General features: G+C 42.4%; 10 protein-coding genes and 4 pseudogenes across 14 annotated transcripts; 10 read left to right on the top strand and 4 right to left on the bottom strand.

Moving 5' to 3' along the window:
* Window positions 1-7479: 7479 nt before the first annotated feature.
* On the bottom strand, window positions 7480-13554 carry LOC311076037 (olfactory receptor 51E2-like; annotated as a pseudogene). Its single transcript has 2 exons — window positions 13035-13554; window positions 7480-7947 (listed from the first exon to the last, which is right to left on the bottom strand). The product of its transcript is annotated as an olfactory receptor 51E2-like (transcript).
* A 2082-nt stretch (window positions 13555-15636) lies between these two features.
* LOC311076890 (olfactory receptor 13J1-like) lies at window positions 15637-16162 on the bottom strand (annotated as a pseudogene). The gene has a single exon. The product of its transcript is annotated as an olfactory receptor 13J1-like (transcript).
* A 4433-nt stretch (window positions 16163-20595) lies between these two features.
* LOC311076044 (olfactory receptor 51E2-like) lies at window positions 20596-21612 on the top strand (the record flags this gene model as incomplete). Its single annotated transcript, XM_084103877.1, has 1 exon — window positions 20596-21612. The coding sequence occupies exon 1, from the start codon at window positions 20599-20601 to the stop codon at window positions 21610-21612; it is 1014 nt and encodes a 337-aa protein (XP_083960003.1). The 5' UTR covers window positions 20596-20598.
* A 5202-nt stretch (window positions 21613-26814) lies between these two features.
* LOC311076700 (olfactory receptor 1496-like) lies at window positions 26815-27408 on the top strand (the record flags this gene model as incomplete). Its single annotated transcript, XM_084105090.1, has 1 exon — window positions 26815-27408. One exon carries the CDS (start codon window positions 26815-26817, stop codon window positions 27406-27408), a length of 594 nt encoding a protein of 197 aa, XP_083961216.1.
* A 22253-nt stretch (window positions 27409-49661) lies between these two features.
* Window positions 49662-50663, top strand: LOC311076889 (olfactory receptor 51E2-like; the record flags this gene model as incomplete). Its single annotated transcript, XM_084105406.1, has 1 exon — window positions 49662-50663. One exon carries the CDS (start codon window positions 49662-49664, stop codon window positions 50661-50663), a length of 1002 nt encoding a protein of 333 aa, XP_083961532.1.
* Window positions 50664-76541: 25878 nt separating this feature from the next.
* LOC311076887 (olfactory receptor 1E16-like) lies at window positions 76542-77549 on the top strand (the record flags this gene model as incomplete). The annotated part of the gene is made up of 1 exon (XM_084105404.1): window positions 76542-77549. Exon 1 carries the CDS (start codon window positions 76545-76547, stop codon window positions 77547-77549), a length of 1005 nt encoding a protein of 334 aa, XP_083961530.1. The 5' UTR covers window positions 76542-76544.
* A 7546-nt stretch (window positions 77550-85095) lies between these two features.
* On the top strand, window positions 85096-86088 carry LOC311076717 (olfactory receptor 1468-like; the record flags this gene model as incomplete). The annotated part of the gene is made up of 1 exon (XM_084105114.1): window positions 85096-86088. One exon carries the CDS (start codon window positions 85096-85098, stop codon window positions 86086-86088), a length of 993 nt encoding a protein of 330 aa, XP_083961240.1.
* Window positions 86089-106964: 20876 nt separating this feature from the next.
* Window positions 106965-112448, top strand: LOC311076886 (olfactory receptor 13C2-like; annotated as a pseudogene). The gene is made up of 2 exons: window positions 106965-107105; window positions 111636-112448. The product of its transcript is annotated as an olfactory receptor 13C2-like (transcript).
* LOC311076584 (olfactory receptor-like protein DTMT) lies at window positions 107396-109806 on the top strand (the record flags this gene model as incomplete). Its single annotated transcript, XM_084104924.1, has 2 exons — window positions 107396-107405; window positions 108788-109806. 2 exons carry the CDS (start codon window positions 107396-107398, stop codon window positions 109804-109806), a joined length of 1029 nt encoding a protein of 342 aa, XP_083961050.1.
* A 673-nt stretch (window positions 112449-113121) lies between the features above and the next one.
* LOC311076885 (olfactory receptor 1M1-like) lies at window positions 113122-114347 on the top strand (the record flags this gene model as incomplete). Its single annotated transcript, XM_084105403.1, has 2 exons — window positions 113122-113127; window positions 113313-114347. 2 exons carry the CDS (start codon window positions 113122-113124, stop codon window positions 114345-114347), a joined length of 1041 nt encoding a protein of 346 aa, XP_083961529.1.
* Window positions 114348-115977: 1630 nt separating this feature from the next.
* On the top strand, window positions 115978-116948 carry LOC311076883 (olfactory receptor 13C2-like; annotated as a pseudogene). The gene has a single exon. The product of its transcript is annotated as an olfactory receptor 13C2-like (transcript).
* Window positions 116949-117239: 291 nt separating this feature from the next.
* Window positions 117240-118330, top strand: or42a9 (odorant receptor, family 42, subfamily A, member 9; the record flags this gene model as incomplete). The annotated part of the gene is made up of 2 exons (XM_084105398.1): window positions 117240-117249; window positions 117330-118330. 2 exons carry the CDS (start codon window positions 117240-117242, stop codon window positions 118328-118330), a joined length of 1011 nt encoding a protein of 336 aa, XP_083961524.1.
* Window positions 118331-126348: 8018 nt separating this feature from the next.
* LOC311077069 (uncharacterized protein) lies at window positions 126349-127076 on the bottom strand. The gene is made up of 2 exons (XM_084105634.1): window positions 126962-127076; window positions 126349-126790 (listed from the first exon to the last, which is right to left on the bottom strand). Exon 2 carries the CDS (start codon window positions 126787-126789, stop codon window positions 126535-126537), a length of 255 nt encoding a protein of 84 aa, XP_083961760.1. The 5' UTR covers window position 126790; window positions 126962-127076; the 3' UTR covers window positions 126349-126534.
* Window positions 127077-142938: 15862 nt separating this feature from the next.
* Window positions 142939-143907, bottom strand: LOC311076446 (olfactory receptor 10A2-like; the record flags this gene model as incomplete). The annotated part of the gene is made up of 1 exon (XM_084104683.1): window positions 142939-143907. The coding sequence occupies one exon, from the start codon at window positions 143905-143907 to the stop codon at window positions 142939-142941; it is 969 nt and encodes a 322-aa protein (XP_083960809.1).
* Between the last annotated feature and the right edge of the window lie 272 nt (window positions 143908-144179).

The raw sequence follows: 144179 nt of genomic DNA, 5'->3' as shown, positions 1-144179 counted from the left end.
TAAAGGACGTATACTTTCATGTCTTGATTCTCCCTCGACACAGACCATTCCTACTCTTTGCGTTCGATGGTTGAGCATATCAGTACAAAGTCCTCCCCTTCGGGCTGTCCCTGTTGCTTCACGTCTTTACGAAGGTCGTGGAGGCGGCCCTTGTTCCCATGAGAGAACACAGTGTTTGCATTCTCAACTATCTCAACGACTGGCTCATACTGGCCCCCTTGAGAGAGCAGTTGTGCGAACACAGGGACGTGGTGTTCAGGCACCTCAGCCAACTGGGGCTTCGGGTCAATGGGAAAAGAGCAAAATCTCCCCCGTGCAGAGGATCTCTTGTCCTGGTATGGAGTTGGACATGGTCAACCTAACAGCACGTCTCACGAACGAACATGCTGTTTCAGAAGCTCCTGGGGCATATGGCATCCGCAGTAACGCCGCTCTGATTGCTACAAATGTGGGCCGCTTCAGCACTGGCTTCACAGCCGAGTTCCGAGATGGGAATGGCAACGCAGCACGCACCGGGTGACAATCACCCCGGCCTGTCGCCAAACCTTCAGCTGTTGTCAGACCTTGCGTTTCTACGGGCAGGAGTCCCCCTAAAACAAGTGTACAGGCATGCTGTTGTCTCAACAGATGCCTCTACCACAGGCTGGGGCTTCATGTGCAACGGGCATGCAGTATCGGGCTCCTGGACAGGACTTCAACTGCCAAAAGCCATACTTGAGTTGCTGGAAGTATGGCTTGTTCTGCACCACTTCAAATCACTGTTACAAGGCAAGAACCTTAGCGTACATCAACCATAAGGGTGGTCTACACTTCCATTGCAAGTCGCAGCTTGTTTGCCATCTCCTCCTTTGGAGTCAGAATCATCTGAGGTTGCTTTGTGCCATTCACATCCCATGCGAGCTCAATCGTGCAGCCGACGAGCTCTCACGACAGCCCACTCTCCCGGGAGAATGGCGACTCTACCCCGAGACGGTCCAGCTGATCTAGAAATGCTTCGGGGAAGGCGGAGGGGTCAAACGCTAGGTCTAGCAGAGTATGCCCAGAAGGTCAGCCCCAGTACTAGGCTGCCCATACATTGTGTTCCCTACGGCGATGCCGATGTGTTTGCACCAGCTCTACTATTCACTGTCATCATGTTGACAGATGAGGTAATTAAAATTACAGTTATGATAGTTTGATAATAAAGTATATTTGAGACAATAGACTATGTGAAACTATAGTTTATATGAAACCCTTTTCTTTGCATGACACATTGACACTCTGTATAGTATATATTCTGTAATATTTTCCCGGCAAAAACGTCCCGAGTCCTTCACACGAAAATCAGTCTATGGGCCTTCAAGTCGGGAAAGGTCTATTTTTTTTTCCGTTACAAGCTGTTCACACATTGGCTATAAAAAAAGAGTGATTAATACATGAAAATTCATACAAATAGCCACTTTAAGGAGCTAGTGAATTACAATACATTACATTACATTATATTATGGTGCTACCTCCCTGAAAACAGTTTTTGCAGAGTGGAATGTCTGTGTATGCCATTGTGTTGTTTACTGTGTGGGTTTATAGATGCAGAACGCTGCTATTTGGCATTATACTGTGGACTGTGTGATGGTTTTGTAATTGTGTAAGCTCCAATCACCGGCCCAAAGAGTAGACGGTGTCCAGTGTCTTGGTTCGAAGGGAATTCAGCGTGTATGACGTTTCGGTCGCTTCTGGAAAAATCACTTTAATTTATTAAACAGTTGATTTCCAATTTTAATTCTGACTCCATGAATAATTTAATCTGACTCCAAATTTTAAGTGACTCTTTGTTTATCCAAATTTTCTATCTTAACAGCTGATTTTCAGATTAGTTGTGATTTAATTTAGACCAGGAATTATTCTGGGCATCTCATACTTTCAAATATTCGCTCATTACGGACCTAGGGCCCTATTTTAACGATCTGAAACGCAAGTGTCAAAGCGCAAAGCGCAAGTAACTTTGTGGGCGGGTCTTGGCGCTGTTGCTATTTTCCCAGCGGGATAAATGACTCTTGCGCCAGGCGCAAATCTAAAATGGGTTGGTCTGAAGTAGCTTCATTATTCATAGGTGTGGTTTGGGCGTAACGTGAAATAAACCAATCAGAGCGTCATCTCACATTCCCTTTAAGAGCAGACGCGCTTTGTTCTAAAGCGGATTCCTATTATAACGGCGGATTTGCCAGACGCGCGCCAGGAGCAGTTCACAGCCAAGGAGAGCAACGCTCTCGTCAGGGACGTTGGGGATGGAGAAACCCACCCAAATTAACTTCGGTTAAAAAGGCGTATGATAATTTGGGTAAATGTGTAAGCTAGATGTATGCTTTTATAATAAATTGTCTATCTATCTATCTATCTATCTATCTATCTATCTATCTATCTATCTATCTATCATAATAATGTATGATTTGCAAAAATGAAAACTGCTGCTTCTGTGTAGATGAGAGAATCAAAGTGTATGCGCGTTGTGCACACGCTACATTGATTATGGCCAAGCATGCGCCCTTAAAATAGCATATGAATAACATGCGCAGCGCGCCACTGACTTTAAGGGCCCTATTTTAACGATCTGAAACGCAAGTGTCAAAGCGCAAAGCGCAAGTAACTTTGTGGGCGGGTCTTGGCGCTGTTGCTATTTTCCCAGCGGGATAAATGACTCTTGCGCCAGGCGCAAATCTAAAATGGGTTGGTCTGAAGTAGCTTCATTATTCATAGGTGTGGTTTGGGCGTAACGTGAAATAAACCAATCAGAGCGTCATCTCACATGCCCTTTAAGAGCAGACGCGCTTTGTTCTAAAGCGGATTCCTATTATAACGGCGGATTTGCCAGACGCGCGCCAGGAGCGGTTCACAGCCAAGGAAAGCAACGCTCTCGTCAGGGACGTTGGGGATGGAGAAACCCACCCAAATTAACTTCGGTTAAAAAGGTGTATGATAATTTGGGTAAATGTGTAAGCTAGATGTATGCTTTTATAATAAATTGTCTATCTATCTATCTATCTATCTATCTATCATAATAATGTATGATTTGCAAAAATGAAAACTGCTGCTTCTGTGTAGATGAGAGAATCAAAGTGTATGCGCGTTGTGCACACGCTACATTGATTATGGCCAAGCATGGGCCCTTAAAATAGCATATGAATAACATGCGCAACGCGCCACTGACTTTAAACTATTTTTTCCTGGTTAGTGGCGCAATTGTTTTCTAAACCTGCAAAATAGCATGAAGGAATGTTTGCGCCGGAACACGCCTCCTTTTTTGCGCTGAACCGCCCAGGGAGCGCAAGTTCATTCCCTAGTTTAGCGACGTGCTTCTGTGGAGGGAAAAGCGCGCTTTGCGCGGGTGCAAAATAGGAATGATACATGCGTCAGTGTACAAAGTCAATTGCGCTGGGTGCAAGATAGGGCCCTAAACTATTTTTTCCTGGTTAGTGGCGCAATTGTTTTCTAAACCTGCAAAATAGCATGAAGGAACGTTTGCGCCGGAACACGCCTCCTTTTTTGCGCTGAACCGCCCAGGGAGCGCAAGTTCATTCCCTAGTTTAGCGACGTGCTTCTGTGGAGGGAAAAGCGCGCTTTGCGCGGGTGCAAAATAGGAATGATACATGCGTCAGTGTACAAAGTCAATTGCGCTGGGTGCAAGATAGGGCCCTAAACTATTTTTTCCTGGTTAGTGGCGCAATTGTTTTCTAAACCTGCAAAATAGCATGAAGGAACGTTTGCGCCGGAACACGCCTCCTTTTTTGCGCTGAACCGCCCAGGGAGCGCAAGTTCATTCCCTAGTTTAGCGACGTGCTTCTGTGGAGGGAAAAGCGCGCTTTGCGCGGGTGCAAAATAGGAATGATACATGCGTCAGTGTACAAAGTCAATTGCGCTGGGTGCAAGATAGGGCCCCTAGTGTCACTTTGAGACGTCACGTCGCGACTGCGCGCTCACGATCACAAACTAGCCAGTCCTGAAATAGTCAGAGGGTGCAGTACAAATATTTTACCCTATGCGGTCGCACACTACAGACCCATAGGTGTAATTTATATAATATTTGCAGCATACAACATGCTAAGTCAGGGAATAGTCAGAAATCAGAAGGTCTTCCTAAGATGAGCCTCATGGTCCATTCAAAGTGCCATTCAGTTTGATCTATTCTGGACAAAGTTTTGCGGAAACACCAGACTACACATTAATCTACTGGAAATAATGATTTCAGAAGAATGCAGAATAAATCAAAATTAACATTTATTTTTGCCAGGCAGAATTAAACATCCAATAAAAAGAATTAAAAAGAATACATAATACACAACTGATCAGCATATAATAGAGACAACATTCAAAATGCAATATCAAAAATAGTTTCAAAGAGTCAGCATACCTGGCAATAGAGACACACAGCAACAGTGTGGGAAGTTCTGTTTACAGATGCTTCCTTGAGTGGTTTGCCAATCCCCTTTAAATACCCAAGTGGAACAAAAGAACAATAAACATCTAGCACCCAAATATTTATTCAGCTTTTGCTGGACCCTTTCTCGTGCCCAAGTGGTCACGCCTGAGTTTGGGGGATAAACACAAATGGTTATCTATTATCTTTATTGGGGCATCTTCCCACATCAGAAGAACAGGCATTGTTTTCTTTGTTCTGACTGTTCTGCTGCTGCGGGAATGAAACTTCTTTACCATTCGCACCAGAAGTATTTATTTTGACCTCTCATAAAACAACTGGAGACAGTAGGTGTGTGTGTTTTGCATGACTGAATGAGACCTGGGGGGAGAAGATAGTGTGAGGAGTCAGGACCCCAGCATGGGGGGAAGAGACGAGATTGGAGAAGTTGTGTTGTGCTCTCTGTCCCATAGATCTCTTCTTCAGATTAGTGAGTTTTATTGTTTTATTGCGGGTTAGGATTCTTGAATTCAGTCTTAGTAAAAGTCCATCCTTACAATTGCTTGTAGTTATTTACTGTATTACTTTTGATAAATAAACAAGGCCTAATATAATGATTTTTGTTAATTGAAGACCATGCCTACATTTTGTATTCAAGACTGTTCATTCAAGCAATAATTTCAGGAGGTTGAAGATATCTGTTTATAAGCATAACAAACATTATGCAGAATATTTTTTTAAAACATTTGTTAAATTGAAAGCAAATGTTTTCATTTGACTTATTGTTAAAACCACTTAAAACCACTGATATATACATTATTATTATTATTATTTTTAAATTATTATTTAAATTTTTTTAAAGCTTTATTTTTAGACTGAACTTATTTTTAGTGTAATGAATAAAAAAAGCAATCACAAAGCAAATTTAGGTTTCTACAGTGACCGGGAGGGGACATGTTCGGTTCACTTATTTTTGTCGTGGCCACAACTCGTGGGAACGTCATAATATCTCGTGGGAACGTCATATTAAGTCGTGGCCACGAGATCATTTTGTTGAGGTAAGGACATCATTATGTCGTGGCCACGCGATGCAAAGTCGTAGCCTCGAGATCATATGTTGAGGGAACGATAATTTTTTCTCGTGGCCACGACTTCATATTTTGAGAGAACGACATCTATTTGTCGTGGCCACGAGTTGAGGGAGCCACAGCGGCCAATACTGTAACCGTACCATAGCATAGACTGGAGATGACAGAAGAAATAACATTTTACTTTAAATTAGGAGTGTCATAAAAAGATATAGTGCGATCTTTGGCATTCTTAAATTGGATGGGCTTTTTGTCGCACTTTTGCACTGGCATGAAGTTGGTTTGACGTTGGACGTTCGATATTCGCATATTTAGGGACCGTCTCAAAATTACATGCGAAGTTGGCATAAACGTTTCTAACTTCAATAGCATTTGAAGACAATGATTTACAGTCATAAAACCAACTGTACATTGTTCACCCAGGTCTCATGTATGATGCACACCTTTTAGATTTTTGATATTTATGACAATAAACTGCTAAATCATATGCAAATATTGCTATGTATTTCACTACTGTCACATACCTGACACCTAGATGAACAATGTACATTTGGTTTTATCATTGTAAGTCATTGTCTTCAAATGCTATTGAGCTTTAAATATGGTCATATTCTGTATATGATCACATACAGTAGTGCAATACATAGCAATATTTGCATATGATTTAACAGTTTATTGTCATAAATATAAAAAATATTAAAGGTGTGCATCATACATGAGACCTATATGAACAATGTACAGTTGGTTTTATGACTGTAAATCATTGTCTTCAAATGCTATTGAGCTTTAAATATTGTCATATTCTGTATATGATCCCATACAGTAGTGAAATACATAGCAATATTTGCATATGATTTAGCAGTTTATTGTCATAAATATCAAAAATATTAAAGGTGTGCATCATACATGAGACCTATATGAACAATATACAGTTGGTTGTATGACTGTAAGTCATTGTCTTCAAATGATATTGAGCTTTAAATATTGTCATATTTTGTGTATGATCCCATACAGTAGTGAAATAGGCCTACATAGCAATATTTGCATATGATTTAGCAGTTTATTGTCATAAATATCAAAAATCTAAAAGGTGTGCATCATACTTGAGACCTGGGTGAACAATGTACAGTTGGTTTTATGACTGTAAGTCATTGTCTTCAAATGCTATTGAAGTTAGAAACGTTTATGCCAATGTTGCATGTAATTTTGAGACGGTCCCTAAATATGCGTGCGACAAAAAAGTCTAAGAATGCGCTTAATGTGTCTTTCACTTATAACGTACCCATGTCTTAATGCCAAAGACCGCACTATATCTATGACATTCCTAATTTAAAGTAAAATGTTATTTCTTCTGTCATTTCCATCTCTGCTGTAGCCCAGTCTATGCTATGGTACGGTTACAGTATTGGCCGCTGTGGCTCCCTCAACTCGTGGCCACGACAAATGATGTCGTTCTCTCAAAATATGAAGTCGTGGCCACGAGAAAAATATATCGTTCACTCAACATATGATCTCGAGGCTACGACTTTGCATCGCGTGGCCACAACATAATGATGTTGTTACCTCAACAAAATGATCTCGTGGCCACGACTTATAATCACGTTCCCACGACTTAATATGACGTTCCCACAAGATATTATGACGTTCCCACGACTTAATATCACGTTCCCACGAGTTTATATGTTGTGGCCACGACAAAAATAAGTGAACCGAACATGTCCCCTCCCGGTCACCGTAGGTTTCAGCCCAGAGGCTTTAAATAGATTTGGCCTGCTTATGACACAATTTCTGTTACTTACAACATCTACATACAGAATCAATCAACTCTGTTAAATTAGATATTTATTAAATGATAACAGCTGATGAAACTAGTCAAATATGTCAACGTACAAGTAAATCTTTCTTTCAGGCAGGTATTGAAAGTCAACTAACACCAATATTGTGGAAGGCAAAATGCACCTCGTTTCTTCTTCACACACGGATCAGATCCTGTAAGTATATTTAATTTATCCTGCTGCATTTCATTTCCCTTTTTCTAGTAGTGTTCACCTTGTTTAGTTTGTACAGTTCTTTTATGGATTGCATGACCTCCTCTGTCTTTAGAGTGTATATGATGGGATTCAGCATAGGTGGTATCGCCTGTGTCAGGGAATTGTTAATTATTTGAACATTTGGATGCAAAGGTGTTGTTACAGCTGCAATATTATTGCTCATAACAGGGAGATAAAACATTGCCACCAATATGAGATGTGAAGTGCAGGTTTTTATGGCTTTGATCCGTTCAGCACCATGAGCAATCTTAAGCAAAGCCAGAGAAATGCAGAAATATGAGATGACGATCAGTATCAGCGGTGTGCAAATCAAGAGACCATAGGAAATTTTACCTATCAAAATATTTATCGTAATATCATTACAAGCTAGTCTGCAGATTGGGGCATAGTCACAAAAATAACTATTAAGTACATTAGACTATGTTTAGCTATGCATTTAATGAATGAGCACTGTGCCAATGCTCGTCCGACTATCTATACTGTACTGTACTGTATTTTATTTTTTATTTTTCTAAACTGTTTTAATTATTAGGGCCCAAGCCCTGAAAGGGCGAAGGCCCTATTGTTTTCGTTAGGATTATTTTTATTATTAGGGCCCAAGCCCTGAAAGGGCGAAGGCCCTATTGTTTTCGTTAGGATTATTTTTATTATTATTATTATTATTATTTTTTTTCTACTTCTCGGGCACTTTTGGGGCCCTTAACGTGCTCGAAAACTCTTGAAACTTTGCACACAGGTCAGAACCCGCGGTCATCAGGGCTGGGCTGAAGCTGGTACCCGGGCGTGGCAGGGGGGCTCGACAGCGCCCCCTGGAACGGGATCCGAACACTTGTCCATAAATCAAACACACTTGCATGTAATAATATGAAACTCGGTACACATATAGATCTCATCGGGCCGAACAACTTTCGTGCTCTAAGTTTTATGCCAGCCCAACAGGAAGTCGGCTATTATGGGTTGTTTGGAAACGCATGCTGTGGAATTTGATGTACTCCTCCTAGGGAATTCACCCGATCACCACCAAACTCGGTGTGCATGAAGTCAAGGCATTGAGGATGCTAAATTGCCAGGGGATTTTTGATATCTCGAACGGTTTGGCCATGGCGAGGAAACGAATTTATGGCGAATAATGAAAACAGGAAGTGTGTTATAACTTCAGCATACATTAACTGATCTTGATGAAACTTCCGCAGTGTGTTTGTTGTAAGAGGCCGATCACATGGATGTGACTTTTGTGAGTCAAAGTTATAGCGCCACCAACTGGCAACAGGAAGTTTGTCACTTTCAAAATGCTTTGAAATCACTCTCTTATTTTTACCCGATTTGCTTCAAACTTTATGTGTATAATGTAAACACACGGCAGATGTAGACCTGTGAAAGGACTATTGATATCTTAGATACTGTTGCCGTGGCAACGCATCAAACTTTAATATTCTTTTTGGATGCGTTTGAGACTCTTAGCATGCTTGAAATTGGATGAAACTCGACAGACACATAACACTTATTAGCCAGTAGACATGTGAAAAGTTTCAGAAACGGGCGTGGCAGGGGGGCTCGACAGCGCCCCCTTGAAAGGGGTCTGAAAACTTGGTCCATATATCAAACACGCTTGCATGAATTAATATGAAACTCGGTACACATATAGATCTCATCGGGCTGAACAACTTTCCCTCTGTCAAGTTTCACGCCAGCCCAACAGGAAGTCGGCTATTATGGGTTGTTTGGAAAACGCTTGCTGTGGAATGTGAAGTACTCCTCCTAGAGAATTCATCCCATATCCACCAAACTCGGTGTGCATGAAGTCAAGACATTGAGGATGCTAAATTGCGGACGGATTTTTGATATCTCGAACGGTTTGGCCGTGGCGAGGACACGAATTTATGGCGAGAAAAGAGAAACACGAAGTGGTATAACTTCTGCACACATTAACTGATCTTGATGAAACTTCAGCAGTGTGTTCGTGGTAAGAGGCCGATCAGATGGATGTAACTATTGTGAGTCAAAGTTATAGCGCCACCAACTGGTAGCAGGAAGTGTGTCACTTTCAAAATGCTTTTGACAAAACGGGGGGGTTACTTTTACCCACAGTTACAAAAATCAGTACATATATTGGGCTCATCGAGCCGGACAACTTTCTAATTTACAGTCATTAGCTCCGACCAACAGGAAGTCAGATATTTTGGTTTGAATGTGGATTTATTCGCAAAATCGGCCTCTGAATTTTATACATATATATATTTTAAAGTGACAAGACAGAGAATATTACTTGTCTGATATATATATATATATATATATATATATATATACAGTATATATGTGTGTATATATATATATATATATATATATATATAAATAAATATAGCTGCGAGCAGCGATGGAGGGCCCAAGCCGGTGACACCGCCACCCCGGTGCCTTTAGTGTAACTAAAGGCACCAGGTTGGCGGTGCCACCGGCTTGGGCCCGCAATCGCTGCTCGCAGCTATATTTATTATTATTATTATTATTTTTCTACTTCTCAGGCACTTTTGGGGCCCTTAACATGCTCGAAAACTCTTGAAACTTTGCACACGGGTCAGAACCCGCGGCCATCAGGGCCGGGCTGAAGCTGGTACCCGGGCGTGGCAGGGGGGCTCGACAGCGCCCCCTGGAACGGGATCCGAACACTTGTCCATAAATCAAACACACTTGCATGTAATAATATGAAACTCGGTACACATATAGATCTTATCGGGCCGAACAACTTTCGTGCTCTAAGTTTTATGCCAGCCCAACAGGAAGTCGGCTATTATGGGTTGTTTGGAAACGCATGCTGTGGAATTTGATGTACTCCTCCTAGAGAATTCATCCAATCTCCTGCAAACTCGGTCAGCATGAAGTCAAGACATTGAGGATGCTAAATTGCGGACGGATTTTTGATATCTCGAACGGTTTGGCCATGGCGAGGAAACAAATTTATGGCGAATAATGAAAACAGGAAGTGTGTTATAACTTCTGCATACATTAACTGATCTTGATGAAACTTCAGCAGTGTGTTCGTGGTAAAAGGCCGATCACATGGATGTGACTATTGTGAGTCAAAATTATAGCGCCACCAACTGGCAGCAGGAAGTGTGTCACTTTAAAAATGCTTTGAAATCACCCTCTTATTTTTACCCGATTTGCTTCAAATTTTATGTGTATAATGTAGACACACGGCAGATGTAGACCTGTGAAAGGATTTTTGATATCTTTAATACTGTTGCCATGGCCATGCATCAAACATTAATATTCTTTTTTGATGCTTTTGAGACTCTTAGCATGCTTGAAATTGCATGAAACTCGACAGACACATTACATTTATTACCTAGTAGACATGTGCAAAGTTTCAGAAACGGGCATGGTGAGGGGCTCAGTAGCGACACCTTTAGTCAAAAATGGGGGCTTAGTTTTACGTAAAGTCACAAAAATCGGTATGTATATTGTTCTCCTCGAGCCGGACAACTTTCTAATTTACACTTATTAGCCCTGACCAACAGGAAGTCAGATATTTTGGTTTGAATGTGATTTTTTGGAGAATTCTCTCTCTCTCTCTCTGCCTCTGTGTCTCTGTGTGTGTGTGTGGGGTGTGGGGGATTTGTCTGTTAGGAGAGGTTTGCTTTTAGAATTGTTTTTCAAGGTTTCAGGGGCTTTTGGGGCCCTTAACATGCTCGAAAACTCTTGAAACTTTACACATAGGTCAGAACCTGCGGCCATCAGGGCTGGGCTGAAGCTGGTATCCGGGCGTGGCAGGGGGGCTCAACAGCGCCCCCTTGAATGGGGTCCGAAAACTTGGTCCATAGATCAAACTAACTTGTATAAATTAATTTGAAACTCAGCACACATATAGATCTCATCGGGCCGAACAACTTTCGCACTCTTAAGTTATACGCCAGCCCAACAGGAAGTCGGCTATTCAGGGTTGTTTGAAAAACGCATGCTGTGGAATTTAATGTACTCCTCCTACAGAATTCATCCGATCCCCACCAAACTCGGTGTGCATGAAGACAAGACATTGAGGATGCTAAATTGCGGACGGATTTTTGATATCTCGAACGGTTTGGCCGTGGGGAGGAAACGAATTTATGGCGAGAAAAGAGAAACAGGAAATGTGTTATAACTTCTGCATACATTAACTGATCTTGATAAAACTTCAGCAGTGTGTTCGTTTTCAGAGGACGATCACATCGATGTGACTATTGTGAGTCAAAGTTATAGCGCCACCAACTGGCAGCAGGAAGTGTGTCACTTTCAAAATTCTTTGAAGTCACCCTCTTATGTTTACCCGATTTGCTTCAAACTTTATGTGTATAATGTAGACACATGGCAGATGTAGACCTGTGAAAGGATTATTGATATCTTAGATACTGTTGCCGTGGCAACGCATCAAACTTTAATATTTTTTCGGATGCGTTTGAGACTCTTAGCATGCTTGAAATTGGATGAAACTCGACAGATACATCACATTTATTAGCCAGTAGACATGTGAAAAGTTTCAGAAACGGGCGTGGCAGGGGGGCTCAACAGCGCCCCCTTGAATGGGGTCTGAAAACTTGGTCCATATATCAAACACGCTTGCATGAATTAATATGAAACTCGGTACACATATAGATCTCATCGGGCCGAACAACTTTCCCTCTGTCAAGTTTCACACCAGCCCAACAGGAAGTCGGCTATTATGGGTTGTTTGGAAAACGCTTGCTGTGGAATGTGAAATACTCCTCCTAGAAAATTCATCCCATCCCCATTAAACTCGGTGTGCATGAAGTCAAGACATTGAGGATGCTAAATTGCGGACGGATTTTTGATATCTCGAACGGTTTGGCCGTGGCAAGGAAATGAATTTATGGCGAGAAAAGAGAGACACGAAGTGTTATAACTTCTGCACACATTAACTGATCTTGATGAAACTTCAGCAGTGTGTTCGTGGTAAGAGGCCGGTCAGATGGATACAACTATTGTGAGTCAAAGTTATAGCGCCACCAACTGGCAACAGGAACTGTGTCACTTTCAAAATGCTTTTGACAAAATGGGGGGGGTTACTTTTACCCACAGTTACAAAAATCAGTACATATATTGGTCTCATCGAGCCGGACAAGTTTCTAATTTACAGTCATTAGCTCTGACCAACAGGAAGTCAGATATTTTGGTTTGAATGTGGATTTATTTGCAAAATCGGCCTCTGAATTTTATATATATATTTTTTTTTTAAGTGACAAGACAGAGAATATTACTTGTCCGATATATATATATAAATATAGCTGCGAGCAGCGATGGAGGGCCCAAGCCGGTGACACCGCCACCCCGGTGCCTTTAGTGTAACTAAAGGCACCAGGGTGGCGGTGCCACCGGCTTGGGCCCGCAATCGCTGCTCGCAGCTATATTTCTTATTTCTTCTTATTATTTTAATTTCTTCTATGTAAAGCACTTTGAATTGCCATTGTGTATGAAATGTGCTATATAAATAAACTTGCCTTGCCTTGCCTTAGACCTACAAAAGGAGATTCTATTCACTAAACCTACAAGTACAGAAAGAAATGTTACAGACACTGTCCACATAACACCTATGATCAGAAACATGGCTGTTTTGGTTACAATAGCATGATACTGTAGAGGAAAACAAATAGCAATCAGTCTGTCATAAGACAAAGCAAGTAGTGTCAAAGACTGCAGATTCATGAAATGATACACAAAAAACATATTTGTTAAGCACGCTTCATATGAAATCTCCTGGTGGTCAAATAAAAACATTTCTATGATTTTTGGAATCAAAGCAGAGCTTCCACACAGATCAGAAAGGGCCAGATGGAAAACAGCAATGTATTTGGCTGTGTGAAGTCTGCGGGCCAAATAAATGATACACATGATAAATGAAAGTCACAACATACACCAAAGACAAGAACACATAATAGTATTTTGCATGTGGAATATTAGAAAAGTCACTAATGAAAAATGTTGCTGGATGAACAAAGGTCTCATTTGCAGAGGAGTTTGACTGCATGGAGCTCATGACAGCTGTTGTCTGGATTTTTGTGACCTGTAATGAAGAACTGTTATAAAAATGCACACTATAACAGATTATTCAAATAATGCTTTAATTCCCAGTCACAGTACATTAATAAATAAACAGTCTTAAATGTTCTTTGACAATAATATTATAATAATACAATTGTTTAGTCTCTGCAGTAAATCTATTTTAAAAAGTAAATAAACAGATGAAGCACATGGTTCATACTCTACCTTCTCCAAAGCTGCCAGAATCTCATTATTATACCACTAATCCAACATATTTATAGTAGATCATCATTCTCTTGCGCTTGGGACTTTCATGGATCATCACTTATCCCAATGGACTTGAAGATGAGGGGGCAGGAGTAAATCTTCTTAGAAAGTTATTTTTACATAAGCTATACATTGATATAAACCCATAACCACAGAAACCCATTTCAATGAATTAGTTTGTGTATTGCTCTACACTGTAAATTACAGTCTATACTGTACTGTCGAACAGTAATTTCACTCCCTTAAACCATTTAAGTTCAAAAACTAATATTTATAAAAGACTGACTTAAAACACATTTATTCTGTGATAAAGAATGGTTTTAAAAATGCACTTCACAACAGAGAATTTAAATTATATAAAAGAGAATATAAAATAGAACTATATTCTTTGGTTTTACTCATTGTGATGGATGATTAAAGGAATTTGGCCTTTGTGTTTCCTCATATTTAAACTCCTGTGAAACATTTAGTTATAGCTAGACAATTTCATGTTCCTAGTCACCCTGGTGTGCTAAAAAAAGGTAAATATTAATGGGAATATACTTCAGAGATATTTTACTCGTAAAAAAATTCTGGCGGTGCCAATATTTGTGGCCAATGTGTTTTGGAGAAAAACATTTATTTCATAATATGATTTCCCCCACACTTTCAAATCTTCAATGAAAGTTTTTTTTCTAATGAAAGATCAAAAGGATAAACAATGCAATTTATTTTTGATCATATTTACCAGGGGTGCCATTAATTCTGACCACAACTTTATATTCAACTTATAATAATATTTTTTTTCTTTTCATTTTGAATTTCAATCGATATACATTCTAGTATATCATTTATTGTTAATGCCATCTTGTCAATTACTTTAAAATTAAAAAATTTACAATTTTTATGGACATATATCAACTCCCCCACCTGCTTTGTTTACTCTGTTCAGTTCATATAATTGAGGTCATAACCTTCTAATTCAAAATCAATTCCTTTAACCTCAATGAACCATGTTTCGGATATTGCTATAATGCTGAATGGATGTATAAACTGTTGTAAATAATCTTTGATTGTATTGAAGTTTGTATACATGATTCTGCTGTTGAAGTGTATGATTGACAATTTCCCTTCTGAGTTGATACTGTTGTTATAATCATCTTCATTAAAATAGTTACAATTAATATTAATAGATGAGAAAAACCTGTTGTCAGGGTCTATTTCATCTTCCAAGCCTTGTGCATTATGCTCAGTGTAGTCATATGATTTCAGTTCTAAGTGTTCATAGTCCAGAATCCTTTGTTGTAGCCTATGTCGTTAATGTCTCTTGAAGTAAATGAAATGTGATTGGATGACATTGTATGAAGCTGCAACGCATTCTCATCCTTGGGCGTCATATACTGACGCTTTTGACATTTCGTCGACATCGAACGCACATGGCACCCTTTAGCGTCAATATGACACGCACAGAGCTTTGTTCGGTTATGGGTAGGTTTAGGTCTAGTGTAGGGTTAGGGTTAGACCACTAGGAGGCGCCTTCTGGCCCATTTCTATCTGCGTCTCATATTGACGCTAAAGGGTGCCATGTGCGTTCGATGTCGACGAAATGTCAAAAGCGCCAATATATGACGCCCTAGGATGAGAACGGGCTGGAATATCCACAGAATGTTGTCTGAATGTTTTTTTGTTTTTGTTTTTTTTCTCATTGATCCAGTAGCGTTCTCAGTCATATTTATCCAGCTCCTCCATCTAATCACCAAAACCTTGGCCTCCTCTGGTGTTCCGTTAAGTTTGATGAATATTTTGCTCTCCGCTCCAGGTCCGCTATCCGCTAAATTCTACCACTATGATCACAGTAGAAACTGTTAACGGTGACAATAACTTTGCAGAAAGAAAGTCTGCTCATGAACATTGCTGCAGTGATTGTTAGCAACAGTGCAAGTGTCCATGAAGCACCAATTATAACAAGCATTGATCTATGGCTCACAATCACATGATACCTCAGTGGTACACAAATAGCTACTAATCTGTCATACGAGAGAACAGCGAGAGTTAGAGACTGCACTGTAAAAATCTGAATATTAGAGAACATATTGGACATGCATAATCCATACGGAATCAACTGATTCGCAAACAAAAATGTGTCCTGTATCTGAGGCATTACAGCGTATACTCTCACAAATGTGTGTCAGTGATTAATTAAAGACAGCTAAATATTTAGGAGTGTGAAGATTTCGGTCCATAATGATAACAAACATGAGGTAGGAGTTTCCAAGCAAAGAAATAAAGTCGACAAAAAACTGAAATATGTACTAGTATCTCATGTGGGGAATACCAGAAAAACCACTGATGTAGAAATGGTCAGTTCACTAAGGGATCCTGCATCCTGTCTGGGCAAAAACAAGTGTGTTTATTCAGTGTGATAAAAAAATCATTTGAAATGACATGGCATTGCTGTTCAACAAATATTACAAGGCAAAGAACAGATATATTGACATAAACAGAAAATGCTGTAATGATTTCCATAAAAAGCAATTATGATCATTAAGGTTAACACACATCTTTAAAAACTTTTACTCAAAGAAAGGTGAAGAGCAACTCTGGTGTATACTGACAGTCTTCAGACTTTCAGTCTTCCTTCAGTCCATCAGTTTTACAACAAATGCCAGGCATCACTGGACTTGTCAGCTGACCAATCACAGCACAGATCTGGAGAAACTTTTATACTGCCAGTCATTTGCTGCTCCATAATGACTATAGGATTAAATCTTCTAAAATTCTTTATTTTATTTTTTTAATTTCAGAGAACATGAGGTGATGTTGGTCACTTGTTGATGATATATTCATCATTTAGTGGCCTGATCCACTGATAGCACCTATAGTCAAATCTCTGAATATATTAGCTTTTAATTTCACATTATTAATTATAGTATCATTATGCAGAAAATGTTTAGAGCTACAGTATCATTTAGACACACAGACATGATTTATAATACAGCATGCTTGTTATGGCCAGACGAGCCAAGAGAAAATGTGATCTGGTGATGTTGGCTAACTGACATAATCATCATGTAGTGGTCCGATTCACTGATCGCATCATGGGCCCTATCTTGCACCCAGCGCAATTGACTTTGTACACCGACGCATGTATCATTCCTATTTTGCACCCGCACAAAGCGGACTTTTCCCTCCACAGACGCACGTCGGTTAATTAAGAAATACACTTGTGCTCCCCGGGGCGGTTCAGCGCAAAGAGGAGGTGTGTTCCGGCGCAAACGTTCCCTCATGCTATTTTACAGGTTTAGAAAACAATTCTGCCACTGACCGAAAAAAAAAAAAAACAGTTCAAAGTCAGTGGCGCGTTGCGCATGTTATTCATATACTATTTTAAGGGCGCATGCTTGGCCTTAATCAATGTAGCGTGTGCTTTAAGTGTCACAAGCATACACTTTGATTCTCTCATCTACACACAGACGCAGCAGTTATAATTTTTGCAAATCATACATTATTTCGATAGATAGATAGATAGATAGATAGATAGATAGATAGATAGATAGATAGTTTATTATAAAAGCATACATCTAGCTTACACATTTACCCAAATTATCATACACCTGTTTAACCAAAGTTAATTTGGGTGTGTTTCTCCATCCCCAACGTCCCTGACGAGAACGTCCTCGGCTGTGAACCGCTCCTCGCGTGCGCCTGTCAAATCCGCCATTACAATAGGAATCCGCTTTAGAACAAGCGCGCCTGCTCTTAAAGGAAATGTGAGATGATGCTCTGATTGGTTTATTTCACGTTACGCCCAAACCACACCTATGAATAATTAAGCTACTTCAGACCAACCCATTTTAGATTTGCGTCGGGCGCAAGAGTCATTTATCCCGCCGGTATAATAGCAACAGCGCCCAAGACCCACCCACAAAGTTACTTGCGTTTTGCGCTTGATACTTGCGTTTCAGATCGTTAAAATAGGGCCCCTAGAGTCTAATCACTTAATATATTAGTTCTTAATTTTACATTATTGTGTATTATAGCTCTAGTACTACCACATGAGATCCTGCAATGTTGTGATGTTTTGAAATAATGTTTAACTCATTATGCAGTTTTGACCTAGAATCAGTGTATAAATCTTAACAATGCTGACAGTCAACAAATAATTCAGATAAACAGATGAACTTTGAACATCAGAAATCAAGCTAAAGTCTCAAAAAAAGCTTTTTGTTGATTGTCACCATTGTTGAGATTCACACAAGTCTAAATGTAGTAGCTCTAAACATTTTCTACATAATGATGTTGTAAAATATTTCACAATATCTGATTGTCAGAACACTCATGAAACAATATCACAGGGCTACTATAATTAATAATGTGAAATTAACAGGTATATTTGACTGGATTTTATGAATCAGGCATGATAATTGTAATCAACAAATGGCCAACATCACCCAGTTTTCAAAAACACTAATCACCATAACGGTGATTTCAAACATAACTCTATTTTTCAATAAGGCATCAACATCTAAACCTCTGTTTATTCTCAATAAGAACTTTTGTACATATATGAAATAAATAAAGTCAAACTGGTTAGTAACAAGTGAAGTTGGTAATGCTGTTTTCGGAGTAATCATCCTCTGCTGAGATCTAGAGATATCTGTTAGTATTTGATGTTCTGTTATGTTGGGATTTAATGGGTTTTATGAGGTTACCACATTAAAGTAGAGCTTGTGCTTTGGTTGAGGATGGGCCAAAAACATTGATGTTGTGCTGCATGTTGTTTTGTGTAAAATATACTAACTCTGTAGTAGCCAATACAGTGATGTCTATGGTTATGTTAGTTCATGCACGTGTTATTGAAAGCTAATGGTTAAATACATTAGATTTACATTTTACAGTGAAAGTGTTTGATCGTAATATTTCAGGGAAAGTCTGTAAAACAACAGTGTTTTTCTGTAAAACATTCAATGAAAATATTTGTGAAAGTATTTGTGACCCTGCCTGTGAAAACCCAGCCAGTCAGTCACTGTTTTCTGTATAAAATCATTCAACATATTGTAAAGAGCATTCTGTGGAAATATAACCTTGATATCTTTAATATTGACTGAGAAAAAAGATTTGCTTAATTATCGGCTCAGAAAATCATGCTTTTGAGAAATTCCAATGTAAAAACGAGCTTATTTTTTGTGTTTTTGTGTGCAAACGAACAGTATTTATATCGTTTTTACCTCTTGTACACTTTTCGGCGCTTGCGCAGACTAAGCCAGAACGCGCGCACACGTCACACACCAGGAAGCGCGCGCCCTCAGATCACTTGGACGTGGTTGTGTAGAGGTAAAAACTATATAAATACTGTTCGTTTTCTCACACGAATTGTTTAATTTGGACTCTGTGCATGCTCTTTGAGGTGGTGACCATAGACCTGCATTATATGACTGACAGACAAGAACGGTTTGACCTAAAAATATCAAAATTGAAACTACTGCGGAAACAAAGACACCTACATCTTGGATGCCCTTGAGGTAAGCTAAAACATACCAAAATTTAATTTCAAAGTGAACTATCCCTTTAATATTGACTCATTTGGATAAATATTAGGTACACAAGATAGGTAAATGTTATGTGACATAATTGTTCTCCAGCTGTTTTATTGACCACTTTCCGCGGTTGAAAAACACTGATTGATCGATATTATGTATGAGGAATATACATTTAGGTAAGTTGTACTGTATCTTTCAACATTGTTCATTCCTGTTGATTTACTATTAGCTAGTAGGCTAGAGATGATCGGTTCACGTGCCGCTAGGGATCTGTCACGTCAAATTTACAAGCGCCAAAACGGTATTTATTGTTTGAATTTCGTAATAAAATTGACAGAATCTGAGAGCTGAGATTTTTTTTATATCATAAGTAACCTGCTCTGTCTTGTCTGTCGGTCTCCGTGTCCTCTTTGTTTCGCTATTTTTCTGTGCGTGAGAAAATGGATGTGTGGCGTGAGAGCGTGTGAAAATTGTCAATTGCGTGAGTGTCACGCTGAATGCGTGAGAGTTGGCAGCCCTGTAATGAGCTGTTCTGCAGTAAACTGTACTAACAAATTCTGTGGGAGCGGGAGTGGGACTTGATATCAGCCCCACTTCGCGCTCACTTCTGAGCAGACTCGAGACTCAAGATGACAGAGACATAACAACAACATATTGGGACACTGGCAGCTTCACTTACTACAATTAAAGAGAACGAAGGTGTGTCGTCAATCTTTTTTTACAGTCTATGACACACAAACACACACACACTCACACACACACACACACACACACACACACACACACACACACACACACACACACACACACACACACACACACATTCTTTGATACTTGGAAAAGAAAAGAAAAAGTGTTTTAATATAGATGGTGGCACAGTTCACATGCTTGCATTGATTTTCTTCTCAAGTCTACAGGGAGAAGCGTTGCTCCATCAACTAAAGTCCCAAGATCAAGACAATGATCTTCCATAAATATCTCTGATTACAGGTAGAATAATAATATGCTGGCAGCTTAGTAGAAGGTAGATTATGAACCACATGTTTCTTCTCTTTTTTTCTCTAAAGCATTTACCACATTAACTGTTTTATTATTAATTCAAAATGAATATATCAAAGAACAACTAAATATTTTTGTTCATTAATGTACTGTGACTGTAAATTAAATCATTATTTGAATATTCTCTGTTATTGTGTGCATTTTTATAACAGTTCTTCATCACAGGTGACACAAAAAGCCAGACAGCAGCTGTCATGAGCTCCATGAAGTCAAACTCCTCTACAAATGTGACCTTTGTTCGTCCTGCAACATTTTTCATCAAAGGATTTTCTAATGTCCCACATGCAAAATACTACTATGTGTTCTTGTCTTTGGTGTATGTTGTGACTGTTTTAGGGAATTTATTTATCATGTGCATCATTTATTTGGCCCGCAGACTTCACACAGCCAAATACATTGCTGTTTTCCATCTGGCCATTTCTGATCTGTGTGGAAGCTCGGCTTTGATTCCAAAACTTATTGACACATTTTTATTCGAGCACCAGGACATTTCATATGAAGCGTGTTTGGCAAATATGTTTTTTGTGTATCATTTCATGAATCTGCAGTCTTTGACACTACTTGTCTTGGCTAAAGACAGACTGGTTGCTATTTGTTTTCCTCTGCGGTATCATGCTATTATTACTAAAACAGCCATGTTTCTGATCATAGGTTTTATTTGGATTTTTTCTGTGACATATTTTTCTGTACTTGTAGGTTCTGTGAATAGACTCTCTTTTTGTAGATCTAATGTGATCGATAGTCATTTTTGTGATCAAGGCCTTATCTATAAATTAGCTTGTAATGATAATTCTATAAACATTATGATGGGGAAAATTAGCTTTGGTCTCCTAATGTGCACACCACTGATACTGATAATTATTTCATATTTCTGCATTGCTCTGGCTTTGCTTAAGATTGCTCATGGTGCTGAAAGGATCAAAGCCATGAAAACCTGCACCTCACATCTCATGTTGGTGGCAATCGGTTATATCCCACTTATAAGCAATAATATTGCAGCTGTAACAACACCTATCCATCCGAACACCCGGTTAATTAACAATTCCCTGACGCAGACAATACCACCTATGCTGAATCCCATCATATACACTCTAAAGACAGAGGAGGTCATGCAATCCATAAAAGAACTATACAAACGAAGTAAGGTGAACACCACAAAAAGAACAAAGTGTACTAGGGGAAATTCAAAACAAAAATTACAGGTTTAAACCTAATCAGATGATCATTTAACAAATATTTTATTTAACAGAGTTGATTGATTTTGTATGTTCGATGTTGTAACAGAAGCTGTGTAAACTGTGTTAACAGGCCAAATATGTTTAAAACCTCAGGGTTGAAACCTAGCTGAGCTGCTTTCTGATTGCTTCCTTTGTTTGAAACCTACATAGGCCTACATAAAATTTCAGTAAAGATTCTAAATAATAATGCCTTGAAAATAGTATCCACATTTTCATCCATTGATTTAAGCTTAAAAATAAGTCAAATGAAAGAACAATTTTTCATTATATTTGCTTTAAATATTAAAGATTATTTAGAAATTGTTCTGCATCATGTTTATTATCCTGATGAACAAACATATTCACACTCCAGAATATATTGATGTCTTGAACTAATCATTAGCTGGCATTTGTTTGAGCTATGATGACTGTGTACATTTATAGAATGTGTGATCGCGACTCTCTCCCCTCTAAAATGAGTGAAGCTTGCGTGCTGAATGATCTGGATGAGTGACTGATCATGTTTTATTCATGGAGTGTGTTTAAAGGAACACTATGTATCTTTTCAACCTTCATAATATATTTCCAAGACCCTTGTGATGGTACATCGACTTACAATAGGTTGAATGACGCGTCTGCCATAGCCTGACGGGGTCTGTATCGCTTTTACTGGCACTGCGTAACTTTGGGGTTCGGGTAGTAACCCAAGCACAAAAAGAACTACAAAATTCGACTGCTTTACGGCATACGTCACTTCCCCCACCACTTCCTCAAATTTGGACGTGAGAGGCCAACCAGCGTTTGTTTTCGGCTTTCGTGCGTATGTTTTTGTCATGGGGGCTGTTTACACCTGGCCACTTCATGCGTTTTCTCAGATCGGATAGCTATCCGATCGTGAAAAGACCAGGTGTAAATGCCCTCCAAAACGCATTCGAGACGGATTTGAATCCGATCGCTCAAACCACTTCAGGAGGAGGTCTGAGACGCATTCCAGACGAAACTGGACAAGTGTAAATGCATCTGGTTGTTGAAACCACATATGTAAATTGTACTCCTCCCAAAAATGCAAAAAAAGAAAAAAAGAAAAGAAAACCGTGTGAGAGCGTGTTATAGGCTATATGTTATAGCCAGATATGACGACGCTACAGGAACACGCATCACCGCAGATGAGCAACTGAGCATATTCATCAAGACAACGTGCAAACTATCGCAAATCAAAGTGAAAGTAAGTCGCAGACGCTTAACACACAATCATCATCATTAAAAGTAAAGAAATGAAGTGATCTTACCAGGGCTGTTACTGCTCTCTCTTATTGCGGTCTTTGATTTGGAAATTTTAGCTGATGATCAATAAAATGCAGTTCATATCTGTTGCTTTCGGTGACGTGCACTCCATTAAATCTGCATATAGCGCGAGATTTGAAGATCGGATTTAAATCCGTTTCGCAAAAACACATTTATGTGACCAGGTGTAAATGGAATCGTTTTGATAAATCAGAAATCCGATCTGAGAAAACGCATGAAGTGGCCAGTAAATAAATCTCTTATTTGTGAACTTGTTTGCATTCTATGTTGTAGGCCTATGTTGTTGCGCTTGCTTGTAGTATGTCATTTTTTTACATGGTGTTCATTCATCAATTGCTGATAATTAGACCAGTCCAATAATTTCCACATATGTCTAGCTAGCTTTCGATTATCAGAGCTGTTAACAGACTTGCTAACAAACACTCCTTTCTCTTACGTGTTTTTTGCATTATGTTTTATTGCCTAGCTTGCCAGCTGAACTCAGGTGTTGTGAGGTGTATTTATCACGTAGTCCTGAGGGATATCAGACGACGCTGTTGGGGGGTGGGGGGGTGGGGGGGTGGAGGGGTATTTACGACAGTGCAAGTATTCCAAAGCGACTCTAGGGGTCGCTGTTTGACAAAAACACAATTTCTCCACAGTGTGCCTTTAACCATCAAAGATTTCTGCTTGTTAACCACCCAGAATCCCCTTCTTAGGAAGTGGAGATGGGCTTTGTTGTCACATGGGCCCAGCACGGGCGGTAACCCTTGGAAAGTACTTTGAAGTGTGTTTATAGGAGTTGTGAAGTAGTTGGCGATTCCGATGTGGTCACCGTACTATTGCAATTTAGGTATTATATTATCCTGTGATGTGTAAGGCACTGGCACTGTCACTGTTTTTCTCTGCGTTACTGTGATAAACAATAGCGCTGGCGTTGCTGCCGCTGCTGCTACTGCTGCCGCTACTGCTGCCACTTTGCTGTCATTCACCCAAGTTGTTCAAATAGGTCCAGTAGCTCAGCCTTCGAGCAGTGAGTTGCCTTTTTTTAAAGTATTTTGGCCTAGATCATGTTATAAAGTAGCGTACTAGGCTATTGTCCGGGCACTGACCAAGATGGCGGTTCCCGTCCCATTTTGGACATAGGACAGACTGAATCATGAAATGCGGAGTAATGAGATGTTCTGTAATAAGAAGTTGGTTTGTGTGGGCTTTAATTGGGGCATTAATTGGAAGCAAAGGAAAAAAGAGGAGCTTTCTGGACAGTGGCACTGTTGCTTCACTCCTGCCCCTTCTTTCTCAAGTCTATAGGGAAAATCAACTAAAGTCCCAAGCTCAAGACAATGATCTGTTATAAATGTGTCTGATAGCTGGTATAATAATGAGATTCTGGCAGCTTAGTAGAAGGTAGAGTATGAACCATATGTTTCTTCTCTTTTCTCTCTAATACTTATACTAGAATGACATATAGGTTCAATAGGGTTATATCAAAGAACATCCAAACATTTTAAATGTACTTTGACTGGAAATGAACATTTTATTTGAATATTCTCTGTTATAATGTTCATTTCCATTACAGTTCTTAATCACAGGTGACACAAAAAGACAGACAACAGCTATCATGAGCTCCATTCAGTCAAACTCCTCTGCTAATGTCACCTTTGTTCGTCCTGCAACATTTTTCATCAAAGGCTTTTCTAATGTTCCACATGTGAAATACTACTGTAAAAAACAATATAAGGTTCAAATATATGATTTATTGAATTATATTATTATAACTTTGTAAACGCTCTGCTGAAAGTAGAACTGAAAAATTGTAATTGTTGTAGTTATGATTACATTATTAATCAATGTTATTGGTAAACTGGTAAAAAAGTTTCTGCTCATCTCTTCTGTTCTTTCCTCTCATCTTCAGTGATTCTGCTTGTTAACCTCAGGTGTCTAATGCTTAATCATCACTTGTAGAGTGAATCTACTTTATTTCACTAAGTGCAACATTGCTTTGGTGTTACTTTTACTCTCTATAGATTTGGATCATATTTGAATGTATCGCATTTTTCTTTATTAAATATATATTTTTTAAATACATTTAGAAAATTGGTCTTTAACTACGAACACACACTAAGAAACGTGATATGTAACACATACACAAGTTTTGTTGTGGTCTTGCTGGGATCATACCAGCACCCAAAAGACCACATATGTTTGTCCACCAGCATCCCAAGCTGGTCCCAGCATGCAAAACATACCTTATGCTGGTCCACAAGAGCACCAGCATACCCTGCTGGGATCCCATGCTGGTCCCAGCGAGCAAAACATACCTTGTGCTGGTGACCAGCAATGCTGGATTTTTCAGCAGGGAAGACAGAGAAAGTCATGCAATCCATAAAAGAACTGTTCAAACGAAGCAAGCTGAACACTAAGTGCAGAGAAATTTTAAAACAAAAATTACAGGTTCAATCTTAGTTGTTATCAGCTGTGCCAGATTCAACAAATATCTAATTTAAAAGAGTTGATTGATTTTAAATGTTGTAGAAACAGTTGGAAACAGGTCAAATATGTTTAAAACCTAGTAAAGCTGCTTCGTGATCAAATCAATATGCAAATATTTTCAGTAAAGATTCTAAATCAGGGGTGTCCAACTTTGGGTGTCCACTGAACTTTGCAGGACAGTGGCCCTCCAGGGGCAGATCGGACTAAATAATAAAGGTGTAAAGACATTATTCACTTAGCATGTGATCATTTTTGTTTAACAGTACATCAAAAGTAAAAAAAAAAAAACAAAAAAAACATTACTTTTGCATTTAGTATGTTTCAGCAAAGCTACTGCATCATGTTTGTTTGCTTAAAGCAAGAAACAAATATCTGACAATGTGGTAAGAAAAATAAACAATTCAATGGGGAAACAAGTAAAAAAACAAATGTTTTACCTCATACAGACATTTTTTCTCATTTTAAGCATAAACTGCACTTGATTGTGATGAAAAAAAAAAAAAAAAGACTTCCTATGTAATTTTGTACATCAAGTAAATGTTGATTTGAAAATGTTTATATATTTGTAATGGAAAACAAGACAAAAATACAAAGTAAGAAAAACTTTGCGGCGAATTTACATCTTTAAACTCCTGAATGAATTGTTGACTTCAGTGAATCATTAGCATGCATTTGTTTGAGTTCTGATGGCCAACAGACAATCTGTGACCAGTGACTTTCAGGTATCCAACTCTTTTACTGAAAGTGATCCCAGACAATGTGATGTGCTGGATGCATATGCTTCAGTGAAATAAATCATTATATCAGAATTTGTTAATTTAGCATAGCCTAAGTAATACAATCAGTAACTAAAACAAACAACTACATAAACCCATCACACAGTTCACATTTTGCCATATAACTGCATTCTGCATAAACCCACACAGTAAACAACACAATGAAATACCAGGCAACATAACAGTATTTTAGCGCTGCAATAACTAATCGATAAAAACAATAAAATATGTTTATGAAAATAATCAACTACAAATTTGATTAGGCCTATCAATTATCTAGGTGTGTAACATGCACAGAGAAAGTCCCTCAGTGATGCACTGTGGAAAAAGTACACAACCCTAAGTGGTCAACAACAGGAGAAGTTTATTAAGCGCTTCAAAGATGCCCATTACCAAAATGTTTCCTTAGATGTACTGCAGTTTAAATAGCTTGAGAGGTGCTCACATTAGAGGCAACTTCGCTGACTGAGCGAGATAATGTTAACTTAAAAATTATTTTGATGCAACATTTTTTTTTTAATTAATGCACTGTGACTGGAAATGAAATCATTATTTGAATATTCTCTATTATTGTGTGCATTTTTATCACAGTTCTTTATTACAGGTCACAAAAATCCAGACAACAGCTGTCATGAGCTCCATGCAGTCAAACTCCTCTGCAAATGAGACCTTTGTTCGTCCTGCATCATTTTTCATCAAAGGCTTTTCTAATGTTCCACATGTGAAATACTACTATGTGTTCTTGTCTTTGGTGTATGTTGTGACTGTTTTAGGGAATTCATTTATCATGTGGATGATTTATTTGGCCCACAGACTTCACACAGCCAAATACATTGCTGTTTTCCATCTGGCCCTTTCTGATCTGTGTGGAAGCTCGGCATTGATTCCAAAAGTTATTGACACATTTTTATTCGAGCACCAGGAGATTTCATATGAAACGTGTTTGGCAAATATGTTTTTTATGTATCATTTCATGAATCTGCAGTCTTTGACTCTACTTGTCTTGGCTTATGAGAGACTGGTTGCTATTTGTTTTCGGTATCATGCTATTGTTACCAAAACAGCCATGTTTCTGATCATAAGTGTTATTTGGATTTTTTCTGTGACATATTTTTCTGTACTTGTAGGTTTGGTGAATAGACTCTCTTTTTGTGGATCTAATGTGATCGATAGTCATTTTTGTGATCAAGGCCTTATCTATAAATTAGCTTGTAATGATAATTCTATAAATTGAATGATGGGAAAAATTAGCTTTGGTCTCCTAATGTGCACACCACTGATACTGATAATTATTTCATATTTCTGCATTGCTCTGGCTTTGCTTAAGATTGCTCATGGTGCTGAACGGATCAAAGCCATGAAAACCTGCACCACACATCTCATGTTGGTGGCAATCGGTTATATCCCACTTATAAGCAATAATATTGCAGCCTTAACAACACCTATCGATCCAAACACCCGGATAATTAACAATTCCTTGAGACAGATAATACCATCTATGCTGAATCCCATCATATACACTCTAAAGACAGAAGAGGTCATGCAATCCATAAAAGAAATGAAAGCTTTAGCATAAGTTCTGCTGGGAAGACTCAATTACTACGTCACTTATTGCCTTCACTTCTATCCAATCATATTCTTATGCTCACTGTATAAAAGCACGGTACTTACACATGTTTGAGTTCGCAGATACTGAAGCGACGATTAGTTCGCAGTTGCTGACGCTTCAATTCAGTGCGCAGAACGACACCGGCGTTCTTTCACTTGCGTTCGATTCCAATCATAACAACACAAGTCATATCGTTGATTTGATCTCAGCCATTTTCGCGGTGCGCGAATGCACCACGCTTGCAGAGGAAACGAGAATGTGGCGGCTTTAAATCTCACGAGAGACGATCTCCTAACAGGGTTCTCTTACGAGAGGTTCTCTCGTATTGCGTAAGTAGCTTACGCTTCGGGAAAGTTCTCTTTCTTCGAGATCTGAAGCCAAAAAAATTATCCTTAATTTTGCATTTATTGTCAACGCAGTGCAGCAGCAGGCAGACCAAAGCAAGCTGTATAAGCGTGCTCATTGGCTGCCAGGCGGCAACTGCTTAAGCCTATCAGTGAGCCCGGTGTGACGCGCCCTCCACACCCTTCTAACCGTCAAGAAGGGTGTGGCCAGTGTGTATATATTGCGGGCTCACAGGCTGAGTTCTGATTTTCTTGTCTTCAGCGAAGCTCTTCGCATCGCTGGATCTTGAGAAGCCGCCGCCGTTGAAACCAGCGACCAGCAAGCCTAGGACAGCGCCTGAGGAAGCCGGCCACCTTCACCGCCTTCAGCCATCCGTGCCTGCTACGCTATCCGGCGACATATCCTTTTTCTCTGCATTCTCTGTGTTGTGTGTGTGCTCGCCCTGCGACACGCACTTTTTCTAAAAGAGCGCGAGGCGTTTTTGTCAAAATGCCTCGTTTTTCCTGCGGTTCGTGCCGCGCCCCGCTCAGCAACGGAGACCGCCATCTCATCTGCGCTCTCTGCCTGGGCCGCGATCACGCCGCCGCCGCACTCTCTACGGGCGGCTGCCCCGAGTGCGAGGAACTCTCAATGTCGACCCTGCGGGCTCGACTTGAGGTTTTCGACCAGGCTGTCGCTCCGCATGTCCCTGTTGGGCCGCGCAAGAAAAAGCGCCGCTCGCAGCGACCACCGGAGACAGATGCGGCGTTCAGAAGCTTGCCGGAACCTCTCCCTCGAGCTTCTCTCTCGCCCTCTCCGCCCCCCCTCCTGGCCGCTCAACCGCCGGCTCTCGCCCGCGCCGCCGCCGTTTCAGGGGACGAGGCGGATGAGTCTGATGGACGCGCCGCTGACAGCTGCTCTATCCTGGCGTCTGACAGTGAGGACTGGTCCACCGCCTCCTCTACAGTCCAGGATTCTGGCCGTTCTCGAGCGGGCGAGGACGCGGAGCTTTTGCGCCTCCTTACCCGGGCTGTTGACCAGTTAGGCCTCGAGTGGTCTCCTCCTAAGGAGCCAGCACCGAACAGGCTCGACGGCTGCTTTCTCCATCGCCGCCGCCGATCGCCAGCTTCCAGAACCACGCCTTTCCTGCCTGAGCTCCACAGTGAGCTCTCTAAGTCGTGGAATGCACCGGTTTCCGCGAGGGTCTCTTCACACGCTTCATCGACGCTCTCACAGGTTGACGGCGCCGCTGAGAAGGGGTATAATGCCATTCCCCCTGTGGAAGAGGCGGTAGCAGCGCACCTTTGCCCGCCCTCTCGTTGGCGCTCAAAGGCTGCCCTCCCGTCTAAGGCCTGCAGGACCACATCAGCCCTTGTCGGCCGCGCTTTCTCCGCCGCCGGTCAAGCTGCTTCTGTTCTCCACTCCATGGCCGTGCTGCAGATTCTCCAGGCTAATCTCCTCCGTGATATGGACGAGAAAGGTCTGGAATCTGCTTCCGTTACGGATCTACGAAGCGCGACGGACCTTTCCCTTCGCGCTACGAAATCCGCTGCCCAGGCCATCGGACGGTGCATGGCTTCTCTGACCGTTACAGAGAGGCATCTCTGGTTGACGCTCGCCGACATGAGAGAGTCTGAGCGCTCGGTGTTTCTCAACGCCCCCCTCTCTCCCACCGGCCTGTTCGGCCCAGCGGTTAGCGGGATCGTTGACCGTTTCTCGGAGGTACAGAAGACTACACAGGCGATGAATCTCTTCCTGCTTCGACGCTCTAGCTCTGCTGCACGCCGTCCTCGCGACCAGCCTGCGCAAAGTTCCACTCAGCGTCCAGCTCGACCTCCGTCATCGCAGCGACGACAGGGCGGCCGCCCTAGATCGCGCTCTTCCAGCCGTAACAGACCGCCTCCTCCCCGGGGACCCCGGCAGAGGATTACGGTGAAACCGGAGCCCGCTAAGACCTCCTAGCCCGAGGAAAGAAGCGACGGCTGTGTCCCGCTGCGGCCGGACCACCGTCAAAGCTTCATGTCCTGTCAGTCCCCGTTGCCACGGTTACTGCGGACACTCATTTTGCAGCCAACGAGCCGGTAATCTCACCCTCTCGCCTGCATACAACCGCCGTTTTCACGGCGACCCAGAGAAATCTCAAAGAGAGCATTATGTCTGGTTGCACGGCTCACGCCGCATGTGTTTCAAATGCAGTGAATGTGCCCACGTTTCTGTGTTCACCCCTGCACACAAGCACTATAAATCCCGTGTCTCTCACAGAGCCCACTCTCATAAAGCGAGTAGAATCCGCTCGAGTAGGTCACGTGTCCACTTCACGGTGCCCCGTCTACTCACTGCCCGCTCTGTCACACGGCCATTCACAACCAGTCATGTTCTAAATATAGATGCTGTGCCCGCTCCCCTGCGCTCACACATACTAACGAACATTTCGCCCCCGACGCCGCCCTCGCGCGTCGCGCCTCACGCTGTGTATTCCCCGTCCAAAGTCACCGGGACACCACATGTAAAACGGCCAGTTATCGCTGCGTGCGATCCGCCGTGTCTAAGCACAGAGAGCGCGCGCGCTGCACCCGCCCCTCCATTTCGAGCTCTCGAGCCCGCGATACGCGGCGATCAGAGCCCGGAGGCCATCCTGCCCCTGGCTGCACACGCAGAAGCGTGGGAGGCTATCCCAGGTGCATCAGAATGGGTGCTAAACACAATAAAACAGGGCTATACTCTGCAGTTCGCTCGCCGCCCCCCGCGCTTTCAGGTGCGTACCGAGACGAGAGTGAATGGGGAAGTAGCACATCTGCTTCGAGCAGAAATAGCGACACTTCTGTGCAAAGGGGCTATAGAACCGGTTCCCCCTTCTATGAGCGAGTCAGGCTTTTACAGCCGTTATTTCCTCGTTCCCAAGAAGGACGGAGCTCTCAGACCGATTTTGGATCTGAGATATTTGAACAAAGCTCTCATGCGAAGACCGTTCAAGATGCTCACAACCAGGCAGATCCTCGCGCAAATTCGCCCGAGGGACTGGTTTATCTCTCTCGATCTGAAAGACGCATACTTTCAGATCCAGATAATACCCCGTCACAGGCCATTCTTGAGATTCGCCTTCGACGGTCAGGTATATCAATACACCGTCCTACCATTCGGCCTGTCTCTAGCACCCCGTACGTTCACGAAGTGCATGGACACGGCTCTCGCTCCCCTGAGAGGTCAGGGAATGCGGATTTTGAATTATTTGGACGATTGGCTGATTCTAGCACAGTCAGAGGCCGAGCTCATCGCTCACAGAACAGTGCTCCTCAGCCACCTGGAAAGCTTGGGGCTTACGGTCAACTGGACCAAGAGCTCATTGGTGCTCATTGGAGCTCATCGTTCAACCTCCTTTCTGGGTTTGGAACTGGACTCTGTGGCAATGACGGCCCGTCTGTCGACACAGCGCGCGCGCTGCATTCGACGCCTGGCCGCTTCCTTTCGGTCGGGCAGCACCGCTCCTCTAAAGACATTTCAGAGGATGCTGGGTTGTATGGCCTCAGCTGCAGCAGTGCTTCAGCTGGGTCTACTGCGTATGCGCCCGCTTCAACGCTGGTTGAACGCCCGAGTGCCTCACAGAGCCTGGGCTTCTGGCGGCATTCGAATCAGAGTGACTCAGAGCTGCGTTTCAGCACTGAAGCCCTGGTTAGTGGCCGACTGGTACCAGCGGGGAGTGACAATGGGAGCCGTCTCGCACCGCAAAGTTATCTCGATGGACGCTTCCACCTCAGGCTGGGGCGCTCTTTTCGAGGGCAAACCGGCATTTGGCCTGTGGTCGGACCAGGAGAAATGCCTCCACATAAATTGTTTGGAGATGATAGCGGTCGAGAACGCTCTCAAGCGCTTCCTCCCATTCATACGGGATCACCATGTGTTAGTCCGCTCGGACAACATGTCAGTGGTATCCTATGTGAACCGACAGGGCGGTGTCAGATCCAAGAGCCTGTGCAAACTGACAGAACGCCTTCTCGTGTGGGCTCACCGCTCGTTGCGCTCGCTGAGAGCCGCGCACGTGCCGGGCCACTTGAATGTGGGACCAGACAGACTGTCCAGGGACATCATTCAGATTGGTCCCTGCATCCTCAGACAGTCCAGCTCCTCTGGTGCCTATTCGGCAGGGCGGAGGTCGACCTTTTTGCGTCGAAAGACAACGCTCACTGCCCGATATTTTTCTCGAAGAGCGAGGACGCGCTGTCCCAGACTTGGCCCAGCCTCCCGCTGTACGCTTTTCCCCCGATCTCCCTGTTACCTCAGGTTTTAACAAGGATCAGGGAAACACAGCACCCAGTGCTCCTTATAGCCCCGCGCTGGGAGAACCAGATTTGGTACCCAGAGCTGGTGAGGCTGTCGCACTCACCCCCATGGCCGATCCCGGTGAGGAAGGATCTCCTCTCTCAAGCCGGCAGGTCAATTTGGCATCCCCACCCGGAGCGGTGGTCTCTGCATGCATGGGTAATCAACGGATATCCGTTGACCTGCCAGAAGGGGTTGTGAACACGATCACACAGTCTAGAGCTCCCTCCACGAGGCGGCTCTATGCGTCTAAGTGGTCTGTGTTCTCTAAATGGTGCGCTGCTAAGAGCTTTGATCCACGCACATGTGGGGTTTCGCAAGTGCTCTCCTTCCTACAGGAGCTGTTGGAAAAGGGTAGGTCCCCTTCCACGCTCAAAGTGTATGTGGCGGCTATTGCAGCGTTCGCTGAGTCGACGCGCAGCCGGGCAATCGGTAGGAATGAGCTTATTATCCGTTTCCTCAGAGGAGCCAGGCGGATGAATCCCCCGCGGCCCCCCTCGGTTCCTATTTGGGATCTGTCCTTGGTCCTGGAGGCCCTGAAGGCTTTTCCTTTTGAACCGCTTGAATCTGTGGATCTTAAGTACCTTTCGCTCAAAACCGTTTTTCTGATAGCTCTGTCTTCAGTAAAACGCGTGGGGGACCTGCACGCGCTATCTACTAGCCCTGCATGTCTCGAGTTCGGACCGAATGACTCTAAAGTCATTCTCAGACCGAGACACGGTTATGTTCTCAAAGCGATTGGTACCCCCATTAGGGCACAAATCATCTCCCTCTCGGCTCTGCCAATATCCGATAACGGGGACAGTGATAACCTCCTATGCCCTGTTAGGGCGCTGAGAGTTTACATCACGCGCTCCGCCGCTTTCAGGCGGTCCGAGCAGCTCTTTGTTTCTTTTGGCGGACGCACCAAGGGTCTCGCCGCCTCGAAACAGAGCCTGTCCAGGTGGATAGTGGACGCGATTGCAGCAGCTTACGCCTCCAAACACCTGCAGTGTCCTTTGGGTGTCAGAGCCCACTCCACTAGAGGCATGGCCTCTTCGTGGGCCTGGTCCAGCGGAATTTCGATTCACGATATTTGTATGGCGGTGGGCTGGGCCTCCCCATCTACATTCGTGAGGTTTTATAACCTGGAAGTTCCCGCCCTGCAGGCGACACTGTTATCAGTATAAGTGCAGACTATGTCCACTTACTGGCTTATTTTTCTGGTTGGCACCAGGGGAAGGATTCTTTCCATATATAGACCAGTGTTTCTGCTCTATTTTCTTTCCCTATGCGTGTTTATGCACTGTGTGGGCCCGCGCTGCCGGCCACACCATTTACAATGATGTATACAGACCGGCTATGCTGCTCTGTCATTTATGTGAAGTGAAGTGCTTGGTACAGGAGTTGGCCACCGGCCACCTGTTTCAACGCTATGTTTTTCCCCGGTCTCCCTGGGATTCATGTGTTGGATGCTCGGCGCGCACGGCGTTGACAATGGGTTCCCGAAGCGTAAGCTACTTACGCAATACGAGAGAACCTCTCGTAAGAGAACGTACTCGGTTACCTAATGTAACCTCGGTTCTCTCTAGAAGAGGGAACGAGTATTGCGTAACCTGCCGTGACGCGCCACGAGCTTTTGCGCTTCAGACTATGAAAACCAGAACTCAGCCTGTGAGCCCGCAATATATACACACTGGCCACACCCTTCTTGACGGTTAGAAGGGTGTGGAGGGCGCGAAGCGCCCTCATTGGGTGTGATGTCACACCGGGCTCACTGATAGGCTTAAGCAGTTGCCGCCTGGCAGCCAATGAGCACGCTTATACAGCTTGCTTTGGTCTGCCTGCTGCTGCACTGCGTTGACAATAAATGCAAAATTAAGGATAATTTTTTTGGCTTCAGATCTCGAAGAAAGAGAACTTTCCCGAAGCGTAAGCTACTTACGCAATACTCGTTCCCTCTTCTAGAGAGAACCGAGGTTACATTAGGTAACCGAGTACGTTTTCAAGTTCAAGTTCCATTTTCAAGGCTTTCACGTTGTATAGCTTCCCGCGGCCACTGTTTATATCCCTATTAGGCTACTATGATTAAATTCCATTCAGGTAAGTATATTAATTTGCTACTCTACTGCTCCCTTCATCAGCGGTAAAGTTCAATTGTGACTCTGGTGACGCGGTAGTTAAAAAAAAAAAGAAAAAAAAGAAAAAAAACTGCCAATACATACAGTAAAGAAGGGACTGGTTGTAGCAATTGCAAGCAAAGATTCACGACACGTATATGATATCCACAGCGCAGTAGCTACTAATCTATTTCAGCGTTGTTGATTCCACGCTCTCATGGTTAATTGCAAAATATTAACAGCTGGGTTGCTGAAAATAATTAAATCAAGCTTAAGAGCAACTTTATCAATTTGGCTTTATGTATATGCCATTTGCAGCTCGCGCTCCTCATCTGCTCACTATGACGTGCCTTTCAATAAAGGAGCATACCTATTCAACTCGTTTTACGCTCTTATATCTGAATTCGTTATTGCTTCGGCATTCATGGAGACGTTTGCTAGTCACTTCCCGACCGCCGGTAAGATTTCGACTTAAATACTGCGCTTTAACCAATAAAAGGGGGAATTTTATCTCCGTTCATCTTCTGTAAATATAACTATCTATTATTCAAACATAAAACAAAAGCAATTAATAGCTACTGTTAAATTAAAAATAAAAATAAATACATAAGTTATAAATTTATAAAGGGTTTGTAAAAATTTGAAAGTGATATAAATATATGTCCATATCAGAAGCAAGTTGGTTGTCGGATGTTATACGTATGCCGTAGTAGACATGGTCATGAAGGGTATATGTAGGGTATATATATGTAGCAGGAGTATTTAATACAAAAGAAGTAAATCATACATTTACAGTGCTAATAATTCTCTATATCTCTGTTCATTTTGACTTGTTGCATATAGGCCTACAATGATATGATTTTTCATATCAAGATCTTTTAATTCTTGCATTTAAGTTCTTCACTAACAGATTTATGGTACAACCGCCATAACACAAATTTTCTTGGCGACTACTTTAATCCACCGATATGTGTCATATAGACATTATAAGGATTCGATATTAAATGTACAAAGGCAGACTAAGGATGCTCAGGTCAAGGTCACAGACTTTGCCAAAACTTGCCTAACACAGTAGAACTAACAGTTATAAGTGTAGACTATATAATTCAAACCAATCACCAGACGAATGTCAGTCAAGAAGACTCGAATGACATTATATTTACTTATCTGTATGATTTAATTATCTGTATGATTTAAATGTTCACCTATTTTTCTATTCAAGGGATTCACTTGGTTGCCATGGCAGTGATCTCTCGGTCGTGAATAACTTCATTCATATAACTTGAGAGTAATGTCAGGTGTACGCTGCGCAGCTGAGAAAGATTCTATGCTCAAAGTCAACAACAGAATATCAAGTGTGATTGAGGTATCTTATCGGTATGCTGTCACCTTACTACAGGTAAGTATTGCACTGAGATTTAAAAAGATTTAAAAAAAAAAAAAAAAAAAAAAAAAATTCTAGTATAAATATCTCTTTAAGGCAGGGCATTTATTCTCGTCTGTTAACACTGGCCACAGTCGAAGGGTGCATATCCATTCAGATTTGGACATTTGGAATACCAAAGGTCAGATAATTTACCAAGCCTGCTCAGACTCCGTTCATTCGCACTTCATCGAATTATCTTATAGCGGCTGCTAACATCTCTGGGTTTCGAAGTGGTGGCAAAACTTATGTTGTACGTGCTAACGAAGCTCGGTTGCATTCCTAAGGCAGATCGTGTTAGACGATCATGCTATTCCCGAGACGTTCAGCTGGCAATCAGTAGTCTCCAATTTCATGATTAAGGTCACGCAAGCACATCCTGACCACTGCAATGCCATAGCTACGCACTGTAGTCTTCAGGCGGCTCTGCCTTTCAGCAACCCTTATCCATCACCCTGCCCTCCTTTAACTGTGATCAAATAAATTAGTCACTCTGCTCAATCCAGCTAGACAGTATATCACTGAAGATGTGGCTCCCTACACCTTTAAAGCTTGTATTTCTGCAGAATTGATTTTGTTTCGCTTTTCTTTCAGATTCCTTATTTCTTATCCGGATCACGGCCGGTTGTTCCTTCCTTATCTACAATTAGTAAAATTGATGTGTGGTGGGTCTGTGTTCCCATGGTGTGTGTGAGGGATTTGGCTTGGAATGTCCTAAATACATTTCATATCCTATGCTGGAATTGTCATTGAGGGTGAGTAAAGCGCATGGTTTTTGTCGTCCCTTTGGATGCAGTCGAGCTGCTGCTCCCGGAACAGGGCTGGAGTTCAACAGCTCGTTTTGCAGCTTTGATTACCTCTCACAGACATTTCAAAACTTTTAGCTTATATTCAAACCAAGTCAGCCAAAGATGGAGAGACTCAAGAAGCGTCAACATGTATACCCCATTTCCGGATGGTTGGTTGATGTCTCATGTAGCTTATGCGTAGTTGTCTTCTAGTATTGATTAGCTCATTCTGTTTGTTATGCTAGAAATCATATTCCGGGAGCTAAATATATAACTTTATGGTTTGTGATGCCACTAATCCAAAGGAATGCCGCACAGTCCCTCTCAGCATTGTTGTAGTCCTTAAAAAGCGATCTCTTTAAATTAAATCTTCAATGCTTGAACTTTGTGTATTGTAACTTTGCAGATGTTGTTTATGCTTTAACAGTAACATTACAGGAAAGCGAAATCCATTTAACCCCCTTTTATTACCTCCCATCCATATTGGTTTCTTTTCCTATTTTCATATTCAGATCGTATCCATGTTTAACTATGTTCATGGCTCATGCATCCAGGGGAATTTTCTTCAGATCTAACACTCCGATCTTGCCCTAGGTCCTTTTTCTGATTCACCTTCTCCCCTAATTTCTTTACTCTTTCTTAAGCACTCCAACCGACTCAAGTTTCTGGTATCACATCAACAATTTCTAAAATTAGCAATACATTTTGTCCCTTCTCATCTGATTACATTCCTAAAAATCCGCTCTAGATTCTCAGATCACTTTCCCCATTTTCCTACCTACGAAGCATCTCTCTCTAAAGCCTGGTTCAGGACTCATCTAGTTCTGTCCTCAAAAGCTGCAGTTATCTCCCCTCCAGTATAACGGTCATTCATTTAGGATTGGGGCAGCCACTACAGCAGCTGAACGTGGCATTTCTACTTCAGCTTTCAAGATCCTGGGCAGATGGTCTTCCTCTGCATTCAAGTCTTATATAAGACCCGATTCTAAAACTATTCTTCAAGCCCAGCAAGCTCTACAATAACCATAAGGTAAATAACTATGCAACTACTGGTGGTGGTGTCAATCTTATTTCCTTCATCCTGTTATTATTCTAGCCAGCACTCCTCAATGACTATCTAGTCATCTATTATGTGTGGCTTAGCGGCTCTGTTCAATGTGGCCTCGTCTCTATGTGGCTGTAGCAGCCGTTGTGCCTTTGTTACATGTTCGTCATTTAATTAAAAAATAAAATAAAATAATAATAATTATAATAATAATAATAATAATAATAAATAAAAAAAGTGACTATTTCATGCGATATTCATGTTCTATGTGGTCTACTGTGACCGTGTAGCCTAATGTGGCTGTCCCGTGGTCTTGTGGCCATTAAGTATGGCAGGTTCTGTGTGGCCTAGTGGCTCTGTCTCGTTGGCCTCGTTCAGTGTGGCTTAGCAGCCTTGTGGCCCGGTGGGCCTCGTCTCTGTGTCGGTCTCATGGCTTCGTGGTACCATGTTGCCTTGTCCTATGTTCGGCCTTCAAGGCTGTGGCCCTTATGGCCTTGTTCTGTGTGGCTTAGTGGCCATTGTCTGTACGTCTCGTCTAAGTGTGGGATTATGGTTTGGAACTCTTTATGTTCTGTGTGGTCTACTGTGACCGTGTAGCCTAATGTGGCCTTGTCTCGTGGTCTTGTGGCCTTCATGGCATGGTTAAATGTGGCCTAGTGGCCTTGTACTCAAGTATGTCTGTCTACGTGTGGCATTAGTGGCCTTGTGGCCACGTGGGCCTTGTGTACATGTGGGGCTTGGCGCCTTGTGGCATATGTTTGCCTTGTCCTTTTAAAAGATGCCTGATCGGCCAGTGGCCCCTTTGGGGCATAGGTTCAATGTGGCTTAGATGCCGTAGTCTTGTGTGGTTTGTCTTCGTGTGGCACTAGTGGCTTGGTCTTGTCCTTAAAAGATGCAATGGTGGCCAGTCGCCCCCCGGGGCATAGGTTTGTGTGGTCTTTAGGCCTGTTGCATCTTGTCATTTAAATAAAAAAAAACAAAAAAATAAAAATAAAAAAAAAACCTTGTGTTGTCCAGTCTTACCTCGTCTCTTTGTGGCATTAGCGGCCGTTGTGGCTTAGAAGCCTCGTCTCTGTGGTCTATTTTGGCCGGGTGGCTCATTAAAGCCTCGTCTCTGTGGTCTATAAAGGCCATGTGGTCCAATGAGGCCAGAGTCTGTGTTATGCTCAGCCCCAGGCAGCTGCTATATGTGGTCCAATGAGGCCTGTTTATTATTTTTGCCAAGGCGGCTGTCTGTGTGGTCCAATGTGGCCTTGTCTATGCAAGCCAAAAGCGGCATTGCCGGTCCATGAGGCCTTGTCTCTGTGTTTTCTTAGGAGTGAACTGGCAATTTAAATAAATAAATAAATAAATAAATAAATAAATAAATAAATATAAACATAGTTATATTAGAATTAATTGTCCTTCTTCCCTATTAAACTTTAGGCACGCTGTATTTTCACATCTAATTTGTATCTTCACCATTTGTATTTTCCTTCTCTATTTTCAGGAACCCCAGGACTCTAGACTGGTGGGTATACTCAGTTACCATCTTTTGGGGGTTGGCGTGCCCCGTCCCGGTGTATTCATACTCCACCTATTTTTGGGGGTAGGCTGCGCCCGCCTTCATCTTTAGGCAGGAATTGCTGATCCGATACTCTCGGATTATGCACTACGGACGGGGCCTACGCCAAATGACTTTGTAGATTATCAGCTTGCTGAGCTGTCAATAAATGTATGGTTTATTGAAATAACTCTCCCGAGTCTTTCTGGTAGAAATGAAAGCTTTAGCATAAGTTCTGCTGGGAAGACTCAATTACTACGTCACTTATTGCCTTCACTTCTATCCAATCATATTCTTATGCTCACTGTATAAAAGCACGGTACTTACACATGTTTGAGTTCGCAGATACTGAAGCGACGATTACCCCCATCCTCCCCACCACCACCAGGATGGTCCCGTCCATACCTCCCAGGGGGGTCGGCTGCGAGTTAAATTATAACTAGATTAAAAAGTTTGTCGAGACAAACTTTAAGTTGGCTTGAGAAAGCCGGACCAGAAAGTTTGAAGTAGTTTGAAGTTTAAATTAGTTTAAAGTAGTTTGAAGTTTAAAGTAGTTTGAAGTTTAAATTAGTTTAAAGTAGTTTGAAGTTTAAAGTAGTTTGAAGTTTAAATTAGTTTGAAGTAGTTTAAAGTTTGAAGTAATTTAAAGTTAAAAAGTTGCTAGGGTGTTTCTAGTGGGTTGCTAGGGTATTCTGGGTGGTTGCTAGGGTGTTCTGGGTGGTTGCTATGGTGTTTCTAGGTGGTTGCTAGAGTATTCTGGTTGGTTGCTAGGGTGTTCTGGGTGGTTGCTAGGGTATTCTGGGTGGTTGCTAGGCGGTTGCTAGGGTGTTCTGAGTGGTTGCTATGGTGTTGCTAGGCGGTTGCTAGGGTATTCTGGGTGGTTGCTAGGCAGTTGCTAGGCGGTTGCTAGGGTGTTCTGGGTGGTTGCTATGCTGTTGCTAGGTGGTTGCTAGGGTATTCTGGTTGGTTGCTAGGGTGTTCTGGGTGGTTGCTAGGGTGTTTTGGGTGGTTGCTATGCTGTTGCTAGGCGGTTGCTGGGGTGTATTGGGTGGTTGCTAGGCGGTTGCTAGGGTGTTCTGGGTGGTTGCTAGGGTGTTGCTAAGCGGTTGCTAGGGCATTTTGGGTGGTTGCTATGGTGTTACTAGGTGGTTGCTAAGGTATTTTGGGTGGTTGCTAGGCGGTTGCTAAGGTATTTTGGGTGGTTGCTAGGGTGTTGCTAGGGTGTTGCTAGGGTATTCTGGTTGGTTGCTATGGTGTTGCTAGGTGGTTGCTAGGGTATTCTGGGTGGTTGCTAGGCGGTTGCTAGGGTGTTCTGGGTGGTTGCTATGGTGTTGCTAGGCAGTTGCTAAGGTATTCTGGGTGGTTGCTAGGCGGTTGCTAGGCGGTTGCTAGGGTGTTCTGGGTGGTTGCTATGCTGTTGCTAGGTGGTTGCTAGGGTATTCTGGTTGGTTGCTAGGGTGTTCTGGGTGGTTGCTAGGCGGTTGCTAGGGTGTTCTGGGTGGTTGCTATGGTGTTGCTAGGTGGTTGCTAGGGTATTCTGGGTGGTTGCTAGGCGGTTGCTAGGGTGTTCTGGGTGGTTGCTGTGGTGTTACTAGGTGGTTGGTAGTTGTCACAGATGGTTACTATAGAGTTTTTATAGAGTTCTTAGCATGATCTTGGCATGATTTAGCATTTAACTAATCGATATTAGCATGTAGCTAAAACGGTTATTCAAAACGGTTGCTAGGGTACTCAAGTTTGGTTGCTATGGAGTGTACACACACACACACACACACACACACATACACTAAACTCATTTAAACTTAAACTCTAAACTCATTTAAACTTGTAAACTCAAAACTCGTAAACTACTTTAAACTTCAAAAAACCAATTTAAACTTATTAAGTTTAAAGCTTCCAGCTCCCAAGCAACTCCATAGCAACCCAACTTGAGTACCCTAGCAACCGTTTTGCAAGACCTATATCTCTGTATCAGAACATCGTATAGAGATGAGGTTTGGCTTTTTTGACTCATGCTAGCAAACAGCACTTCCAACATGCTACACATGCTAGCAGTGAATAGCTACATGCTAATAGCAATTAGTTAAATGCTAAATCATGCCAAGATCATGTTAAGAACTCTATAAAAACTCCATAGTAACCATCTGTGACAACTACCAACCACCTAGCAACACCATAGCAACCGCCCAGAACACCTTAGCAACTGCCTAGCAACCGCCCAGAATACCTTAGCAACCGCCTAGCAACATCATAGCAACCACCCAGAACACCCTAGCAACCGCCTAGCAACCACCCAGAATACCCTAGCAAACGCCTAGCAACACCATAGCAACCACCCAGAACACCCTAGCAACCACCTAGCAACCACCCAGAATACCATAGCAACCACCTAGCAACACCATAGCAACCACCCAGAACACCCTAGCAACCGCCTAGCAACCACCCAGAACACCTTAGCAACAGCATAGCAACCACTCAGAACACCCTAGCAACCACCTAGCAACCGCCTAGCAACCGCCAAGAATATCCTAGCAACCGCCTAGCAACACCATAGCAACCACACAGAACACCCTAGCAACCGCCTAGCAACCACCCAAAACACCCTAGCAACCGCCTAGCAACCACCGAGAATACCCTAGCAACCGCCTAGCAACAGCATAGCAACCACCCAGAACACCCTAGCAACCGCCTAGCAACACCCTAGCAACCACCCAGAATACCCTAGCAACCGCCTAGCAACACCATAGCAACCACCAAAACACCCTAGCAACAGCATAGCAACCACCCAGAACACCCTAGCAACCGCCTAGCAACCACTAAAACACCCTAGCAACCGCCTAGCAACAGCATAGCAACCACCCAGAACACCCTAGCAACCGCCTAGCAACCACCCAAAACACCCTAGCAACCACCTAGCAACCACCGAGAATACCCTAGCAACCGCCTAGCAACAGCATAGCAACCACCCAGAACACCCTAGCAACCGCCTAGCAACCACCCAGAATACCCTAGCAACCGCCTAGCAACACCCTAGCAACCACCCAGAATACCCTAGCAACCGCCTAGCAACACCATAGCAACCACCAAAACACCCTAGCAACAGCATAGCAACCACCCAGAACACCCTAGCAACACCATAGCAACCACCCAAAATACCTTAGCAACCGCCTAGCAACATCATAGCAACTACCCAGAATACCCTAGCAACCGCCTAGCAACCACCCAAAATACCCTAGCAACCACCAATAATACCCTAGCAACCACCTAGCAATATCATAGCAACCACCCAAAAGACCCTAGAAACCACCCAAAATACCCTAGCAACCACCTAGCAACACCATAGCAACCACCCAGAATACCCTAGCAACCGCCTAGCAACACCATAGCAACCACCCAGAACACCCTAGCAACTGCCTAGCAACCACCCATAACACCTTAGCAACCCACTACAAACACCCTAGCAACTTTAAACTACATCAAACTATACTTTAAACTTTAAACTACTTTAAACTAATTTAAACTTTAAACTAATCTAAACTTCAAACTAAATTAAACTTCAAACTACTTTAAACTTTAATTTAATTTAAACTTCAAACTACTACTAACTTCAAACTTAATTCAAACTTTCTGGTCCTGCTTTCTCAAGCCAACTTAAAGTTTGTCTCGACGAACTTTTTAATCTAGTTACAATATATTATCATATTTCCTACATTTGATCACTAAATTAATGTCAGACATTTTTAAAGACCAAGGAGAAGTTATTTTCATGGTGAAACCTCCAAACATTTGGTGTCTCTGGAAAGTCCTGAATGTGCTCTTTACAGGGCACCCAGGTTGTGTCATGTGACATGTATGGTGTCAGAGAAATTCACTAAAATATTATGTCCACTACAGTGGACAAAAGTCTATTCCTGGGTCCCAGGCGGATATAAATAAAGGTGACTTGACATATCTACAATAAACCTCTTGTTTGGATATTGCCTGTGTGTTGCATTCTTCTGTTTCGTGACAGAAAACCAGACCAAATCAAAAGATGGACTCAGTGGGAACTTTGAGTCTGGGGCTTTCCAATTCACCGTATTTCAAGTTAAAGGCCCCCTGAAATCAAAATATAAGTTTTTTTTTTAGCTTTTATTATGAATATGTTAGGATTAAGGTTATTAATAAGCTAGTGTGTTCCAAACCAATGACAAAATTCGCATTTAGGAGTTCTAAGCATTCAAAACTTACAGTCCCTCACTTACGCTAAAATGGATCACGGATTTTTATGACGTCACCGCGGACTTCAGCTTCTCATCACATCTTATGTCCAATCAAATGCTCTCTAGAATGTAAAGTGTCCCGCCCCCATGCTATAAATATCACCTGGTCTAAACGACACGTTGCGGAGCAATATGTGTTTTTGCCAGGGTCAATATTCTCCTGACCACTATTTTGAACTCGTGGCAAAGATATACATTATACAACTAAAAAAAATACCTCCAGTTAACTAGCAGGGCATTCATTTTGTCCGTTTGTCAAATAAGAGTCGTTCTAGCGCTGAAATGTTTTTTTTTTAATCAAGCTGCTGAGCTCGTTGCAGCGGCTATCAGTGGCATGGATACAATCTCTTGTGTAGGATACTCTTGGGGTCGCGCACAGTCTTCACTTAGACGCGCGCTTCAATGTATCGCCATTGCTGAGACTCTCTATTCGTTCCTGTGAAATCACAAAACAAATTGCACACAAATTTGTCCCTGCTTGATATACAAACACTGATAAACATATTCGGTTTTGATGAAAAAAAAAGAAAAGAAAAACTATACTCTGACACGCTTGGCAAAAGTATTACCATTAGACCATGAAACCACACAAGTTACTATTGCGGATCTATGAATTTATTCACATAAAAATTCTCGGCACTAACATATCAGTACAGTAGATATCATTAAATGGCAAATTAAACCCGATGTACTATTGAAATTTATTTCTGGACATCGTAATGTAATTTTTTTCTGAAAATTGTTATTGTACACATATATTGTACATATATCTTAGCATTCTATAGCAACCTCTCCCCACACCCCACACACCTGTGCCACCCACTTTTTAAAACAAAATTACGGCACTGGTTGAAGATGTGTGTTCAGTTGCTCGAGTTTTATTCAGTTTTTTTTTTTTATTCCCAACTGTACATTGGTTCTAAATGAAATGACTATAATTTATTCACACCTCTACTTTTGAATCCAACATATCACCAGTGCTCGGATTCACTTCTGTGGTGCTGTCAAGTATGACTGAGGTAGACTAAACGCTATTGGCTATTTGAAAAGGGGGAGGAGCCATTCCATATGTCCCGCCTTAGCTTCCTGTTTCAGTGGAAATGACGTCAACGCATCATACAAAGCTCCACATTTCAAGGCACGTCAGTGGGCCTTTAAGGAAGATCAAATTCCTGGAGTACTGCTATTTAACGACATGGGATGATCAGTATGTGCTTCAGTGGGTATGTGCAACTAAATCATTAGGCTATATTTGTCCCTGTTAATTTAACAAAATTAATACAGTCAAAAACTATGACAAGCAATTACACAACCCCATCATATAATATACACTTTACTCAGTACAATGCACACTTTACACTTGTATCTATGTAAAGACCACCCATTGGCCCAACGACGGAATCCAATCGTGTGGGCGAAGGTATAATGCGTGTATGTCTTTTCAGCGCTCCAGTGAAGTTCACTTTATTTATTCGAATTTAGTTTCAATATTACTTTAGCTCTATGCTTAATCTGACTCCAATTTCAAATGATAATCAGATTTAGATCGTTTTTTCCTATTTGATAATGACTTAATTTAGATATTTTATTATTCTGAGTATCTAATACTTTCAATTATTTATTCATTAAAGGACCCGATGCCGCACAGAGTCACACGCCCCGGGTCTACGTGGATCTCACGGACACAGTCTTGCCAGTCTGATCTTGGTCAGAGGGTGCAGGGTTTGCTAATACCTCTTTAGTTGGTTGCCTACTGCTCACTCATACAAAAAAAGTGTAGTTTATTTAGCCACTTCCATACAACTTGCCAAGTCAGTGATAGACAGAAATCAAAAGGTCTTCAAATGACGTGCCTACTGCTCCGTTCATACAGTATATGCGCCTTTTGTTTGACCTATCCTGGACACAGATCTGCGGTAGCACCAGCCTCCTCATAATCTACTGGTCATAATGATTTCAGGAGAGTCCAGACTAAATCAAATATAACATTTTATTTGTCAGGTAAAAATGTATCATGCCAATTACATACTTTCTCATAATACCAATGACAGCAATTAAATTAAGACCAATTAACAAATCACACTGAGACATTTAAAATTATACCAAACATGAAAACGAAATAGATTCACAAGATTCATCATTTATTGACTTGAATCAGGGAGAAAGGAAGGGAGGAGGTGTGTTTTTATTGCTTTATTGCAGGGTGAGTTTTATCTCAGCTTTTGTCTTAGCAGGAAAATCAGTTCTTACATCTATAAATCCACTTTAAAAATAATACCAGACTAAATGAAACGATATGTACAAAAGAAGAAGCATGATACACACAGGCCTGTCTACTATATGTGACAACACTTTTGTGATGACGTATCTTGAGAAGGTTTTTTTAAATTAAAATACTTAAAATACACGAAGGCTATAAAGTCTAGCCAATGTGTTGGGTGTCGCCCAGCTCGCAGCTCTACATATATCTGCCAGTGAGGCAACTTGTGCCAACACCCAGGAGGAAGCAACACTTCTTGTCGAGTGTGCCCTCAACCCGAGCGGGCAAGGCATGCCATGGGATTGATACGCCAAGACAATAGCATCCACTATCCAGTGGGCTAACCTCTGCTTGGAGACAGCCTTTCCCTTCTGCTGGCCTATGTAACAGACAAAGAGCTGGTCTGAGGTCCTGAAGCTCTCCGTTCACTCCACATACAGGCGCAAAGCACGGTCTGGACAGAGCAAAGCTGGGTCTGCCTCCTCCAAAGGCAGCGCTTGCAGGTTCACCACCTAGTCCCTGAAGGGAGTGATAAGAACCTTTGGCACATATCCAGCCCGAATTCCAGGCCCGCTTCGTCCCCTACCCTCGTGATGGAAGCCAAAGCAACCAGTCTGTCTTCATGGACAGACAACTCCACTGACTGCAGATGTTCATTGGGGGAACTCTGTAATTCCATAATCACCTGTGACAAGTCCCAAGAGTGAGGGCAAGGCAGATTTAGCCTCCTCGCACCCCTCAGGAACCTGATGACCAGGTTGTTCTTTCCTAAGGACTTACCATCAACTGCATCATGATGTGTGTCAATAGCGGCAACATACACTTTGAGGGTGGAGGGAGATAACCTTCGCTCAAACCCATCTTGCAGGAAGGAAAGTACACGTCACTGATCGGGCATTTCCGGGGGTCTTCCCCGTGGGAAGAACACCACTGAATGAATAGGTTCCACTTCAACACATAGAGGCTCCTTGTAGATGGGGCTCTAGCGGAAGTGATGGTGTCTATCCCCGCTTGTGGTAGTCCACCTAGAACCTCTGCGTCCCATCCAGGGACCAGACATGGAGTTTTCCGAGGTCTAGACGCGGGTGCCATAGCTACTTATCCTCCCTGACTTTACATGGCTCACAGGGGGAAATGCATACTTGTGTAGGCCCCAGGCCCAGCTGTGTGCCAGTGCATTCGTGCTGAGGGTCCCCTCGGTCAGGGAGTAGAAAAAATGGCAATGCGTCATGTCCGGAGAAAGTGCAAAGTGCATGCTGTCGTGAGAGCCAGGGGCGCGGGAAGAGGGGCGCAGGGGCGTCACCACTTTATTACTATAAAACTCGTCAAAACTCCGTGAATCACAACAAGCGTATCAGTGAGAACACTTGTTCAAATGCACACACTCAAACCTGACTGCACACCACATTTTTGACTTTATTGATTCTGCTTTTATTCGTAATGCAATGGACCGGTCAACGGGACATAAATTAATCCTTTAAAGAAAAGGGTTGTTGGGCTGTTTACAGTGTCATATACAATAAAAGAGCCTGCACAGCGACAAGAAATAGAAATGAACACAAAAAACCTGCCTAGTGCTAACCTTACACAACACTGACAGTGGACTTGCGCTCAGGAGTAGCTCTGGGTTTTTTTATTTTTTTTGAGCAGCTGCGGACAAATTCTTTCGACGCACACAATATTACGTAACACTCTGCGCGTATGTTTTAAAAACATAATTTAACATATAAATAACACATTTTAAATAGCCCACTTAAAGTGTTTATTACAAATAAATGACTAAATGCTAAAAATAAATAAATGTTAATGAACAAACAGGCTGCAGCACCCCCAGCACCCCCACTTCCCGCGCCCCTGGTGAGAGCTCGTCGGCTGCACGATTGACCACGCCTGGGATGTGAATGGCCCGAAGCGACCTCAGATGCTTCTGACTCAAAGGAGTAATTGGGGGGTGAGTTGCCACATTCGGCGGGAGTGTAGACATGCGTAGACCAGAGTTACTGTGGCTGTGGATGCCATATGCCCCTGGAGCCTCTGAAATAATTTCAGTGGGGCCACTGTCCTGCCCTTGAACGAATTCAAGCAGTTGAACACTGACCAGACACGTTCCTCTGTGAGGGGCGCTGTCTGGTTGACTGAGTCCAGCCCCATACCAAGAAAAGACATTCTTTGTACAGGGGAGAGTTTGCTCTTTTTCCATTGACCCGAAGTCCCAACTGGCTGAGGTGACTGAGCACCATGTCCCTGTGTTCGCAGAACTGCCCTCGTGACTGAGCCAGTATGTGTCAGTCGTCGAGGTATTTGAGAATACAAACGCCGTGTTCTCTCAGGGGAACAATGGCTGCCTCTGCGACCTTCGTGAAGACACAAGGCGACAGGGACAACCTGAAGGGTAGGACTTTGTACTGATATGTCTGTCCTTCGAACGCAAAGTGTAGGAATGGCCACCAGAAGAGGAACTAGATCGGGGGATAGGCGAAGGGACTGCGATGGTCATCTTCCCGCAATGGGTACATGACTCATCCACGAAAGCCACCTCAGCGTGCTTAAGACACAGACACGTGAGGCAACGATCATGACTCTCAGCCGGAGCCAGGTAACGACCACACCCAGAAACACACGTAAATTATGTTTTCTAAACAAAGTTCGGGAGGAGCACGATCAGATAATCAATCCAATCTACTTGTCATCAAACAATTACGTCTACCCTAATCAGCATGACAAGAAGTATATATCCACTCTGTCAACTCACCTAACATTCCTTGACAGTTTTCCAGCATCCCTCCACCACCCCGACTCCTCACTCTTGGCTCTTTCTTCACAGCCAGGAATACAGGGGGAGTACTCTGGGTTCGGGCCAAATACCGAGCCCGGAGCCCTCTCCTCGGACAGCACGCCAAATACGCATTTATTCTATCTGACTTATTTGTAAGTGTGAACTTGTGAATGCTCTTTTAGGGAATTGCACAGGGGAAATGGCCACGGCACAGCAGCAGGAATAGTGCAGCCCACTGTGTGCTCTCACACTCTAGAACTTAACTTTTTTATTGACTTTTCAAGCATTATCATTCTCACAATGGTATTGTTGTTCTGAGTATCAAGATGTGATTTCCAACTGTACACAACTGTAAGCTGATACTGATAACTGGGACATCAGGTTTTTTTTTCTTTCAGTGCACCTTATGGGTGAGGGCAATGGTCAAAAATGTCTGTCTACCATGTTTAAATAGAAAAACAATGGAAAGTACCGCAGTGGAATGGAAAAAGTGTTCTATGTATGAATGAATATTATTAATATTTACTCTTTACCAAAAAGTATAGTACCATTCCCCAACGTCAAATGAATAAAGTGCAACATTAACATTAAACATATCCTTAACTACAACAACAGCAACATTTTGAACACAGTACTTTTTAACCATGATACTTTTTATTAGACTTGTATGATTTAAAATATACTCCTGCCTTTATCCTCAAGTCTCTAGGGAGAAGGGTTGATCCAACAAATAAAGTCCCAAGAGCTCAAGAGAATGAACTAATATAAATTTGTCTGATGATTGGTAGAATTAGATGCATTAGCCAAATTGAAGAAGGTAGAGTATGAGTTTCCTTGAGTTTCTTCTCTTTATTTGTAACCCTTTTAACAATAACTTCTTTCATTAATTCAATTTGGTTATATCAAAGAACATCCATATTGTATGCCTTTTCATTAATTCGATGTGACTGAAATGAAATCATTATTTGAATATTCTCTTTTATTGTGCGCATTTCTAGCAGTTCTTAATTACAGGTCACAAAAAGCCAGACAACAGCTATCATGAGCTTCATTCAGTCAAACTCCTCTGCAAATGTGACCTTTGTTCGTCCTGCAACATTTTTCATCAATGGCTTTTTTAATGTCCCACATGCAAAATACTACTATGTGTTCTTGTCTTTGGTGTATGTTGTGACTGTTTTAGGGAATTCATTTATCATGTGTATCATTTATTCGGCCCGCAGACTTCACACAGCCAAATACATTAGTGTTTTCCATCTGGCCCTTTCTGATCTGTGTGGAAGCTCGGCTTTGATTCCAAAAGTCACAGACACATTTTTATTTGAGCACCAGGACATTTCATATGAAGCGTGTTTGGCATATATGTTTTTTGTGTATCATTTCATGAATCTGCAATCTTTGACACTACTTGTTTTGGCTTATGACAGACTGGTTGCTATTTGTTTTCCTCTACAGTATCATGCTATTGTAACTAAAACAGCCATGTTTATGATCATAGCCTTTATGTGGATTTTTTCTGTGACATTTTTTTCTGTACTTGTAGGTTCTGTGAACAGACTTTCTTTTTGTGGATCTAATGTGCTTGATAGTTATTTTTGTGACTATGGCCCTATCTATAGATTAGCCTGTAATGATAATTCTGTAAATGTTTTGTTGGGTAAAATTTGCTATAGTCTCTTGATTTTTGCACCACTGATTTTGATCTTCATCTCATATTTATGTATTGCTCTAGTTTTGCTTAAGATTCCCCATGGCGTTGACCGGATAAAATCCATAAAAACCTGCACTTCACATCTGATGTTGGTGGCAATTTTTTATATCCCAATTTTAAGCAATAATATTGCATCTATAATTACACCTTTGCATCCAGACGCCCGGATAATTAACAATTCTCTTACTCAGACAATACCACCTATGCTGAATCCCATTATATACACTCTAAAGACAGAAGAGGTCATGCAATCCATAAAAGAACTGTACAAGCGAAGCAAGGTGAACACAACTCAGGAAAGAAATATGAAATGCTGTAGGAGTAGAAATTAAAAATAATAATTATAGGTTCAATCTCACTGCTTGTGAGATTAAACTTTGATCATTCAACAAAAATGGATTTTGTTTGTAGTTGTAATAGGAATTGTGTTGAAAACAGGCTAAATATATATGCAAAGCCAAGTAAAGATGATTTGTGATTTCCTTTTTTTATTTATTAAAAAAACAAACAGTTTGCATTTATTGATGTCAGGTTAACGGTAAGTCAAAAGAAAAGAAACCAATTAAATTTGCTTTAAATATAACAAATGTTTTATAAATGTTTTTCTGAATAATTATTTGTTGTATTCATGGAAATAATTTATGCAGTCACTTATTCTCACCATGTTGTGCTATATGATACGTATGATCCTATACCACGTAATGCAGTCATGTGCTTCAGTTAACTAAACTAATTCAACATAATTCTTAAATTAGACTTCCATTCTATTAAATAACACAGAGACATACCAGACCAGAGATTACAGTATTTACATGCCAAAAATGCAGAATACAGCACACAGGCCAATATGTAATCCTTATGACGTACCACCTAATGTATTTTTAAACAAAAATTCTACGTTTTCTATCATGCTATTGTAACTAAAACAGCCATGTTTCTGATCATAGGCTTTATGTGGATTTTTTCAGTGACATTTTTTTCTGTACTTGTATTTTACAGAATTATATACTAATTCTGTAAAAAATATATATAATGACATTTCTGAACCTAACACATACAGTGTAAATGTGGTTCCCTTTCGTAGTCACTCCGAGTTACGTCGGATGACGACGAATGGGGTTTCGCTTAGAAAGCCTATCATCTTCGAGTATATAAAACGAGCCAATGGCAATGAAATGCCATGGGTCTGCGGAATTTGCATAGCGTATCTCCGCCCCACGCAGGGGGTATATAAGGAAGTGCGCGAGCAACATGCAGATATGTTTTCGCTTCGGAGCCAAGAGTTTTCTTCACTCCTACAAGCCATTCTGTATCATCTTCACTCTTCGAGACGAGCGGCTCTTCAGTGTGTTGGTGTGACGGCGTGTTCCAGCGAGATCGCATTGCCTGCTGCTGGTCTGTGCAGTGATCTGCCGACAATGTGTGTGTTTCTCCCTGGGCGCTTCAGCACTCTGCTGAGCTTTTCCTCTCTCTAAAAGAGCTGCACGCGGCACGTCTTTTTCAAGATGGCTCGCCCATGTATTACTGGATGTGGGCGCGTGACTCATCTGTTTAACGGTCGCGAGACTCGTGGATGAGTCATGTTTTCATTGCGGGAACATGACCATCGCGATGTTTATAGATCGAGACTCAATGATCTCCGTGTGGGTAGAGTCCCCTCTGCCACACCCCAATCTATCTCTTCCTACGAGTGGGGATACTTTGGCTGGTGGCCAGGGTGATCTGAGGGTTACAGTGTGGCATAATACCGACGAGCATTCCTCGGGCCACGCCCCCCTCCACATCGCAAACCGTGGGGCTTCCGTGTGTGCCTGGTTCCTCTCGGGGACCCAGTGTTTTCATTCGGGGCTCCAGCAGGTGGTGTCATGTCACTCACAGCATCACAAGGCGGGCTTGATTCCTCTGGAAATGAGGATTCGACTGCGTTGCCTCCCTCTGGAGTGTCAGCGTTAGTCGGGTCAGATCCAGAGCTGATTGCCATGCTTTCCCGGGCAGCTGAAAGCATCGGTTGGAGTGGCGCCGCACTCCCCCCGAGCGCTGTAGGCTTCCCGGATGTACATCAGGACGCTTCCGGTCCGCGGGACTTTTCAACGTGACTTTTCGCGGCCCGCGGGCGTCCTCCGCCTATTGTGACACAGGCATGCGGTCCTGTGTGTCGCCTTCACCTTCGAGGCAGTGCTGACTCGGGAGTTCTGTCTGAACCGGCCGCAGTGGAACGCTAGTCCTTCCCTGGCCAACACTGACAGAACGTGGAATCTCGACCACGCCCCCTTGCTGGGACGCTATGCCTCCCATGCCCGGCCTGGTCGTTCCGCCGCGCACACTACTGACCTCGCTCTCGGGCGACATCGGTACCTGCGTGATCCCGGGGCCAGGTGATGTCCACAGCTGTGGTCCAGGAATGGGCTCAGCCAGGTTGATGTGAGGGGATCTGAGAATTCATTTTCTCAGCTCCCCCATATCCCAGGCTGGGCTCCTCGGCGGTGTGGTTGAGGACTGTACCCTACAGTCTTTTGACCCCCCCAGAAGCAGACCGAGGCCTTCTGCACCGACGGTCATCCGTCCATGTGGTCTCCTTAGTCTGCTTCCCGCCGAGGCCGCCTCCCTGCGGCCCCTCCCCTCGAGCCTTCACTGCCCCCGAGCAGGAGAGGGTTGCAGGAGGGCGGCACCACCCGTCTCCGCCCCTTAGCCGGCCAAACGCCAGGCTAAGCAGCACTCTCGAGATGGGTGGCTTGCTCGGCGGTGTGGTTGAGGACTGCGCCCAACAGTCTTCGACCCTCCCCTGAAGTGGACTGAGGCCTTCTGCACCGACGGTCATCCGTCCGTGCGGACTCCTTAGTCTACTTCCCGCCGAGGCTGCCTCCCTGCGGCTCCTCCCCTCGAGCCTTCACCGGCTCTGGGCTGGAGGGGGATGCAGGAGGGTGGCACTGCCCGTCTCCGCCCCTTAGCTGGCCAAAATGCCAGGCTAAGCAGCACTTTTGAGACGGGCAGCTTGGAGTTAGGGCTCAGTTCTTAGGAGTTGGTAGCAGGGCCACTCCGTCCCCCGTTGGAGGGCCGGGGGAGAATCTCTTGTTTCAGAACTGATGCCCCTTCCTCCGAGCCCCAAGAGGTTGTGGATGACAGTGCGCTCCGCTCACGAGCCTCACCACTCTCGTCCCCCTCTGTCGCCAGACCCCTGCCAGAGCATGCCCCCGTGGGACGCTGGTCCTCCCCTGGCCTCCTCTGGCAGGGCGCGGCTAATGACCGTGCCTCCACACCGGGCCGCTATGCCACCCACGTCCGGGCCGGTCATTCCGCTTCGCTGCTCCTTCAGTGTACGTCTGGTTCCCTTGACCCCGTTGGTACAGCTTTTGGAGCTTTCCCAGACTGTCCTGTTGGGTCGCGAGAACCATCAGGCTCGGCTACGCGATTCAGTTCGCGCGGTCTCCTCCCCGCTTCAGGGGAGTCTGCTTCACTATGGTCGGTGGCAATGCCCCTGTCATGAGAGTGGAGGTCGGCACCCTACTGGCGAAGGGTGCGATCGAGATTGTCCCTCCAGCCGAAATGAAGTCCGGCTTCTACAGCCCCTACTTCATTGTACCGAAGTCAGCAATCGACCTGAAGGACGCCTACTTCCATGTCTCCATTCTTCCTCAACACAGACCGTTTCTTCGGTTTGTTTTCGAGGGGCAGGCATACTAGTATGCGGTTCTCCCTTTCGGGCTAGCCCTGTCTCCTCACGTCTTCACGAAGGTCGTCGAGGCAGCCCTTGTTCCCCTACGAGAACACGGGTTCGCATCCTGAACTATCTCGACGACTGGCTGATCCTAGCTCACTCTCGAGACCAGGGTTGCGAACACAGGGACCTCGTGCTTCGGCACCTAGCTCGTCTGGGCCTTCGGGTCAACTGGGAGAAGAGCAAACTCTGTCCCGTGCAGAGGATCTCTTTTCTCGGTATGGAGATCGACTCGGTCGCCATGTGCGTGCAGCTTACGAGCGAGCGCGCGCAGTCACTGCTGACTTGCCTTCGTCAGTTCGAGGGCAAGAGTGCGGTTCCACTGAAACTTTTTCAGAGGCTCCTGGGGCATATGGCATCCGCAGCCGCAGTAACGCCGCTCGGATTGCTTCATATGAGACCGCTTCAGCTTTGGCTTCGCGATCGAGTCCCGAGGTGGGCATGGCAACACGGCAAGCTCCGAGTTCCAGTGACTCCGACCTGCCGTCAGACCTTCACCCCGTGGTCGAACCTCAATTTTCTACGGGCCGGAGTGCCCTTAGAACGAGCTTCCAGGCATGTTGTTGTATCAACAGATGCCTCCACCACGGGCTGGGGTGCCATGTGCAATGGACATGCTGCCGCAGGCTCCTGGACAGGACCCCAGCGCCTTTGGCATGTCAATTGCCTCGAGTTGCTGGCCGTACGCCTTGCCCTGCACCGCTTTCGGGCGTTGCTCAAGGGTCAACACGTACTAGTCCGATCAGACAATACCGCCACAGTAGCGTACATCAACCGTCAAGGTGGTCTACGCTCCCGCTGTATGTCGCAACTCGCCCGCCACCTCCTCATATGGAGTCAGAAGCATCTGAGGTCGCTTCGAGCCATTTATATCCCGGGACACCTGAACCAGGCGGCCGACGAGCTGTCTCGAGTTCGGCCTCTCGCTGGAATGGCGACTCCATCCCCAGTCGGTCCAGCTGATTTGGGATCAGTTCGGGGACGCTCAGGTAGATCTGTTTGCCTCCCACGACTCGTCCCACTGCGACCTGTTCTATTCCCTGTCCGAGGGCATGCTCGGCACGGATGCACTGGCGCACAGCTGGCCGCGGGGCCTACGCAAGTATGCGTTTCCCCCAGTGAGCCTTCTTGCGCAGACCTTGCGCAAGATCAGGGAGGACAAGGAGCAGGTAATATTGGTTGCCCCGTATTGGCACAACCGCACCTGGTTCCCAGAACTAGTACTCCTCGCGACAGCACCTCCCTGGCCTATTCCTCTGAGGAAGGACCTGCTTTCTCAGGGATGGGGCACCCTTTGGCACCCTCGTCCCGATCTTTGGAACCTCCACGTGTGGCTCCTGGACGGGAGGAGGTAGGTTGAGTACCCTACCACCAGGGGTGGTGGCTACCATCACTTCCGCTAGAGCATCGTCCACGAGACATGTCTATGCGTTGAAGTGCAACCTCTTCGTCAACTGGTGTTCTTCTAAACATCAAGAACCCACAAAATGCCCAGTGTCGTGCTTTCCTTCCTGCAACAGGGGTTGGAGCGAAGGCTGTCTCCCTCCACCCTGAAAGTGTATGTTGCCGCCATTGCCGCACATCACGACACAGTTGATGGTAAGTCTCTGGGGAAGCACGACCTGATCATCAGGTTCCTGAGAGGAGCGAGGAGACTAAATCCTCCTCGCCCTCCTCTCGTTCCCTCTTGGGATCGCTCAGTGGTTTTAACTGCCCTGCAGAGTGCTCCCTTTGAGCCTCTGCAATTAGTGGAGCTTAAGTTCCTGTCAATGAAGACAGCGCTCCTGGTTGCATTGGCCTCCATCAAGAGGGTAGGGGACCTGCAGGCATTCTCGGTTGACGAAGCGTGCCTGGAATTCGGGCCGGCTAACTCTCACGTAATCCTGAGACCCCGGCCTGGATATGTGCCCAAGGTTCCCACCACTCCCTTCCGGGACCAGGTGGTGAACCTGCAAGCGCTGCCCTTGGAGGAGGCAGACCCAGCCTTGGCACTGCACTGTCCAGTACGCGGCCTCCGTGCTTACGTTGACAGAACGCAGTGTTTCAGGACCTCAGCAGGGTGGGAATTATACCGCGGCCACGCGGCCATGGCCGCCGTTGCCCTACACTTTGGACTTCATGCCCCGTGAAAAAAAAATCATCGTACGGCCACAGTGGCCTGTGTGCCCTGGCCCTGTCCAAGTTCCACCCAAGTAGTCTCTGAACTTCAATTTGTTTGTGGATTCGCGCAGGTGCAGTGTCATAATCACATCGATGATCTCACGCATCAAAACAGCAGTGCAAGAAGCATGTAACGTCAGCACCAACAGAAGAACGACACTCTGTTGTCGACACTGGTGCATAGATATATACACTAGATTTCGCCTTGGCTACGGCATTCGTTCATGAACTGCCGTAGCCAAGGCGAAATCTATATGTCTATCTATGCACCAGTCTGTGCACACGTCACACAGCAGGAAGCGCGGGCGCCCTCAGATCACTTGGACGTCGCTGTGTTACAAGAGGTAAAAACGATATAAATACTGTTCGTTTTCTCACACAAACCGCTCGTTTCGTGTCTTAGGCCATCAATGTGTACTTACGATGGGGAATTGTTTAATTTGGACGATGGGGAATTGTTTTAATTTGGACTCTGTGGATGCTCTTTGAGACCGTGACCATAGACCTGCATTATATGACTGACAGACAAGAACGGTTTGACCTAAAAATATCAAAATCTATTTGCTAGTAGATAAGTGCCCTTTTCAGAAAAGGGCCCTATGCAAGGTTCCAGAGGTAACGGCGTCGGCGCACTGAAGCGTTTTTTTTTTTTATACTAGTTCAAAGTTACTATAAGATTTAATGTTATTACCTTGACAAACTATAACTTACATCATTAAAAAGATATGACTCACGTTTCAGTATTTGACCACTATTGTGTTCTGAGAAATTTATATTGACAGTTATGTCTTCATTTGTGTCAGGAGTTATGAAATGCAAAAATGAGTCGATACCTTTAATATGAATTATGAGCGTCAGACGCTCCCATTCATAAAAAACTCCTGTGCTGTCGTCATGACAGCGATTCACAAAACAACGTCCCTCACGGCTTTTAGCTCAAAAGTGTGCAGATTTGGAGAAATATTGATATATTCTCAGTTTACATCAGATTTCTATTGACAGGAATAATATTTTATTGAATTTATAGCCAAATGCGTCGATGTAATCATTATGAGCGCTGTATACTGATGTGCTGTGTTTTCAATTCATACCAGCAGCCTGAGGGTGCTCTACTGAACATTATAGTCCATATTTGAAACACATGAAGAAGAGCGTTCGACAATGCAGGAAATTATTAATTTATTGGCATTTGTGTTGTTTCTGAATGCTTTTATTGGCATTTGTGTTGTTTCTGAATGCTTTTATTGGCATTTGTGGTGTTTCTGAATGCTTTTATTGGCATTTATGTTGTTTCTATTGTTGTGTGAGGGTGTATACCTTCTGGATGTAATGGCGCTCTCTCTTTCTCATTAAAAAATGTTTTTTTTATTAAAAAAGTCATAATCCATGTCTTATTCCAAATTAGGATGTTATGCTATCAATCTGAATGGGAAAACCATCGAATTGTATGATGGCCTTTGTGCCCTGTCATATGGCCTTGGTGCCCCTAAAAAAAAAAAAAAGGTGGAGGCCAAATGGCCTTGCCCCTAAAATTACATAATTCCCACCCTGGACCTCAGACCAGCTCTTTGTCTGTCATGGTGGGAAGCTGAAGGGAAAGGCTCTCTCCAAGCAAAGGTTGTCTCACTGGATAGTGGATACCATTGCTTTGGCTTACCAGCAGCAAGGTCGACCATGCCCCCTTGGTGTGACGGCCCACTCCACTCGGAGTGTGGCATCCTCTTGGGCTCTAGCGCATGGCGCCTCGCTAACAGACATCTGCAGAGCTGCAGGCTGGGCGACACCTAACACGTTCGCGAGATTTTACAATCTCCGAGTAGAGCCAGTTTCTTCTCATGTACTCGCTTCAACTAGCCGGTAAGAGATTCTGCTCAGGTGTCTTCGCTTGCTCGCCATTCCTCTCCACGGGCGGGATACGTGCGATATTCTCCTCAGGTGAGCCTAATAAGCCCTGAGTCTCCTCCAGCACTGTCGACGTCAACGCCAGAGTTATGCCACCGGCAGCTTTCGCGCTTGGCTAGGTGCCTCCATGTGCATGGTTCCCCCTCTGGGCGACCCCCACATGTGTATTTCCACTGTAAGCCTCTCTGAGCATGTGTCTTTCCCTCGGCAAGCCACCTTGCCATCCCTGGGGTTGAAATATTCCACCTGCGGCTGGACACCCCAGTGATTCTCCATATGCAGCCCTTCGGGTCATATGTGTATTCTAAGTCCCCCCCCTTCGGTTGGGCATGATTGCATATTTCCACTGAGATATGCTTCCCAGTGTACCTTGGTATTCCTGTGTTAAGTAGGAGTCCTTCGTCCGTGCCAGTCTCACGACAGGGAGCTCAGACTTACGCAGGGCACTGGAAGACAGCCGAGAAGTGGCGTGATTACACTGGGAACCCCATTCGTCGTCATCCGACGTAACTTGGAGTGACTACGAAAGGGAACGTCTCGGTTACGTATGTAACCCTCGTTCCCTGAGTAGGGAACGGAGACGTTACGTCTCCCTGCCACTTCTCACTTTAGGGAAGTCATTTCGAACAGGGTCCAGGGCGCCACTCAAATGGCACGAAGTGGGACGCACTTCGTGGACGCTGCGCAGCGCCCCCTAGACGATTTTTGGGGGGCCCCGTGACGCCCCTTCCCGAAAGGGGCCGTCCCCAAGGTCCCCTGAGAGGCGGACCCAAGACTCTAGACCCCCCAGGGGCCATATGGGAGGGGCCAGAAGTTACCTCCCCAAAACCGCAGTTCGGGCATCCGCCACCAGGTGGCTCACCGACGTCCCACCCGCAACCTATTCGACGGGCGTCGAATAAGTTGGAGGTGGGCGTCCACGGAGTGCCTAAACGTCCCCCTTACAGCCTATTCACCCTTACGGTATAATTCCCACCCTGCTGAGGTCCTGAAACACTGCGTTCTGTCAACGTAAGCACGGAGGGCGCGTACTGGACAGAGCAGTGCCAAGGCTGGGTCTGCCTCCTCCAAGGGCAGCGCTTGCAGGTTCACCACCTGGTCCCGGAAGGGAGTGGTGGGAACCTATTCACCCCCCCCCGGTGGGCGGGGACGTCCACAGAGAGCCTATTTGTCCCCTTCTAGCCTAAATGAAGCCAGGGGGCGGGGATCGATCCCGGAAACGCCCCCTGTCCACGGACAGCCTAAACGTCCCCCTTACAGCCTATTTCCCGCCCACCCGCCCCACGCCATTGGCCGAAGTCGCGGGGTGGGCGGTGCCGTCCACGGAGAGCCTATTTGTCCCCTTCCAGCCTATAATTCATTCCTTTTGTCCACGAAGTGCCTATGGTGTCCCCTGACAGCCTATTCTTCATCGGTTTGTCCACGAAGTGCTTATGGTGTCCCCTGACAGCCTATTCTTCATCCCTTTGTCCACGAAGTGCCTATGGTGTCCCCTGACAGCCTATTCTTCATCGATTTGTCCACGAAGTGCCTATGGTGTCCCCTGACAGCCTATTCTTCATCCCTTTGTCCACGAAGTGCCTATGGTGTCCCCTGACAGCCTATTATTCATCGATTTGTCCACGAAGTGCCTATGGTGTCCCCTGACAGCCTATAATTCATTCCTTTCATCCACGAAGTGCCTATTGTGTCCCCTGACAGCCTGTTCTTCATCGGTTTGTCCACGAAGTGCCTATGGTGTCCCCTGACAGCCTATTCTTCATCGGTTTGTCCACGAAGTGCCTATGGTGTCCCCTGACAGCCTATTCTTCATCGATTTGTCCACGAAGTGCCTATGGTGTCCCCTGACAGCCTATTCTTCATCCCTTTGTCCACGAAGTGCTTATGGTGTCCCCTGACAGCCTATTCTTCATCGGTTATTATTATTATTATTATTTGTGGTCAAACCTACTGTACACCACTCAGGGGACACTGTACAACACACTGATGTACATTTCACCCATTAATTGTGCAAAATTTGCATAAAATCACACTGTCCACGGACAGCTCACAGGGGCCCTGTCAAATAGGTTGCAGGTGGGATGCCGTTTTTGACTTAGACATTTTCAGCATGTGAGTTTTAAGAAAGATATGTGTGAGTTTTAGGGTGATTGGCCACCTGTAACTAACTACAGTGCTTTTATGTGGTCAAACCTACTGTACACCACTCAGGGGACACTGTACAACACACTGATGTACATTTCACCCATTGATTGTGCAAAATTTGCATAAAATCACACTGTCCACGGACAGCTCACAGGGACCCTGTCAAATAGGTTGCAGGTGGGATGCCGTTTTTGACTTAGACATTTTCAGCATGTGAGTTTTAAGAAAGATACGTGTGAGTTTTAGGGTGATTGGCCACCTGTAACTAACTACAGTGCTTTTATGTGGTCAAACCTACTGTACACCACTCAGGGGACACTGTACAACACACTGATGTACATTTCATCCATTAATTGTGCAAAATTTGCATAAAATCACACTGTCCACGGACAGCTCACAGGGGCCCTGTCAAATAGGTTGCAGGTGGGATGCCGTTTTTGACTTAGACATTTTCAGCATGTGAGTTTTAAGAAAGATACGTGTGAGTTTTAGGGTGATTGGCCACCTGTAACTAACTACAGTGCTTTTATGTGGTCAAACCTACTGTACACCACTCAGGGGACACTGTACAACACACTGGTGTACATTTCACCCATTAATTGTGCAAAATTTGCATAAAATCACACTGTCCACGGACAGCTCACAGGGGCCCTGTCAAATAGGTTGCAGGTGGGATGCTGTTTTTGACCGGGCATAACTCCAAAACCAAGCCGACTTGGGGCTCCATACTCTGGGGTCATGGGGGGCACATGGGTACCTCCCCACACCCGGAGTTTGGAGCTCAAAGTCGGCGTGCTTTCTGAGATACACCCGGTCAAAGTTCCACAGGAACTTGCCATATCTGGGGAACGGAGCCGACTTGGGGCCCCATACTCTGGGGTCATGGGGGGCCCACTGGTGCCTCCCCATGCCCAGAGTGTGGACCTCTAATTCGGCTTGGTTCCCAAGATACACCCGGTCAAAGTCCCATCTTTGACCGGGCATAACTCCAAAACCAAGCCGACTTGGGGCTCCATACTCCCGGCTTGAGGGGGGCACATGGGTACCTCCCCACACCCGGAGTTTGGAGCTCAAAGTCGCCGTGCTTTCCGAGATACACCCGGTCAAAGCTGGACCGGAAGTGGCCGTATCTCGGAACTGGAAGGTCCCAGGAGCTGGGGACGGTGGGGTCAGAAGGGGCCCTAAGGGCCCTCCTCACGCCCGGAGTTTGGAGCTCCAACTCGGCTTAACTCCCAAGATACACCCGGTTATACATAAGGGACTTTTAGACAAAACGGTCGCTATCTCGAAAAGGACGTGTCCCAGCGGTTCGTCCTTTGGGGTGGTGAGGGGCCCCTAGGGGCCCTCTAAGACCCCAGAGTCCCGAGCCTCTGGGACCCTTCCTTCTGAAGTGCACCCTTTCCTGTTGGGCCCCGTATCTCGGACCCTGGGGGCGCTAGAGCGTCGGGCTAGGGCCCGTTGGAGAGGGCCCCTCGGGGACCTACTTTGACCCGAGTTTGGTGTCGCTAGGCGGCCGGGTCCCCGAGTTATGGCCGTTCAAAGTTCGGAGCCCACCTGCAACTTATTCGACGGAGCCCCTGTACGCTGTCCGTGGACATTGCATTAAAAAGGTCATATTTCATAAATAAAGTGGTTACTTGTGGTCAAACCTACTGTACACCACTCAGGGGACACTGTACAACACACTGATGTACATTTCACCCATTAATTGTGCAAAATTTGCATAAAAACACACTGTCCACGGACAGCCTAAAGGGGCCCTGTCAAATAAGTTGCCGGTGGGATGTTTTGAAGTCCCATCTGTAACTTATTCGACAGGGCACCTGTAGGCTCCCTGTGGACATTGCATTAAAAGGTCATATTTCATTAATAAAGTGGTTACTTGTGGTCAAACCTACTGTACACCACTCAGGGGACACTGTACAACACACTGATGTACATTTCACCCATTGATTGTGCAAAATTTGCATAAAATCACACTGTCCACGGACAGCCTAAAGGGGCCCTGTCAAATAAGTTGCCGGTGGGATGTTTTGAAGTCCCATCTGTAACTTATTCGACAGGGCACCTGTAGGCTCCCCGTGGACATTGCATTAAAAGGTCATATTTCATAAATAAAGTGGTTACTTGTGGTCAAACCTACTGTACACCACTCAGGGGACACTGTACAACACACTGATGTACATTTCACCCATTGATTGTGCAAAATTTGCATAAAATCACACTGTCCACGGACAGCTCACAGGGGCCCTGTCAAATAGGTTGCAGGTGGGATGCCGTTTTTGACTTAGACATTTTCAGCATGTGAGTTTTAAGAAAGATACGTGTGAGTTTTAGGGTGATTGGCCACCTGTAACTAACTACAGTGCTTTTATGTGGTCAAACCTACTGTACACCACTCAGGGGACACTGTACAACACACTGATGTACATTTCATCCATTAATTGTGCAAAATTTGCATAAAATCACACTGTCCACGGACAGCTCACAGGGGCCCTGTCAAATAGGTTGCAGGTGGGATGCCGTTTTTGACTTAGACATTTTCAGCATGTGAGTTTTAAGAAAGATACGTGTGAGTTTTAGGGTGATTGGCCACCTGTAACTAACTACAGTGCTTTTATGTGGTCAAACCTACTGTACACCACTCAGGGGACACTGTACAACACACTGATGTACATTTCATCCATTAATTGTGCAAAATTTGCATAAAATCACACTGTCCACGGACAGCTCACAGGGGCCCTGTCAAATAGGTTGCAGGTGGGATGCCGTTTTTGACTTAGACATTTTCAGCATGTGAGTTTTAAGAAAGATACGTGTGAGTTTTAGGGTGATTGGCCACCTGTAACTAACTACAGTGCTTTTATGTGGTCAAACCTACTGTACACCACTCAGGGGACACTGTACAACACACTGGTGTACATTTCACCCATTAATTGTGCAAAATTTGCATAAAATCACACTGTCCACGGACAGCTCACAGGGGCCCTGTCAAATAGGTTGCAGGTGGGATGCTGTTTTTGACCGGGCATAACTCCAAAACCAAGCCGACTTGGGGCTCCATACTCCCGGCTTGAGGGGGGCACATGGGTGCCTCCCCACACCCGGAGTTTGGAGCTCAAAGTCGGCGTGCTTTCCGAGATACACCCGGTCAAAGTTCCACAGGAAGTTGCCATACCTCTGGAACGGAGCCGACTTGGGGCTCCATACTCTGGGGTCATGGGGGGCCCAATGGTACCTCCCCATGCCCAGAGTGTGGAGCTCTAATTCGGCTTGGTTCCCAAGATACACCCAGTCAAAGTCCCATCTTTGACCGGGCATAACTCCAAAACCAAGCCGACTTGGGGCTCCATACTCCCGGCTTGAGGGGGGCACATGGGTACCTCCCCACACCCGGAGTTTGGAGCTCAAAGTCGGCGTGCTTTCCGAGATACACCCGGTCAAAGTTCCACAGGAAGTTGCCATACCTCTGGAACGGAGCCGACTTGGGGCTCCTTCGTCCACGAAGTGCCTATTGTGTCCCCTGACAGCCTATTCTTCATCGGTTTGTCCACGAAGTGCCTATGGTGTCCCCTGACAGCCTATTCTTCATCGGTTTGTCCACGAAGTGCCTATGGTGTCCCCTGACAGCCTATTCTTCATCGATTTGTCCACGAAGTGCCTATGGTGTCCCCTGACAGCCTATTCTTCATCCCTTTGTCCACGAAGTGCTTATGGTGTCCCCTGACAGCCTATTCTTCATCGATTTGTCCACAAAGTGCCTATGGTGTCCCCTGACAGCCTATTCTTCATCCCTTTGTCCACGAAGTGCTTATGGTGTCCCCTGACAGCCTATTCTTCATCGGTTTGTCCACAAAGTGCCTATGGTGTCCCCTGACAGCCTATTCTTCATCCCTTTGTCCACGAAGTGCCTATTGTGTCCCCTGACAGCCTATTCTTCATCCCTTTGTCCACGAAGTGCCTATGATGTCCCCTAACAGCCTATTCTTCATCCCTAGGTCCACAAAGTGCCTACTGTGTCCCCTGACAGCCTATTCTTCATCGGTTTGTCCACGAAGTCCCTATGGTGTCCCCTGACAGCCTATTCTTCATCCCTTTGTCCACTAAGTGCATATGGTGTCCCCTGACAGCCTATTCTTCATCCCTTTGAATATTTTTTGTGGTCAAACCTACTGTACACCACTCAGGGGACACTGTACAACACACTGATGTACATTTCACCCATTAATTGTGCAAAATTTGCATAAAATCACACTGTCCACGGACAGCTCACAGTGGCCCTGTCAAATAGGTTGCAGGTGGGATGCTGTTTTTGACTTAGACATTTTCAGCATGTGAGTTTTAGGGAAGATACGTGTGAGTTTTAGGGTGATTGGCCACCTGTAACTAACTACAGTGCTTTTATGTGGTCAAACCTACTGTACACCACTCAGGGGACGCAATGCAACACAATGATGTACATTTTACCCATTAATTGTGCAAAATTTGCATAAAATCACACTGTCCACGGACAGCTCTCAGGGGCCCTGTCAAATAAGTTACTCAGGGTTATGGGGGACACCATAGGCACTTTGTGGACAACTTCAGCACATGTAAGCTGTTTGAGGACACCGTAGGCCCTTCGTGGACAAATTCCACTCATATAGGCTGTTAGGGGACACCAGAGGCACTTCTTGGACAACTTCCGCACATAAAGGCTGTTAGGGGACACCCTAGGCACTTCGTGGATGACATCCGCACATATAGGCTATTAGGGGACACCCTAAGCACTTTGTGGACGACTTCCGCACAGATAGGCTGTCAGGGGACACTATAGGCACTTCGTGGATGACTTCCGCACATAAAGGCTGTTAGAGGACACCCTAGGCACTTCGTGGACGACTTCCGCACATATAGGCTGCCAGGGGACACTATAGGCACTTCGTGGACGACTTCCGCACATATAGGCTGTCAGGGGACACCATAAGCACTTTGTGGACAAAGGGATGAATTATAGGCTGGAAGGGGACAAATAGGCTTTCCGTGGACAACCCCACCCACCCTGCGACTTCGGCCAATGGCGTGGTGCGGGTAGGCAGGAGATAGGCTGTAAGGGGGACGTTTAGGCTGTCCGTGGACAGGGGGCGTTTCCGGGATCAATCCCCGCCCTCTGGTTACATTTAGGCTGGAAGGGGACAAATAGGCTCTCTGTGGACAGCCCCACCCACCCCGCGACTTCGGCCAATGGCGTGGTGCGGGTAGGCAGGAGATAGGCTGTAAGGGGGACGTTTAGGCTGTCCGTGGACAGGGGGCGTGTCCGGGATCAATCCCCGCCCCCTGGCTTCATATAGGCTGCCAGGGGACACCCTAGGCACTTCGTGGACAAGAGGAAGACTACGGTAGGGATAGGCTGTCAGGGGACACCATAGGCGCTTCGTGGACAAAAGGATGAAGAATAGGCTGTCAGGGGACACCCTAGGCACTTCGTGGACAAGAGGAAGACTACGGTAGGGATAGGCTGTCAGGGGACACCTAACGCACTTCGTGTACAAAGGGATGAAGAATAGGCTGTTAGGTGGATGGTATAGGCAGTTCGTGGACATAGTGGCCCCGTGGACTTCGTAAGCCATCTGTGGTCACCACCGTGGAGCGAGATCGCCCCCTAAAGGTGTCCATCAAGGGCCCTATGGGCAATGACACGCATTACTACGCATTACCCCTCAAAAACGCAAAGTGTCCATTTCATCATTAACTTAAGCGGCAAATGGGAGTCCATTTGGAGCAGAGATCCCACCGAGTGCTTACGCGTCCAATGGCAACTTAAATGAATGGGAAGATTTCCACGAACAGCCTAGTTTCCCTTACCGCTGTACCGCTGGAACGCCTGAGTTCAGTCTCGGCTCCTCAGCGAAGACATATCTGCATGTTGCTCGCGCACTTCCTTATATACCCCCTGCGTGGGGCGGAGATACGCTATGCAAATTCCGCAGACCCATGGCATTTCATTGCCATTGGCTCGTTTTATATACTCGAAGATGATAGGCTTTCTAAGCGAAACCCCATTCGTCGTCATCCGACGTAACGTCTCCGTTCCCTACTCAGGGAACGAGGGTTACATACGTAACCGAGACGTTTTTAGCTTTGGTCAGAGTTCTTGGTCCTGACGAAAAAATGTCTATTAATTATTGTCAATGGTGTGCTTGGTTATCTCAGCTTAGTTTTAACAGAGGTTTTAAGCCCAGAAGAACATAAAACGTTAAAGATAAAATAAAAAAATAAATGTCACACACTCATCTTTTGCATGTGAAGTAAGTGCTTTTCCACATTCAGTCCAAACTGTTCTGCACACTGTCAGTATCAGTAAAATTTCTATTAGAATGCTGTTTTTTATGGTAATTTCAAATAGTTTCACACAAGCCATGCAGGGTCAGTTCAGAACAACATGATTCAGCAACAGTAACTGACCGTTAGGCCTGATGGTTGAAAACCACTACAAGTTTACTCATGGCTATAGACCTCAGTCAGGTTAGACGCCATATTGAATTGAACGCAGATAATTGAAAACGGGACTGTGACGGATACTTACAGTCTTTACAATGGCATGCACTGTTTAAAGGTCCTAGATCATGTCATTTTTACAACTCACAAATTTTAAGGGCCCTATCTTGCACCCAGCGCAATTGACTTTGTACACCGACGCATGTATCATTCCTATTTTGCACCCAACGCACAGTGGACTTTCCCTCCACAGACGCACGTCAGTAAATTAGGGAATGAACTTGCGCTCCCGGGGGCGGTTCAGCGAAAAGAGGAGGCGTGTTCCAGCGCAAACGTTCCCTGATGCTATTTTGCAGGTTTAGAAAACAATTCCGCCACAGACCAGGAAAAACCTAGTCTAAAGTCAGTGGCGCGTTGCGCATGTTATTCATATGCTATTTTAAGGGCGCATGCTTGGCCATAATGTAGCGTGTGCACAACATGCATACACTTTGATTCTCTCATCTACACAGAAGCAGCAGTTTTCATTTTTGCAAATCATACATTATTACAAGGAAATATATTAACACACGAGGGAAATCATTGTTGTGTCCATGAAGATGTGAAAAAAATAGGCATAAATCTAGCTTACACATTTACCCAAATTATTATACGCCTGTTTAAGCGAAGCTAATTTGGGTGGGTTTCTCCCATCCCCAATGTCACTTCTCTGTGCTTTACGGCCCTGACGAGAACGTCGGTCTCCTCGGCTGTGAACCGCTCCTGGAGCGCACCTGGCAAATGGAACAAGCGAGCCTGCTCTTAAAGGGAAAGTGAGATGACGCTCTGATTTCACGTTACGCCCAAACCACACCTATGAATAATGAAGCTACTTTAGACAAACCCATTTTAGATTTGCGGCGCAAGAGTCATTTATCCCGCCGGTATAATAGCAACAGCGCCCGAGATCCGCGCCCGAGATCCGTTTTGATCGGATTGTTCTGAATGAAATGAAATGAATGAAACGAGGCTGTGAGGGATAGAATACAGTGTGAGGGATAGAATACAGTGCGCTTAATGGATTGTACTGTTGTTTAAACAGTACAATCCATTAAGTGCACTGTATTCTATCCCTCACAGCCTCGTTTCGTTCCTGTCAAAAATTAAATATGACGCTACCCTGACTAAGGTCAATGAGCTGTCATGTCTACAGCTCTGAAAAAAAAAAAAAAAGAGACCACTGCAAAATTATCAGTTTCTCTGGTTTTACTAGGTATATGTTTGGGTAAAATTAACATTTTTGTTTTATTCTATTAACTACTGACAACATTTCTCTTTACGTTTTTCACCTGTGGGCCGCGAGGGCCGCGGGACCAAACAAGTTATCAATTGAAGACACCAGAATGACCACTGTTATCCATGAGACAGTTACAATACACCATCCCACCACTAGTGGCAGTAATGCCTCAGTTAGTTGTTTAACAAGCGCTAATAAGCAGAAGAAGACACTCAGTCAACCGTAGCCTGTAGCAAAAGTTATGGAGAAATTTTTAAAGCGGAAAAGGGGAGACCAAAGTTGCGCCAACCCGCCCCAAAAGTCAAGATTTTGCCGCAAATACAATCCTGACTTCATTAAGTACGGATTTGTGAATGGAGGTGACGAGGCAGAGCCGAGAGCCCAGTGTGTGGAGTGTGGGCTAATGCTATCCAACGAAGCACTGAAGCCTTCAAAACTAAAGCGGCATCTAGAAACCAAACATTCATCGCTTGTGGGAAAGTCGGTGGAATTTTTCAAGAGAAAAGAAAATGGGCTTCAGATGCAGAAAAGGTCTGTTGTGTCACTGACTGGAAATTCTAAATGTGCTTGGAAAGCCAGCTACCTCGTAGCCAGACGAGTGGCACAGACTAAGAAAGCATTCACGATAGCGGAGGAGTTGGTTTTACCTGCCGCTGTAGATATGTGCCGTGAGATGATCGGAGAGGCTGCTGCAAAAAAGCTGCTAACCATCCCACTCTGTGCAGGTTAACCAAACGACACTGTTAGTCACTGTATCGCGGACATGGCCACAGACATACAGCATCAGTTGCTAGAAAGAATAAAATGGAGCCCATTTTTCTCTTTGCAACTAGACGAGTCTACTGACGTCACAAATGCTGCACTGCTACTGGTTTTTGTTCGCTGGACCCACTGTTTTCTTCACCGTGAAAGCCTTGCGGCAAAAAAAATGTCACCAGAGTTACATGAGGTGATGGATGTAAGTGTGAAAACCATAAACTTCATTAAAAATAATGCTGTGAACTCCAGATGTTTTGCCAAACTTTGTGAAGGCTTGGAAGCAGATCATGTCCAGCTGCTCTATCACAGTGAGGTGAGATGGCTCTCAAGAGGACTGGTCCTCAAGCGTTTGTTTGAACTGAGGAATGAGGTCCTATCTTTTCTCACTGAGAGAAATTCTCCCTTTGCACATTATTATGCCAATGCACAGTTCACAGCTAAACTTGCCTACCTCCGTGACATTTTTTCACTGCTGAACCAGCTGAATATCTCACTTCTAGGGAGAAATAGCAACATATTTTTTGTTGCAGATAAAGTTCAAGCTTTTAAGAGGAAACTTGCTTTGTGGATTAAGAGGGCTCAGGAAAAAAGGATGGACATGTTTCCCCTTTTGTCTGACATTTTGGAAAACTCCCCCCAGGTGAAGATTAGTGACTTAGTCTCACAGCACCTCTCACAACTGGCAGTGAAATTTGATGACTACTTTCCTGAGGATCCCAGAGAGGGACACATGTGGATTGCGGACCCATTTTCTGTGGATCCCACTAAAAATGATGTTGCTTTGCCCTCACATCTGGAATCCCAGCTTCTGGAAGTAGCCACTGACAGTACTTTAAAGTTGCAGTGGGGCAAACTGGATCTGGGCTCCTTCTGGATTGCTGTCTCAAAAGAGTACCCATGTCTAGCACTGAGGGCTGTGAAACTACTCCTCGCATTCACAACTACATACCTGTGTGAATCAGGATTCTCCATTGTGGCCACAACTAAGACCAAGGCCCGAAACAGACTCAAAGCAACACTGGAGGATACTCTGAGAGTGAGCTTTTCCCCCATTCCACCCAGGCTGGATCTGATAATGTCTGTGAAGCAGGCCCAAGTGTCTCATTAAGAGGGGAACATAAATAGGGAGTTGTAGCTTGTTCAAATTGGACTGTTGTGACTGTTATTGTTCATTTATAACAGATATGAAGAGCAACTTTAGGTTCTGCCATGCAAAAATGTAGACTACTGAAACAATTATCAAATTATTTTGCAGATTATAAAGCTATATTTTTTTCATTTGCACTTTATTTCAATTTTCAATTACAAATTATTTATTTAATTTGAAAAATATTATTTTTAATTTATTTATTTTAGCAACACATTTTATTGTTTTTATTTTATTTATTATTATTTATATACATTTTCTATTTTTTGTAAGTAAAATTTGTCAAGTCTAACTGATTTTTGTGTTAATATGCCTGACTTGAGCCTTTAAATTAGTTCTTGATGCAGATTGATTTGTTCCATGAATTGTTGTGTGTTTGGCATCTTGTTGTATGTGCAGGATTACATACACATGAATAATAAACTGTTAAACTGCAAGTGGATTTCATTTAGTTATTGAATACAAATCAAACCAAGGGTGAAATCAATAAACCAATACAGTGCTAATATTTGAATGGGCCCTGGGCCACTTTGTACTGTAAAATTTGGGCCCCGACATCAAAAAGGTTAAGAACCCCTGATTTAGAGCATTTATTTGCAGAAAACGACAACTGGTCAAAATAACAAAAAAGATTCAGTGATGTCAGACCTCGAATAATAGAAAGAAAATAAGTTCATATTCATTTTTAAACAACACAGTACTAATGTTTTAACTTAGGAAGAGTTCAGAAATCAGTATTTGGTGGAATAACCCTGATTTTCAATCACAGCTTTCATGCGTCTTGGCATGCTCTCACCATTCTTTCACATTGATGTTGGGTGACTTTACGCAACTCCTGGTGAAAAATTCAAGCAGCTCGGCTTTGTTTGATGGCTTGTGACCATCCATCTTCCTCTTGATCACATTCCAGAGGTTATCAGTGGGGTTCAGGTCTGGAGATTGGGCTGGCCATGACAGGGTCTTGATCTGGTGGTCATCCACACCTTGATTGACCTGGCTGTGTGGCATGGAGCATTGTCCTGCTGGAAAAAAACAAACCTCAGAGTTGGGGAACATTGTCAGAGCAGAAGGAAGCAAGTTTTCTTCCAGGACAACCTTGTATGTGGCTTGATTCATGTGTCTTTCACAAAGACAAATCTGCCCGATTCCAGCCTTGCTGAAGCACCCCCAGATCATCACCGATCCTCCACCAAATTTCACAGTGGGTGCGAGACACTGTGGCTTGTAGGCCTCTCCAGGTCTCCGTCTAACCATTAGACGACCAGGTGTTGACAAAGCTGAAAATTGATTATCTGGGGGTGCTTCAGCAAGGCTGCAATCGGGCAGATTTGTCTTTGTGAAGGACCACAGTTTGATTCCCGCTCGGAGTGGGTCAAGTAGGGCCGGTTACACTTGTGCAGTGACCCAGATGGAAGTTAGGCTTAGGGGGGTGAGTGTAACGGACGTAGGCCAGTAAGATCTATGTGTGTAAACCTCACTCCCCTGACCTCAAGAGGCGCGCTACTGGCTGTAGTCTTTAGCATCTTTGTTAGCGCGTCTCCCACACTGGAGACCCTGGTTTGAATTCATCTATGAGGAAAAGCATCATCAGTAATTAGTTATTAATGCCTCACAGAAATCCAAATATTCCTTATTGTTGTAGGATTGAAAATAATCCAAGATATTTGAAATGACATTTGCTTTACTGTTTTCCACCCCCTCTTTCCCCAATGACCATTTGGAGTTCCTAAAGGCAGAGAAGGGCTGATAGTGATAAAGGCCTATAGGCCAAGATGTGTGTACTTCAGGGGTCGATGAATTGTCACACCTTCAGTACAATGTGGGAAGTTCTAATTAATAAAAGATTGGTCAGCTTGAATGTCTCACATTTGGGTTTTAGTCACATAGTCAGGGAAAGGGTAAAACGAGTTTGTAACTGTTGCTCTGCCTCTTTTATTCTCTGGGAATTTATTTTACCCTTTCTTGGGGCTCTCTCTCTTTACCTCCTCTTTTCTTACCTCCTCTTGTTTGTCTGACAGCCAGCTGAGGGTGAAGAGAGTGAGTGCTTCACTGGTACAGGCTGCACCATCCCTGTCAGTGTTGCCGCGATCAGTGCTCCAGCACTGGTGAGAGTTTTTTTCATTTCCTGAAAGAGCAACACGGCTGCGTTTGCGTCTTTTTCAAAATGTCATTCCACCCATGCGTTTCTGGATGTGGTCGTTCCCTGTCCCCCTCTGACGGTCACAATTGTTGCATTATGTGTTTGGGCTTACAGCACGCTGAAGCAGCTTTTGTGGATGGATCATGTTCCCATTGCGGGAATGGGTGTTGTCTCGGTGTTGAGGTCAAGACTCGCCTTCGTCCGCGAAGGTGGAGTCCCCATTACCACACCCCACACTAGGGTGCCGTGTGGGATGGGTGATCGGAGGATAGTGATGGAATTCCCGCCCGGTAACCATTCCCTGTGGGGTCCTCACTCCTCCATCACACCGCAGCCGGTGGAGTCCCCCGTTGAGCGCGCTGGTCCCTCTGTAATGGACCGACCAGACGTTTCATTCGGGGTCCCTCCAGAGGACAGGATGCCAATTGCAGCATCGGAGGGTGAGCTCAGCACTGGTGATGACGACTCGGCTGCGTTATCCCCTTCGGGGAGTGTAACAATGCCCGAGCCAAATCCTTAGCTGTCAGCTATGCTGAAACGGGCCGCTGAGGCTGTCGGGCTTGAGTGGAATCCTCTTCCATGTCCCGCTCAGTCTCGGTTGGATGATTGGTTTCTCAGGGCGGGCCGCGCTGGTTCTCAGCCCGCCGCCCCAGTGCCTTTCTTTTCCGAAGTGCATGGAGAGCTTACTAGGTCGTGGAAGGCACCTTTTACTGCCAGAAACTGCCTGAATAGCTCCTCCCCCCTCACTACCCTCACTACCACATCACCCCGCCGCCGGTGGCAGTTCCTCCGCCTGCTCGTCGCCGAGGGCATCCCCCTGCCGCCGCTTCCGCTCCTGTTGGGCCACCGCAGCAGCCTTCACCCAGGCCTCAGCGCAGAGCCAGCCACAGGCTTCCCAACCGGTCCAGCTGGCTCCTCTGTACCATCAGACTCGGCTACACGATTTAGTTCCCCCGGCGCCCCACCCAAGTTCAGCGCCATTCGTTACACTTCGGTGCTGAGCAAACGTGCCCCTGTCATGCGCACGGAGATTGCAGTCCTACTGGCGAAGGATGCGATAGAGCTGGTTCCTCTAGCCGATATGAAGACCAGCTTCTACAGCCCGTATTTCATTGTACCCAAGAAAGGTGGTGGGTTACGGCCAATCTTGGACCTGTGAGTCTTGAATCGGGCCCTTCACAAGCTCCCATTCAAGATGTTAACGCAGAAACGCATTTTCGAGTGCATCCGTCCCTGAGATTGGTTCGCAGCGATCAACCTGAAGGACGCGTGCTTTCATGTCTCCATCCTGCCACGATACAGGCCATTCCTGTGCTTTGCGTTCGAGGGTCAAGCGTATCAGTACAAAGTCCTACCCTTTGGGCTAGCCCTGTTGCCCCGCGTCTTCACGAAGGTCGCGGAGGCGGCCAATGCTCCCATGAGAGAGCGTGGCGTTCGTGTCTTCAACTACAACTACAACTCTGTATGAAGCTGGATTCGGTCCAACAGATGGCACGCCTCACAGAAGAGCGTGTCCGGTCGGTGCTGAACTACTTGAATACTATCAAGAGAAGAACAGTGGTCCCACTGAAACTTTTCAGTCGCAGCTACAGTAACGCCGCTCGGCTTGCTCCATATGAGACCGCTTCAGCACTGGCTTCACGGCCAAGTCCCGAGGTTGGCGTGGCAGAGCGGCATGCTCCCTGTGACAATCACCCCGGCCTGCCGCCAAACCCTCAGCCCGTGGTCAGACCCTTCGTTTCTCTGGGCTGGAGTGCCCCTAGAACAAGTGTTGTGGTCTCAACAGATGCCTCCAACACCGGCTGAGGGGCCACGTACAACGGGCATGCAGTAGCGGGGATCTGGATGGGCCCCCAACAGCATTGGCACATTAATTGCCTCGAGTTGTTTGCAGTACACCTTGCCTTGAGACGCCTCAAAACACAGCTGCTCGGCAAGCATGTACTGGTCCGTACGGACAATGCAGTGTACAAACAGTGTACGGACAACACTGCGACTATTGCGTACATCAACCATCAAGGTGGTCTACGCTCTCGTTGCATGTCGTAACTCGCCCGCCACCTCCTCCTATGGAGTCAGAAGCATCTGAGGTTACGGCGATCCCATATGTGTATTCTCCACGGTGCGGCTCCCTGAGGCGAGCCTGTGTCTTTCCCTTGGCAGAGCTTCCTCTGCCGTCGCTGACGGTTGAGTCTCCCCCCTGTTATAGGCTGGAGCCACCTCAGTGACATGTCTTATGTTGTACTGCCCGATAATTCGCCCAGTCCATATGTGTATCCTCCACATGTTACCTCCCTGCGGGCTGGATGTGGCTTCCATAGAGTCCCTCCTTCCATCAAAAGGGCACGCTTTCCCAGTGTTATCCAAGTCTAACTGAGTGGGTCTTACGGAACAGCAGTGACTTCCCTGGCCTAAGCCCTGTCCTATCTCCGCCTCAATAATGCGGGGGGTCAGGAGGCTTTTGTCTAGGCACTGGAAGGTGGCCGCACTAGTGGCGTTTTAATAGGGATCCCAATCAGTCGTTACGTACGACTACGTCAAACGTGAGCGACTGAAAGGGAACATCTCGGTTACGTATGTAACCCTCGTTCCCTGAAGGAGGGAACAGAGATGTAGTCGTACTACTGCTGGTCCACTTCTGTCTCCGGACTACGCTCGGCTCCTCAGCGAAAAACAACAGGTTCATCCGCTTCCGTGTTTATACCCGCACTGTGGGGCGGAGCGTGAGATGCAATTTACGCACGCCAATGTGCATTGGCTCGTTTTAACAATACCTGAAGATGGCAGGCTCCCTAAGCATGATCCCAATCAGTCGTTACGTACGACTACGTCTCTGTTCCCTCCTTCAGGGAACAAGGTTTACATACGTAACAGAGACGTTATTTCCGTCATTGGTATAAGTAGCAGTGGGTGGTAATAGACAAGAAATGTACAGTTTTCTACCATCTTGCTGACAATGTTTCTTTAGTCATTCGGCAGTCTTGCAGCCTGAACCCCTGCAGGAAATCCGCCCTTACATTGTTCCCCCCAATGATCAGGTTGTGTTTACAAAACCTACAATCATTCATTCTGTGCACATTTTCCATAGTTATGTTCAACAAACGAACCAAGGCTCCAAATGCTTGTGTCAAAGAGGTATGTTATGTTATTATGCCTCCTGATGGTGACCTTTGCAAGTGTCGACAATGTAAAATATGGGCTTTTTGTATGTATTTTTTTCTCACCCCATGTACTTTCTTAAGGACGAATGGGAAATGAAAAACGTATTTTTTCAGAAAATACTTTCCACCCAGAATTTTAACTGCTTAGTAAATATACTTATACATATATGGCAAGCTGTTTTAATTTTTATTCATTTCCAGGATACAAATTCTTGATATCAACAATTCAATTGTTACTAGTTAAAATGATAGTTATTGATATCAGGAATTAGATTTCTACTATAACAATTATGGCAAGCCGTTTTAGCTTAAATTGTACCCAGCGTTACTCGTCGTAATTGCATTTTTACTAGTAAGAATTCCAATTAGAGAGCTCTACAATTAAATTGTTACTAGTAAGAATTACAATTAGAGAGCTCTCTAATTCAATTATTATTAGTAACAATTCCAATTAGAGAGCTCTACAATTCAATTATTACTAGTAACAATTACAATTAGAGAGCTCTCTAATTAAATTCTTACTAGTAAGAATGCAATTACAGAGCTCTCTAATTGAATTCTTACTAGTAAAAATGCAATTACGACAAGTAACGCTGGGTACAATTTAAGCTAAAACGGCTTGCCATAGTCTATGGTGACATTTCACTAGTGAGAATACAATTACAGATATCAACAAGTAAATTGTTGATATCAAAAATGTAATTCTTGATATCAAAAATGTAATTCTTGATATCAACAATTCATATCCTGGAAATTAATAAAAGTTAAAATGGCTGGCTATACTACATAGGGCTATGTAGGCTATCCATACAAGTCAGAGGAAAATAATTTCATAAGTCATCTATTTTTATGCAGTTTTACTGTAATTATTATTAGTTATTACTGTTACAATAAGTTTGTACAGTATCTATTTAGCAATAGATTCTTAATCTTTAAGGTAAGTGTTTTATGTTGTCACATGCTTCTATCGATTTACTCCTGCCTCATTTTCCTCAAGTCTGTCGGGAGAAGGGTTGATCCATGAACTAAAGTCTCAAGTGCAAGAGAATGATCTACTATATATTTGACTGATGGCTGGTGAAATAGTGAGATGGTGGCACCAGGAGAAGGTAGACTATGTGTTTCCTCTGTTTCTCTTCTATGGTTTTACTGTAAAAGACACTTATTATTAGTTCAATATGAGTATGTTAAAGAATATTCAAGCATTTTCATTCAGAAATGCACTGTGACTAGAAATTAAATTATTATTTGAATATTTTCTGTTTTTGAGTGTATTTCTATAACAGTTCTTCATCACAGGTGACACAAAAAGCCAGACAACAGCAGCTGTCATGAGCTCCATGCAGTCAAATTCCTCTGCAAATGAGACCTTTATTCGTCCAGCAACATTTTTCCTCAATGGCTTTTCTAATGTTCCATATGTGAAATACTACTATGTGTTCTTGTCTTTGGTGTATGTTGTGACTGTTTTAGGGAATTCATTTATCATGTGCATCATTTATTTGGCCCGTAGACTTCACACAGCCAAATACATTGCTGTTTTCCATCTGGCCTTTTCTGATATGTGTGGAAGCTCAACTTTGATTCCAAATATCATTGACACATTTTTGTTTGAACACCAGGACGTTTCATATGAAGTTTGCTTCGTAAATATGTTTTTTGTATATCATTTCATGAATCTGCAGTCTTTGACCATACTTGTCTTGGCTTATGACAGACTGGTTGCTATTTGTTTTCCTCTATGGTATCATGCTATTGTTACCAAAACAGCCATGTATCTGATCATAGGGGTTATTTGGATTTTATCTGGGACTTATTTTTCTGTACATGTGGGTTTGCTGAATAGACTCTCTATTTGTAGTTCTAATGTGGTTAATAGTTATTTCTGTGATTATGTCCTTGTCTATAAATTAGCTTGTAATGATAATTCCTTAAATTTACTGATGGGAAAATTTTGCTTTGGTGTTCTGATTTGCATGCCTCCAGTACTGATCGTCATTTCATATTTCTGCATTTTTCTGGCTTTGCTTAAGATTGCTCACGGTGCTGACCGAATTAAAGCCATAAAAACCTGCACTTCACATCTCATGTTGGTGGCAGTTTTGTATATCCCACTTTTAATCAATAACATTGCAGCTGCCACAGCACCTATCGATCCAAACACCAGGTTAATTAACAATTCTTTGACGCAGACAATACCACCTATGCTGAATCCCATCATATACACTCTTAAGACAGAAGAGGTCATGCAATCCATAAAAGAACTGTACAAACGACGCAAGGTGAACACAACTCAAGAAAGAAATATAAAATTCAATTGGACAAATCAAAAATGATTTAAAAGGGTTTGTTTCTTATTATTATATTTAACTTATTTCACTGTTGAAATGCTTTCATTATCTGCTTGAATGAGACTTTGTGCTTCTGTATTTTGTATAAAATAGACATGCTAGTATGAAACAACCCTCTGTATTACATTTTTTTTCTTTGACTGTGAAACGTTTTTTGAAACACTCCTGTCACTGTGAATTTATAATATTTTTCAATGTTTCTTTTTTCATAATTAGTCACTTATTCCTACCATGTGTAATGACACATGTAATGATGTTTGCGGAGTGAACTTATTTTCTTGAGAGTGTCCCAAGACTATATAATGCAGGCATGTGCTTCAGTGAACTTATTTCTTAAATTATTGTACATTAAAATAAAAAACAATTAGTCAGCTATATGGAATTCATTCGCAATGTATAACGCAAAAAAAGACACTGGCATTAATATACAAACAATACCATGGTTATTATTTTTGTATAAATATCATTAAATGTGAGAAAGATTCTTAAAGGGTTAGTTCACCCAAAAATGACAATTCTGTCAGTAATTACTCCCCTTCACGTTGTTCCAACCCCGTAAGACTTTCGTTTATCTTCGGAACACAAATTAAGATATTTTTGATTAAATCTGAGAGCTGGCTCACTCCTTCATAGGCTGCTAGGTAATCGATATCTGTCAGCCCAGAAAAGTTAGTAAAGACATTGTTAAAATAGTCCAAGTGACTACAGTGGCTCAACCTTAAGTTTATCAAGCAACGAGAATACTTTTTGTGCGCAAACCCCTCAAAAATAACAACTTTATTTAACTATTCATTTTCTTCTGTGTGGGCCTCTGAGTGAGTTCATGTTGTGTAACAAATAGTGAGCCTACTTTCTGACGTACAACCCAGAAGCACTGCGCTGCGCTTACATTATGTGAACTCACTTTTGATTTCATCAAAAAGATCTTAATTTGTGTTCCGAAGATGAACAAAAGTCTTATGGGGTTGGAACAACATGAGGGTGAGTAATTACTGACAGCATTTTCATTTTTGGGTGAACTAACCCTTTAATGTTTTTACACAAAAGAAAAAGATCCCTTATGAAATAATTATGATTTTACAGTGGTAGGCTAACAATAACTGTAGCAACTGTGGTGATTGCTAACTAAGTTTACCTTGGCAAATCAGCTTTGTTTTACACAGGATATTACATAGCAACAGGAACATTGACTGTTAAAGACACAAATTAATTAAATAAAAAGAATGGTACTGTAAAGTTTACTACTCCCCATGGAGTAGCCACAGTCTTAACATAGTGGTTAAGTTTATGCAACTGGCTAGGTAGTGCTTGTGGAACAGCAAAAATAAATATCTGTTTCCCGATAACCACACGCTTTTAACACGTTATCAGACATTACCAGAGCAGGACGGGGGCTGGGGGCTTCTGGGCTTGAGTTTATATTTGGGCCCTACATTACAAATGACCTCAACTAAACAAAAATACACAAAATTTTAAATACTTCCTAGAACAATTAATATGCAACATCAAAGTTTAGAGGTATTTAAGTCATTACAATACAAAAAATACAGGATATGCTTACTCAGTTGAGAAAATATCAAATAACACATTAAAAGCCAGAGATGAACTGTAGTATTTTAAAAATGTTTAATTCTACATTTTAATATGCAAATTAGCCCCGCCTCCACTCACTCACACCAGCTCAGAGATCCACTCGCTGACGATCACATGTTGACCTGATTGGTTACAAGGTAGTTTGTGATGTCAGAAACAGATTTTGAGACTGTCTTTGGTTCAGTGCAGTTTTAAAGAGAAAATACTCAGCAATGGTGCTGACTAATTTGCACATGCTTTGTCTTAAAGCACATTAAAAACACCACATAGACATAAACAACATTAAATAAATACCATCCCTGTCAGTGTTGCCACGATCATTCCCCTGTGTGCTCCAGCACTGCTGAGAGTTTTTTTTCATTTCCTGAAAGAGCAACACGGGTGCGTTTGCGTATTTTTCAAAATGTCATTCCACCCGTGCGTTTCTGGATGCGGTCGTTCCCTGTCCCCCTCTGACGGTCACAATTGTTGCATTATGTGTTTGGGCTTACATCACGCTGAAGCAGCTTTTGTGGATGGATCATGTTCCCATTGCGGGAATATGACTGTCTCGGTGTTGAGGTCAAGACTCGCCTTCGTCTGCGAAGGTGGAGTCCCCATTACCACACCCGACCCTAGGGTGCCGTTTGGGATGGGTGATCGGAGGATAGTGATGGAATTCCCGCCCGGTAACCATTCCCTGTGGGGTCCTCACTCCTCCATCACACCGCAGCCGGTGGCAAACGTGCCCCTGTCATGCACACAGAGATTGCAGTCCTACTGGCGAAGGATGCGATAGAGCCGGTTCCTCTAGCCGATATGAAGACCAGCTTCTACAGCCCGTATTTCATTGTACCCAAGAAAAGTGGTGGGTTACGGCCAATCTTGGACCTGCGAGTCTTGAATCGGGCCCTTCACAAGCTCCCATTCAAGATGTTAACGCAGAAACGCATTTTCGAGTGCATCCGTCCCTGAGATTGGTTCGCAGCGATCAACCTGAAGGACGCGTACTTTCATGTCTCCATCCTGCCACGATACAGGCCATTCCTGCACTTTGCGTTCGAGGGTCAAGCGTATCAGTACAAAGTCCTACCCTTTGGGCTAACCCTGTCGCCCCGCGTCTTCACGAAGGTCGCGGAGGCGGCCAATGCTCCCATGAGAGAGTGTGGCGTTCGTGTCTTCAACTATCTCGCCGACTGGCTGATACTAGCTCAGTCTCAGGAACAGTTGTGCGAACACAGGGACTTGTTGCTCCAACATATTAGCCAGTTGGGTCTTCGGGTCAACTGGGAAAAGAGCAAACTTGCCCCTGTGCAGAGGATCTCTTTTCTCTGTATGAAGCTGGATTCGGTCCAACAGACGGCACGCCTCACAGAAGAACGTGTCCGGTCGGTGCTGAACTACTTGAATACTATCAAGAGAAGAATGCAGTGTACAAACAGTGTACGGACAACACTGCGACTATTGCGTACATCAACCATCAAGGTGGTCTACGCTCCCGTCACATGTCGTAACTCGCCCGCCACCTCCTCCTATGGAGTCAGAAGCATCTGAGGTTACGGCGATCCCATATGTGTATTCTCCACGGTGCGGCTCCCTGAGGCAAGCCCGTGTCTTTCCCTTGGCAGAGCTTCCTCTGCCGTCGCTGACGGTTGAGTCTCCCCCCTGTTATAGGCTGGAGCCACCTCAGTGACATTTCTTATGTTGTACTGCCCGTATCCGCCCAGTCCATATGTGTATCCTCCACATGTTACCTCCCTGCGGGCTGGATGTGGCTTCCATAGAGTCCCTCCTTCCATCAAAAGGGCATGCTTTCCCAGTGTTATCCAAGTCTAACTGAGTGGGTCTTGCGGAACAGCAGTGACTTCCCTGGCCTAAGCCCTGTCCTATCTCCGCCTCAATAATGCGGGGGGTCAGGAGGCTTTTGTCTAGGCACTGGAAGGTGGCCGCACTAGTGGCGTTTTAATAGGGATCCCAATCAGTCGTTATGTATGACTACGTCAAACATGAGTGACTGAAAGGGAACATCTCGGTTACGTATGTAACCCTCGTTCCCTGAAGGAGGGAACGGAGATGTAGTCCCGTCGCCACTACTGCTGGTCCACCGCTGACTCCGGACTCCGCTCGGCTCCTCAGCGAAAAACAACAGGTGCGTGCATCCGCTTCCGTGTTTATACCCGCGCTGTGGGGCGGAGCGCGAGATGCAATTCACACACGCCAATGTGCATTGGCTCGTTTTAACAATACCTGAAGATGGCAGGCTCCCTAAGCATGATCCTAATCAGTCGTTACGTACGACTACGTCTCCGTTCCCTCCTTCAGGGAACAAGGTTTACATACGTAACCGAGATGTTATTTCCCTCGTTGGTATAAGTAGCAGTGGGTGGTAATAGACAAGAAATGTACAGTTTTCTACCATCTTGCTGACAACGTTTCTTTAGTCATTTGGCAGTCTTGCAGCCTGAACCCCTGCAGGAAATCCACCCTTACATTTTTCCCCCCAGTGATGAGGTTGTGTTTACAAAACCTACAATCATTCATTCTGTGCACATTTTCCATAGTTATGTTCAACAAACGAACCAAGGCTCCGAATGCTTGTGTCAAAGAGGTATGTTATGTTATTACGCCTCCTGATGGTGACCTTTGCAAGTGTCGACAAGTTAAAATATGGGCTTTTTGTATGTATTTTTTTCTCACCCCATGTACTTTCTTAAGGAAGAATGGGAAACGAAAAACTTAATTTTTCTGAAAATACTTTCCACCCAGAATTTGAACTGCTTAGTAAATATACTTATACATGTAGAGCTATGGAGCTATCAGTGTTGGGGAGTAGTTAACTACAAGTAGCGACGCTACTAACTTAACTACATTTTTCAGTAGCTTGGCAGTAGCTCAGTTGCTTTTTAAACAGTGTAGCTTTTCCAGTAGCTAACTACATTTTGCAGCAAGTAGCGGTGTTGTCACATCCACCGTCTGTCTTCCTCATCTGTCTCTGCACTACACTCCCCAGAATCCTCCTTGGCACACACCTGCACTCACTCTCCTCTAAGTAGTAATCACCGTCACCTGGATCCCATCACCAGCTCGCCTTTATATTCAGCACTCAGTCACTCACTCTTTGTCTGGTCTCGTCAATACAAGACACACAGACTCCCTTCCTACACCTACCTGCATACTTACCGTCGATCCCAATCTTCTTCAGCCTGTCTTTAGTCCATCTTCAGAGAATCTTCATCATCTGCATCTGCATCTGCAAGAGAAAGAGAGACTTTGTTATCATTCAGTTAAGCTTCATCCAATTATCTACTTCCTTGTTTACTCCCCTTTCACGCTGTGTCTGATCCATTCTGCTATTAAAATATCAAACTTACCATCTTGCCTGCTTCGTTTGTACGAAACCTGACAGAAGACCAGACCAAGATGCAGAATTCTTCGGATTCCAGAACGAGTCAGCTTTCATTATTCTACGCAGCCCCGTTCATCATCCAGTTGTGTCCAGCCGAGCCGGCATTTCAGTTCGGGTCCGAAACGCAACTCAAGGAGGATGACTTCTCCGATCTCGCTCCTCTCATCGGCCCAGTTGAACCACAGCCATCAGTCATCTTCACTTCCTCACCCATCCTCATCCAGAACGAACCAGAGCCTGCAAGCGTATGCCCAGTCGAGCCAGAGCCAGCAAGGGTCTGCCCAGCCGAGACTGCTCACAGCGACTGCCCAGCCGAGACTGCTCACAGCGACTGCCCAGCCGAGACCACTCACAGCGACAGCACAAAGCCCTCTTCACCGCTGGTTCCATCCAGCTCAAAGCCCTCTTCACAGCTGGTCCTGCCCAGCTCAATTTTTTGGGGGGGGCTATAAGTCCTCTTCGCCATTGCCACCAGAAGGGTCCTCTCCGCCATGGCCACCCGAAGGGTCCTCTCTGCTGTGGTCACCTCCTCAGCCTGCTTCACCATGGCCACCTCCTCAGCCTGCTCCGCCATGGCCGCCCGAAGGGAAGTCTCCGCCATGGCTGCCTGAGGGGTCGTCTCCGCCAGGACCGCCCGAGGGGTGGTCTCCTACTCCGCCATGGCCCCCTGACCAGTCTGCTCCGCCATGGCCGTCTGGACCATCCTGGAGTCCGTCCATCTACACCTGGTCCACCTCCCCATCACGGACTCCAGGATGCCCACCCCCCCTCCCGTATTCTGCTGCCTTCGGCGCGGGTCGCGCCTTGCGGGAGGGGGGAGTAATGTCACATCCACCGTCTGTCTTCCTCATCTGTCTCTGCACTACACTCCCCAGAATCCTCCTTGGCGCACACCTGCACTCACTCTCCTCTAAGTAGTAATCACCGTCACCTGGATCCCATCACCAGCTCGCCTTTATATTCAGCACTCAGTCACTCACTCTTTGTCTGGTCTCGTCAATACAAGACACACAGACTCCCTTCCTACACCTACCTGCATACTTACCGTCGATCCCGATCTTCTTCAGCCTGTCTTCAGTCCATCTTCAGAGAATCTTCATCATCTGCATCTGCATCTGCAAGAGAAAGAGAGACTTTGTTATCATTCAGTTAAGCTTCATCCAATTATCTACTTCCTGTTTACTCACCTTTCATGCTGTGTCTGATCCATTCTGCTATTAAAATATCAAACTTACCATCTTGCCTGCTTCGTTTGTACGAAACCTGACAGGTGTAGTGCAAGCAAAAGCTACATTGCGTTTTGTCAAGCCTGCGCGAATCAGCGCGATGCAAGGATATTCTTCTTCTTGTTAGATTACAAACTAATTTTTTGCCATTACCGCCACCTGTTGTTTAATCACGGATCTTGCGGCTAATGGTTCACTGACGTACAGAAGTGGGTTGACACACCCATATTATCCATGATGGAGCAAGACGTGGCGGCAGATTTGGAGGATGGAGAAACAACTAACGTTAATTACTAACGTTAATTACCCATGGCCTTATTTGTCCAAGTTCATGTCTCTCAAAGAAACGACAAGTAAAGGTTACACTTTTGTATGCAATCTTTCCCTGCCAGTGCCACATGTGAGCGGTTGTTCAATGTATTTTCTTGCCAAAATGCAACCATCTCACAATCGGTATTTTTGAGAAAATGTTTTACATGCAATTTACGTTGGATGTATATTTTGTTCTTGCAATGTTGTATTTGTTGCAATTTTGCACTTTTGACAAACAGTCTGAGATATCTGAGTGTTGTGTGTAATAAAACAATACTCTTTGAAATCATAATTGTATTGCATTGTTTTAAACACTAAATATTTTACTTAAAAAATTCCTCAGACACTTATTCAGTTATTTATAATATACGTTGTTCAAAAAAATCAAAAGTAGTTTCAATGTAGCTAGCTACTTTTTGATAGTAACTTGTAGTGTAGCTAACTACTTTTCCAAAAGGGTAGCTTGACTGTAGTTTAACTACTTTAACTTACGAGTAGCTTGTAGCTTGTCAAACTACAGTTTCAGAGTAGCTTCCCCAACACTGGGAGCTATGTAGGCTATCCATACAAGTCAGAGGAAAATTATTTCATAAGTCATCTATTTTTATGCAGTTTTGATGTAATTATTATTATTACTGTTACAATAAGTTTGTACAGTATCTATTTAGCAATAGATTATTATTCTTTAAGGTAAGTGTTTTATGTTGTCACATGCTTCTATCGATTTACTCCTGCCTCATTTTCCTCAAGTCTGTCGGGAGAAGGGTTGATCCATGAACTAAAGTCTCAAGTGCAAAAGAATGATCTACTATATATTGATACTGATGGCTGGTGAAATAGTGAGATGGTGGCACCAGGAGATGGTAGACTGCGTGTTTCCTCTGTTTCTCCCTTTTCGTTCAGAAATGCACTGTGACTAGAAATTAAATTATTACTTGAATATTCTCTGTTTTTGAGTGTATTTCTATAACAGTTCTTCATCACAGGTGACACAAAAAGCCAGACAACAGCTGTCATGAGCTCCATGCAGTCAAACTCTTCTGCAAATGAGACCTTTGTTCGTCCAGCAACATTTTTCCTCAATGGCTTTTCTAATGTTCCATATGTGAAATACTACTATGTGTTCTTGTCTTTGGTGTATGTTGTGACTGTTTTAGGGAATTCATTTATCATGTGCATCATTTATTTGGCCCGCAGACTTCACACAGCCAAATACATTGCTGTTTTCCATCTGGCCATTTCTGATCTGTGTGGAAGCTCAACTTTGATTCCAAATATTATTGACACATTTTTGTTTGAACACCAGGACGTTTCATATGAAGTTTGCTTCGTAAATATGTTTTTTGTATATCATTTCATGAATCTGCAGTCTTTGACCATACTTGTCTTGGCTTATGACAGACTGGTTGCTATTTGTTTTCCTCTATGGTATCATGCTATTGTTACCAAAACAGCCATGTATCTGATCATAGGGGTTATTTGGATTTTATCTGGGACTTATTTTTCTGTACATGTGGGTTTGCTGAATAGACTCTCTATTTGTAGTTCTAATGTGGTTAATAGTTATTTCTGTGATTATGGCCCTATATGTAGACTAGCTTGTAATGATAATTCCTTAAATTTACTGATGGGAAAAATTTGCTTTGGTTTTCTGATTTGCATGCCTCCAGTACTGATCCTCATTTCATATTTCTGCATTTCTCTGGCTTTGCTTAAGATTGCTCATGGTGCTGACCGAATCAAAGCCATAAAAACCTGCACTTCACATCTCATATTAGTGGCAGTTTTGTATATCCCACTTTTAATCAATAACATTGCAGCTGCCACAACACCTATCCATCCAAACTCCAGGTTAATTAACAATTCTTTGACGCAGACAATACCACCTATGCTGAATCCCATCATATACACTCTTAAGACAGAAGAGGTCATGCAATCCATAAAAGAACTGTACAAACGACGCAAGGTGAACACTATTTCAGAAAGAAATGTGAAACAGAGAAAATAAATGTAACCCTGATGTATATATTTGTCATTTTCTATATTTACTGAGGGTGAAATTATGATAAAATGCTTTATTCATTTATTTATTTATTTTTTGTATTTTGAAACATGTTTATGTTCAACATGTATTGTTTTTTTTCTTTTCTATATTATAGTTTGGTTGGGGCGTACATGTGAGAAAACGTGTCTACCATCATCCTTGGGTTGTGAGTTGATGTGCATTGGCCCAAATAAGAGACTGACAAGTTTGTGAGCCAATCAGATTTTCCTATGGGAGAGTTTTTTTTGGGGGGGTTCAGAGAAAGTTCGAGAGAGAAACAGAGGAGAGACGAGAGAGAGTTATGGGGAGAAAAGATGCGATTTTAGTGATTTATTTGAGTGTTTAGAACGAGAATCTTTCTTGTAATAAGAAGTACTGTTCGTATTTCTTCACTAAGGAGGTGGCTCGTGATTTCTGCGGACTGTTTCATGTAAGTTTGTCGTCTCTGCATGTTTGGCTCGGTCAGAGTTGAACGCCGTGCACGTTGGCATACTTTATAGACTGAAACTGTTGTTGTCATCTGCTTAAACCGAGCGGAGTTTCAGGACAGATACGCAGACTTTTGTTTCAAGGGATGAAAATGTCGAGGAGCATCGTCCGGTAATTCTACGAGGATCAGACGTTCAAACAACCTCCGCATCTGTTGCACGCGGACACATTGCAGCACATGGGACACAGGACCATTTCAATGTGATGAATGCGGATGTGTTTCAGCGCACACGAGCAACCAGATTGAGGTAACCATCGAAACGATTGTTTTTGTTTGCTCTCTGAGCGAAGGGGCCAGTTTCGTTTTCCCGGCCACTACGCACTCAAGCTCCAAATCAGGCCTGCAACGGGGTGGGATGTGTGTTAACATTCAAGTGCACTAATTATATTGAGACCGGTCTTTTTCTTTCCATTTTGAGTGTATTTTTGGATGTGTTAAAAGTTAGGGTTATTAGAGCTTATAAAAGCTATACAGAGTTAAGTTAATTAGATAAAATACCTTAAAGTTAAACAGAAAGAAAGGTTTTATGGTTGACTTTAGTGAGTTAAATACATTCAGACAGTGACTTAATATTGACAATTCTGCCGTGATACGGTAAAAAAAAGTGTTTAGTTACTGTTAAAAGGAAGGCAATCACAAGAGGGTTGTTTTGTCATATTTTATTTTTTTTGGTTTAGTTTTCATTTACATTGTCAAATTCAAATAATTGATCTTTTCATTTCATTTAAATACAAAGTCTCAATTTACTTTACATTAATACAATACATATCAATTTAAACGTTATTCTGTGAGTGTGTGTGTTTTTGTAGTTTAAAAAGTGATATCCTGGAGGTTAATTTATATTAGAAGACAGGGTCAAAAGATCATTTAGAAATAAAAGAACTCAGGTCCTTATCAATATAACTCTGGCCTAGTGCAAATGGTTGGTGGATAGGGGCTACATAATGGAGGCACCGCTGGGATCTCCTGTCTTCTAAACAACAGGTAAAAGAAAAATGTCAGAGAGCGATCTATCACGAGAACTTTGCAGCTGGTGTGCAAATGAGAAAATTGATCCCCAACATGCTATTTTGCTTGTTGGTGTGCCTTCTGACACCGATGTTGCATTTATCGAAGACACGGTGCAAACGGTCAAAGTCTTTGGTCGAGTACGGGCTCGCGCCACAAAGGAAGGCACAGTTCCTGGGACACTTTTGGTCTTGTGTGAGTGCAGAGAGAAAATCTGCCCCGCTCAGGTTCCATCTGATGTGTTGTCATCCTCTGGGGAGACCTGGGGAGTTGTTGTGATAAAAGATGAGGATCCTAATGTGAATACCTTTTCAGACAAATTAGCTCAGTTCCTAAACAGGGAGGGCAAAAGCATTACTGACCTTCAAAGCCTGATAAACCCCTTGGCTTCAAATGTTACATCACCTGAGACAATCATCCGTGCCATTGGGGAGTTATTGGAGAAAACTAAGCCTACTAGCGATGGTCAAGCCTATCGTCGGTTACGCATATTTTCTGGTCTTGAGCCTACCCCAGCTGGTGAAGAGAATAGTGAGAATTGGCTTGAGCAAGCTAGATTGATGATTTTTGAGTCAGACTGCTCTGCCAAGGAGAAGCGCAAACGTATTGTGGAGAGTCTTAAAGGGCCAGCCTTAGAGGTGATAAGGGTGGTAAGAGCCAACAACCCAGATGCTACAGCGCTCGAGTATATTGAGGCTTTGGAGTGTGCTTTTAGCACCTCAGAGTCAGGTGAGGACTTATATTTTGCTTTCCGTTTGCTTCGACAAGAGCCTGGGGAGGCATTGTCTGATTTTCTTCGTAGACAAGAAAGATCACTAACATTAGTGATCAAACGGGGAGGGTTAACGCCTCAGAGAGCTGATCGTGCCCGTGTAGAGCAGTTGTTAAGGGGTGCGATTGAATCAGATTTGATGCTATTGAAGTTGCGGCTGCATGAACGGAAAGAAACCCCCCCCACGTTTCTTAAACTTCTCAATGAGATTCGAGAAGAAGAAGAAGAAAACGAAGCAGCTAGACGTAAGCTTGGTGTCAGTGTGAAAGATAAGACAGTAAAAGACAGAGTGAGAGGCTCATTGTCAAATCGAGACAACTTGAAAGTAGATGCTAAAGAGTTAAGACTCCAACTGGGCAGTATAAGTCTGTCGCGGCCCTCAGAGAGGGATGATGTTAAGAGCAAAACTGAGGTAAGGCCCTCCTCAGACAATCCGCTGAATGCAGAGGTCCTAGCCCTAAAAGCTCAAGTAGAACAACTACAGAAACAGTTGTCTGTGCTTAGTGTTGGGGCGAGTAGTCCGAATACTCAAGAGTTTCCTGTAAGCCGTGGTTCCGTTGCTCCAATAAGATCGGCCGGTAAAAGCAGTGACGGGTTTTTCTGTTACAGTTGTGGAGGAGATGGCCACATTGCCAGCAAATGTGAACACGCTGCAAATTCTGCTTTAGTCATTCAGAAACTGCTGCAATTACTTCGCAAATCTAAAGAGAAAAAACCCGATTCAGGACCGAGAGATACTGATGTAGGGAAGAGTAATTGCTTTTCCAAGAAAAGCCTAATTGAGATTCCTGAGCCTAGTCTTGTACCAGCTGGTCTAGTAGGGCCATCCTCCACAGTCGAGGTCAAGGTTAATGGACAGCCTTGTTTAGCTTTGTTAGATAGTGGGTCACAGGTGACCATTGTCTTTGAGAAGTGGTACTTGCGTCATCTACCCCAAGTACCCTTAAATCACATGGATGGGTTAGCTATCTGGGGTTTAAGTTCATCCAGCTATCCTTACCGAGGGTATATTGTGGTAGACCTAGAATTCCCACAGGCTCTGATGGGTTCATCTGAGGTAATTTCAGTACTTGCATTGGTGTGTCCGGATCCAGTCGGGCCTGAACAAACGCCAGTGATTGTGGGGACCAATGCCAGCTTTTTCCAAAGATTAGTTGACATTTGTACTGGGAGTTCAGGGCCCAAAACCTCTCATGTTATGAGGATACAGTCTCAGTGGATAACAGATAGGTTAGTCCCTTCGTCGAAAATGGCTGCTCCAGAAGAAAAACCTGTTGGTGAGGTGAAGTGGGCGGGTGATAGTCCTCTTACACTCCCTCCTCAGACTGAGACATGTGTGGTGGGTCACATGGACTGTCAGTCTCCTCTGGAGAAAGATATTTACCTGGTAGAGGGTCCTGAAGATGATGTTCTTCCTGCTGGAGTGTTAGTTCCTCCTGTGGTGGTTCCTTTTTCAGCAATGGAGGCAAACCAACTCAAAGTCTTGGTGCGCAATGATACTTTTAAGGAAAAGTCTATACCAAATGGGACGGTGTTAGCCAGAGTTTATGCTACAGACACAGTGAGGGACGCTCGGGAGGTAAAAACAGACCATCAAATACTCAATCCCGAATTGTTTGATTTTGGTAACTCCCCTGTGCCTCAGTCATGGAAAGATCGACTCCGACAGAAATTATCAGAAAGAGTGAATGTGTTTTCCCTATCTGATGTTGATGTGGGGTTAGCGCAAGGGGTCAAACATCATATTCGGTTGAGGGACGACACTCCTTTCCGTGAGCGGTCCCGGCGTATCGCCCCTGCGGATGTTGAAGACGTTCGTCGGCACTTAAAAAATTTGATGACCGCCGGAATTATTAAAGAGTCGCGGAGCCCATATGCATCTCCCATCGTCATTGCTCGGAAAAAGAATGGCGATGTGAGAATGTGTGTGGACTACCGCACTTTAAATAGTCGCACCATACCCGACCAATACACCACCCCCAGGATAGATGACGCATTGGACTGCCTAGCTGGTAGCCAATGGTTTTCTGTCCTGGACCTCAGGAGCGGATATTATCAGATAGAGATGGCCGAGGAGGATAAAGAGAAAACTGCATTCATCTGCCCTTTTGGGTTTTTCCAATTTGAACGCATGCCCCAAGGAATAACTGGAGCCCCAGCCACATTCCAACGGCTGATGGAGAGGGCTGTTGGGGACATGCACCTCCTTGAAGCCATCGTCTATCTTGATGATATCATCGTCTTTGGACGAACTTTAGATCAACATGAAGAGCGTCTTCTCAAAGTTCTCGATCGGTTGGAAGAATGCGGTCTAAAAGTCTCTATTGACAAATGTCAATTTTGCCAGCCTGAGGTTAAATATGTTGGTCATATGGTGTCAGCAGAGGGTATTGCGGCCGACCCTGCAAAAATTGAGGCAGTAGCAAAATGGAAGCAGCCGTATGACCTGAAATCGTTGCGGTCCTTTCTGGGCTTTTGCGGTTATTACCGCCGGTTCATAAAGGGTTACTCCTCCGTAGTGCGACCACTCACTGACCTAACGAAAGGTTTTCCACCCGCCGGTAAGGGAAAAACAAAGCCTAAGACCGCTGGTGCTCATGGGTACTTCAAAGAATCAGAACCCTTTGGAGATTGTTGGACTCCCGAATGTACTGAGGCGTTTAGGGAAATTATTTACCGATTGACCCATGCACCAGTTTTGGCCTTTGCAGATCCGTCCAATCCATACATCTTGCATGTAGATGCAAGTATGAATGGTCTTGGGGCGGTCCTTAATCAAGAAAACCCGGACGGGTTGCGCCCAGTCGCGTACGCCAGCCGTAAGTTGAGTGAAACGGAACAGCGCTATACCATACATCAGCTTGAATTCCTTGCCCTTAAATGGGCTGTGGTTGATAAGTTTCATGATTATTTGTATGGGGCAAGGTTTACCGTCCGTACAGATAACAACCCTCTCACTTACGTTCTGAGCAGTGCTAAACTGAACGCCACCGGACACCGATGGTTGGCCGCTCTCGCCACCTATGAGTTTACTATTCAGTATAAGCCAGGTCGCACTAATACTGATGCTGATTTATTGTCCTGCAATCCACCTGATGACACAGCTCCCATTAAGTGGGCCGAGATCTCACCATCTGGCGTCAAAGCTGTATGCAAACTCGCTCAAGTTGATGTCACTTCCAGTACTCCTCATAGGTTTGCGGATCAGTTAGGAGTTCATCCTGATGGCCTCCCTGCAGCATTCGTTTGTCCTGTACAGTTAGGTGGTGAGTCCTTGGAACTGTTATCCTTGGTTGACTTAAAAGAGGCTCAGGATACCGACTCTGTAATTGGAGTTGTGAAGAGGGAACTAGAGACTGGTAATGTAATGACTACTGTGAAAGGAGACAACCCAGCTGTTACCCTACTTCAGCGACAGAGACAAAAATTACGCATTTTGGATGATGTTTTGTATCGTGTAACGCAGACGGATAAGGGTGAAGAGGGTACACAGTTAGTCTTGCCTGAAGTGTATCGTCTGACAGTTCTTAGGTCTCTTCATGATGAGTCAGGTCATTTAGGTATAGACAAGACCAAGGAATTGATTAAGGACAGGTTTTACTGGCCGAAAATGGGTAGCGACATTGAGGCCTATGTGAAAAACTGTGGTAGATGCATTGCTCGTAAGTCTATTCCCCAGAAGGCTGCCCCGCTGAATCAGCTAACCAGTAGAGGCCCCCTTGATTTAGTCTGTATCGACTTTTTATCCCTAGAACCTGACAGCAAGGGATTTGCAAATGTGTTGGTAATTACCGCCCATTATACCCGTTACGCTCAGGCGTATCCCACTAGGGATCAAAAAGCGACAACCGTTGCAAAGGTCCTGTTTGAGAAATTTTTCGTCCATTATGGTCTGCCTGCACGGGTACACTCTGACCAGGGGCGAGATTTTGAGTGCCAACTGATTCAAGAGTTTCTCCGAATGCTAGGCATCCGAAAATCCAGGACCACACCCTACCATCCCCAGGGTGACCCACAGCCGGAGCGTTTCAACAGGACGCTTTTGTCAATGCTGGGCACCCTGGAGTCAGCAAAGAGACAAAGGTGGAGCCAATATGTTAGTTCACTGGTACATGCTTACAATTGCACTTTCAATGAGGCAACGGGTTACTCACCCTATTATTTGTTGTTTGGGCGAGAGGCTAGATTGCCCATTGATGTTTGTTTTGGACTTTTTCCCTATGGGAAGGAAAATACTACCCACATGCAGTATGTTCAAAAGTTGAAGGCTGATCTTCAGGAGGCCTACGAACTTGCTTCCGCTGCAGCGTTGAGAAACCACCAGAAAAACAAAGCCTACTATGATCGTAGAGTCCGGCATCAGGTTTTGGTTAAAGGAGACAGAGTGTTGGTTAAAAATTTGGGACTCAAAGGGAAACACAAACTTAGAGATAAGTGGTGTTCCGTTCCGCACCTTGTGGTGGAACAACTGCCCAATTTGCCTGTATATCGTGTGAAACCCGAAAATGGGTTTGGGCGAGAGAGAACGTTGCACAGAGATCATTTGCTCCCAATCGGAGAGTTTGTTCGGTTTGGTAACTCTGTTGAGAAAGAAAAAATCTCTCGTAAACCGGTGACAAGGGCTGAACGAGCAAGGAGAGAATCCACAAAAGCATCAAGAACAGAGTCTGCTCAGTTACCTCATGTATCTGTAGATTTTACCGCTAGCTTATCTAGTTCTGAGGATGAAATGTATTATGGCGAGTCAGAAATTTGCCTAGAGATACTAGATTCCTTCAGAAAAGAGCCTGAACATGGTGATAGCGAGCCGGTTGTGTTGGCGGAAGATAATTTGTCTGTCAGTGAGCCGAGTGATGTGGAAGAACCACCTGTGGTACCTGATGAAATGGTGGGGAACGATGCTGAGTCTGCCGTAGCTGAAGCAGTGGAGTTGGAGTCTGAAGGGGGAGACAATCCCGTTTCATATGATTCTGATAAAGCTGAAGAAAGTAGGCATACTTATAGGCTCAGACGCAGAGTAGAACCGGTCATTCGACTCAGTTATGATGAGCCAGGGGTACCTACAAACCGGCCTATTACCTTAGTACATCGTGGGCTTGTCATTCGGATAAGTTACGAATCCCGAGATGCTAATTCCTTTTACACAGGTTGTAAATGTGTACCTGTCCCCTCTCGATATAAATGAGCATACGGTTTTAAGTCTGGTCTTATGGGGGCATGAAGACCATCTGAAGGGGGAGAGTGTAACCCTGATGTATATATTTGTCATTTTCTATATTTACTGAGGGTGAAATTATGATAAAATGCTTTATTCATTTATTTATTTATTTTTTGTATTTTGAAACATGTTTATGTTCAACATGTATTGTTTTTTTTCTTTTCTATATTATAGTTTGGTTGGGGCGTACATGTGAGAAAACGTGTCTACCATCATCCTTGGGTTGTGAGTTGATGTGCATTGGCCCAAATAAGAGACTGACAAGTTTGTGAGCCAATCAGATTTTCCTATGGGAGAGGTTTTTTTTGGGGGGTTCAGAGAAAGTTCGAGAGAGAAACAGAGGAGAGACGAGAGAGAGTTATGGGGAGAAAAGATGCGATTTTAGTGATTTACAGTGTTTCCCCTAGGTTTACAGGTTTGGGGGGGGGGGGGTTGGTTGGTTGGTTGGGGAAAATTGACACAGACACTATCTATCTATCTATCTATCTATCTATCTATCTATCTATGTGTCACATTAATTGGTTGTCTGGGAGGGTAATGCTTTGTAAAAGTTAACATAAAACACAAATGTTAAAAAAAATTTTTTAACATAAGATATCTCTTTAAAAAAAACAAAAAAAACATATTTAAATCTTTTTAAAATTGACTTTTGCAAATAACCTTTGTTAAATTTATAGAAGTATTTGTTAATATTAATGGACCAGAGCTTAAATAGTTTTATTTTTTAACTAACAACTAAAAAAAGATTTATAAATACTAACAAATATATTGCTCATTCATTGTTCGTTAATGTTAGTTAATACATTTATATGACAAACAAATTTTAAATGGGCTTTTTTTGTGAGAAGTTTTTATTTCTATGATGCATTTATTGGAGAGAATAATCCTGTCAGACGCAGCACTGCTGTGAACGCGCGTTCACGTTTAAACACAATTTAAACAATGTATTATTCAATGCATTACTTCTATATAATTATATATTAAGTTGCTCAAGCAAGTGGTAAAATATTTAACCATGTATTTATATTAAAATCTTTTGCATTTGAATTTTAATACAATAAATCTTGCATGTCACAAAGAACTTGTTTTTCCACCTCCACGAATGTCATTATGTCGCCTTGTTGAGGTAAATTGTAGTTTTCCTTGCTTTACCCCGGTCTTAAAGTGAAAAAAGTAGTATTTAATTAAATAAATTTATGGTGAGATTACTACATTTTATTTAATTAATCGCACTTATGGTGAAATTACTACATTTTCAGGTCAATCTGTGTTAATTTTGACCACGAAACATGCGCTGTCACTTTAATTCAGCGTTTGCAGCAGAAATCATAGACAGTATATAAACGGCAAAAGTAGACTCGGTGCGGAAACGATCGCTGCACTGCTGTATACGCACCGCAACTGGAACGGATCGATCATCGACGGACTGCATCCGCGTGCAGTGTGAAAGCTCTGTAAACATGGGTACGGAAAAAAATACTCACCGCACACGCACTGCAAACGAAATATGTGTGAAACGGGCGTAGACTTGGAGCAGGAGAGCTACTCCGGCTGCTACTCGCAGTAGAGCGAGTGTTGCCATCTTCAGTTCAGCACATATTTCCCGCCGCGCGCTCTCTGTCCGCTAGTGCTCATCTGTATTTGACGCAAGTGTTTGTTTGTGTGTGAGTGTGCGCGCTTGCGCACTCATTGGGATAATTGTAAACGCGCAAACACAGACAGAAAAGACATGCCATCGTGGAAATAAGATAAATAACATATTACTTAAGGGCTATTTAGTTTTTTTTAAATAAAATAACAAATTGTAATCTGGCGCTATAAAGAAAATCAAATCAAATTTACTTGACTTCAAGGGGGGCGGGGGGAGCCGTTAGGAGGGCGGGGCGCCCCCCTTATATAATGGTAGGGGAAACACTGATTTATTTGAGTGTTTAGAACGAGAATCTTTCTTGTAATAAGAAGTACTGTTCGTATTTCTTCACTAAGGAGGTGGCTCGTGATTTCTGCGGACTGTTTCATGTAAGTTTGTCGTCTCTGCATGTTTGGCTCGGTCAGAGTTGAACGCCGTGCACGTTGGCATACTTTATAGACTGAAACTGTTGTTGTCATCTGCTTAAACCGAGCGGAGTTTCAGGACAGATACGCAGACTTTTGTTTCAAGGGATGAAAATGTCGAGGAGCATCGTCCGGTAATTCTACGAGGATCAGACGTTCAAACAACCTCCGCATCTGTTGCACGCGGACACATTGCAGCACATGGGACACAGGACCATTTCAATGTGATGAATGCGGATGTGTTTCAGCGCACACGAGCAACCAGATTGAGGTAACCATCGAAACGATTGTTTTTGTTGAGTAGGGGGAGGCTGCAGACCTGGAGCCGGTAGATCTACGCCCCAAGCAGTTTTACGCCCCAGGCAGTTTTACGCCCCTGCTGTTCCTGATGCGTCCAGTAGGGGGAGACTGTACAGCGACACGAATTGGTATATTAAATAATCTGCTAAAGTTATTGTTGTTTAGCAATGATGCAACATTTATTATTTATAAACGATTAGCTTGATAGAGCTAGGTAGATATCAATTAATTTCTATATATCAATGGATGGGTCTGTAGTTTATTTCGAGAGACAAAAAGTTATGGACGCTCAGGTTGATGTTCTGTCTGGCTTCAATTTAGCTAATCACGTGTAGGTTTAGCTGCCCCTGTAGGTTTAGCTGCCCCTCGTCTTTTCTACTCAATTTCAAAATTAATTTTTATTTTGAATTTTCTTTTGTTGCCTGTCTTTATCTTGCGTGAGATGGCCTCTTCTGGTAAGACTGTTTACTCCTTTCTGGTTTGAGTTGTTTCTTATAAATGAGATTATCTAACTATCTAATTTATATCTAAATATACATTTTTCTTAAAATAGCTTACTGATCTGGACTAAAATGTAGGTTGTGTGCACTTAATGTGGGATTTATCATACTCTGTCTTTACCAAGTTCTATTTAACTTGCATCCCATAAAGGTGTGTGTTTGCTTTAGCTACTTAAGGAAATGAAAATCTCTCTCTCTCTCTCTCTCTCTCTCTCTCTCTCTAAACTTGTATAAACTATAAAACACCCATCTCTCTTTTTTAACTGCATTCCAAACCAATAGCTTCTCTAGTAAATAAATGACTTACAGAGACATACATGGACATGTTTTTAATGTCATTTTCAATTTTCTCTGTACAGTCCATCATCACTGGCCAAATGAAATCAAAGTGTCTTGACACTTTTTCCAAAAGTGCTCCACCAACAAGTGCCTGTGCCGTTGTACTTTGAAGATCAGGAGCAAATTGATTGCAATCCACACTCACCTGACATAAATTCTGGACAGCACACCCACACACACTGTGACAAGATCAAATTCACCATGGATGTCCTTTTTACATTTTTTAAATGTTTTATTTTATTTTATTTTATGAAATACCCACAGATATGTGGTCTGTGACTCTTATAGGGGGTCTACAGTGATTCTGCAGGGTCTCCAATAAGTCTTATAGTTTATCTCAGTTGCTTTGGTGCATTTCTCAGATCACAACTGAAATCACATCATCTTGTCACTTTTGCACATCATAAAAGCAATTTCTCATTTTTTTTATACAAATTGCAAATGCTTCGGTACATTCATGCAATTGATAATGTACAACTCTCTGCTGTTTCCTACATTATCAACTCTTTATGTCATGTTGATCAAAATGTAGGCCTATTATACTATTTCTCTGTTGAATTTTCATACTCCTCAAAACATCTAGGCATTAGTTCCTTGCATAAGTCATTAAATGCAAAATGGTTGACTAGTTGTCAAACTGTTAAGCATGTTTTCAATACATTTCTATTACACTTTATTTTGTAAATGTGTCCTGAATTGATGAATTGCGGAGGTGTATTTAGAATTTCACTAATGAAGGAAATAATGAATTGATCAATTAGGAAGCAGCAAGGGAATTCATAATCAATTGCATGAATTTACCAAAGCATTGGCAATTTGTTCAAAAGTAGTTATGAGAATTTCAGTAGTGATCTGAGAAATGTACCAAAGCAACTGTGATAAAAAATTAAGGATTCAGGAATTTTATACAAAATGTAACAGTGAGTCCTGCTGCTTGTGAATTTGACAAGATCAAATTCACTATGGATGTCCTTTGTACAATTTTTTTAATGTTTTATTTTTTTTATTTTTTTTATCAGTGAGCAGAAGCACTTTGACAGGAGGATAGAAAAACAGTTAAAGAAGATTGGCAAGCCATAGGGGAGTCATCTACAGGAGAATTCATAAATGGTGTTAATAAATAATGTTTTTGTGAACAACAATATTGTCTCTTTCTTCTTAATGGCCCTTGGAATTTTAGAAAAGGGTTAAATTGTGTTTGTCTTCATAAAATGCTATGTAGGACACTGTTTTGTAGCTGTATGATGACTAATAGTAAATAGTACAGCAGATATTTAATCGAGGATCCATATGATTACACGGTGCTGTATGTCTAATGGGCTAAATATGGTTAATATCTAAATGTAACTTTATATAAATTCACAACAACATATTTCACTCAGTATCACTCAGTCTCCTGTATATAAAAACATACAGTGAATATTCTATATTCATTATTCAATTAACTATTCTATAGTAGGTCATATATAACTATTCTACAGTAGGTCATATATCATTACTTGTCATCTGATCCAACTATGTGTATTATTAATTTTTTAATTCACAAAAACAAATAGTCTTCTGTAGGCTGAGTGTAAAGAGTGAAGCCTAACTGAATATCTACAGATATTTTAATCCATAGTGCAGATCTACGCTGTAACGTTCATATTTAAATGAACAAAAACCACAAAATTGGGCAAAGTCTATGAACGGGACGGTTATTAATGTGTAAGTTTTGAGCGTTTAATGGTGTTATTTCGCAGTATATCCCCCTACTGGACGCATCAGGAACAGCAGGGGCGTAAAACTGCCTGGGGCGTAAAACTGCTTGGGGCGTAGATCTACCGGCTCCAGGTCTGCAGCCTCCCCATATAGTTTTTGTTTGCTCTCTGAGCGAAGGGGCCAGTTTCGTTTTCCCGGCCACTACGCACTCAAGCTCCAAATCAGGCCTGCAACGGGGTGGGATGTGTGTTAACATTCAAGTGCACTAATTATATTGAGACCGGTCTTTTTCTTTCCATTTTGAGTGTATTTTTGGATGTGTTAAAAGTTAGGGTTATTAGAGCTTATAAAAGCTATACAGAGTTAAGTTAATTAGATAAAATACCTTAAAGTTAAACAAAAAGAAAGGTTTTATGGTTGACTTTAGTGAGTTAAATACATTCAGACAGTGACTTAATATTGACAATTCTGCCGTGATACGGTAAAAAAAGTGTTTAGTTACTGTTAAAAGGAAGGCAATCACAAGAGGGTTGTTTTGTCATATTTTATTTTTTTTGGTTTAGTTTTCATTTACATTGTCAAATTCAAATAATTGATCTTTTCATTTCATTTAAATACAAAGTCTCAATTTACTTTACATTAATACAATACATATCGATTTAAACGTTATTCTGTGAGTGTGTGTGTTTTTGTAGTTTAAAAGTGATATCCTGGAGGTTAATTTATATTAGAAGACAGGGTCAAAAGATCATTTAGAAATAAAAGAACTCAGGTCCTTATCAATATAACTCTGGCCTAGTGCAAATGGTTGGTGGATAGGGGCTACATAAATACAGGTCCTTGTCGCATTATTATTATTATTATTATTATTATTATTAATGATTGTATGACAGAAACCTGATACTGTTTTTTACATTTAAATATTGGACAAACTATATTATTTAACTAAAATCATTTATCAAATCATCATTTAACAAATTATCAGGTGAACACAACTCAGGAAAGAAATATGAAATTCAATTGGAGAAATCAAAAATGATTTAAAAGGGTTTGTTTCTTATTTATTATATTTAACTTATTTCACTGTTGAAATGCTTTCATTATCTGCTTGAATGAGACTTTGTCCTTCTGTATTTTGTATAAAATAGACATGCTAGTATGAAACAACCCTCTGTATTACATTTTTTTTCTTTGACTTTGAAACGTTTTTTGAAACACTCCTGTCACTGTGAATTTATAATATTTTTCAATGTTTCTTTTTTCATAATTAGTCACTTATTCCTACCATGTGTAATGACACATTAGCAGGTGTTTGTTGCTTTTGCAGGGTGAACTTATTTTCTTGAGAGTGTCCCAAGACTATATAATGCAGGCATATGCTTCAGTGAACTTATTCCTTAAATTATTGTACATTATAATAAAAAACAATTAGTCAGCTATATGGCACATGAATCCTTTATCTTCCATTCATTCACAATGTATAACGCAAAAAAAGACACTGGCATTAATATACAAACAATACCATGGTTATTATTTTTGTATAAATATCATTAAATGATTTCGGAACACAAAAAAATTCGGAACACAAATTAAGATATTTTTGATGAAATAATATTGAATATGTGAATATTTTTTGTGCGCAAACCCCCCAAAAATAACAACTTTATTTAACTATTAATTTTCTTCTGTGTGGGCCTCTGAGTGAGTTCACGTAGTGTAACAGCACAGCACAACGCTTCTGGGTTGTACGTCAGATAGGCTCACTATTAGCCGACGCTAGTCATATGTGTGATGCTGGCCAATAGTGAGCCTACGTCAAAGAGTATAGAAGTGCCAAGAGGCGAAACTCAATAGAACGTTCCATTGCAACAAACGCACCCATGCGCAGAGCTGCAGCTCCGCCATCTTGGACTGAACGCAACACAGCTGTCATAGGATTGAACGATACCGGTTCCAATTCAAAAGCGGTTAAGGGAACTAAATAGTAGTTTCTAGTTTTTAATATCTCTATAGCAGACATCCCAAGTCTCCCAGAAGTTCCGGGAGTCTCCCGCATATTGATAGCGGCTCCCTGAATCTCGCGGAATCTAGAGCGAGCGAGCAAGAGCGCGCAGCTCCAAACCGTGTAGAGCACATGGCAGAAAGGGTGAGGGAGCGAGAGACCTTGCGTGTGCATGTGAGCTCATTTTTTGAGATATCAACCTAAAATGTGGAACACAACTTGTTCAGATTTTTTGCTTTCATTTTCTTGCAGTTATAGAGTAAAATATATTTTGTAATATATATATATATATATATTATATAAAATATAAATAATTATATTTTTAAATATGTACATTTTAATAAACTCAAACTTATATAACTTTTTTTCTGTTTCACTTTCATAATTTTTTATGTTAGGTTAATTTAGTGATAACAATGAATTAATAAAGCGGTCATTTGCCAGGTTAGGTGTTCATATATCTCTGAAAATATGCGATTTAAAAAGCCCATTTCAAGTCTTGACTCAATTTCAACCAAATACATAACGTTAGCAAACTGTTACTGCGGTTATGGGATAGCTTACATTAACGTTACTGCGCCCGTTGACGTTAGCTCACTTTAACATTAATAAAAACCTTTTCTACTTTACCTCTCTGGATCTTTGGGGAATCTATGAAATGCTAGTTGATTGGTTGTACACTGGTAGTTGTTGCAGTTGATGGCAGAACACTGTTTTCTTTGTTTCCAATTATTTCCAGACATAATGTTAATGCTGTATACGGTAGTTGTGCTAACGGTAAAGCCGTTGGTTCAGTCCAAAATGGCGACAGCAGCGCCCTCTAGCGATTGTTGTCAAAACTGCAATGGAGTTTCCCCTCTTGGTACTTCTATACTCTTTGCCTACGTTCTGACGTACAACCCAGAAGCGCTGCTCTGCGCTGTTACACTACGTGAACTCATGTTTGATTTCATCAAAAATATCTTAATTTGTGTGCCGAAGATGAACGGAAGTCTTACGGGGTTGGAACAACATGAGGGTGAGTAATTACTGACAGCATTTTCATTTTTGGGTGAACTAACCCTTTAATGTTTTTACACAAAAGAAAAAGATCCCTTATGAAATAATTATGATTTTACAGTGGTAGGCTAACAATAACTGTAGGAACTGTGGCGATTGCTAACTAAGGTTACCTTGGCAAATCAGCTTTGTTTTACACAGGATATTACATAGCAACACTAACACTGACTGTTAAAGACACAAATTAATTAAATAAAAAGAATGGTACTGTAAAGTTTACTACTCCCCATGGAGTAGCCACAGTCTTAACATAGTGGTTAAGTTTATGCAACTGGCTAGGTAGTGCTTGTGGAACAGCAAAAATAAATATCTGTTTCCCAATAACTACACGCTTTTAACACGTTATCAGACATTACCAGAGCAGGATGGGGGCTGGGGGCTTCTGGGCTTGAGTTTATGTTTGGGCCCTACATTACAAATGACCACAACTAAACAAATATACACAAAATTTGAAATACTTCCTAGAACAATTAATATGCAACATCAAAGTTTAGAGGTATTTAAGTCATTACAATACAAAAAATACAGGATGTGCTCACTCAGTTGAGAAAAGATCAAACCCCTGAAATAACACATTAAAAGCCAGAGATGAACAGTAGTATTTTAAAATGTATTGTTGTCATCTGTGTCCATAATGTCAGATTCTTAATCTAATGAGAATAAAAAGACACTGTATGGCTATTACAAATTAAATTAAATCAGTATCAATAAAATCCATCTTTGGATTTACACATACTGTTTAATGCAGCTCAGATGGCATGAATCAGTTTACACAGAAAAAAACACATCTTTGATCACCAAAATTACATATTTAAAGCTTTTTCCTTGGAAAAAAAAAACTTAATTCCTTAAAATACCTTTAATGTAATTCTACATGGTTCTTTTAATATGCAAATTAGCCCCATCTCCACTCACTCACACCAGCTCAGAGATCCACTCGTTGACGATCACATGTTGACCTGATTGGTTACAAGGTAGTTTGTGACGTCAGAAACATCAGCGATTTCAAAACGCGATTTTGAGACTGTCTTTGATTCAGTGCAGTTTTAAGGAGAAAATACTCAGCAATGGTGCTGACTAATTTGCACATGCTTTATCTTAAAGCACATTAAAAACACCACATAGACATATAAACAACATTAAAAGCTTGATTTCTACCACAGGGGGATTTTAAGATATTGTTGATTGATTGATGTTTTATAGGCTACTTTTTAAAATATGAAACTAAAACCACCAGTAGGTGGCTGCAAGTCATAAGACATGCTGGCTTTATTGTCATAAGCCAGGTTTATTGTCATTATCTCGGGCTGAATACGAAATCGCCCCCTATACCCTCAAATAGGGCATTATTTGAAGGGACAGCCATTTGTAGTGGTGTCTGAAACCATAGTGGTAATTATCGAGTGCACTCATTCTATCCCACATTGCACCGCAATAACGTGTGTACCGCCGATGTACACTCAACGGCTGTCGGAATTTGCTCACTCGTTTTCATTCACTCCTTCAAGTGAACTGTATTAGTGGACTAACGTAGGGGATGCTGATTGAGGGTTTAGGGGGCGATTCAGCCTAGGGTATGTTTTATTTCCCTGCTCGTCACATGAGCTCATGCTCAGCTGTTTGTGTTTACAATCAACGTGAGCGCTTATTGGTTTACACCTGTTTCTTCTTGCTCTGATTTCTCTACTATTTAGGTCACTGGGGTTTTCTACTCTGCGCCAGATTATTGCTGGTCGTTGCATGCCAGTGTTTATCGCTCAGTCTAGTTAATTACTCACCTTGTCAAGTTTTGTCCTGTCGTTTTTGTCTTGCCTGTTATCTGCCTAGTTGCCCCTCTGCCTAGTGCAGTCTCCGTCTCTGACTGCTGTCCAGGGGTGCGTCTCCCAAAAGCATCGTTAGTCAACTATGTTCTCGGTTATAGCCAACCGCCTCCTTCTTCCCACAACAACGAACTGTGTTACATTGGTGCCAAAACCTGGGAGTAAGGAGGAACGCGCTGTCAAAGAGCCCTTGCCGCTGTGTGGAATTCGCAGTGCCATTGAGCATGGCTGTGCGGAGTCTGTCGCCATATGGACGCTCGAGGCGGTGTGGTGGAGTGAGTTGCCAGGGGGTCGGTCGAGCGGTCGTTCCAACGAACATTCGCAAACAGCATCGCGAAGTTGTGTGTTTGAAACGATAGCTCTCGACCTGTGGTTAGAAGCATAGTTTCTAGTTTGCATGACATGTGGACTTAATAAATCCTTATCTTGAGCAAAATAAGCAAACTGACATTCAGTACAACCTGTGTCTTTTATTTAGAATACATACAAATGTCATTTACAGTACATGTCATTTATGAGATTTAAAGCACCGTTTTTGAAGACTGTGCATGTGCGAACGTGCTTTAGTACGTAAGAACGAGCCTATGATTGAATCTGGAATAAAGCAAAATAACTGAGAAAAATGAGAAATAGTCCTCAGATGCCATGTCTGTAATTTTATATCAAAACATATAGCCCTAATTCGATCTCAAACAGTTTCATTAAAATTTATCCACTATGTGCGTGACGTCATAAACCAATGTGGTTGAACAACCACTTTGCAACAGTATGGTTTCGGGAAACAGTCGTGACTAGCAAGTTGATTTCTTCAAGGATGCATCATACTATGGTAGTGAAGCAGCGCGTTACGTCATTGTACGGGCACCCCTGTATGGCTGATTCTGCCAGCTGGATTCTGCACTCGCCTCTCCCTGTTGTTAGCTTCTGCTGGACCTGCACCTGTGGCCTGCACTCTTGCCTGTTTACTGTTTTAATCTCCTGATGTCTTTATCATTGTGACATTAATGAATGAATTGAATCCTTCATTCAACCAATTTGTTCAAAATACTAATTTAATTAATTTAGCAAATTACTGTATTTATGAATGGGTAGGCTAATTGAATTATCTTGAAATCGTCTAAGGACAAATACCAGTTTATAACAACAGTGGAAATGCGGCTAATAATTACTGACCAGCATATAACTGAACAAATCAAACGAACATAAACAGTAGTCTGTGCCCCGAACTGGGCAGGGCCCATGGAATGCAGCCCAGTCAAACTGTTAAAGTTTATAGAGGTTGTAAAACCTCTCACTGCTTTTCGCCATGTTTAAGCACAAAACAAGACCATCACTTCTGGTGTTGTGACGAATTGTGACGTATTTTCAGAGTGAAACGGAATACTGAATGAGAAAACGGTGGCTTGTTCAAACTGACATCATCAGAGAAGGAAGCTCATTCCGGAGGGGAAGTACACTCACCTAAACGATTATTAGGAACACCATACTAATACTGTGTTTGACCCCCTTTCGCCTTCAGAACTGCCTTAATTCTACGTGGCATTGATTCAACATGGTGCTGAAAGCATTCTTTAGAAATGTTGGCCCATATTGATAGGATAGCATCTTGCAGTTGATGGAGATTTGTGGGATGCACATCCAGGGCATGAAGCTCCCGTTCCACCACATCCCAAAGATGCTCTATTGGGTTGAGATCTGGTGACTGTGGGGGCCATTTTGGTACAGTGAACTCATTGTCATGTTCAAGAAACCAATTTGAAATGATTCGAGCTTTGTGACATGGTGCATTATCCTGCTGGAAGTAGCCATCAGAGGATGGGTACATGGTGGTCATAAAGGGATGGACATGGTCAGAAACAATGCTCAGGTAGGCCGTGGCATTTAAACAATGCCCAATTGGCACTAAGGGGCCTAAAGTGTGCCAAGAAAACATCCCCCACACCATTACACCACCACCACCAGCCTGCACAGTGGTAACAAGGCAGGATGGATCCATTTTCTCATTCTGTTTAGGCCAAATTCTGACTCTACCATCTGAATGTCTCAACAGAAATCGAGACTCATCAGACCAGGCAACATTTTTCCAGTCTTCAACTGTCCAATTTTGGTGAGCTCGTGCAAATTGTAGCCTCTTTTTCCTATTTGTAGTGGAGATGAGTGGTACCCGGTGGGGTCTTCTGCTATTGTAGCCCATCCGCCTCAAGGTTTTGCATGTTGTGGCTTCACAAATGCTTTGCTGCATACCTCGGTTGTAACGAGTGGTTATTTCAGTCAAAGTTGCTCTTCTATCAGCTTGAATCAGTCGGCCCATTCTCCTCTGACCTCTAGCATCAACAAGGCATTTTTGCCCACAGGACTGCCGCATACTGGATGTTTTTCCCTTTTCACACCATTCTTTGTAAACCCTAGAAATGGTTGTGCGGGAAAATCTCAGTAACTGAGCAGATTGTGAAATACTCAGACCGGCCAGTCTGGCACCAACAACCATGCCACGCTCAAAATTGCTTAAATCACCTTTCTTTCCCATTCTGACATTCAGTTTGGAGTTCAGGAGATTGTCTTGACCAGGACCACACCCCTAATGCATTGAAGCAACTGCCATGTGATTGGTTGATTAGATAATTGCATTAATGAGAAATTGAACAGGTGTTCCTAATAATCCTTTAGGTGAGTGTATATTTTCAGATTTTGATTAAAGATTACAAAGACAAAAAAGTGCACTAAGTTGCACAGATGAATTGTTTACCACAAGACTAATAATGTGCGCTAACAAAGTAAATATTGTCAATTTTGATTTCATGCTGACTTATTCACTTGCACCATGGACTCACAGAAATAGCTTTTTCATTTGTGTTCATCTTCTCTTCACTGTGCCCAAATAAGCGTAGCAGATCTATTCTGCCAAGACCAAATACATTAACATTTCCATAACCATTACCATGCCAATCTCTCAGAGAGTTGTCATGACAGAAATATGTGATGTTTGGAGGTTAATGCAACCTTACCTGTTTGCCGCTGGAGGACGCTTGAGGCTGAATGTTAATGCAATGTTACTAGGCCTGTCAAGATCCAAAAAAGACGGAAAAGAACTATAAAATTATCATTAAAGAAGTCCAAATGACTCCAGGAGTTCCAATTCCAAGACTTCTGAAGCCACACAATATCTACATATTCATTGGTTGTTAAGCAAATATCCTTTTATAGGCTAGTTGTACATCATTGTTTACATTTATAGCTCAAGATATGGGCCAAGAAATAATGTAAATACATCCAGGAGAAACAAGGATACATTAACTATCCTTATCATTACTGTCAGTGCTGTGCTTTGATTGGCTAGATGACAGCTCTAGAGGTGTGGCATTGCTGGAAACTGTCAGAGTCAGTGATAGGCTGAAGAGACTGACTCTGCTTTATTCAGTATATATAATAAATCAGGGAAAGTCTGCAGCCTGAGCAAACCTCACTAAGGCCTAACTGTGAAAATATCATATTCATTATTTATAAATTTTTTATTATTATTATATAAATTGTAAAATTGCTTTTCTGCCCAGACAGGATGAAAAAAAGCATTTGAACATGATTCAAGAGGTCACTGGAAACAGAAATATTTCCTTCCTGTCTGCTGGATTCTCTGGTATACCTCACATGAGATATTATTATATATTCCTGTTTATTGCCTACTTTATTTCTTTTCTAGGAAACTCCTGCCTCATGTTTGTTATCATTACGGACAGAAATCTTCACACTCCTAAATATATCGCTGTCTTTAATTTATCACTGACTGACATTTGTGAAAATACCGCTGTTATCCCTCAGCTTCTGGATGCAGTTTTGTTTGGGAATCAGTTGATCTCGTATGGATTGTGCATGTCCAATATGTTATTTGTTTCAGTGCAGTCACTAACTCTCACTGTTCTGTCTTTTGACAGTTTAGTAGCTATTTGTTTACCACAGAGGTATCATATGATTGTGAGCCATAGATCAATGCTTGTTATGATTGGTGCTTTATGGACATTGGTACTGATGCAAACAACGGCAGCAGTTTTCATGACTAGACTTTCTTTCTGCAGAACCAGCGTCATAATCCTTCTTTTCTGTGATCACGGGTCTGTTTTCCCAAGCTGTGTCATCATAAGTGTTTTGTTTCAGGTGATCATCATATTTCCAGTATTTTGTATGATCTTTTCATATACATGCATAGCTGTGACATTGTTCTGAATCACAACCCCACAAAGAGCCACAAAGACATGTACTGCTCATTTAATATTAGTGGCTGTATTTTATGCGCCCATCTGCCTAAAATATGTCTTTCAGGTCCTTGTAAGCATCAACACTACAATAATTATTCTTTCTCTGTCCTATGCACTTACTCCAATGCTTAACCCTATAATCTACACATTTATGACAAAGGAGTTTATGGCATCTGTGAAAAGGCATATCAAAAATAGAATCATGTTTTCATCTAGAATACCAACTGTGTTCCAGTTACAGCAGGCCTATGGAATCATCTCATCTGTACATTTGTAATACTTACCATTAAAGTACACAGTATATAGTATATTACATAATGTTATGGAATTACTAAATGTGAAACAGTGTTTGTTTTGTGTTACTTGAAGCATAAATTGTAAGTGCAGCATCTTTAATCTTGTGCCAGTTTGATTGTCTAAATATGAACAATTGTTCCTCTATTCATCTGTATTGTAATGTTTAGCACTGTGCTGTATTTATTCATAAAAACTGTTTAAGACGGCTAGTCTATAAAAACCCTAGTGAAAAATAAATATACTTATATTTATAATAAATATATTGCATTTTATGCCAAGTATACTACATTTACATATTTATGTAATTAATATAAATACCTTGCAATTGTTCTTTTGGTATACTAAATTAATGTACATAAAGTCTGCTAAATTGGAACAACCAATTTTGTACTTAATGTACTTTAGTTATCCAGAAATTGTGCTGAGGTCCAACTAACGATATACTTAAGTATATTTGATTGTGCTAAAGTGGAACTATTGCAAGTATACTTTAGGTACACTTTAAATATCTTCCATTTAAAGACTGATATTACACAGAGATCATACTATCCTTACTAATAGTGATATTAAAAACTATGCATTGTGCAGTAAAGAAGTACTTCAAATAAAGTTTAATTATAATATTTATATCAGTAAGTCTCAAGTGATATGCCAGTAAATTTCTTAATGTATTTATATTTAGTATAGTATGAAATAAATGTATTTTAAATACATTTTGGTATAGGTTTTTTTTTCACAAGGGAAGGGTTATTCCATGAATCGTGGGGCCAAGCAAAACTGTCAAATACACTGAAATCATTATTTTGATTTTTTGTTGATGAGTGCATATCTAAAAACAGTTCTTTATCACAGGTAACACAGCATTCCAGACAACAGGCAACTTGACCTCCATTCAGTCAAACTCCTCTGCAAATGAGACTTTTGTTCGTCCTGCAACATTTTTCCTCAACGGCTTTTCTAATGTCCCACATGCAAAATACTACTATGTGTTCTTGTGTTTTGTATATGCTGTGACTGTTTTAGGGAATTCATTTATCATGTGTATCATTTATTTGGCCCGCAGACTTCACACAGCCAAATACATTGCTGTTTTCCATCTGGCCATTTCTGATCTGTGTGGAAGCTCGGCTTTGATTCCAAAACTCATTGACACATTTTTATTCGAGCACCAGGAGATTTCATATGAAGCGTGTTTGGCATATATGTTTTTTGTGTTTCATTTCATGAGTCTGCAGTCTTTGACTCTACTTGTCTTGGCTTATGACAGACTGGTTGCTATTTGTTTTCCTCTACGGTATCATGCTATTGTAACTAAAACAGCCATGTTTCTGATCATAGGGGTTATGTGGACTTTTTCTGTGACTTTTATTGCTTTAATGGTGAGTTTGATAACAAGACTCTCTATTTGTAGTTCAGTTGTAGTCAATAGTTATTTTTGTGATCATGGCCCTATCTATAGACTAGCTTGTAATGATAATGCCATAAATATTATCATGGCAAATATTTGCTTTGGTCTCCTGGTATGTATGCCACTGATTTTAATAATCAACTCATATTTCCGCATTGCTCTGGCTTTGCTTAAGATTGCTCATGGTGCGGAACGGATCAAAGCCGTGAAAACCTGCACCTCACATTTCATGTTGGTGGCAATTTTTTATGTCCCACTTATAGGTACTAATATTGCAGCTTTAGCAACATTTATCCATCCAAACGCCCGGATAATAAACAATTCCTTAACTCAGATAATACCACCTATGCTAAATCCCATCATATACACTCTAAAGACAGAGGAGGTCATGCAATCCATAAAACAACTGTACAAACGAAACAAGGTGAACACTAGAGAAAGAAAGGTTAAATGCAAAGAGTGATAAATACAGGTTTCTATTAGTTGATTTTGTTCATTTGTATGAATGAATATGTACTTGTGTGTTGACCATGAATATCTGATTGGATATATTGTAAGCTAAGAGCATTCAACAAATATCTTACTTACCAGAAGTGACTGAACTGTGTGTAAAAAAATAATCTCACAGTCTTCTAATATGTGATAAAAATAATTACTCAAAATAATCATGAGGTCAGAATTTATAATTTGTGTTATAAGCAGGCCAAAATGAAATAAAGTAATAAATGCACTTCATTTTGTTTTGTTGAAAATTATTGAAATGTGTTTGTCATGCAACAAAGCGTTCTATGCCATGAGTGCAGATTTGATTATGAGTATATAAGGATAGTTCACCCAAAAATAAAAAAATTATTTGTTCATCCTCATGTTGTACCAAAGCCATTTGACTTTCTTTTTTATTCCTGCAACACAAAAGGTCATATTAGCCATAACGACAGCCCCACAATTAATTTTCAATAAATGGAAAAAAGGTGAATGAAAGTGAATGGGGTTCAACGGAAAAAAAGACAGTCATAATTTTCAAAAGATATGAAGTTGAGTAAATGATGACAGAATTTTCACTTCACATCTCCATGCAAAATGGTATAAATATCAATTGTTGTTTACATGCTGTCATCAGATGCCTCATTTAAATTAATGTTTGCAAATTCTTTTTCATGAAGGCCAATAATTAAATGTAGTCATACATGGAAAACAGCTCAGACAGCAGTATAGTATGTGAAGTAAAATATAAAGGAATTCTCACAGGAGATATTAAAAAGGACAGAGAAAATGAACGAAGCGTTGAAGGTTAATAAAAAATAAAAAATAAATACTGCTCTGATTCTAATCTGCTCTGATTCATAACCAACTGCTGTCCATGGATGATAGATTGAGCTTAATTGTGATTTACTTTGGGAAATTATATGTTTCGCCAATCGATTGATGTGGCAACCGCATTATACATATTTTTTGAATGCATATTTTGTTAATGGCTGTATGGAGAAAAACTCTGAATGGTGTGATTACAGCCATCAAATTAGTCATCATTTACTCATTTGTCATTTCGAACCAATAATAACTACAGAAGCTTTGTTACTAGGCCTGTCAAGATCCAAAAAAGTCAAGTCAAGTCACCTTTATTTATATAGCGCTTTTTACAATACAGATTGTATCAAAGCAGCTTCACAATAATAACATGAAAATAATACAACAAAATAATACAAAAAAAATTTTTTCCCAAGCTGTGTCATCATAAAAGACATCATAAAAGCTGTCATCATAAAAAAAGACAGAAAAGAACTATAAAAGTATTATTAAAGAAAGCAAATATCCTTTTATATGCTAGTTATACATCAGTGTTTACATTTATAGCTCAAGATATGGGCCAAGAAATAATGGCAATACATCCAGGAGAAATAAGGATACATTAACTATCCTTATCATTACTGTCAGTGCTGTGCTTTGATTGGCTAGATGACAGCTCTAGAGGTGTGGCATTGCTGGAAACTGTCAGAGTCAGTGATAGGCTGAAGAGACTGACTCTGCTTTATTCAGTATATATAATAAATCAGGGAAAGTCTGCAGCCTGAGCAAACCTTACTAAGGCATAACTGTGAGAATATCATATTCATTTTTCATTATTATTATATAAATTGTAAAATTGCTTTTCTGCCCAGACAGGATGAAAAAAAGCATTTGAACATGATTCAAGAGGTCACTGGAAACAGAAATATTTCCTTCCTGTCTGCTGGATTCTCTGGTATACCTCACATGAGATATTATTTTCTAGGAAACTCCTTCCTCATGTTTGTTATCATTATGGACAGAAATCTTCACACTCCTAAATATATCGCTGTCTTTAATTTATCACTGACTGACATTTGTGAAAATACCGCTGTTATCCCTCAGCTTCTGGATGCAGTTTTGTTTGGGAATCAGTTGATCTCGTATGGATTGTGCATGTCCAATATGTTATTTGTTTCAGTGCAGTCACTAACTCTCACTGTTCTGTCTTTTGACAGTTTAGTAGCTATTTGTTTACCACAGAGGTATCATATGATTGTGAGCCATAGATCAATGCTTGTTATGATTGGTGCTTTATGGACATTGGCACTGATGCAAACAATAACGGCAGCAGTTTTCATGACTAGTCTTTCTTTCTGCAGAACCAGCGTCATAATCCTTCGTTTCTGTGATCACGGGTCTGTTTTCCCAAGCTGTGTCATCATAAGTGTTTTGTTTCAGGTGATCATCATGTTTCCAGTATTTTGTATGATATTTTCATATACATGCATAGCTGTGACATTGTTCTGAATCACAACCCCACAAAGAGCCACAAAGACATGTACTGCTCATTTAATATTAGTGGCTGTATTTTATGCGCCCATCTGCCTAAAATATGTCTTTCAGGTCCTTGCAAGCATCAACACTACAACAATCATTCTTTCTCTGACCTCTGCACTACCTCCAATGCTTAACCCTATAATCTACACATTTATGACAAAGGAGTTTATGGCATCTGTGAAAAGGCATATCAAAAATAGAATCATGTTTTCATCTAGAATACCAACTGTGTTCCAGTTACAGCAGGCCTATGGAATCATCTCATCTGTACATTTGTAATAATTATCATTAAAGTATACACAGTATATAGTATATTACATAATGTTATGGAATTACTAAAGGTGAAACAGTGTTTGTTTGCTTTTGTGTTACTTGAAGCATAAATTGTAAGTGCAGCATCTTTAATCTTGTGCCAGTTTGATTGTCTAAATATAAACAATTGTTCCTCCATTAATCTGTATTGTAATATTTAGCACTGTGCTGTATTTATTCATAAAAACTAAGACGGCTGGTCTATAAAGACAACCCTAGTGAAAAATAAACATACTAAAATGTATTTGAAATACTTGCATTTTATGCCAAGTATACTACATTTACATATTTATGTAATTAATATAAATACCTTGTAATTGTGCTTTTGGTATACTAAATTAATGTACATAAAGTCTGCTAAATTGGAACAACCAATTTTTTACTTAATGTACTTTAGTTATCCAGAAATTGTGCTGAGGTCCAACTAACAATATACTTAAGTATATTTGATTGTGCTAAAGTGGAACTATTGCAAGTATACTTTAGGTACACTTTAAATATCTTCCATTTAAAGACTGATATTACACAGAGATCATACTATCCTTACTAATAGTGATATTAAAAACTATGTATTGTGCAATAAAGAAGTGCTCCAAATAAAGTTTAATTATAATATTTATATCAGTAAGTCTCAAGCGATATGGCAGTAAATTTCTTAATGGATTTGTAGTATACTTAGTATGAAATAAATGTATTTTAAATACATTTTGGTATCATTTTTTTTTCCACAAGGGAAGGGTTATTCCATGAATCGTGGGGCCGAGCAATACTGTCAAATACACTGAAATCATTATTTTGATGTTTTGTTGATGAGTGCATATCTAAAAACAGTTCTTTATCACAGGTAACACAGCATTCCAGACAACAGGCAACTTGACCTCCATTCAGTCAAACTCTTCTGCAAATGTGACCTTTGTTCGTCCAGCAACATTTTTCCTCAACGGCTTTTCTAATGTCCCACATGCAAAATACTACTATGTGTTCTTGTGTTTTGTATATGCTGTGACTGTTTTAGGGAATTCATTTATCATGTGTATCATTTATTTGGCCCACAGACTTCACACAGCCAAATACATTGCTGTTTTCCATCTGGCCATTTATGATCTGTGTGGAAGCTCGGCTTTGATTCCAAAACTCATTGACACATTTTTATTCGAGCACCAGGAGATTTCATATGAAGCGTGTTTGGCATATATGTTTTTTGTGTTTCATTTCATGAATCTGCAGTCTTTAACTCTACTTGTCTTGGCTTATGACAGACTGGTTGCTATTTGTTTTCCTCTACGGTATCATGCTATTGTAACTAAAACAGCCATGTTTCTGATCATAGGGGTTATGTGGACTTTTTCTGTGACTTTTATTGCTTTAATGGTGAGTTTGATAACAAGACTCTCTATTTGTAGTTCAGTTGTAGTCAATAGTTATTTTTGTGATCATGGCCCTATCTATAGACTAGCTTGTAATGATAATGCCATAAATATTATCATGGCAAATATTTGCTTTGGTCTCCTGGTATGTATGCCACTGATATTAATAATCATCTCATATTTCCGCATTGCTCTGGCTTTGCTTAAGATTGCTCATGGTGCGGAACGGATTAAAGCCATGAAAACCTGCACCTCACATTTCATGCTGGTAGCAATTTTTTATATCCCACTTATAGGTACTAATATTGCAGCTTTAGCAACATTTATCCATCCAAACGCCCGGATAATAAACAATTCCTTAACTCAGATAATACCACCTATGCTAAATCCCATCATATACACTCTAAAGACAGAAGAGGTCATGCAATCCATAAAACAACTGTACAAACGAAACAAGGTGAACACTACTAGAGAAAGAAAGGTTAAATGCAAAGAGTGATAAATACAGGTTTCTATTAGTTGATTTTGTTCATTTGCATGAATGAATATGTACTTGTGTGTTGACCATGAATATCTGATTGGATATATTGTAAGCTAAGAGCATTCAACAGATATCTTACTTACCAGAAGTGACTGAACTGTGTGTAAAAAAATAATCTCACAGTCTTCTCATATGTGATAAAAAATAATTACTCAAAATATTTATGAGGTCAGAATTTAGAATTTGTGTTATAAGCAGGCCAAAAATGAAATAAAGAAATAAATGCACTTCATTTTGTTTTGTTGAAAATTATTGAAATGTTTGTTTGTCGTGCAACAAAGTGTTCTATGCCATGCGTGCAGATTTGATTATGGGTATATAAGGATAGTTCACCCAAAAATAAAAAATAATTTGCTCATCCTCATGTTGTACCAAAGCCATTTGACTTTCTTTTTTTATTCCTGCAACACAAAAGGTCTTATTAGCCATAACGACAGCCCCACAATTCATTTTCAATAAATGGAAAAAAGGTGAATGAAAGTGAATGGGATTCAACGGAGGAAAGACCGTCATAATTTTCAAATGATATGAAGTTGAGTAAATGATGACAGAATTTTCACTTCACATCTCCATGCAAAATGGTATAAATATCAAAATTGTTGTTTACATGCTGTCATCAGATGCCTCATTTAAATTAATGTTTGCAAATTCTTTTTCATGAAGGCCAATAATTAAATGTAGTCATACATGGAAAACAGCTCAGACAGCAGTAAAGTATGTGAAGTAAAATATAAAGGAATTCTCACAGGAGATATTAAAAAGGACAGAGAAAATGAACGAAGCGTTGAAGGTTAATAAAAAATAAAAAAATAAATACTGCTCTGATTCTAATCTGCTCTGATTCATAACCAACTGCTGTCCATGGATGATGGATTGAGCTTAATTGTGATTTACTTTGGGAAATTATATGTTTCACCAATCGATTGATGTGGCAACCGCATTATACATATTTTTTGAATGCATATTTTGTTAATGGCTGTATGGAGAAAAACTCTAAATGGTGCGATTACAGCCATCAAATTAGTCATCATTTACTCATTTGTCATTTCGAACCAATAATAACTACAGAAGCTTTGTTACTAGGCCTGTCAAGATCCAAAAAAGTCAAGTCAAGTCACCTTTATTTATAGTCAAGTCAAGTCACCTATATCACCTTTAACTTTTTTTTTCCCAAGCTGTGTCATCATAAAAGACATCATAAAAGCTGTGTCATCATAAAAAAAGACAGAAAAGAACTATAAAAGTATTATTAAAGAAAGCAAATATCCTTTTATATGCTAGTTATACATCAGTGTTTACATTTATAGCTCAAGATATGGGCCAATAAATAATGGCAATACATCCAGGAGAAATAAGGATACATTAACTATTCTTATCATTACTGTCAGTGCTGTGCTTTGATTGGCTAGATGACAGCTCTAGAGGTGTGACATTGCTGGAAACTGTCAGAGTCAGTGATAGGCTGAAGAGACTGACTCTGCTTTATTCAGTATATATAATAAATCAGGGAAAGTCTGCAGCCTGAGCAAACCTTACTAAGGCATAACTGTGAGAATATCATATTCATTATTCATTTTTCATTATTATTATATAAATTGTAAAATTGCTTTTCTGCCCAGACAGGATGAAAAAAAGCATTTGAACATGATTCAAGAGGTCACTGGAAACAGAAATATTTCCTTCCTGTCTGCTGGATTCTCTGGTATACCTCACATGAGATATTATTATATATTCCTGTTTATTGCCTACTTTATTTCTTTTCTAGGAAACTCCTTCCTCATGTTTGTTATCATTATGGACAGAAATCTTCACACTCCTAAATATATCGCTGTCTTTAATTTATCACTGACTGACATTTGTGAAAATACCGCTGTTATCCCTCAGCTTCTGGATGCAGTTTTGTTTGGGAATCAGTTGATCTCGTATGGATTGTGCATGTCCAATATGTTATTTGTTTCAGTGCAGTCACTAACTCTCACTGTTCTGTCTTTTGACAGTTTAGTAGCTATTTGTTTACCACAGAGGTATCATATGATTGTGAGCCATAGATCAATGCTTGTTATGATTGGTACTTTATGGACATTGGTACTGATGCAAACAACGGAAGCAGTTTTCATGACTAGACTTTCTTTCTGCAGAACCAGCGTCATAATCCTTCGTTTCTGTGATCACGGGTCTGTTTTCCCAAGCTGTGTCATCATAAGTGTTTTGTTTCAGGTGATCATCATGTTTCCAGTATTTTGTATGATATTTTCATATACATGCATAGCTGTGACATTGTTCAGAATCACAACCCCACAAAGAGCCACAAAGACATGTACTGCTCATTTAATATTAGTGGCTGTATTTTATGCGCCCATCTGCCTAAAATATGTCTTTCAGGTCCTTGCAAGCATCAACACATAAATAATTATTCTTTCTCTGACCTCTGCACTTCCTCCAATGCTTAACCCTATAATCTACACATGTATAACAAAGGAGTTTATGGCATCTGTGAAAAAGCTTGTCAAAAAAATGATCATGTTTTCATCTAGAATACCAACTGTGTTCCAGATATAGTAGGCCTATGGAATCATCTCATCTGTACATTTATTTTAATGTAATTATCATTAAAGTACAAAGTGTATTACAGAATGTTATAGAATTACTAAAGGTGAAACAGTGTTTGTTTTGTGTTACTTGAAGCATAAATTGTAAGTGCAGCATCTTTAATCTTGTGCCAGTCTGATTTTCTAAATATAAAAGTTCTTCCCCTATTCGTTTGTATTGTACTTTTTAGACACACGGTATACTGTATTTATTCATTAAAACTGTTTAGGAAGGCTGGTCTATAAAGACAAGGGTTATTCCATGAATCGTGGTGCCAAGCAATACTGACAAATACACTGAAATCATTACTTTAATATTCTGTTAATGATCTAAAACAGTTCTTTATCACAGGTAACACAGCATTCCAGACAACAGGCAACTCCTCTGCAAATGAGACTTTTGTTCGTCCTGCAACATTTTTCATCAATGGTTTTTCTAATGTTCCACATGCAAAATACTACTATGTGTTCTTGTGTTTTGTATATGTTGTGACTGTTTTAGGGAATTCATTTATCATGTCTGTCATTTATTTGGCCCGCAGACTTCACACAGCCAAATATATCGCCGTTTTTAATCTGGCCCTTTCTGATCTGTGTGGAAGCTCGGCTTTGATTCCAAAACTCATAGATATGTTTTTATTTGAGCGCCAGGAGATTTCATATGAAGAGTGCTTGATGAATATGTTTTTTGTCTTTCATTTCATGAATGTGCAGTCTTTGACACTACTTGCCTTGGCTTATGACAGACTGGTTGCTATATGTTTTCCTCTAAAGTACCATGCAGTTGTTACCAAAACATCCATGTCATTCATCATAGGCAGTATGTGGATTTTTTCTGTGACTTTTTTTGCTGTACTTGTGGGTTTAGTCAACAGACTATCTTTTTGTAGAACTAATGTGGTTAATAGTTATTTCTGTGATCACGGTCCTGTCATCAGCCTTTCCTGTAATAGTAATTTCATAAATTATCTCTTGGCATATATTTGTGTTGGTCTTCTGATTTGCATGCCAGTGATACTGGTAACCCTCACATATTGTTGCATTGCTGCAGCATTGCTTAAGATTGCTCATGGTGCTGATCGCATCAAAGCCATGAAAACTTGCACCTCACATCTCATGTTAGTGGCAATTTTTTATCTTCCAATTTTAAGTGTAAATGTTAAGTCCATTTCAACATCTATTGATCAAAACTCCCGGATAATTAACAATTCCTTGACACAAATAATACCACCTATGCTGAATCCCATCATATACACTCTAAAGACAGAGGAGGTCATGCAATCCATAAAAGAATTGTACAAACGACGCAAGGTGAACACTATTTCAGAAAGAAATGTGAAACAGAGAAAATAAATACAGGTCCTTGTCGCATTATTATTATTATTATTATTATTATTATTATTATTAATGATTGTATGACAGAAACCTGATACTGTTTTTTACATTTAAATATTGGACAAACTATATTATTTAACTAAAATCATTTATCAAATCATCATTTAACAAATTATCAGGATTGGCTGGTTTGATGTTTAGATATTATAAAATAAGTGTACAAATTTCTCATGTGTGATTAGAATTTAACGTCACAGTGCTCAAATAAAAATATTTGATCATAATTTGTGTGGCTCCTTTGTTGTAATTTACAGTGACATTACCAAGGAAATTTCACTCCAAAATCTGAGTTGGATTTGTAATTTAGGCCGCTGCATCACAGACATTTGTTAGCAAAAACACTAAAGAAATGAAAGAATAATACATAATATATTAAAGGGTAAATAATAACTTTATTTTCTTTAAAGGAGCTTATCAAAGTGCTTTACAAGGTAAAAATACAAGGAAGTCACCAAATAAACCAACAATAGTACATTGGTGTATTAAAACAACAAGAAATCAACAATGTTAGCACAATCAAAAGTAAACTAAGTAAAAAAAAAAAAAAAAGTTTTCAAATATGTTTTAAAAATTCCAAGAGACTATGCTTCCCATATTTCAACTGGAAGTTGGTTCCACAACCTGGGAGCAGATAAAAAGCTCTGTCACCCATGGAACATAATTGTGTTTGATGGAAATGCTGAGAAGAGCAAAGACTTTTTTTTAAGGAATTTATGGTGTTAAAAGGTGAGGTAAATACTCCAGACTCGGTCCATGAAGTGCTTTGTATGTGAGCATAAGAACTTTAAAATCAAAGTTCTGGTACCCAATGCAATGATGGGAATAATATGATCTCTTGTATTGGTCCAAGTTAAAATTCTAGCTTCAAAATTTTGAACATACTGTAGCTTATTTAGAGTATGCTTTCGAAATCCCAGTAAGAAGCACATTACATTAATCAAGACGGGAAGAAACAAATCCTATTAATTTAACTTTTCTGCAGCTAAAAGGGATAGCATTAGACACAATTTTGAAATAACTCCAAGATAAAAAATAAAAAAAAGTCTTTACAACATTTTGTACAAGAGGGTCAAATGTCAATGAAGAATCAAAGATCACTCCTAGATTCCTTAAATTCTTTTAAAACTCAAGCACTGAACCATCAATGATAAGAGGTGTTTGGCCAACTTTATGGAGCTGATGAGGAGAACCAATACGTTTGAGTTTTATCACCGTTTAAACAAAGAAAATTGTTAGCCAAAATGATTGTTAACAATGAATATGTGTGTCGTCATATTGGCATAAAGGTGATACTTAATACCTAGAGTTCATAAAAATTGGCCAAGCAGGTATAAATAAAGACTAAAAAGTAAGGGTCCTAAAATTGAGCCCTGAGGGATGCCAGTAGAAACTGACCTGTATGGACCTGTATTACCTTAAAAAGCAACAAACTGTCTGCATCTAGTCAAATATGATCTAAACCAAGGGTGCCCAACCAGTCGATCGCGGTCGACCTGTCGATCGCGGACTGCTTTCCAGTCGATCGCGAGAGTAAATTGTACTCTTTGCCCTTTCTCTCTCTTCACCGCTCCCGCATCTCAGACCTCAAAAACATAAAATATTAACCTTTATAGCCATAGTATTTCTTGAGTAAAGAAAACGCTGTACTTATTTTAAAAAACAGTTCTTTATTTAATCTTACAAGATCACTGATAGCCTACGTTCAGCTATGCGCTGGCCGGAGGAGGAGGGGCGGAGCTACGAGGAGCTATGAGCTGTGAGGTTTTGCTTGACAGTCTAATCAAGTAACAAGATTTAACACAAGCTGTTTTAATGCTTTTCATTGGTTGTTAAATATTTGTAAAATTCACTGACATACATAAAGTTTGACCAATAGCATTGATTTATTAAAAAAATAACAGCGAAAAAATGATGGGCTGAATTCGAAATCGCATACTAACATAGGCTACTCATACCAGTGGCGGATACAGAACGTCATTAATAGGTGGGCCTGGTGAATATACGGAGGGGCCTCGGGTTTTTTAAGCTTATACACACCTGATTCCCGGGCTCCGTATTAGAGCTTTCACACTGAGCGTGGATGCGGTCTGGCGATGCGATGGCGATGGCGATGCGTAGAGGCTACAGTGCAGAGATCGTTTCCGCACCGAGTCTATTTTTGCTGTGCTGCATGCGCTGAATTAAAGTGCCAGCGCATGGTTCGTGGTCAAAATGAACACAGATTGACATGAAAATATAATAATCTCACCATAAATGCGTTTAATTAAATGAAATGTAGTAATCTCACCATAAATGCATTTAATTTAATTATACTCTTTTTCACAGTCATCTTTATAAGGCTAGCCAACTTTAAGACCAGGGTAAAGCAAGGAAAACTACAATTTACCTCAACAAGGCGACATAATGAACACTTGTCTCATTCGTGGAGGTGAAAAAACAAGTTCTTTGTGACATGCAAGATTTATTGTATTAAAACTTAAATGCAAAAGAAAAGGCAGGAGAGTCGGCTGTTTTTGTCAATTTTAAGTTTTAATTTAAAATCTTTGCGATTTTAATATAAGTACATGGTTAAATATTTTACCACTTGCTTGAGCAACTTAAAATATTTATAGAAGTAGCACTGAATGATACGTTGTTTAAATTGTGTTAAAACGTTTATTAAAGAGTGTATGTGTACAATGAGAATCGCAATGCTGACAAAACTTTTTTTAAATAAAAGTTGCTGAATAACTTCTGGATCATTTGAAATACAAATAGTGAGTATGTTTTTGATGAAAAAGCCACTAACGTTAAGTGTCTCACGACCATCCTCCTCCTCCTCCTCCTCCTCCTCCTCCTCCTCCTCCTCCTCAGGCATGACATGGTCCAGAAGTAGCCTATATTATCATCTAGACGTGTTTTTTTTTTTTTTTTTTTAAGTGTGTCAATGACAGCTGTTTAGCCATAGCTCAGTTAGGTTGCCGCTGCGACGGAAAACTTTTGGTCCGAAACGCGCCCGCGCCCGCGGTGTTGCGTGATAGCATCACTGGACTGACACGATATGTCAACATAATATATTTATTTTGTAGCTATTTTTCGTAGCTACTGTACATACATTTTTATTTTAAAAAACTATTAAACATTCTAAAAAACTATTACAATGAAATTATTTCATTGTATTATTTTCAAATTATTTCAATTATAATTCATGATTATTAAAATTAAAAATGTAAATTGTTTTTATTAATCTGATTGGGTGGGCCACCGATCAATCGTGCCCAACCAGGCCCAACCATAAATCCACGCCTGATTTCAAATACATATCAGAAATAGCAAGAGTAGTATGTTAGGACGCTAATCTGAATTCAGCCAGGATTTTAGCTAGGCACGTTACATTATTAGTAGGGACTCCCTGGCATTCCGGCTCGTTGACTCAGCTCACTGAAAAGATCTTTTGGGTCACAAACGGCTCTTTAGAAAATAAATGTTTTAACTATGACTTTGACTATGATAGGTGTAAAAAAACAATTCTAATTAAATTATTAAACGAAATCAGACTCACAATGTCTAACAATTTTTTTTTTTTAAATGCCTTGATTTGTTCTAAAAAAAACTAAACCTTTCCATTTAAATTACATATTTTTAATGTATAGAAACAACATTCAAAACAATAATATAATAGAACCCATATTAAATTTTTTTTTAAAAAAATCAGAAAAATAAATAGGCCTAGGCCTAACTGAAAGGATTAAACTGGTCCCTCTATTTCTCTCTTCTTTATTGCCATGTTATAACCAGCACTTTAGCATTATAACTAGCATGAACACACACTATTATTTTAAATAAAATTATTCATTATTCAATATTTAATTATTACATAATTATTTAATTTCTATATAGGCTATATTTTTAAAAATAGAGTCGCCTCTTCTCCATATGGATTACAGCTACTTTTCTGTTTGTTTTGTGCATATTAAATCTGCAGATGCGCTGTGAGTAACGACTGGCTTTCTGTTTGGACTGGTAGATCTCGGCACACTGATAAATCTAAAAGTAGATCTTTGTTCAAAAAAGGTTGGGCTCCCCTGATCTAAACCATATCTATGTTACACTAGAGCATTACAGTATGATAGTGTTACAGTCTCACTGTAAAATGGATTGTTTCCAACTTTACAAATGTCTTAAATTAAATAACAGATCACAAAGTAGATGAAAGTAGTAGAAGTAGTAAAAGGTTTACTTCATCCAAAAATGTATAATTGTGTCCCATTTTACTCACCATAATGTTAAAAATTTTCTTTGATTGCACATTAAATTCAGGATTCTGTAATAAGTGAAATAATCTAAACACAGAAGACCTCATGCTAGATTCTGTGTGGCAAAACTCTTAAACGTTTAATAATAAATTACAACAGAAATTACTTTACAATGAATTCAATTGAATTTTATTGCACACTTGACCTGAATGACTATAAGCCTTATGTACTACAGTATATCCACCTAAATACCCCTTAAAATTGTGCCATCTAGTGGTCATCAGACCAAACTTAAATTACTGACATCCCTTACAGTCAGTTATAAACAATACCATGAACCCCATGCATAAACAATTTTCAAATGTTCAGTCAAACTATAAGATGCAGAAGTGGTTCTGTTAATGTAATAGTCACACTCACGTTTTATGCTTTGCTATCCCACTGAGGCCTGACATTAGAAGAAATCAGTCACAGTCAATTAAAAATGAGGGGCAGATACCTCTTCATATCTAAACAGCCAGAGTAAGAGTATACTTACACACAGTCCAGTGGCCTATGTAACAATTAATTGTAATTGATAATTGTATTAATTGTGGTTTGTTTATTTACATACATCAGTGGCTTCTGGTATACTTTTTGATCTCCGTAACTTAAAAAAAAATAAACATGCTTGTGTTATAATAGACGTATATAGACGTACTTCTAGAAAAGAGTAAAGCAGACGTATACGCTCTAGTAAAGCTCAGACACAACATTCTGGAAGCTTGTTTCCGCCACTTTGCACATTTTCTCTCACTTTTTTGTGAGTTATAAACTAGGAACTGTGAGGAAAAAAGTCAGAATTGTGAGATATAAACTCACAATTAACTTTTTTCAGTTCCAACTAGCAGCACATAGTAGCCTACTGCAGACAAATCTACTAATGTGCTGTTGTCAGGGATGGGCAATATTTCAGATACATGTATTTAAAATACATATTTGAAATACAAAATACTATTTTGTATTTTGTATTTTAAAGCCTTTGGAAAAAATCAAATGTAATTTGTATTTAAATACATTTAAGATGAGTACTTTTGTATTTTCAAAATACATAAAATACTTTTTTGCCAGTCAACCTCTTTATCAGGGTATTGATTTTGTGTATCAACTAGTTCAGACATTCACTAGCTCAGCATTAGATCAGCGATTTTTTTTTTGGAATAAGGTGAGAATGTCATGATCAATTCTACTTGTTGATTAAAGTTAAAATAGTGCATTATTCACTTCAGTTAACATGAAAGAATAAAAGAGCACAGAAAAGTGGGGAAATAGCATTAGCCAATCAGTCTTGATCGGTTGTTGATTTTTATCAACTAGCTTGTCAAATGTGTTTAAAGCATTACTGCATGTTAGGGTTGGGTGATATGACACTACATATCATAGTGATGATATAAAGTGTGAATTGATGGAACTTTTTCTAAATCGTTTACATATAGGCCTATTTGTGGGGTAAGCAAATTTATCCGTGCAGCTTTTAGTGGGCAGGAATTATTGGAACGTTGGAGTGGAAAAACAAACACTGATGAATGATACACCACAAAAATCTTCAGCTTTTAGTTTTATTGTACATAAAAAATAATAATAAAAAGGGGTAAATAGTGTGAAATGAATCTAAATTAATTCTATTAACTACATAAAATTACTTAAAAAGCATTGGACTACCTGCAAAAAAAAAAAAAAAAAAAAAATATATATATATATATATATACAGTGAGGAAAATAAGTATTTGAACACCCTGCTATTTTGCAAGTTCTCCCACTTAGAAATCATGGAGGGGTCTGAAATTGTCATCGTAGGTGCATGTCCACTGTGAGAGACATAATCTAAAAAAAAAAAAATCCAGAAATCACAATGTATGATTTTTTAACTATTTATTTGTATGATACAGCTGCAAATAAGTATTTGAACACCTGAGAAAATCAATGTTAATATTTGGTACAGTAGCCTTTGTTTGCAATTACAGAGGTCAAACGTTTCCTGTAGTTTTTCACCAGGTTTGCACACACTGCAGGAGGGATTTTGGCCCACTCCTCCACACAGATCTTCTCTAGATCAGTCAGGTTTCTGGGCTGTCGCTGAGAAACACGGAGTTTGAGCTCCCTCCAAAGATTCTCTATTGGGTTTAGGTCTGGAGACTGGCTAGGCCACGCCAGAACCTTGATATGCTTCTTACAGAGCCACTCCTTGGTTATCCTGGCTGTGTGCTTCGGGTCATTGTCATGTTGGAAGACCCAGCCTCGACCCATCTTCAATGCTCTAACTGAGGGAAGGAGGTTGTTCCCCAAAATCTCGTAATACATGGCCCCGGTCATCCTCTCCTTAATACAGTGCAGTCGCCCTGTCCCATGTGCAGAAAAACACCCCCAAAGCATGATGCTACCACCCCCATGCTTCACAGTAGGGATGGTGTTCTTGGGATGGTACTCATCATTCTTCTTCTTCCAAACACGTTTAGTGGAATTATGACCAAATAGTTCTATTTTGGTCTCATCTGACCACATGACTTTCTCCCATGACTCCTCTGGATCATCCAAATGGTCATTGGCAAACTTAAGACGGGCCTTGACATGTGCTGGTTTAAGCAGGGGAACCTTCCGTGCCATGCATGATTTCAAACCATGATGTCTTAGTGTATTACCAATAGTAACCTTGGAAACGGTGGTCCCAGCTCTTTTCAGGTCATCGACCAGCTCCTCCCGTGTAGTTCTGGGCTGATTTCTCACCTTTCTTAGGATCATTGAGACCCCACGAGGTGAGATCTTGCATGGAGCCCCAGTCCGAGGGAGATTGACAGTCATGTTTAGCTTCTTCCATTTTCTAATGATTGCTCCAACAGTGGACCTTTTTTCACCAAGCTGCTTGGCAATTTCCCCGTAGCCCTTTCCAGCCTTGTGGAGGTGTACAATTTTGTCTCTAGTGTGTTTGGACAGCTCTTTGGTCTTGGCCATGTTAGTAGTTGGATTCTTACTGATTGTATGGGGTGGACAGGTGTCTTTATGCAGCTAACGACCTCAAACAGGTGCATCTAATTTAGGATAATAAATGGAGTGGAGGTGGACATTTTAAAGGCAGACTAACAGGTCTTTGAGGGTCAGAATTCTAGCTGATAGACAGGTGTTCAAATACTTATTTGCAGCTGTATCATACAAATAAATAGTTAAAAAATCATATATTGTGATTTCTGGATTTTTTTTTTAGATTATGTCTCTCACAGTGGACATGCACCTACGATGACAATTTCAGACCCCTCCATGATTCCCAAGTGGGAGAACTTGAAAAATAGCAGGGTGTTCAAATACTTATTTTCCTCACTGTATATATATATAGGCCTATGTAGTTTCTTCATTCACTGTGACCTATACCTGCACTGGATGGCCAATTTCACATGTATTTTGTGTATTTTCAAAATACAAAATACTGTATTTGTATTTAAATTAAAAAATTGCACACAGTATTTTGTATTTGTATTTAAATACATTTTTCCACACAGTATTTTGTATTTGTATTTTAAATACATTTCGTGTATTTATGCCCATCTCTAGCTGTTGTATTGCCTCTAAAATGATATCACTTCATGCAGGATGATTTATTTTTTTTTTGTTAAAGGGAAACCACAAAAGATAAACAATATAGAAAGATGCACAAAAAAACCTAAATACCAATTCATTTTAAACATATTCAACCCAGCACAAGACCTTTGTTTGGTATCTTTCTGGTCACTGTGTAATAAATGCTATGTAGGCCTATATTAAACATACATTAACATGTACTGGAAAAAGTACACCTTTCATGAAGTATTTCTGTCTATGAATTCTTGACACTATGCATTTTGTTAAGAAAACGGGATGGATATGTTTTATTCTGTAACCGTCACAGAGGCCGTTGCATCAGGCAGATTGTGTAGCTGACGTCCTTTGCTTCAGGAGCTGCTCTTTACGAGTGTTCTTGTAGGTGGTCATGGACTCCTTAAACTTCTGAACCTCAGTCTGACACTTCCTCCAGTGCTCAGCCATACAGTCCTGCAGAGCGAAGTGCAGCTCAGCACAGCCTGTCCTGGAGATCATCCCATCCACTGGATCATCCTCATCCTCACCCTCACTCCTGCTCCGGTTGTGTGGGGATGGGGAAGGAGCCGATGCCATACTGTCAGAAAAACGATCATTTAAAGATGTGTGTGTGTTATTATATCGATCGAAGAAAATGTATGTAAACAAACTGGTCGTATATCAGTAACGTTAACTTATTCGTTTTTCTTTCACGCTCGCGTCTAGGGAAAAAAAAACAATTAAAGGTGTAATATTTAAATAAACTTGCCTTTGCAGTTTGTGATGATATCAAGAGTTTACTTCAAAAAGATTTAATAACTAGCCGGGCACATTTCATATCACGAACAGGAAATGTGTTACATTTGTAAAAGTCCGAGTCTATTCATCGACGTAAGTAAAATGACAATACATGTAATTACAATCGTTATCCACTAGATGTCAATGTTATATCAGAAAATTGCAATGGGCTGAAGTGCTTGTTCACGAAATCAAGTCAAAATAGTTTTTCTACATATTTCATGCATATGATTTATTGTTGTCTTAAAGGGATAGTTCACTCAAATATGAAAATTCTGTCAACATTTACTCACCCTCAAGTTGTTCCAAACCTGTATGAATTTCTTCTGCTGAACATAAAAGAAGAATATGGGTGTTACAGGATGTATACTCCATCTAGTGTTCATGATCAGTACTACATGTTTATATTGGCCCGTGTGCCGGGTGCTTGTTCACAACATGAATAGTCAAGTACACCAGCACTCCTGTGTCCTCGTTCTTACTACATGGTGTCAGAAGTGGCTTAGCTATTAATTAAAGCGAGAAAATGACAGCCAATGGACAGTGTATCAGCACAATTACGGAGTGAGTGACTATGCATATTTCGTTCTTTTGTTTTCACTAGTTTAATACAGTATTACTGGCTAGCGCTACCAGCTAACTACCTAGCTTTAGCTCCGTGGCTCACTGATGACGATTGGTTTACAAGATGGCATTCAACCACACGATTCCCCCTCCCGGTCCAATGAAGCTCAGCGGAGACTGGAGCGCAAACTGGGACATTTTCAGGGCTGAATTTGAAGATTACAGTTTGGCGGTGGACTTGGTAGCCGCATCTTCAGCAGTCCAAGCTGCCACTTTGAGGACGCTAATGGGGCCAGAATGTCGACATGTGTACAAGCACAACCTGCAGTTGACGGAAGCGGAACGCGGAGATGTGACAAACATTCTGGTTAAATTAGAGGAGTACTTCAAACCGGCCAAGAATGTAACATATGAGCGATATGTTTTCGGCTGCTGCAAACAGGAGGATGGTGAGTCCATTGACAATTTTCTTACCCGCTTGAGGGAAAAGGCGGCGACCTGTGATAATGGGGCTCTCAGGGATGAGTTGATAAGAGACAAAGTAGTACTTGGCATTACTAATGAAGCCACGCGTAGACGGCTGTTGAGAGAGAAAGGACTGACACTGACTACAGCCATAGAAATATGCAGAGCTGCAGAGCTGACGGACATGACACTGAGGTCCATGGAACAAGAAAGGCCACATACGGACAGTGTTAATGCAGCATTCAGACAGCCATCAAAAAAATTTCCCCATGCTACAGGGAGGCAGCTGAAGAAAAGCACCCCAGCCACAGACAGTGTCTCTGCATGCAGATACTGTGGTGTGCATCATGGGAGAGGGTGAGAGCAATGTCCTGCTTACGGAAAGGTGTGCAAAGCCTGTGGTACAGCTAACCATTTTGCTCGCGTTTGCATGAAAACCAGGGGATCAGAGGCATCTGCACACATTCACTCCATGGAAAATCCAGTGCTAGCCCAGGAAACAGATGGTAGTGGAGATGATCTCTTCTCAACCGAATGCATTGGGGCCGTAGGCGCCAGAGGAAAAAAGTGGTTTGCCGTTCTCCAACTGAATGGTGTTAAGCAAAAATGCCAGCTAGACTCAGGAGCCACGTGTGACGTTATGAGCCTGAAAGACAAGATACGGATCGCACCACGAGAGAAACTCATGCCAAGCAGCACCAGCACCAAGCTCAAGCTCTACTCTGGTCAGCTAATGACCTATGGGTATGTTTGTGACAGAGTGTGTCGTGCGGGATCGCAGACACACCTTAGAGTTTGAGATAGTCGAAACCAGTCAGCAGCCCCTGCTTTCTGGGTCTACATGTGAGCGCCTTGGTCTTATGCAGTTCACCATCCCAGCAGACCTGAATGCGGTGGACAGTAGTATCCAGGCTGGGCTTTTGAAAAGGGAGGCTGTCATCGAGAGGTATCAGGATGTCTTCACCGCGCCAGTAGAATCCGTTCCCGGGGTGGTGCACTTTCAGCTAAATGCAGCGGTTCAGCCAGTCCAGATTGCCCCCCGCAACGTACCGGTCACAATGAGGGCAGCAGTGAAAGCTCAGCTTGAGAAATACGAGGCAGAGGGCCACATCACCTCGGTCACGGAGCCGACAGACTGGATAAGCAATATGGTGATCATCAGGAAACCAGACAAGTTGCGGATATGCATCGATCCAAAGCACCTCAACCAGGCTCTGCTGCGGTCACACTATATGTGACCCGATCTGGCGAAATGAGTCGGAAGTCACAACGTTCCATTTTAAGATATGGGCCGATTATGTGGAAAAACAATGAAATAATAGATTTTTTTTTATTTACTTTTTTTTGCTAAATTTCAAACAACAGACATTCAAAAATAATCTCCTAAAGTTTCGTAGTCCAGATAATTGTGTAAAGGTATTTAAATGACTATTAAAGTTTACAAAGTTTTACTAAATTTGCTGGAAATGAATATAGCTTTTCTCAACTCCTCTCGTCACCTCTGAGCATTTCCCGGGAATCCCCTCAAACGTCTCTGCTCTCCAAATATGGTGTTTCACGTTGTATAAAACCAATCAAAAAGCTTAGAAATGTACACAAACGCTGATCATTTGTCAATGGGAAGCCCCGTTTCGACTGACCGGCACGCGATTGGTCCAGCCATCCTCCTGTCAGACTCGTAGCGCTATGTGTAAACAAGCTAGCTGATCTCCTCAGAAAGATTAAATATTATTAATTTGAGAAATGTCGCTGTCAAAAGAGAGCAAAGTCACCAAAAAGTCGCCAAAAGCATTGAACTCACTAGAGGCTTCTAACCTAAGCTCTGCTGCTGGTCATCAAGAGTATCTAAGGCTAGTCAGTGATTGTTTTGGATCTGGAGACGTGTCATCCTCTGATGACCGCGAAAGTGACAGCCCTGTGGTATTTATCGTGTATGGATGTGAGTGAGTGCAATTATTCTGTGAGTGTATTAATCTGCAAGGAGAATCCATTACAATGTGTTTGATTTATTTTAACCCAATATTTAACTGTTGGTATCTCCGTTATGAATTTGTTACACTGTTATTGTCAACTAGCCTACACAAAGATGATTGCATAGGCTAACATTATTTGTTCTCTGTTTCCTTGTCTCTCTGCCTCTCTCACTCTCTCTCTCTCTCTCTCTCTCTCTCTCTCTCTCTCTCTGTGCGCATGTGCGGAGTGTTCGGGAGGAGTGTGTGAGTGACTGAGCGGTGCGTTTGAGTGAGTTTCAAACTTTTTCCTTTTTCCTCTTTATAGTATTGATTGAGCAGGTTTTTTATTTTTGCTGATTTCGTCGGAAGAAAAAGTGCGGCAATGGGGTCGAATTCTGATGGATTTGCATCCTTGACTGCACGCCACGGGTGCAAATGTTTATCAGATGAGACGGTGTCAGTGGAAGATTGTTTAGTTGCTGTTGGTAACGCAGTTGGTGCGTCGAAAATCTTGTCTGCATCGAGGATGAACAAGGCAGTTGTTATTTTTTTGAGGGAGACGTTTATGGTTGATGATATGGTTGAACATGGTTTATCGGTGAGAGATGCTTTTATCCCGGTTTAGCCGCTGTCTAACCCCTCAAAGAAAGTTATCCTTTCAAATATACCTCTGTTCATTCCAAATGACACACTTGAGCGCATTCTTGCGCGTTACGGAAAATTAATGGGACCGATCAAAATGATTCCGCTTGGTTTAAAAAAGCCGGAATTAAAGCACATCATGTCATTTAGACGTCACACATACATGATTCTAAATGCTGAATTTCAAAATCTGGAAGTTGCTGTAAAACGCCTCGGTTACGACTGTAACCTCGGTTCCCTGAAGAGGGAACGAGCGTTGCGTCGAGTTTGACGCTATGGGAACGCTTTGCGTGATGACGTCTTGAAGCACATGTAAAATCAGTCCAATGGTGTGGCGGAACGTCAGAGGCGGGTGACGTCACGTACCAGGAAGCTATAAAAGCCGGCCCGAAACAGAAAACGAAAGCTTCGTAAAGTCTGAAGTCGTGTTGACAGGCATGAAGGAGATATGGCAAGGTGACGCAACGCTCGTTCCCTCTTCAGGGAACCGAGGTTACAGTCGTAACCGAGGCGTTCCCTTTCAAGGGAACTCGCGTTGCGTCGAGTTTGACGCTATGGGAACGTCTATACCAACGCCTCCATAGCTACAAATGTCTGTCCTGTGTGAAATCTGGTGAGCAGCACTAGGAAGACAAAACATGAGACCCTGGAGCAGAGTCTAGATCCAGAGAGTAGAACCTGACGAAAGTGTGCGGTGAGGACCAGCCTGCCGCATCACAAACGTCCTGTAACGAAACTCCTGATATAAGGGCCTTAGAGGCCGCCATACTCCTCGTAGAGTGCGACCGGACAGCCAAAGGAGAAGGCTGTCCAGCCGCCTCATAAGCAAGTGAGATAGTCTCAACCACCCACTGCTCATCCTTTGCTTAGACACTGGACCTCCCTTGTTAGGGGAGCAAATGTCACTTTTACGCCACAGGGCAGCTCTGTGGACATACGCGTCTAACGCCCGAACAGGGCAAAGCAAATTATTCGCCTCCTGGTCCGATTTCGAAAGGGAGGAGGACCTCCAAGTGCCACGAGGGAAACGAGATACCAAAGGGGTCTTTCCCCACAGACATTCCACCCAAAGGACTGTGGTAAGCACCTACGGCCGCCACATAAACCTTTAAAGTGGACGGGGTCAGACCTGCAGTGAACCGCTCTTGCAGGAACTCCAGAACTGTACCAATTGGGCAGTTGACTGGATCCAACCGACGGTCACTACACAAAGAGGTGAATACTCTCCAGTTCAGGGCATAAAGTTTCCTCGTGGAGGGAGCTCTGGACTGTAGAATGGTCTCAACAACCTCAGTTGAGAGACCTGACTCTATGAGCTGGGCCCCCTCAGAGGCCAAGCCCACAGGTTCCACAGTTCTGGTCGGGGGTGAAAAATCGAGCCCCCTGCTTGGGACAGAAGGTCCCTCCTGACGGGTAGCTCCAGAGGAGGCCCGTCGAGGAGGGACACAAGATCGGGAAACCATACTCTGCCCGGCCAGCGCGGGGCTATAAGAAGCAGGCAAACCCGGTCCCTGCGAACTCTTTCCAGAACTCCCGGGAGCAGAGCAACTGGGGGAAAGGCGTACAGACGTAGCCTCGGCCACGTCTGTACCATAGCATCCAGTCCCAGAGGAGCTGGATGCGTGAGGGAGAACCAAAGTGGACAGTGAGACGTCTCTCGAGACGCAAACAGATCCACTTAAAATTTCCATATCAGCTCCACCACCTCGGGGGTGGAGCCACCATTCCCCGGGCCTCGGCCCCTGTCTCGACAGAGTGTCTGCTCCTATATTCTGGACCCCGGGGATGTAGGCTGCCTTGAGTGACAGCAACTTCCCCTGGGACCACAAGAGGATATGGCGTGCCAGCGCAGACCCCCTTGATATAGGCGACTACCGACGTGTTGTCCGTATGTACTACACATGGTGTCCCCTGAGACCTGTGATAAAGCTCCTCAGAGCCCGGAAGACAGCTAACATCTCTAGGCTATAGAATGCCAGGAACGATGATGGTCTTCCCACAGACCTTGAGATGAGCGACCCTCAGGATCGCTCCCCAACCCGTGAGGGAAGCATCCGTCGTTAGCAGTTTGCGACGACAAGGAGCTCCCAGCACTGGGCCCTGGGACAGGAACCAAGGTTTCTTCCACATAACCAAGGCACGTAGGCATCACCGCGTGACCTTGATTGTGCGAAATGGGTTGCCCCTCGGGGAAAACCCTCTGGTCCTGAGCCACCACTGCAGGGGCCTCATGTGCAGCAGTCCAAGAGGCATCCCGTTGGAAGCTGCTGCCATGAGACCCAACAGTCTCTGGAACTGTTTGACAGTGAGTAGCTGGCCTAGCTTTACACTTCTCACAGCTGCCAGGATCGAAGCGTGGCGATGACAGGCGCGCCTGCATCGACACTGAATCCCAAACCACGCCTAAAAAAGTGGTCCTCTAAAATAGAGAAGCACACTCTTCTTGGCGTTCAGCCGTAACCCCAACTCTTTCATATGGGCGAGAACAACATCTCGATGTTGAACCGCCATCTAATGCGACTGAGCTAAAATCAACCAATCGTCGATGTAGTTCGTGATGCGAATACCCCGGAGGCGCAGAGGCGCCAGAGCTGCATCCACGCATTTGGTGAAAGTGCGGGGTGATAAAGCCAGGCCGAATGGAAGAACTCGATATTGGTATGCTTTGCCCCCGAAAGCAAACCTCAGGAACTTCCAATGACACAGACGGATGGAAATATGCGTCCTAGAGGTCTATCGTGACAAACCAGTCCTCGGACTAATCTGTGGCACGATTGTCTCAATGTTAACATTTTGAACTTGAGCTCGAAGACCTAAAATGGGACGCAATCCCCCGTCCTACTTTGGAACTATGAAGTACCGGCTGTAAAACCCGGTTTCCCTGTTGGAGGGAGGTACATATTCTATGGCCCCTTTCTCTAACAGAGTGTTTACTTCCTGTTCCATAACCAGAACCTGCTCGGGGCCCACCATAGTGGGCAGGACCCCCATAAACCGCGGTGGGCGTTACTAGAATTGTATCTAATACCCTTTTCCCACGGTCTGCAGGACCCAACGAGAAACATTTGACAGTAGCTTCCACGCTGTCAAAGATTCTACTAGAGGTACCAGTCTCTCGAGACTGGTTTCTGGATTTTGTTGCTGTTGAGTAGTCGGTTCGTCGCCCTGTAACGGCGCACCGGCAGGGAACGACCAAACAGACTGCTCTAGCACCCTCCTCAGAGGGGGCGGGCATCCCGAGGCCACTACGTTTCCGGGTGGACCTTGAGATATGTGCTCGCCGGAGACCGCTGCGCCCTGTAACGCCGGAGGCGGCAGGGTTGGCAGAACGGTCCCCTGAGGGCACCGAAGAGAGACGGCACCGTATTTTTCTCCTGCTGTTGAGCAGTCGGTTCGTCGCCCTGTAACGGCGCACCGGCAGGGAACGACCAAACAGACTGCTCTAGCACCCTCCTCAGAGGGGGCGGGCATCCCGAGGCCACTACGTTTCCGGGTGGACCTTGAGATATGTGCTCGCCGGAGACCGCTGCGCCCTGTAACGCCGGAGGCGGCAGGGTTGGCAGAACGGTCCCCTGAGGGCACCGAAGAGAGACGGCACCGTATTTTTCTCCTGCTGTTGAGCAGTCGGTTCGTCGCCCTGTAACGGCGCACCGGCAGGGAACGACCAAACAGACTGCTCTAGCACCCTCCTCAGAGGGGGCGGGCATCCCGAGGCCACTACGTTTCCGGGTGGACCTTGAGATATGTGCTCGCCGGAGACCGCTGCGCCCTGTAACGCCGGAGGCGGCAGGGTTGGCAGAACGGTCCCCTGAGGGCACCGAAGAGAGACGGGCACCGTGAAAAGAGGTGTTAACCGCTCTGCTTCGGGGGGACTACCCTCATTTGTCCTGAGCCCTCAGACATCAGGACTTTTTCCCAGCAGCCTTCTTGGCGGTAATAACGGTCCGCAGATCCGTTTTACCCCTCGAAGACTGCTGGGTTTGAGAGCGCCCTCCGTGTCCCCGAGATTTTTGTGGGGGAGCACGGGAGGAAACACTCTGTTTCTGAGTGGCGCGGTGCTCAGCGCTCTTTTTAGAGGAGTGAGGCTGCTCCCGCTCAGCAGCCTCATAGAAAGAACGGCGGGGGAGAAGTTTCTGAAGTGCAGCTGCCTGTTTTGAAGCTTCTTGTGACTTCGCTACAGCACTATTAACTGCGTCTCCAAATAACCCTTGCGTGGATACTGGTGCATCTAAAAGAACATGTTTTTCTTTGTCCTTTATGTCACTTAAGTTGAGCCACAGATGCCTCTCAGTGGCCACCAGGGCTGCCATAGAGCGGCCGATGGATTTAGCCGTCTCCTTGGTGGCCCTGAGAGACAAATCCGTGGCTCTACGCAGTTCAGACACCGTATCAGCACTAATACCCCCGCCCTCCTCAAAATCACCCAATAACTCAGCCTGGTAAGCCTGCATTATGGACATTGTATGTAAACACGCTGCAGCTTGACCGGCGGCGGCATAAGCTTTATGAACCAGGGAAGAAGTAACTTTTACTGGCTTGGATGGAAGTGCAGGAGCCTTCAGAGAAGATGCCGTTGCTGGAGAGAGATAGCTCGCGAGCGTCTCTTCCACCTTCGGCATCTCCCCATAACCATGCTCTTTATAATTGTGAATGGATGAATAGTGTGATGTTTGTGCAGTATACACTCGATATGACACTGGTTTCGCCCACGATCTCGACACCTCGGTGTGGAGATCGGGGAAAAACGGCAGGCTCCTGCGCTGGGGCTGCGCACGAGATGGCAGGAAGCGTTCGTCGAGCTTACTTTTCGAACGAACGTCCTGCCTATCTTCTGGCCACTCAATAGACAGTCTGTCAACAGCTCTAGTAATGACATCGAGCAGTTCCTCAAACGCATGAGACTGAGGTGGCGAATCCTCAGACTCAGCTACAATACTCACAACATCCAACTCCTCAGAGCTGGATAGTTGCAGTACTGGTACCTCTATCGGGGGGGAAGAAACCGCAGCGCGTGCTTCCACACCCTGATAAGAGGCACTGGATCTATCAGACGGATGCTGAGATAAGGCAGAGCCCGTCTCAACGTCCACTGATAAATCCATCTGTGAACCCCAGGTCTGAGATCGACGCCGTGCCTCGGCAGCGGTGGGACCCGAGCCCTGGGGAGCGTGGTCGGGATTGAACCGAGCCAAGCGGGATCGGAGCGTACGCAATGGAAGCGCACAGCAATGCACACAGTCACCACCCTCGAGTGCTGACTGGGCATGCTCCTCTCCCAAACAAACAACACAAAGAGTGTGTGTGTCACCTCCCGTTAAATAACGCGGGCAGGGATGGACACACACTCCAAACTGCTGCTTGCTCGCCATACTGAATATATATATATATGATATAGACAGACAACACCAAATATACAGACAGATTTCACACAGAGCGCAACTGAAGACTCAGAAAGCTTTCGTTTTCTGTTTCGGGCCGGCTTTTATAGCTTCCTGGTACGTGACGTCACCCGCCTCTGACGTTCCGCCACACCATTGGACTGATTTTACATGTGCTTCAAGACGTCATCACGCAAAGCGTTCCCATAGCGTCAAACTCGACGCAACGCGAGTTCCCTTGAAAGGGAACTGACGTTGAATGGAAAGAATTATACGATATTTATCTCTGTTGATTCATTTAAATGTTTTGCATGTGGGAAGCAGGGCCATGTAAGACAATCGTGTCCTTTAAATATGGAGGCTGAGAAAGAGAGTAATTCTGTAACGGTAACGGAACAAGTGAATTCTGCTGTGGATAATAATAGCATCGCAGAAATGCCTACTGATAGTTTACAGTCAGATGAGACGGTAGTTGTATCTAATAGTGGAGAGGGTTCTGCTGTGCTGGTAGCTACGGATAGAGCCTCCGTTGTTAGTACACATGAGGGTGACAATGCTCAAGTTGATGAGGATGACGAAGCTCAAGTTAATGTGGATCTCATTTCTGCAGCAGGGGTAGTTAGTGCCAGTGATGCAAAATACCCAGAAAAGCAAAGTGAGCTTGAATACTCGTCTGTTCAAGGCAGTAGCCTACAGGGTGACATGGATCTGTCACAGAGAACTGATGACTTATCTGAAGATGACTCTGAAAGCGAATGTCCAGATATTGGAGAGGAGCGTGATGTAGGCTTAAATTCACAAGGAGATTCTGTGGGGGATTATCTTACTCCCCATTTAAAACCTCCTTTTTATACAATTCAAGAGCTGAGTAATTTCCTAGACGTTACTAAAAATCAGAGAAAACCTAGATTGGAAAAACATTTTCCTGATTTGGAACTTTTTGTGGAGTCTGGTGCCATTGCTATGCGAAAGGCGACCTTGGAGGAATTAGATCAACCAAAACGCTACAGGCTTAAAAAACTTGTTAGCACAGTTAGGAAAGGTCTAAATTCGCGTTTGAAAAAATATTGACCTTATGAAAAGTGTTAAAAGACAGATGTGGTGGGTTGTTTTATACCCCTTTATCATTTTTGTCATGACTTTTTTTAATATTGGGTCTCTAAATATTAATGGATGTCGTAGTACAGTAAAGAGAAACAATCTTTTTAATTATTTAATTCTAAAAAAGGCTGATGTGATCTTACTTCAGGAAACGCACACAGACTTGCAGAACCAGTCACAATGGTTTAGTGACTGGAAGGGTAATGTTCTTCTGAGCCATGGCACAAATGTCAGTACAGGGGTAGCATTTTTGTTTTCACCCCGGGTTGGTGGTATTTTAAACAGCATTGAGATAATACCAGGAAGAATGTTACGAGTAGATGTTACTTTAGGTGACACGGTTATTTCTCTTTTCAATGTGTATGCTCCAAATGATGGCCGGGAGCGCATTGTTTTTTAAAAAAAGTTATCAGATGCGTTATCGCACTGTCCTCGGGATAACATTGTTATACTGGGGGGTGATTTTAATTGCACTTTAAATCAGCAGTTGGATCGCAATCATAATGAACCACATCCTTCTTCAGCCAAGAGTCTGAAAAGTGTAATTGATTATTATAATTTAGTTGATTTGTGGAGAGATGCATTCCCTGGGCTTAGACAGTATACTTGGATGAAAGTGAACTCAAATATAATGTCTGGAGCTAGACTTGACCGTTTTTATACTGATTTAAGCAATAGGGGAAGGTTTTTTAGGAATTCTATTTCGCCTACTTTTCTCTCAGACCATCATTATATTTGTATGGCTATTTCTGTCGAGACCACTAAATCTTATAACTCACTTTGGCACTTTAATAATGGGTTACTCCAGGATCAATGCTTTGTTCACTCTTTTCACATCTTTTGGGATTCTTGGAGAGAGGAGAGAGTTAATTTCCCATCTTTAAGTCAATGGTGGGATGTGGGCAAGGTGCAGATCAAGATCTTTTGTCAGCAGTTCACTGCACATACCAGGGGTGTCCTAGTGGAGAAAATGAAAGCTCTTGAACAAGAAATCCTTGTAGAAAGCAGTCACAGTGCCACAGGATCCATCTCCACTGACTCTTTTGAACGAAAGAAATTTCTTTTGCGCAGCTTAGCGGAGGAACAAGGAAAAACTGCCCTTTTAAGGGCAAAGTTCACCCGCCTAAATAATATGGATTCTCCTACTGTTTTTTTCTTTGGACTTGAAAAAAAGCCAAGGGCTCATAAGCATCTTCATCAACTGAAGCTTCCAGATGGAAGAGTATTAACAACACAAGCAGAAATAAATGCTTTTGCTATTTCTTTTTATGAAGATTTATACCGCTCAGAGCCATGCAATGCAGTAGAAGCTGATGTTCTTCTGAGTGACTTGCCTCAATTATCAAACAGGGACAAGATGGATCTTGAGAGTCCTTTGACAATGGATGAACTTTCGAGAGCTGTCCAGGAGTTGAATCCTGGAAAGGCACCTGGTTTGGACGGACTTTCATCCGAGTTTTATAAGGCTTTTTGGAACTTAATTGCCCAGGACATGTATGATGTTTTGGCGGAAAGCATTGAAAGAGAGAAACTTCCTCTAAGCTGTCGGAGAGCGGTTTTAACCTTGATCCCCAAAAAAGGAGACCTTGGTTGCTTAAAAAACTGGCGCCCCGTCTCCTTGCTGTGCGTTGATTTAAAAATCTTTTCAAAAGCCTTAACCAACAGATTGAAGAACTGTATAGAAACTGTTATTCACAATGATCAGTCTTTGGTCTTCTTTCTTTGGACCAAGAAAAAGCCTTTGATAGAGTGGACCACTCTTATTTATTTAAGACTCTTGAGGCTTTTGGCTTTGGTCATCGTTTTGTGTCTTTTATTAAGCTTATGTACAGTGATATTTATAGCATGTTAAGAGTAAATGGAACACTAACAAGACCTTTTTCAGTGACAAGAGGAATAAGACAAGGGTGTCCTCTATCAGGTTTACTCTATGCTATTTCTATTGAGCCTTTTTTAAGCCTGTTGAGAACCAGATTATGTGGTATTGGTGTTCCTGGCTGCCCAAAAGTTCCCCAGGTAAAACTTTTAGCATATGCAGATGATGTAACTCTGATAATCAGGAATTCAAATGATATTGACAATATTAGTTCATGTTTGAATATTTTTCAGAAAGCTACCTCTGCACGTATAAATTGGGAAAAGTGTGCTTCTTTGTTGATGGGGGATTGGCATATTTCAGGACCTCCTAATTTGCCAAATCATTGTAAATGGGCACAGGATGGTTTAAAAGTTCTAGGCATCTATTTTGGAACTGAGCAGTATATGGAGAAGAACTGGGAAGGAGTGGTTGACCGGGTTATAGGTAAAATTCAAAAGTGGAAGTGGATTCTCCCACAGCTTTCATATAGAGCCATGGATTGATTATTGTTTGTATATTCTTAAAGAACTTGGAGGAACAGACCTTGAAAAAGAGCTATTCTTAATTGAGAAGCCTTGTGTTAAAAATGTGAATTGTTCTCTTTTTAAGTTCTATGAATCCATTTTTTCAATCATGGAGTTTGTTGAAATTTTCAAGAGTGGGTGATGAAAATTATGGAGGTGCAGAACCTTTGTTTTTTAATCCTCTTTTTAAGCTACTGCCTCCAGTATCAGATTCTGTAATTGAAATGTTTTTGAATGCTGGAATAACCAGAGTTATAGATCTGCTTGATGTACCAAGAGGTCAGTGGCGAACCGCTCAGTCACTTGCTGATCAGGTTGGGCTAAGGTCAGTGAGAATAGTGGAAGGGGTAGTTAAGAGTTTTAAGGCTTGTTTCCCCTCAGAATTCACATTATTTGTAGATTCTGTTCTAAATAACGGCTTGTTTTCAAAGCCTTTTCCAACATTAAAAGTTGTCCCAAAGAATTTGGAAATTGAAGAGAACACAAAGGTTCTTTTGTTAAAGGGGTTTGAATATTTGGATTTCCAAAGTATGGGGAAGAAAATGGTTTATCATGTTTGTGCTAAATCGGCACACTTTGGACAGTTGAAGGAAAGGATAAATACTAAATGGAGGACGTACCTTTCAGTGCCCAGAGAAGTAAACCCCTCATGGAGGCTGTTGTACAAGCCTCCTATTCCAAAAAGATGTGGAGATCTAGAGTGGAGAATACTTCACGGTGTATTGGCTACAAACAACTTTGTTTCCAAATTTAATGAAGTGGTTTTACCCGAATGTTCATTTTGTAAGACTTCCGATACTGTTTTTCACCTATTTTGTGAGTGTTCAAGGCTGGTTCCACTTTTTGTACTTTTGGAAAAACTAATTGTGAAATTGGGTTTTTCTTTTACAAACACTCTTTTTATTTTTGGTTGTAAGTATAAACAGTCATGGCGCGAACAGTGTGTGCTTGCCAATTTTTTAATTGGTCAAGCCAAGTTAGCAATCCTGAAAACACACCAATGTAAAAATGCTGGTCAAGATGTTGATTTGTTGATTCTTTTTAAATCATTGGTTGAATTAAGGATTGCCATTGAATTTGCATACTATAAACAAACTGATAATGTACCTTTTTTTTACAATGAGGTGGGGTGTGAGAGATGCTTTAGTGACAATTAGTGAGTTTGGGAATTTGGTTTTTAATTGGTAAATTTACCAATTAATCGTGTGTGTGTTTGTTTGTTTTTAATTTATTTAATCTTTTTTTTTTTTCTTTTTTTTTTTTTTATTATTATTTGTTTGTGTTTTGTATACTAGCTCTGTGATGTTCTAGAAAATCGGGTGAATTAAAAGGGATTTAAAAGTCTCTCTCTCTCTCTCTCTCTCTCTCTCTCTCTCTCTCTCTCTCTCTCACACACACACACACACACAGACACACACACACACACACACACAGAGACAAACACACCCTCTCTCAAGGAAAACTGTAGCACCTCTGTTCAATCTTTCTGATTTTAGTAAATGTTTGTATAAGTGCCTTTTAAATTATTTATTAAAATAAAAACTTTAAAATAATTTGAGCTTCAGCCTGGTTTAATAGCATATATTAATGTCTTTGGTCAAATTAAGCTGTACAATAAATAGTTTATCCCTTTAAATGCAATGGATTTTGAAAGATATCAACAAAAAACGGGCAAAAAACTTTAAAAGCGATTTTATCAGGTTTTCATTTGGAAAAAGAGGACAGACGACCATAATTCAAATGTGTATATCTTTACAAGCATTCAAGGTATGACTTTGACTAGGATATCATTTGAAAGCTTATGGTCTCCTCTTTCCATTAATAACAAAATCACAGTTGTAAAATAACAATCATCACTCAGACTTCTGGGAGATTGACTTCCTCCCAGATCTCTCGGCAGAGACCACAATCAAACGCTGCAAAGCACAGTTCGCTCGTCACGGGCTGTCGGACCGGGTTATCTCTGACAACGGCCCTCAGTTTTCATTTCAGCAGTTCAAGCGGTTTGCAGCAGAGTGGGAGTTTGAACACATCACCTCATCACCACATTATTCCAAGGCCAATGGCAAAGCTGAAGCTGCAGTCAAGATAGCAAAGAACTTATGCAAAAAAGCACACCGTGAGGGCGAGGATGCCTGGAAGGCAATCCTGCAGTGGCGCAACACACCGACGGAAGGAATGAACAGCAGTCCGGCACAGCGCTTGATGTCAAGGCGTCTTAAGACAGCACTACCGGTGACCAACAAGCTGTTGGAACCGTGTGTGGTGACTGGAGTGTTGGAGAAGCTACGTCACAGGAGGCAGGTCTCCAAAGCAAGCTATGACCGCTCAGCAAAGGACCTACCTGTGCTCACGGTAGGCCAAGGGGTGCGAATGAAGCCATTACCTGGTGACCCGACAGGCATCTGGAGACGGGGATCCTGCGTGTAGAGGGTTGCCCCGCGGTCCTACCTGGTTGAGGTGGAGGGAGCACTATACCGCCGAAACAGAGTTGATCTTCGGGCAGCAGAGCCAAATACACCACAGAACTCGGACGGTCAGGCACAGAGCAGCACGCCGATGGATGTGCCCCTCATAAACCAGAGGGGGCCAGAGACACTGATTGAGGAGCCGGGTGGTCACGAAGCATGCGCTACCCCACCTAGGCATGCTGACAATTCAGCTGTTGACCCAGTGTCCACACCAACAAGGCCCCCAGCTATGTCACGCTATGGTCGGCTGACCAGGGCACCAAACAGACTTAATCTGTAGTTTAAAGTTTGCCGTAAGGGTTGTTTGTTGTTTGCTCGTAAAAAAAAAAAAAAAAAAAGACGAGAAGAAAACGTACAACAACTGTATTTTGTTTATGGCCGGTATGATGGAACATGTTAATTTGTTGTCATATTCAATAGGCCTCAGTCTATAACTCAATTATTAGGTATGGACAGGTAGCCTAACTTTCATTAAGAAAAAGGAAGATGTTACAGGATGTATACTCCATCTAGTGTTCATGGTCAGTACTACATGTTTATATTGGCCCGTGTGCCGGGCGCTTGTTCACAACATGAATAGTCAAGTACACCAGCACTCCTGTGTCCTCGTTCTTACTACAATGGGTACACAAACAGTTGATGGACGGTCGGACCTGACTGACACACACTTATATTCTTTCTGTCCATCCATTCTTAAATTATTTATGAACTATGAAATAATTGCATTATTTAAAGGATTTTTGAATGCAAAAACAAAAACTGGCTGCGTACAATATAGAAATCTAGCACAATGAGAGAAAACATGGAGATATGCTCTCTTTGACTTTTAAATGGAGCAAGTTGATCAAGCAAATTCAAGAAAAAACGATAAAAAACTATGCATTTTAAACCACAAAATAATACAAAGAAGCATCACAGAATGGCTCCAAAATAATATTAATAACATGGATAATATCAATTGAATCACAATTATGTTCTACATTAATGTGCATTTTACAAAGGATGAACAGACAGTCTGCGGGTTAACAACGAATAAATCCTGCTTCGAATCTCTTTAGTTTTCAACGAGTAAATGATGGGATTCACACAGGGTGTGATGAGGGACGACAAAGACAAGCACACTGTTCTTACATTTGGGTTTATAATAGTTCCAGAAAACCCAATATTGAAGATAATTAAAATTGGAATGAAGAATAAGGCCACTAACACGAGGTGTTCAGTACACGTGGCCAGCGCCTTATAACGGCTCTGATTATTTTTCATTCTAAATACAGCAATTAATATACCAATGTAGGTCAAGAAAATAAAAGTCAAAGGTGCAGCCATGAAGAGTATAGTTAAAGCAGTGGCAAAATTCCATTGGTGCGTCGTATCGCTGCAAGCGAGTCTTAAAACAGGAGTATAATCGCAAAAATAGCTGTTGACCTTAAGAGAGCCACAAAATGAGAGGGTCGGGATGGATGAAGTGCCGTAGAGTACTGTAGTAAGACCAAAAAACCAAACTGCACCAATTATGTAAGCCATTCTAGTGTTTGTGTTTATAGACTCCTGTCTTAAAGGCAAGCAGATCGCAATGAATCTGTCATAAGAGAGAACACATATGGAAAACGACTCGAGGGATACAAAAGCATAGTAAGTGTACATTTGCACAAGGCACAGTTTGAATGGCACAAAATTGTCTAAAACAAGGTAAGTCTTTATCATGCCAGGCACAAGAGAAGTGCTGAGAACCAGATCAACCAAAGCCAGATTACCAACAGCCATGAACTTTGGGACATGCAGTCGGTGGTCATAGAAAATGATGATGATCAGAAAGACATTGCATTTAACTGTGATCACATAGAGCACAGTGAGGAACATGACATAGATGTTATTGTAAGGCAATGAACTCAAGGCAACAATGTAAAATCCTGCAGGCTGAATGAGGGAGTTGTTGGGGGGAGAATTCCTGGCATTCTGCATAGCCGTCCTTCCTTTAACTTGACTGTAGCGTTCTTTGCTTTCAGTGGACGAGAAACCAGATTCCTGTGAGAAACAGTCATAAACAGCCTGTGCTTTACAATTCACCTCTAACATATATGTTATTTGTTGACGGAAGCCTTTGTCAAATTCAGCAACAAGAATGAAAATATAAACATAACATGTTACAAGGATTGTCTTATTCATACATACATGCAACAATGTTGTGATGGTTTGTAGATAGTGCAGACCGTACTAATGTCTTCCCTGCAGTT

This window comes from Abramis brama (assembly GCF_963993115.1).
Source record: "Abramis brama genome assembly, chromosome: 25".
Lineage (NCBI taxonomy): Eukaryota > Metazoa > Chordata > Actinopteri > Cypriniformes > Leuciscidae > Abramis > Abramis brama.
Note: the sequence above shows the minus strand (reverse complement) of the source record. Positions and strands in the feature narration are given on the sequence as shown.

What these genes read in the sequence shown, in the direction of transcription:
- LOC311077069 (XM_084105634.1), bottom strand. Translation starts at nt 126,789, where the DNA reads ATGGCATCGGCTCCTTCCCCATCCCCACACAACCGGAGCAGGAGTGAG.